This window comes from Macaca mulatta, chromosome 12, assembly GCF_049350105.2.
Source record: "Macaca mulatta isolate MMU2019108-1 chromosome 12, T2T-MMU8v2.0, whole genome shotgun sequence".
NCBI lineage: Eukaryota > Metazoa > Chordata > Mammalia > Primates > Cercopithecidae > Macaca > Macaca mulatta.
The window spans coordinates 17,152,170-17,274,065 of record NC_133417.1 but is presented as its reverse complement, the minus strand read 5'-3'; the positions used below and the strand labels follow the sequence as shown (position 1 = coordinate 17,274,065).

At 48.4% G+C, this 121,896-nt stretch overlaps 2 protein-coding genes across 8 annotated transcripts; one reads left to right on the top strand and one right to left on the bottom strand.

Moving 5' to 3' along the window:
- Positions 1 to 15,705: 15,705 nt before the first annotated feature.
- TMEM185B (transmembrane protein 185B) lies at positions 15,706 to 22,143 on the bottom strand. Its single transcript, NM_001242323.3, is given in 1 exon segment — positions 15,706 to 22,143. A coding segment is annotated over 1 exon segment (1,053 nt). The 5' UTR covers positions 21,712 to 22,143; the 3' UTR covers positions 15,706 to 20,658.
- Positions 22,144 to 39,265: 17,122 nt separating this feature from the next.
- Positions 39,266 to 92,048, top strand: RALB (RAS like proto-oncogene B). Of its 7 annotated transcripts, none has more exons than XM_077956147.1 (5): positions 39,266 to 39,471; positions 75,091 to 75,255; positions 82,247 to 82,455; positions 86,603 to 86,780; positions 90,475 to 92,048. In XM_077956147.1, exons 1-5 carry the CDS (start codon positions 39,283 to 39,285, stop codon positions 90,592 to 90,594), a joined length of 861 nt encoding a protein of 286 aa, XP_077812273.1. In that variant the 5' UTR covers positions 39,266 to 39,282; the 3' UTR covers positions 90,595 to 92,048.
- The last annotated feature ends 29,848 nt before the right edge of the window (positions 92,049 to 121,896 follow it).

Below are 121,896 nucleotides of genomic sequence, written 5' to 3'. Positions count from 1 at the left end.
GGGGAAAAAAAAAAAATGCTACTGGACCAGTGGACTGCTATGAAGTCAGTCCTATCTGGGCTTTATAGTTTCATAAGATGATTTAAAAAAAAAAAAAAAGTGTTGGAGGCAATTAAAAAAGAGCTCGGCCAGGCATGGTGGCTCATGCCTGTAATCCCAGCACTTTGGGAGGCCAAGGTGGGTGGATCACGAGGTCAAGAGATTGAGACCATCCTGGCTAACATGGTGAAACTCCGTCTCTACTAAAAATATAAATAAAACTAGCCAGGTGTGGTGGCACGTGCCTGTAGTCCCAGTTACATGGGAGGCTGAGGCAGGAGAATTGCTTGAACTCAGGAGGCAGAGGTTGCAGTGAGCTGAGATCACGCCAGTGCACTCCAGCTTGGCGACAGAGTGAAACTCCAACTCAAAAAAATAAATAAAAATAAAGAACTCAAAAAGTCCAACTCTTTACTTAAGCTTAAAATAGAGAATTTAGAAAAAAAGTGAAAGATGAGAAATCCAAATATATAGACAAATTGGTCTGATGTCTGGCCTTACCAGATCAAGAAGATGAATGAAAACCTCCTATTTAAGTAGCTGCAACCAAAGCATCCTTCAAAATCCATCAAAAGAAAGAGCAAGTGCACTTTGGGAGGCTGAGATGGGCGCACCACCTGAGGCCAGGAGTTCAAGACCAGCCCGGCCAACAGGGTGAAACCCCATCTCCACTAAAAATACAAAAAGTAGCTGGGTGTGGTGGTGGGCGCCTGTAATCCCAGCTACTCGGGAGGCGAAGGCAGGAGAATAGCTTGAACCCAGGAGGCAGAGGTTACCGTGAGTCAAGGTCACACCACTGTACTCCAGCCTGGGCAACAGAGCAAGACTCTGTCTCAAAAACAAAACAAAAAAAGCAAGTGTAGAAAACATGAGAGATGCTTTGGAGGCCAAGTCCTGTCTTCAGGGAAGCCTGATGCTGCCCTCTGGCAAGGCCAAAGAATGGAGAGGAAGAATGAGCAAGCTTAGGCCCCAGAAAGAACGGCTAGGAGGTAGGAGCTTGGGTTTGGATGTGTCGAAGGAGAGATGTCCTAGAAAATGAACCGAAAGCAGTTTTAAAAAAATATGTGTAGGCCGAGCACATAATCCCAGGCTCACGCCTGTAATCCCAGCACTTTGGGAAGCCCAGGCGGGCGGATCACGAGGTCAGGAGATTGAGACCATCCTGGCTAACATGGTGAAACCTCGTCTCTACTAAAAATACAAAAAATTAGCTGGGCGTGGTGGCGGGCGCCTGTGGTCCCAGCTACTCGGGAGGCTGAGGCAGGAGAATGGCATGAACCGGGGAGGCAGAGCTTGCAGTGAGCCGAGATAGCGCCACTGTACTCCAGCCTGGGTGACAGAGCGAGACTCCATCTCAAAAAAAAAAAAAAAAAAAAAAAAAAAAAAAAAAATTGTTGCTATGGCTGAGTTACATACTTATTTGAAAAATCTTAGGAGGAAAAAAAGGAAACCCAAGGAATACTAAATTAACTGAAGAAGATAAAATAATGGATTGCTTCAAGACCATGTGAAAAAAAATCTCCAAACCAAGAAATCAGAAAAGCACAGTTAGAAGGGGAGGAACAGAAGCAATTCTGGCAGAAACTTCAAGTCCTTTCTGAACGCGTGAAAAAGAAATGGATTTTCACTCAATATTCAGTCTTTCTGAAGCAGCAAGCAGTCCCTGCATTCCCCGAGTGACTCTGGGGGAAGTCAGAAATTGCACAAGTGATTACGGTAAAGACCAAAGAGTGTTCCAGAAAGAGGACCTATAGGGCACCCCGCGGATGAAGTGCAATTATGTACCTTCCTAGCGTGCGTGTCATGGATCATTACAGGGACCCGGGCACCTGGACAGGGCTGAGTGGCTCTGGGACATCTTGTTTCTCTAGGCTGCAGGAAGCCGCCCAGGAAGCGCCGCTGCCCAGCTCTCCACTGCAGGTACTGACCCGCCTCCCCCGGCAGAAGTGGGAAAGACTGAGGTTAGCCAAGGGCCTCTGTCCTGAACTTGCCTCAGTGACCAGGAAGTCAGTCCAGCCCCTCCAAGTCACAGGCAGCAGCAGGACTTCCTGCCTGGGCTTGTGAGGCGGGGAGCACCCAGCCTTTCCCTCCCTTTCCAGGTCCCAGCTATCACTTTCCCATGCTTCGCTTCTGCCTTTGACCTGAGCCCAACCTGTCACAGAAAAACATGTCAGGACGGCCTGTGAGCCCAAAGAGGGTATACTAGGTCCCCTTGGGGTAGCACTGGGGTGAGGAAGGGCTGCTGCAGTCGGTCCAAGTCCCCACACCACGGCACTCAGCCAAGGTTCCATGATTCCAGCCTCCTGGTACTTCTGGGATGACAGGGCCACTGAGAAACGAAGGCGCTCGGCCTGCGAGGGTGATTGTGTGTCTGCTCTAGAGAGGGTGGAGGGCAAAGAGGTAGCCCCAGGGCTTGAGGGCAGCCAGGACCCGCTCCTGGGGGAGCTAAGGAGCCTCAGGCCACCCTGGGCTGGAGAGCCCAGGAGTTCTCAGCCATGGGTAACAGGTGGATGGGGCATTCTGGAGGAGTGGGTTGTGCTGTCCAGGCCAGGCTCCCCTGCTCCCAGCAGGCTCCTGCTGGTCAGAGGGTCAGCTCAGCTCGTGGCCCCAGCCACAGCTCCCTCTGGCTAAAAGGGTGTGTCCCTCTGGCAGAGACTGCACTGTCCAGGGAGAGGGAAGGTCTGGGCTATGCCAAGAGGGCACTGGGCTCTGCCTGGCTGCTGTGTGTATGGAGCGGAGCTTTCTGTTTCTGGCTGGCCTCTTGGGGGTAGAAGCAGTGAGCCCCAGGGTCCTGAGCCATGCTGCCTATACAGCTCTGCACCCTCTGACCCCAGCCATGGCATGAGGTCGCCTGGTTGTGCCCAGCACATATGTGTCTACGGTACAGCAAGCACAATGGCTCTGGCTGGCCTTTATCTGTCTCTGTGGCCTTGAAAACTCTGCCCTTCTGCTGTCACTCCCAGCAGCTGCCCTGCTCCGGCTGCCCAGCCCAGCTTCTCTGCCAAGGGGCCTCTGGGCGCTTCTCACTGCACCCATGCCCCACCTGGCCACCAGCTTCCCTTCTCTATGCTCCAGAGTCTCACCTCTTATCCCCTTCGGACAATCCAGAAGCTGGCTCAGGAGCTCGGGCAGACACACTTATTCCTCCATCCATTTTTTCTTACGTTTACAATATGCCGGGCCTATCAGGGACCCAGGGAAAACCAGCATAGCCCAACCCTCAAGGAAGTCGCGGTCCTGTGAAGGAGTCAGATGTGGAAACAGACGGTGCTGAGGCTGCAGGGTGAGGGCCATGAGAGGGAAGCCAGAGACCACCCCATCCATCCCCGTGAGATTGGAGGTGTCAAGGAAAGCTTCCTGAAGGAGGTGGCACTGTAACTATGACTTGAAGGAAGAGCGGGAATTTTACCGTCAGCTACAGACCTTCATAGAACCCCAAACAGAGGGATGGACTAGGGTGAGGACTGCAAGTTTAGCTTGGTCCTTGAAGGCGTGGCCAGATTCTGGAAGCTGCCAGCATTCACAAAGGGGAGAGGCTGCTGAGAAGCCCATGGAGGAGAAGCTCAGAGGGCATCTCCTCCCTCTGCCAACAGAAGCTCCCACTGCTACCCGGCACCGAGTGGTGCTGGGGATGTGTGCGATGGCACTTTTCCATGCTGGTGCTTCCGGAACGTCTGTGGACGCGCTGCCGTCAGTCACGGACTCGGGGAAGGGACCAGTGCGGGGGTTTCTGGGTCAGCTGGACATTCTTCTGTCAGGCGAGCCTCCTGCTCAGCGCTCTGGGACCCCACACTGCGGCGAGGGATTCTTGGCAGCAGAAGGACCCCAGTCACCCTGCCCCGAAGTCTGGGAGAGAAGTCCTGACAGGAAGCAGGGAGGCTCCCAGATGGCCACGGAGGGCAGTGGCTGCTCCAGTGGCTGAGACAGTCTCCCCAGGCCGGCAGGAATCCTCCTGCTTTGGATTTAGGCCCACTCATCCTGGGCTAAGGTGGGGCTGAGGGTGGGCAGGTTCTAGGGGCAGCTGCCCTGTGAACCTTTATTGTTGGGGTTGAATTGTGTCCCTCCCCAACCCCCCAGAAAGATGTATCCAAGTCCTAAGCCCTGATACTTACATTTGTGACCTTGTTTGGAAATGGGGTCTTTACTGATGTCACCGAGGTAAAATGAGGTCACACTGGATTCGTTTGGGCCCTAATTTAGCGACTGGTATCTTTATAAGAGGAAGATTTGGACACAGACGCAGACCTACAGGGGAGAAGTCCATGTGCAGACGGAGGCACAGATTGGAGTGTTGCAGCCACAAGGCAAGAATGACAGGGATTGCCAGAAGCCACCAGAAACGAGGAAAGAGGGGGAAAGGATCCGCGTTCAGAGCCTGACAAGGAAGCAGGGCCTTGCTGACACCTTGATTTTGGACTTTGACCCTCCAGAACTGTGGGAGAACATAAACCTGCGTTCAGTCACCCAGTTTATGGTATTGCTGTGGCCGCCACAGGAGACCAACACGCCATATCCCTGGGTGAACTGCCTTTGACTTGTGCCTCTGTCCCTTGTCCTAGCAGCTAGGGGTTGGGGGTGTGTTTGTCAGTGAGTCACCTGGGGACCCACACCCAGTGCTTGCTTCCCTTGCTTAGGAATCATTTGTTGATCACCTACCAGGCACCAGGCACAGTGGGGTTATAAACAGGCAGGGCCCAGCTGACACTCAGGCTGGTGGAGGAGAGCACGAGAAAACCTGTGATGTTTGTGGCCCACCCAAGGCAAGTCACTTGGGGGTGCCCGTGAGCAAGTGCAGGGATGCTCTGACCCACGACATCATGGGCCACCAGAGTGGCTGCAGGCTGAGGGCCGGCACAGCCACAGGGGGTGCCTGTAAGGCTGGCTGGGGGTGCTTGGTGGGAAACCCCTTGGGGTACTCCAGCCCCACTCAGGAACACCGGAGTTCAGGCTGGCTCCTCTGTGTCTCAGGCCGTCATTGCTCACAATGGTGACCACCACCCTGGTGATTTCACAAAGGTCACCCCCAAAGATGACCCTGAGAGAGGTCAGTGGCCTGTCCTGGGTCACACAGCTCCCCTGTGGGTATTTAAACCCAGGTCTCAGCCCCTGAGAGCGAGCTCTTTTTCCCAGGACCTTTGCTGTCAAGGTGTGTTCCGGCTCTGGCTCTAGGCTGGTGCCGGTGCATTCCGATAGCCACATCTGTGTGGTTTCAAAGTGCCAGAGTGAATGGAGGGGAACAGCCAGTCTGCAGCAGAGAACCATATGCCCTGGATTCTCTCGCTGTGAAAGTGCTGATAACCATGGCAGCCACTTCCTCCAGAGCCGGAAACAAGCCCCATGGCTGGATCTGGGAACCATCTTTGTTTGCAGGGAACAATCTTTGACCTGTAAGAATCTGAGGCTGCTCAGTGTGGGCTCAGGTTCCAGGTGACACCACACAGGAAGTAATGGAGCCTATGTGGAGACCCCCTTTCAGCTATTGAATGTGGGCTGTGACGAGGCGTAGTGGCTCATGCCTGCAATCCCAGCGCTTTGGGAGGCCAAGGTGGGAGGATCACTTGAGCCTGGGAGTTTAAGACTAGCCTGGGCAACATAGGGCGATCCCATCTCTACTAAAAATTGATACAAAAGAATTTTTTAAAAAATGAATGCGGGCTGTCACCAGGGGGCTGGCTGTGTGAGGCGCAGTGCAGGGGCAGAGGAAGGCCCTGCTGTGAGCGGAAGGGGAAGCCTGAGGCAAGGACCAAGGGCCTGGGGCGGGGGCTGCTGCTGCCCTCTGCCCTCCTCGAGGGGGTCCCTCTGGAGACCCCTTTGCCTGCCCACCAGGAAGTGCTCCTGAATTGTCCCACCCCTTCAGCACTTGAGTCACATTTCGGTCTCAGCTTGTGCTAAATTCCTCATTCTTTCTACCCCACCCCCTCCACTTTATCAGATCCGCCATGTGCATGGCTCAGACCTTGTTCCTCTGTGTACTCACTGGCCCTGGAGCAGTCGTAGAAATTACCTTCCTGAATATAAAAGTTAGACATGCTCATTGTAGAAAAACGGTTCAATACAGAAAAGTAGAAAACTAAAGCCCTGGTGTCACTTTGCCTTATTTTCTTCCAGACTTCTTTTTCCTACACATACCCTAACAAAGTGGTTTAGCCCGCATTTCCCTCCTTAGCCCCCATCTTGCCACCCCCAGCTCCACTTAGCATAATATTGAGTTCTCTTGGACTCAGTATTCAAAGAATTTACTCAATATTCAATGTTCAAAGAATTCACCAAGTTCTGCATAAAACATCTTTTTAAAAGACTGCCTAGGTCAGGTACAATGACTCACGCCTGTAATCCCAATGCTTCGGGAGGCCAAGGCGGAAGGATCGCTTGAGCCCAGAAGTTTGAGACCAGCCTGTGCAACAAAGCAAGACCCTGTCTCTACAAAAAATGAAAAATAAAAATGTAACTGGGTACAGTGGTATAGTCCCAGCTACTCAGTAGGCTGAGGTGGGAGGATCACTTGAGCCCAGGAGTTCAAGACCAGCCTGGACAACACAGAGACCTGTCTCTACCAAAAAGACAAAAATTAGTCAGGCATGATGGCACGTGCCTGTAGACCCAGCTACTTGGAAGGCTCAGGTGGGAGGATCATGAGCCCAGGAGGTTCCAGGCTGCAGTAAGCTATAACCGTGCCACTGCACTCCAGCCTGGGTGACAGAGCAAGACCCTGACTCCAGAACAAACAAAAACTTCCAGCATATGTATGTATGATATATTTAATCCCCAATTCCTGGGTATTTAGGTTCTTTTTCTTTTGGCAGTCCCCACTCTTCCCCTGCCATGCGTGCAAGCCCTCAGCTTGGGAGCTCATCTTCCACACCATCAGGTGGGAACCATGGCAGGCCTGCACCCTTGTGGCGGCTGCACCCCCTTTGTCAGGATTTGTCTGAGCCCTGACCTCAACCTAGAGGAATAGAGGAAGAGTCGCCGGGGGTTCTGCGGAGGGTTCTCCTCCCTGATTAAAGGAGATGCTTGGGTCAACTACTGTTCCCTTCTGCTGGCCATCCCCTCGTCTGCAGCTGTGTCTGGTGACTTGGGCAGATATCACCAACAGCTGAGGATGAGGGTGACACAACAGAGAGGTGGGAGACAGCACTGAGACCCCTGGTGAATTGTTGAACAAGGGACTCTGCTCACTGGCCACTCCACCTCTGGATTTCCTGTAACGTTCCTTATTAAGTCACTGTCAGCGATCTCCAAAGGCACCCCGACTGATGCGTTCATCATCCATCTCCACTGTCCTGGGCCTGTCAATGTTGCAGTACCGCGTTTCTGCACCAGGCTCACCTCATACTCAAGCACTACCTCTTCCTCCTCCCTGCAGGAGCTGTCCACAGGTCCTGCTTGATTCCAGGCGTCCCTCCCCTGTCACTGTATCACTGGAGGCTCACAGGCCTGGCTGCCCTCCTGAGGGCAGCACCTGCACCCTTTTCCTTTCTGGACAGGCCAGCCATGGACCCCTGGGTGGCCTGCATGAAATGTCCCCCTCTTACCTGCCAAGGGCCCTCAAACAGTTCTCCAGGGACCTCCCAGGCAAGGCCCTCCTTCCCACTCGTGGCTTCTGCCCGACACCTGTTGGGAGGATGGTGGGCATCAGGGAATATGCTAGACCAGACACCCTGGCTCTGTCTGGCCTCCTGAGGCTGAGGCGCGGGTCCAGGTGGCCCCAGCTGATCCCCCAGCTGTTGAGAGTGTGGCTAACCATTTCAGAGCCCCTGTGGGTCATAGCAGGCACCCCAGGGCTAGAGCAGCGTCGAGTCTGGTTCTCAGGGTCAGCTGGGGGACCAGGTTCAAGTGTCCCATCCAAGGGGATGGGAAGTTGGCAGGGAACAAGGACTGGATGCGAGGCTGAGCCCAGCTGGAACCCAGAGGAGGGCACAGCAGGCCTTGAGTACAGCAGGGAGGCTTTTGTGATGGTCAAGACAGCAAAGGCCCCAACCGGGGAGGCCTGTCCCTAAACAGCTGCAGAGCAGGGGGTGGGGTGGCAGGAGTGGCAGGCAGCTGGGTGGTGGGGGTTTGGGTGCTGAGGGGCAGCCCTGGCTGGATGTGTCACGCTGGCCTGGGACCCTGGCCTGTTCTCACTGGTTACTGGTTATGGAGTGTATAGGGGGCCAGCCTGGTAGGGTCTCCGGCTGGTGAATGAGTCTGAACTTCCCACACTACTCCTGGCACTGGGTTAAAGCCTGAGAGGGCCAGGTCAAAATGCCAGCATGGCCGTGAGGCATGGGACTTCTGCCACGCATGAGTGGCCAGTCATATGTCAGCTCTGCTGCTCAGGCCAACAGGGGCCCAGAGTAGGGGGCCTTGGTGTGGAGAGAAGAAGGAAGGCAGCCATGTGTCCAAGAGGGCAGGCCTGTGACAGGGCTGGGAGGGGACAAGAGACGTGATGGAACGTGGGGTCCAAGATCCTGTCCCAGAGTGTTGCTGATGCTCTGCTGGAAGCACGTGGCCCAGCTTTGAGGGCCCAGCACGGCCACACCACGGGGTACCCGGGCTCCAGGGCCAGGGGCCGGGCAGGGGCACAGGCAGAGGGACTGGGAGGGAGGGAGGGAGCTGCTGCGGTGGAGGAAGGTTTCAAAACCCACTTCCACTCTCCCTTCCCCGCAGTGACGCTGTTTAACAAACAGGACGTCCTGAAAACAGAGAAGGTGGCCGGTGAGCTTTGGGTGTGACTGTCCACCCCTGTTTCCCTGTGGTAGTCAGGATCAACTACCCCAGCCCACGGGAAACCCCCTCCTCCCCCTTTGACAGACCATCACGGGGAAATAGCGTTGCCGCCGCAAAACGAAGACAGAGTCTCATGGCCAGATACCAGGGCATCCCCCAGGCTCCTCTGAGCACGTCCATGTCTCGTGCTGAGATTAAATAGAAGATGCCAACGGGACCAGCAAAGGGCCCAGGCCCCCGAATGAAGGTGTGAGTTACCTGCTGTGTTCAGTGACCTGACTAACTGAGGTGCTGCAGAGCACAAGGATCAGGGGCAGAGAGAGGCTGTCCTGTGCTATGTTGCAGAAATAAGGACAGTCACCTATGTTTTTCCTTCCCTGCTGGCCCTGAATAATTAACCTTTTAAGTTAAAGACTGAAGGGATCTATACCTCTGCAGTGAGTGCCTCAACTAGACACTTCCACATGATCCATTATTATCCTGTCATGAATTTATTCTCCATTATTCAGTTAAAATTATCAAGTTTCATTTATCATATTACCCCTGCACCAAAAATAGTCAAAACACAAAAACATAAGACCCCCTGAGAATTAAAATGAACAAAAATCTATTCACCTCTTTTACTACCCCAACAATTCTAGGTCTACCCACAGTAATATTAATCATTCTATTTCCTGCCATACTATTTCCAATTTCCAGTCATCTAATTAGTAACCGATTAATTTCCATTCGACAATGATTAATTCAACTTGCACTAGCACAAATAATAATTACCCATAACATTAAAGGACTAACCTGATCCCTTATACTGATATCCCTAATTTTCTTCATTGCCTCAACCAACCTCCTCCGGCTTCTACCCCATTCGTTTATACCAACTACCCAATTATCAATAAATCTAGGTATAGCAATCCCCTGTGAGCAGGCGCAGTAATTACAGGCTTCCACTTTAAGACAAATATCTCCTTAGCTCACTTCTTACCACAAGGCACACCTATGCCACTTATCCCTATACTAGTACTCATTGAAACCATTAGCCTATTCATTCAACCGATAGCATCAGCTGTGCGATTAACAGCCAACACTACGGCCGGCCACCTACTAATACTAATTTAATCAGAGGAGTCACACTGGTACTATCAACTATTAGTCTTCCCATAGCTTCAGTTGCTTTCATTTTTCTAATACTACTAACCGTTCTCGAATTTGCCATAGCCCTTATTCAGGCTTATGTCCTGACACTACCAGTAAGCCTTTATATGACAGCACATAATGACCCACCAAACACATACCTACCATATAGTCAAACCTAGCCCCGGACCACTAACAGGAGCTCTCTCAGCTCTACTAATAACATCTGGCGTGGCCACGTGATTTCACTTGACTTCTATCACTCTTTTAACCCTAGGCCTACTAACCAACACACACTATACACCAACGATGATGTGAGATTATCCGAGAAAGAACATTTCAAGGCCACCATACAACAACTGTCCAAAAGGGCCTCCGATATGGAATAATTCTATTTATTATCTCAGAAATATTCTTCTTTGCTGGTTTCTTCTGGGCATTCTACCACTCTACTCTAGCCCCGACTCCAGAATTAGGGGGACACTAACCTCCAACAGGCATTTTTCCCCTCAACCCCTTAGAAGTACCCTCCTAAATACATTGGTATTACTTTATCAGGAGTTTCAATTACTTGGGTCCACCACAGCCTAATAGAAGGTAATCGAAAGCAAATAATCCAAGCATTCTCCATCACAGTCACCTTAGGTATTTACTTCACCCTCCTCCAAATCTCAGAATATTTCAAGACCCCTTTTACTATCTCTTCTGGAATCTACAGCTCAACATTCTTTTTTTTTTTTTTTTGAGACACAGTCTTGCTCTGTCCCTCAGGCTGGAGTGCAGTGGTGCGATCTCTGCTCACTGCAAGCTCCACCTCCTGGGTTCACGCCATTCTCCTGCCTCAGCCTCCTGATTAACTGGGACTACAGGTGCCCACCACCATGCCCTGCTTTTTTGTATTTTTAGTAGAGACGGGGTTTCACCGTGTTAGCCAAGATGGTCTCGATCTCCTGACCTCGTGATCCACCCGCCTCGGCCTCCCAAAGTGCTGGGGTTACAGGTGTGAGCCACTGCGCCCAGCCCGGCTCAACATTCCTCACAGTCACAGGGTTTCATGGACTTCATGTTATTATCGAATCAACATTTCTCACTATCTGCCTCCTCCACCAATTAAAATTCCACTTTACATCCAAACACCACTTTGGCTTGGAAGCCGCCACCTGATATTGACACTTCATAGATGTAGTACGACTATTCTTCTAAGTCTCTTTCTACTGATGAGAATCCTACTCTTTTAGTAGAAATCGTACCATTGACTTCCAAACAATTGGTTTCCACAGTATCCGAAAAAGAGTAATTAACCTGACACTAGCCCTAGTGACCAACACCTTACTCGTCCTATTACTAATAATAATTACATTTCGGCTCCCACAACTTAATATTATATAGAAAAATATAGCCCCTATGAATTCGGATTTGACCCGATAACCTCTGCCTGCCTCCCCTTTTCCATAAAATTTTTCCTAGTAGCCATCACATTCCTCCTCTTTGACTTAAAAATCGCTCTACTACTGCCCCTGCCATGAGCCCATCAAACAAACAACCTGACATTAACAATCAGCACAGCCCTTATACTAGTTATCATTTTCATCCCAGGCTTAACTTATGAATGAACCCAAAAAGGATTAGATTGAGTTGAACTGGTAAGTAGCGTAAGTCAAAATAAATGATTTTAATGCGTTAGATTTTGATAGACCATATTTACCAAATGCCCTCTATTTGTATCAATATTATACTGGCATATACCATATCACTACTGGGAGGATTAGTCTATCAGTCCCACCTAGTATCATCCCTATTATGCCTAGAAGGCATAATACTATCAATATTTATCATAATTACTCTTACAACTTTAAATATACATTTCACTCTAGCATCCATAACACCTGTCATCCTCCTAGTATTTGTGCCTATGAAGCCGCAGGTCTTGCCTTACTAGTTTCAATCTCTAACACATATGGTCTAGATTACGTACAAAACCTAAATTTACTTCAATACTAAAAATTATTATTCCAACAATTATACTGTTACCAATAACATGATTCTCTAAAATTTCTAAAATCTGAACCAACATGACTACCCACAGTCTACTCATCAGCCTCATTACCCTATTATTTTTTAACCAACTCAACGATAACTCACCCAACTTCTCATTAATCTTTTCTGACCCACTGACATCGCCCCTTCTAATCTTAACAGCCTGACTACTAACTCTAGCAAGCCAATATCAACTGTCCGATGAGTCAGCCCCATGAAAAAAAGCTCTATGTTTCTATATTGGTTTCCCTGCAGATTTTAATTATAGCATTCACAGCCACAGAACTAATTATATTTTATATCCTCTTTGAAGCTACACTAACTCCTACCCTGATTACTATCACCTGCTGAGGTAACCAAGCAGAGTGCCTCAATGCCAGCTCATATTTCCTATTTTATACCTCCCTCTACTTGTTACACTTGTCTACATTCAAAATACCTCAGGTTCACTCAACATGCTAGTAATGATATTTACCACCCAAAAACTATTAGCTTCCTGATCCAATAATCTTATATGACTAGCATGTATTATGGCTTTTGTAGTAAAAATACCTCTATACGAACTTCACCTATGACTCCCTAAAGCCCATGTAGAAGCGCCTACTGCCGGCTCAGTAGTACTTGCAGCGGTACTCCTGAAGCTACGCAGCTGTGGTATAATACGGCTTACCCTTATCCTCAGTCTCCTAACAATATATAGCCTACCCCTTCCTCATACTATCCCTATGAGGAATAGTTATGACAAGCGCTATTTGTCAAGACAAACCGATCTAAAATCACCTATTGCCTACTCCTGCATAAGCCATATAGCTCTTGCTATCATAGCTATCCTCATCCAAACCCCTTGAAGCTTTACAGGTGCAGTCACCCTTATAATTGCCCATGGACTCACTTCATCCTTATTATTCTGCCTAGCAAATTCGAACTATGAGCAAGTCCATACCCGAACCATATTACTTACCCGAGGCCTTCAAATACTGCTTCCACTAATAGCCTCTTGATGACTTCTAGCAAATCTCACTAACCTTGCCTTACCCTCTACCATTCATCTAGTAGGAAAACTCTTTGTGGTCATAGCTTCATTCTCCTGACCAAGTATCACTATTATGCTCACAGGACTTAACATACTAATTACAGCCCTCTACTCCCTATATGTATTAATCACAACACAATGAGGGACACTCACGTATTACATTAACAATATTAAACCTCCCTTTGCACGAGAAAATACGTTAATATTTATGCATGTCGCACCTATCCTTCTATTACCCTTAAACCCTAAAATTGTGATGGGGTTTACAGGCTGTAGCTATAGCTTAACCAAAACACTAGATTGTGGATCTAATAATAGAAGCCTGCAACTTCTTATCTGCCGAGAAAGTACGCAAGAACTGCTAACTCGTGCCCCCATGTCTAACAACATGACTTTCTCAACTTTTAAGGGATTAGAGTTATCTGTTGGTCTTAGGAACCAAAAACATTGGTGCAACTCCAAAGAAAAGTAACAAATATGTATTTTTCCACTACTATAATAGCCCTAATCCCCTTAATCCTACGAGTTATTATCACCTTAGTCAACCCCCGCAAAAAAAGTTCATACCCAAACAACGTAGAAGTATCTATCGCATGCGCCTTCACCATTAGCCTCATCCCAACAATGTTTATATGTATAGACCAAGAAGTCATTATCTCAAACTGACGTTGAATGACAATCCAAACTCTTAAACTTTCACTAAGCTTCAAACTACTTTCCCACAATATTTATCCCAGTAGCACTATTTGTTACCTGATCTACTGTAGAATTCTCAACATGAAACTCAGACCGTAACAATCAATTTTTCAAATATTTACTTTTTTCATCACAATATTAATTCTGGTCACCGCCAACAACCTCTTTCAACTCTTTTTTTTTTTTTTTTTTTTTTTGAGACATAGTCTCGCTCTGTCGCCCAGGCTGGAGTGCAGTGGTGCGATCTCGGCTCACTGCAAGCTCCGCCTCCCGGGTTCACGCCATTCTCCTGCCTCAGCCTCCCGAGTAGCTGGGACTACAGGCGCCGCCACCACGCCCGGCTAATTTTTTGTATTTTTAGTAGAGACGGGGTTTCACCGTGTTAGCCAGGATGGTCTCGATCTCCTGACCTCGTGATCCGCCTGCCTCGGCCTCCCAAAGTGTTGGGATTACAGGCGTGAGCCACTGCGCCCGGCCCTTTCGTAGGAATCATGTCTTTCTAATTGGCCGATGATACGGCCCAGCAGATGCTAACCAAGCAGACCTCCAAGCAGTTCTGTACAACCACATCAGCGATATTGGCTTTATTTTAGCTATAGCATGATTTCTCTTATCCTTCAACACATGAGACTTTCAATACGCATTTATTCTAAACCGTACCCCCGACCCCTTTCCATTAATTACTTAGCAACAGCAGGAAAGTCAGCTAAATTCGGGCTCCATCCCTGACTCCCATCCGCCATAGAAGGCCCAACCCCAGCCTCAGCCCTATTCCACTCCAGCACTGGAGCTGTAGCAGTTTTCCTACTCATCCGTTTCTACTCTTTAATGGAAAATAACCTATGAATCCTAAACCTCTACATTAAGTCTAGGGGCTATTACCACCCTACTTACAGCAATGTGCCCTTTAGCGCCCGGGGAATGCCTGACAGCCACCTTCTGTCCCGTGACCTCTGGGCTCAGCATCCTGGCGAGCCGCCAGGCTCGGGAGAGCAGGAGACTGGGGAGGGCTCCGGCCACGCCTCTTCAGCCCCGGAGCCTCCACCAATCCCGGGCCCGGAAAGACCACGCCCGCTGCCGGCCCCGCCCAGCACCTGCGCAGGTGCATTCTCCACCTCAAGCCAGCAGGGCCTTATGATAGTCACAGCTGGTTTTAATTAGCCGCATCTAGCATTCCTTCACATCTGCACCCACGCCTTTTTAAAAGCTATATTATTTATATGTTCAGGCTCCATTATCCATAACCTCAATGATGAACAAGATATCCGAAAAACAGGACTATTCAAGACTTTATCCTTCACGTCCTCTTCCCTTATTATTGGCAGCCTTACACCTACAGATACGCCTTTCCTCACAGGCTTTTACTCTAAAGACCTTATCACTGAAACCGCAAATACATCATAGAGCAACGCCTGAGCCTCATTACTCTTATTGCCACCTCCTTAACAGCTGTTAAGGTGTTAACACTTAAGCTGTTAAACCTTAACAGCTGTTTATAGTACTGTATTCTTTTCTTCTCTAATAGGACAACCTGGCTTCATAACTCTATTATTAATTAAAATAATCCCTTCCTAATTAATTCAATTAAGCACCTAACAATCGGCAGTATCTTTGCTGGATTCCTCATGACCAACAGTATTATTCCTGCTTCATCCCTCCAAACAACTACACCACTTCACCTAAAGCTCACAGCCCTAGGTTTTACCACCTTAGGCCTCTTACTAGCAATAGAGCTCAAGCTGATAACTAATAATCTTAAACTAAAGTGCCCATTACAGATATTTAACTTCTCCAATATGCTAGGTTTTTATTCAGCCACAGTTCATTGTTCAACCCTCTCCCCCTCCACCACCACCACTCAAGCCTATTCAGGGGTTGGGCTAAAGGTTGAAGCACAGATTTTATTAAACTTTTATTTATTCTCTCTTTCCCCCATGATAATATAGGATAGCAGTTCTAAATGATTTGGTCACAAGACTCCTTCACACTCTTGAAAAGGATTGAGGACCCCAACGAGCTTTTGTTTATGAATTACGTCAACATTTAGCATCTTAGAAATTAAAGCCAATAACTCTGAAAAATATTTATTCATCCATTTTAAGACTATACATCTTTTACATGTTAACTTAAAAAAATTTAAACCTAGATTTTCCAAAACAAAAAATATATATCATCAGTAGCAGTGGCATCGTTTTGCATTTTTGCAGACCCTTAAAGCCTGGCTTAGCAGAAGGCTGCTGCATCCTCATAGCTGCTTCTGCCTTCCTGAGCCTTATTACTCTTATTGCCACCTCCTTAACAGCTGTTTATAGTACCCTTATTATTTTCTTCACTCCAATAGGACAACCTCGCTTCATAACTCTATTATTAATGAAAATGATCCCTTCCTAATTAACTCAATTAAGCACCTAACAATCACCAGTATCTTTGCTGGATTCCTCATGACCAACAGTATTATTCCTGCTTCATCCGTTGCAGTGTGGTATCCTGGCTGAAGAAAACCACGTGGGGTTGGGAAAGGAAGGACCTTGAGGACCCCAGGGGTCCTTGGACCACACTTCCGAGGGCATGGTGTGGCAGCTGACTTTAACCCATACATCCTAGAATAGAGAGAGCCATGACCAAACCAGAGGGAGAGACACCTGCAGATATCCTGGTTTGAGGGCTGGAAGAAGTATTAACAGTTGATAAAGCAGCCTGGCATTGCCTCTTTTCTCCTAGGGAAGGGATAAACCACTGTCTTGTTACGAGGCATGGTTGTGTTACGTCAGGTGGGAGCCTGATTTCTGAGGCGTGCGCATGGGAAGAAGAGACTGTGTCAGATAGCCAAGTAAAGTGGTGTAGTGGACTTTTGTCATCTTTGGCATCTGAACACCCTTCCTTTTGGGAAAATCTTTTATTGAGGGAGTTTGCCTCCTCCTCCTCTTTGAGACTAAGGAGCCAGATGCTGTCTCCTCGCACGTTCTGGAAGCTACAGAATGAACACATACCTGAGGTTTGCCCGATCATATCCTCCCTTCTGCTACTTAATCTTGAGCCCATGGCAGACAGCTGAGGAAGTACTCACAGCAGCAGGGGTGAGGCTGGAGGCTCCCTTTTTGTGGATGTCATGCTCTCAGTGGTGGTGGCCGTGGCAGCTGCAGCATCCTCAGCAAATGGTCCCTGTGGTGTAGCCCTTCCGGGGTTTCCAGCCATGCAACTTCCCGGATCCCTGTGAACTTGCTGGGCTTCATCCCATCTTTCCTGCCCGGCTGAGTGACCTGTATCCCAATAGCTTCCTTCACTGTCAGGGCCCTGGCAGGGCCGGGCAGGATGGCCTCCCTCACCGTCTGCTGCTTCCACCTAAAAGGCTGGGCTCCCTGCACCCAGGCTTGGCCTTTCCAAAGCACCCTGCATAGCCCTCCGGAGAAGCTTTGGATTCCAGCACTTTCCTAAAACTGTCCTGTGTGGAGCACTCGGGCCTCACCACTGTTAACCGAGGGGCTGGAATGCAGGGTCTTTCTCATCACACCTCAAATCCTCAACAGATCCCTTCTAACGGAAACAGCTTTTAAAAATTTCAGGGTGCCGGGCGCGGTGGCTCAAGCCTGTAATCCCAGCACTTTGGGAGGCCGAGACGGGCGGATCACGAGGTCAGGAGATCGAGACCATCCTGGCTAACCCGGTGAAACTCCGTCTCTACTAAAAAATACAAAAAACTAGCCGGGCGAGGTGGCGGGTGCCTGTAGTCCCAGCTACTCGGGAGGCTGAGGCAGGAGAATGGCGTAAATCCGGGAGGCGGAGCTTGCAGTGAGCTGAGATCCGGCCACTGCACTCCAGCCTGGGCGACAGAGCGAGACTCCGTCTCAAAAAAAAAAATAAAAAAATAAAATAAATAAAAACAAATTTCAGGGTATTTGTAAAGCACAAGGGAAACAAATCATGGATGATCTGCAAGCAATTCCTTGCGATTTCTTGAGAACCATTTTGTACCACTGAGGTCATGGAGTGACAGCCCCCTATGTGGACTGTGCTTGTTCCTTGGCCATGCACTGCCTCACCCCACAGAGGTCACGCATGGCCATGTGTTGCAGCCAACAGAAAGTGAGCAGGGGCTATTATTTGTGCTTGCAGGATAGGGCTCGGCCTCTCATGCTTCTGCCATAAGAAAGAATACGGCCCAAGGTAAGCTGCTACTTTGACCAGGAACCCAGAATAGGGGATGTGTTGTGGAGCAGACCTGATCAGACCCCCGGCCTGGAGCATAACCTAGAAGCCAACTGGCAGACTACCCGAGAATGGGAATCTGCAGTTGTAGACCACCGAGATTTGTGATGTTGATTTGCAGCAAAAGCTGAGTGGTACATCACAGGAGAAATAGTTACAGAACTTGACATATGCTGAACGCTGGATAATCAGTGTTTCATGGCAGTTAGGTAAATCCCCAGGCACTGCTGAAGTGCTCTCAACCTCACAGACCAAACAACTTCCTACAACCTGTCACTTGTTTTTAACCTAATGGTCATGACAGCGGATGGCCTACCTGGTGAGAAAGCTTGTTTCCATACCAGACGTTGGCTCTCCAATACCAGATAGCCTGGGGGAAGAGGTTAAGATGGGCTGGGGGGTTGTGGGGGACTCCTCAGGTTGGGGAGTTTGCACCAGGTACCAACAAGCTCCTGGCCTGCAACTAGCCAGGAGGGGCCAGTGGTCCCACTGCAACCCCCAAACCTGCCTCCCAATTCCTCCAGCACTGCCTGCCCATGCACCTCTAAATCTTACTGAAATGAAAATCCATGTCTTTGAGATATTCTTTAGGGGTGGAGGGGAGGCACCGGGCTCCTGAACACAAAGATGGGCTTAAAGTTCTAGGTCACCCTGAGGCTAGCAGCATCCTTCCCTGCATTTTGCAAAAGCTGCACTGGGCTCTTTCCCTCTGTGGGTGTGGCTCACACTTCTCACTGTACAGGACACTTTGCAAGGGCAGGGCCACTTGCTCTCCACTGCACACCCACTGCCTAGCACCATGCTTAGCTTGGGGTAGGTCTTCAAGAAATACTGAGAAAATGAATGAATGAATGTATCCTTACTTATAAAAAGTCACATCCACTGCTGCTCAGGGCTGCCGGCTGGTATAAACTGCCAGTGTGTGAGAGGGCGAGCGAGCTCAGTCCCAGCCAACTAAGCCGAGCTGTAGCTCCCTCAGGCATTCTGGGTTTTGTTGAGAGCATGTGTACAGAGCATGTTATTTTAATGCTTTATATAGGGCAAAAATAGTAAATTTAGGGTTACGTTTTTTTCTCCAAACCCAACAAGTTTGCCTCATGGTCAGGGCAAAGAGTGTAGAGTCCAGTTTAGATCATTTTTAGTAAGTTACTAATAAGAAAAGTGGACTCCATCCAATCTTCTCCACAGTAATAACACCAACATTCCTTTTTATTTTAACCTCCTTTTGAAAGTATTTATTTGTTCTCAGACGAACATTACTCTTGCAGGATCCGGCTTCTGCCCTGATTCCCTGGTGTACCACCAGCACCTAAAGAAACATTGTACTTGCCAGGTGCAGTGGCTCCTGCCTGTAAAACCAGCACTCTGGGAGGCCGAGGTGGGCAGATCACCTCAAGTCAGGAGTTTGGGACCAGCCTGACCAACATGGAGAAACCCTCTCTCTATTAAAAATACAAAATTAGCCAGGCGTGGTGGCGCATGCCAGTAATCCCAGCTACTCAGGAGGCTGAAGCAGGAGAATCACTTGAACCCAGGAGGCAGCGGCTGTGGTGAGCAGAGATTGTGCCATTGCACTCCAGCCTGGGCAACAAGAGTGAAACTCTGTCTCAAAAAAAAGAAAAACAAAAAGAAACACTGTACTCATCTACAAAGCGAATTTGAACTGTTGTTTCCCTATTGCTGACAGATGAAAGTTTGGACCTTAAAATGATACCTGCTTCTGTTGGCCACTTCTGGTTGAGGCCACTCTCTCCATCTTTCCAATGACAAGTAATAGCTTCACACTACAGCCAACTAATAGTTTAAGATTCTTAGAAATGGACAAACCACTTATTGCTTATTTCCAGTTACTACCTGTGTGGAAAAATGCAAGGTACTAAACAACTTGGCACTAAACAAAGGCACTAAACAAAGTAACTATGTCACTTTATGGCCTGGTACCACACTGGAGCGTATCACAAGCTCCCAAGGGCAGCAGCCTCTTCCTCTACTAAGGGGTACTACCAGAGACCTCGGTTACTAACACCTCAATATTAAGATCCATGGGATTTGCAATCCCTATAATTCATGCCTAGTACTTTGGTAAGATCCACACCAGGCACATATTGTTTTATGCAGTCTTTAAGGACATCTGCGACAGACACGTATCTTCACATGTAAGCTTTAAAAAATACTTTAACATAATACATGGTACTGCAGAAAACTAGAATTCAACATATTACACTGCTAAAATATTCATATAAATACTATATATGCATGGGTTCATTCCATTAGAAAAATTCACCTATCAGAATATTAAAGACCAGTATCAGCGAAGCCCAAGGAGAAGGTATTTTAACAGTAGGAACACTAAAAATATCAACTATGAGGTTTATAAACAAGTGGTGGGAAAGAGAATTCTTTACATTTGCTACTATGTCATAACAGGCACATTCTGAAATACAATTTTAGATTAGCAGTGTATAAAAATACTTTTTAAACAATACTTTAGATAGGTACAGTAGCACTTTAAACAAACAGCTGTGTAGTTATTCCTTTTGAGGACCTACTAAAACAATCCAACTTACTACCCCCGGCTACACCTGAAAGTGCGAACCTGGAAAGCAAGTCTCTTACCCAGGTACACACCACACACACCCACATACTAAAACCACCTCCATCTATGATGCATACTGATGAGGCGGTGATCTCAAACAGGGCGTGAGACGACAGTGTTTGAAGCCTGTTTCCATTTCCAGGTTTGGGATGAATGAACAAGAGGTAAAGGCAAGGTGGAGTCCGTGTGTGGCTGGGTCCTCTCTAGGAGTTTAATCTGGCATATCAATATTTAACTTGGGAGGCGGGGGAACGTACTTCCCAGGGCTCTGGGTTATAACTACTCTGGCCTTCTTTCCAAATATTGGAGCAATTTTCGGAGCTTCTGGAACTGATGTTTCTTCAGCATCTTCACTATCTTCGTGATGGAGATCATATGAAATGTTCCCATATTCTCTTAAAAATGGGAAAATTTCAAGCAGAAACTGACAGAAGTCTCTGCGAATGCCAAACCACCAATGATTGCCCCCCTTTCGCCTAAATGTTGTGGCCATTAAAGTTAGTAAGGAAAGCCAAAGGGGAACAAATATGGAGATGTAGGAGAATGTATTGTGCCCATCCAATCTGTGAACCAGCAGGACCTCAAAAGTGAGCAGGGGCACGACAATCGTTATCCAGCTGATGGCCATGGTCACATGTGTTCTTCGTTGCTCGGCAACCACATCCAGGGACCGCAGGAACAGGAGGGACCAGACGATGTAATAGAGGACGACCAGGCAAAGGAATGACATGAGGATCCACAGGGGCACAAACACCACCAGCCACGGCCAGTGAATAATCCTGTCCAGCTTTAGAGCGATGAAGATGAACTGCAGGATGTTGACCGAGCACAGGATCTCCAGCTCCAGCGATCTATCGTGTCGAAAGCCCCAGACGCAAGCAGCCACAGACACGGGGGACACGAAGAAGAGAGGCATGAAGACCAGCAGCCAGAAGTGGGTGCCCCTCTCCACCCTGTCACAGACCAGGACTTCGAACATGAGCAGCAGCAGGTGGATGCCCACAGCGATCAGCATGGCTTTGAACTCCACGCAGGCCTCTCCCTCGGCACGGTAGCGAGGGTTGCGGGCCCAAACGCCCGCGCCCACCGAGGCGCCTGCGACGACTAGAAGCTTCCACAACCATATGGGGGCAAAGACGGCCCAGTAGCTCCACTGGATGATGCCGTCCAGGCGGAGGGGCAGCAGCACCGAGAAGAGCAGCAGGCAGGTATAGATGAGGAACTTACTGGGGTTGAAGTCCTGGAACAGGCCCCTGGGGTTCATGGCGGAGGCCGCCGCTTGCCGGCCCGGGCCTACTCCCCCGCGACGCTCAGCGCCCGCGTCTCCGCGGCTCCCCTAGCCGCCGCCTCCCGGGCCCGGCCCAAGCCGGCTCCCGGTGGACCAATGTCGGGGCGACCAGGAGGAGGCTCCGAACTGCGACGCAGAGAGGCCGGAACACGTGCGCGCGCGATCACGTGGCCTGGCCGGAAGCGCGCTGGGGTGTGGCGTGCGCGGGCACGGGCGGCGCGGCGGCTACCGACTGGGAGCTGCCTCGGCCCAGCCACCGCCCGCCTTCATTCCGTACCCATCAAGAAGGCACCTAATGCGTGTGGCGCCCGCAGGGGCCTGGCGCGCTGCTGACTCCCCAGGCGGCCCGCGACTTCGGGCGGACGCGTTCAGGCGACTCCAGGAACATGGAGGCGGGAGTGAGCTCACATCCTCCCTGCCGGCCTGGGCGGGCCCTGCGGGGGCGGGGCCGGGCGGAGAGGGCGGGGCCTGGGCGTTGGCATCTTTCTCCCCTCTGCCGGGATCCTCCCCTCCCCGCGCTCGCCGCTGCTCCCTGGGAGTCCGCCCGGGGCTAATGCGCCCGCGGTGAGGCTCCAGCACCCTGCGCGCGGCGTGGGGGAACGGCGCGTGCGCGAGCAGAGGCGGGTGGCCGGGCTAGTGCGCGAGTTTGCGAGCGAGGGAGCGGGTGCAGGTATGCAAGGCGATATACATGAGCACAGACCTGTGGGGGCCGGCGCAGGGGCGGCGGCAGCTCAAAGGAAAAGGCCCGCGCGTAGACCCAGTGCACGAGGTGGGGGGAGCCTTGCTTGGGATGAAGACTCGTGGGGCAGAACTCCGCCTGGCGGAGCAACGGACGTTTCTCAGGCTGCCTGCGAAGTGGCTGTGCGGAGATCCCAGGCGGCAGCGGCGCTCTTGTACCTGTCCCTCCCACTCCAGAGTGGAGGGTGCTGGGAAGGGTGTTCGCTTTTGTACCTGTCCCTCTCACTCCAGAGTGGAAGGTACTGGTGAGGGTGTTAGACGCCACTTGGCCCCTGGACAGCGTCCTGCGGAGCAGGGGAGGAAACTGGATCCAGACCGGGGTTGGGGGTTGCTTCCTGCTCCAGGTCACCCGGCAGGTTAGCAGAGAATCTGCAGGTTAGCGGAGAATCGCGTCGCAGATACAGGGCTTCTACCTTCACGTGTCTAGTCCTCATTTTGACTTATTTGGCCCTGTCTCCGTGTTATTCTCGCAGAACAATGTTTCCCTTTTCCTTTGGAAAAGGGTAGTGGACCAGAGGTCAAGAAATGTGGGTTCTTGTCCAGGCCCTGCCGCACATCAGCTGAGAAACCTAGGCAAATTCACCTCTTTCTCTCTGGGCCTCAGTTTCCTGGTCTGTGAAGTTGGGGGACAGACCTCGGTGGTGTCTAAGAGCAAGGCTGCAGCGGGTCTGTGATTTGGAGCACCTTTTCGCCCTCTGGCCAGCTGGGCAGACTCTGGAGGATTTCTGCCTGTCTTCCCCGCTGTCCCACTGCTCAGCAGAGCCCTGGCTGCCCTCCTTCCTGCTCTCCCCAGTCACTCCTAGTCCTGTATCCTGAAGTGGGTGTGGGATGTTGTAGGTCCTGGGCTCTGAAGTGGGACAGGCCATCAGAGGAATGCATCACCTGCCCGGGCCTCCGCGGAGTGGCCCTCCTGCACCTTCACAGCCCTGCCCCAGGCGGGCATGAGCAGGGCATCCAGGGTGTGGGGCGGACAGTCCCAGACCCGAGGCGCTCTCCACAACTTCACTTTACCCGCAGGCAATCTGTGGTCCTGGGGAAGGGAGTCCAGCTGAGTGAGCTTCACCAGCCCTCAGGCTCAGACATAGATGTGTCTGCACAGACTCTTGTTTCTGGGGAGCCTTATCTCCCTCCGCTCCTCCCCTGAACAGAGTTGCTCCAATCTGTTTTACACATTGGTCTTTTTTGTACTCTTTTCTTCCAAAAAGGATTTGTCAACTAAAAATTTGTAAAAGTGGAAACCTCTCTCACCAGTCCAACCTCTTCATCTGTGAAATGGGCTTGGGAAAGCACACGGGATTGTTTTGAGGGGTCGATGAATCAATACATGGGACTTTGCACTTTTCATTTAGAGACGTGCAAGTAGTATGACCACACTAGGAAAGCAGAGCCCGTGGAGGGGAGGCGCTCCCGGCAGCACCTCCACCCCCACCCCCCGGGAGCTGGTGGCAGTCAGGTCCTCTGGACCCTGTGAGAACAGTCAGGAGTCCTTCCCAATTTCCTAAGTAGTCAGATGAACGCAGAGCTTTGTGGCGAAAACAAAGCTCGGAGCATATTTTCCCACTTTGAGCTCCTCATTCAGAACAAGTGCACCCTCTCCATCCGAGAAGAGGGTATAGAGGTCATGGTGCAGTGGTGGCTCTGCTGCCCAGCTCCTGAGGGAGGGCAGAGCCAGCTTCCAGGCTTTTGCCACAGGGTCAGGGATGCTGTCTGCCATCTGTCCCCAGCTGGCTTCCTTTGGCCTGCAGGCCTTGACCCTTCCCCCATCCTGTCGTGGGCATCAGACTCCCTTCCTTCCCTGTTTTCCCTGATGCGGCCAGTCTCTCAGGCACCTGCCTTTGTGCCTTTTATTTACCTGTAAAGCTAACATGGATTGTTTGCGATGTGCCAGGTGCTGGTGGCACAGCAGTCCCCGAGGCTGGTACACAAACCAAAGTGTGAATTCATTCACTTACAGATGGTGTGTGTGGGTGTGGTGCTCCAGGCCACCGGCGTGGGCCGCTATTCCCCAGTCAGGGTGTGTGGGGGCATGTGGCCCCGGAGGGCAGGGGCTCACATGGTTTGAAGGTCACTATCCTAAAGGATGGGGAAGTCCTGGGATGTGTCTCCACCCAAGCCTTTCTCCCCTGCTTGGCATCCTCGGTCCCAACTTTCCTGTCTGAGCTGATCCCAGCACACCTGGTGGCCAGGGCCCTTATGGTCCATGCACCAGCCCAGCCAGTGTGCTGCTACCCCCTGAGTGTGGCCTACCCTGACATGGCTTCTCTCTCCTTCCTGGGCACCAAGACCCAGGACAGGGCTTCAAGCCCTGAGTAACCTTCTCGACCCCTGGTGGACCAGTGACCCTTCTTTCACCTCCCACAGTATCTGGGTGTCAGAGGTGGGGTAGGGGTGGGGACCTTGTTCCTATCCTGGGACTCATTTCACTGGGTGTCATCTGTTTGGCCTTCTGTCCTTTGATGAGATTTGAGCTCCAGACACCCAGTTAGCACTTATATTAAGATATGTTTGAGAGACATTGGCTGAATGATTGAGTGAAGGAATGCATTCAACACTACTCATGACTGCGATGCTCCCGTCCCAGAGGAGATGCTCTTGTGGCCAGCGTACCACCGACAGCGGGACTGGTGTCCTTTCACCGCCAGCAACCTAGGCCCTGTTCCCTCCACTCTGCAGCCCAGGTGATCTTTCTTCCGATAGCTCACTGATGAGTTACTACCTCGGTAACCAATTGCCACAGATGTAGCGGTTCAAAGCAGCACCCAGTTACTGTCCCCCGTGAACTGAGAGTCAGAAGTCAGCATCACATGCCCTGCTGGTGCTCCACTTGAGTCACAAGGGAAGATCTGGGTGTGGGCACTGGGCGGTGAACCTGCATTTGTGCTCTGTGTTGGCAGGATGCAGTTCCATCGAGTTGTGGGACTGAAGTTCCTGTCTCCTTGCCCGCCATGGGCCTCGGGGTTCATTCTCAGCCCCCCATATTTCCTGACCTGTGACCTCCTTCAAACCCATCTTATGTCTGGAGTCTCTCTTCTGCCTTCCTTGCTTTAAGGGCTCCTGTGATTACTTTGGGTTACTCAGCTAACCCAGGATCACCTCTCTGTTTTAAGGTCAGCCTGTTAGTAACCGTAATTCCATCTGCAAATTCCTTAGAATTCGCTTAGTACCAGCGGTCAGGCCCAGCTCGGCTCTTCCTGCCCCACAACGGCCACTGCTCAGCAAGAGCTGAGCTGGGTCTCCAGGGAGAGTGAACCCTTGCCTGGCACCGTTCACAGCAGACCAGAGTGACAGTGACACCTGGGCATGGTCCCAGTCAGAGCAGCTGGAAGCTGGCAGGAGTTAGGTTTCCCATGTGGCCCTCTGGCTGCAGGACACGGGATGCCCTTGCTGAATGTCCTCTGAGGGGCTGGCCGGCTTGGGGCAGGGGGATGACCTGTGCAGAAGGCCCAGAGAAATTTTCCCTTGCGGCCGGATTTGTGGATTTGCTCACATCAGCTTCTTCACAAGAAAGCCACAGTCCACCTGGGCCTTGTGCCAGCCTCACTGCCTACCATTACCCCTTGGCCCCAGTCTCTAAATGAAGAGCACGCTGTCACCTCTACAATAGGCTCTTCCCATCTCCCTGCCTCCCCCACTGCCAGCACACACACACCGGTATGGTAATGTGCCCGTGGGCAAGGACTTGAGTCACCCCGGCCCAGGTGCGAGTCCAGGCTCTGTGACCTTGACAGATGACAGCTTCTGACCCCAATCTATGAAATGGAGATAACCTCCCAAAACTGTGACGGCAAAAGGAAACAAGGTAGGAAACCTACAATGCCTCCACTGTTCCCCCCAGTGGTGGCTGTTGACGGCCTCAGCAGCAGCTCGGGTGTCCCCTCCCTCAGGTCCCACAGGGTATCATCCTGTTTGCTCATCTGACTCTCTGGACTCCCTGTGACTTTCTCAAGGACAGGGACCCATCTCTTATCTCTGGTAGCACAGGCCCGTACATGGTAAGTGAACCTGGAAAGTGCGTGCGGGCAGGAAGGCAGGCGCTGAGGTGACACCTCCTGTGGGCTGAGCAGCAGAGCACGGGAACCTTCCCGAGACAAAGCAGCTTGTCTGAAGCTCACAGGTCCCAGTGTTACAGGGAGGTGCTGCTGGGCTGGCATTAGGACCTCCTGGAGCATGACAGCCCCTCATGCTTGCACGTGGCTTGTTTATTCAAAGCACTGTATCATCTGGAGCTCACTTCAGAGGCTGAGGTAGCAAAGCACTAACCTCATTTGACAGATGGGGAAACAGGCCCAAGACCACAGCCGTGGTTCTCTGCTAACTCTGCAGCTGCAGACTTTCCACAGGGCCCTGCTGTTGGCCAGGCAGGCGTCCCTGCCCCGTTTATCAGCTCAGTCTGGTGAGAATGGCTCCCTGAAGAGCCAGCCTCTGGCTGGGACCCCTTGAGAGTTAGGCTCCTGTTTTAGCAGCTTTTTCTTTCCTTAACCCGAGTATTAATTTAACAAATACATATCAGGCATCTTCCCTGTGCCCCAGACCCTTGTCCTGGATACACATGTGGCAGTAGACTCTTCAGGTGGCTTCTGCTGTGCTGGTCCCTTCTCAGTTGAGGTGTCACCTCCTTCAGGGTCACCTCCCTGACCACCCCACCCAAAGTCATTCTCTCACTTGTGCCTCCTTGTTTTATTTCTCCTTTTCTTATATGGTCACTTTAGAAAAAGCTGGAAAATGTGGACTCGTTTAAAGAAAGAAAATGCTGTAGTCTTACCACCTACAGAAAATCACTGTGAACGTTTTACTGTCTTTTTCCTTCCAGTCGTTCTACTCGGCGGAGATGTCATCCTCCACATACCCATTTGATTCTGCGTTTTTACTTACGGTTAATTCTAAGACTCGCTTCACATTGTAACATCTCTGGATCCTGCACTGTACAGTAGCTGATGTTTCACAGGCACTGCCAGTAGTGTTAACATTCAGCTCTTTCTGGAGCTTGTATTTGTTTCTGCCAGTCACCTGGGGCACTGCCAACCTGACATAACCTTCAACTTAAATTCAGTTACAGCATTTGCTTGAGGTGTTTCCCGACCATACGTTAGTGCAAAATCAGACTCGGACCAGCGTGAGTACTGGCTTGTGCACGTCCTCAGGGACGGTTTTGTTCCCTCCCTGCATCCGGCTCCATGGTTGGGACACTGGCTTTTTCTGCCTGACGATGCTGCTTATCATTCTCCTCACACCAAAGAAATAGCCCTTTAGGATCCCAGCTTTACTTAGACCTCCCTTATTAGATAACCATTCTGGGTATTTTTTAATTCTTTAAAGGTATGTGAAATGGTGGTGTGTTTTCTAATCAACAGTGTCTTAAATGTGATAAAATGCCATAGGTAGAAACACTTCTCAGATTTCCATCAACATGTGAGCATCTTTTCAATGGCCCCACAATATTACATTAAGGGTAGCACAATACTTTATTCACCCATTCCGTTGTGTATTTGAGTTAGTTCCGTTCTTTTACGAAATGAAGGGACTGTGCTCTATCTCACGGCTTCTTTGCATCCAGATTGTTTTTAAGGGTAGATTCCCAGACATAGACGCACCATGGTGAAGGAATGAATATAGTAGTTCCCCCCTTATCTGAGGTTTATCTCTCCAAGTTTTCATTTACCTGCAGTACACCGAGGTTTGAAAATATCAAATGCAAAGTTCCAGAAATAACTCCTAAACTTTAAATGGCACTCTGTTCTGAGTAGCATGACAAAATCTTGCTCCATCTAGCCTGGGACGCGACCCCTCTGTCCACACCGGGCGTGCTCCCTGGGCGGTCACATCAGCTGTCGTCAGATCACGGTGCTTCTGTTCAGGTCACCCTTGTTTGACTTAATAATGGCTCCAAAGCACAAGAGTACTGTGCCTCATTTACAAATTAAACTCTATCGTAGGCGTGTATGCACAGGGAAATACATAGTGTATATAGGGGTTTGGTACTATCTGCGGCTTTGGGGTCTTGGGACATATCCCCTACCGATAAGGCAGGACAACTTCATTCTAAAGACCCTTGACACATAAAGCCTAGTGTGTCTTTAGAGGTTGATTTTTTTTTCCTGTTTTTTGAGATGGAGTCGCTCTGTCACCCAGGCTGGAGTGCAGTGGCCTGATCTTGGCTTACTGCAACCTCCACTTCCGAGTTCAAGCAATTCTCCTGCCTCAGCCTTCTGAGTAGCTGGGTGGTACTGGTGCACCACTATGCCCAGCTAATTTTTGTATTTTTAGTAGAGATGGGGTTTTACCAGCTTTTCCAGGTTGCTCTCAAACTCCTGACCTCAGGTGATTTGCTGGCCTCGGCCTCCCAAAGTGCTGGGATTACAGGCATGAGCCACTGTGCCTGGTCTTTTTTTTTGTTTGTTTTGTTTTTGTTTTTGTTTTTTGAGACGGAGTCTGGCTCTGTCGCCCAGGCTGGAGTGCAGTGGCGCGATCTCGGCTCACTGCAAGCTCCGCCTCCTGGGTTTACGCCATTCTCCTGCCTCAGCCTCCTGAGTAGCTGGGACTACAGGCGCCCGCCACCGCGCCCGGCTAATTTTTTGTATTTTTAGTAGAGACGGGGTTTCACCGTGGTCTCCATCTCCTGACCTTGTGATCCGCCTGCCTCGGCCTCCCAAAGTGCTGGGATTACAGGCGTGAGCCACTGCGCCCGGCCTGTGCCTGGTCTTTTACTCTGTTTTCTGTCTTATCTTTGAGGAAATGGAGTCAGTGCCCGCCACCCCCCCCCCGAGTTGGTGTGTGAATCTGCCTGTATTGATAGCAGCTGGCAGAGCTTATTTAGCAAACTCCACAGGGTTGAAGAATTAAAGAGGCTGAAATCAAAGGTAGACTCAAGTATAGGGCTGTAAAATATTAAAAGTCAACTAAAAACAGGGCCAGTTTTGACATGTTTGTGAGTGTGCACAAGCAGAGGTAGGGGTTTTCCAGGCCAGATCACAGCCTGCAAATGTTATGAACAACACAGTAAGCATTCGGATCATTTAATTTGAGGCATTCAAATATAATTAAATGTAATTAATTCAAACTAATTTTTTGTGGAGTGAGTGGGAAGCTTCCTGAATTATGGAATTAGGCAATCCAGGTGTCAGTTGTACTTAAGTTGACATTACTAAAATATTTTCAGAAGTTTTCATGGACAATTTAAGTTTTTTCTCCAGTCTCATTTGCGCTCTTAATTTACTCAGCAAAACATTATCTTCTTGGACAAAGGTCATTCCCAGCCTGGCTGTCACCTGGCTTTGTCATAAATTCCAAGAGATTGTGATGTGGACAAATGATGTGCTGCTTGTGTCAGAAACAGACATTTGTAAAATTGTAATCCCAATTTCACTCTGGGTTGCCTTTCCTTCTTCCATTGCCTGGGTGCAAAGCAGCAAAAATAAATAAATAAATAAATCCCTCTGCACGCCACCGAGAGTCAGGCCCGGGAGTTACCCCATGAACAGTGTGAGGCTCCTGACTTGAAGGAGCATCTAGCAGTACAGGAGACAGCACAGCCTGGTGACCCGGGGACCACAGGAGCATGGCCCTCCCCTGTCAAAGCTGACTTCTCATTTCTCAGGACAGAATCCATATGCTTTACCGTGCCCTTCAAGACCCTGGCTGACCGGCCGTGGTCCATCTCCCTGGCCTTACCTCACTGCCCACTGGACTCCTGTGGCCCCCTCAGTTTCTCTCTGCTCCTCAGACTCCCGGACTGGAGCTGTTGCTGCCTCAGGGTGTTGCTTTGTGTGTTTTCACAGATGCGTTTAGGGGAGATAGACCTAAAAGAGTCTGGGCAACATGCGCAGCCTCCAAGCGGTTCGTTCACTCATCACTCAGCTGCTATGACCAGACTGCCTGTCTGCTAGTGCCTGGTGGGTACCAAGCCCTGGGGAAGGAAGCAATGCCCTGTGGCCGTTGTTCCCAAGGACTGAGCACTCTTCTGTGCAGTTAAGGTACGCAAACATGAGACACTGAATAACCCTGAAAGAGACAAGGAGAGGACCAGAGGTCACTGGGCTGAATATGATGAAAAGTCAACTAAAAACCAGAAAAAAAATTAAATAAAATAAATAATAATTAAATAAACATTGGAAATAAGCTATAAGGCAGCGATTGGGGAGAAGCTTGTGCTCTTGGCTGCAACAGAACCCGGAGGAGACCACTGCTGAGAGGGTGCCCGGGTGTAGTCAAGCATGGGCCAAAGAAGGGACCACCTGGGTTCAAACTTGGCCTCGTCATTTCAGCAGCTGTGTGTCCTTGACCAATGGCTCAGCCTCTCTGAGTCTAGTTTTTCTCATCTGTAAAATGGGGATAATATCTACTTCGCAGGATAGAGGTGAGATAATAGAGATGGAGGCCTGGCACACTCAGTAGATGCCCACATGGGCACGTACTCGCCTCCCATGCCCCACCCTGTGCTGCTATAGAGGAGAATGCTGAGGGAGATCTGTGCTTGAGTCAGCTGAGCATAACTAAGGACACCTGAAATTATGTAACCAGGTGACAGACATTCATTCTCCACCCTGGGACTGGTTCTGCTTCATAAATTAAGGGACTCAGGGTGGCCCAGAGGTCCCCAGATGCAGGTCCAAGTGCAGCACTGCTGGCTATACACAGGCGGATTCTTGGGCCTCACCCCAGACTCACCAAGTCAGAATCCTTGGGGGTGAGGCTCAGAACCCATTTTTGTAAGTCTTCCCAGGTGATTCCAAGTACAGCCTGGTCTTCGCACCCACACAGCCAGACGGTCCCTGAAAAGCTTTCTGAGCCTTTGCAGTTGGTGTTTCTGGTCCCATCAAATGTGCTGAGCAGCGTGGGTCTGGTTCAGTGTTCATCCCCCACTTTCATCAGAGACAGGGGGGTTCTCTTACTCCTCACGCGTGGGAGGAAGCCGCAAGCGGAGACAACTAAGTGGAGAAATCAATCTCTAGCAGCTGCTTGCTGCCCTGCTCTGGAGGTTGTCTGTGAGGAGGGGAAACAGCTAACTTCCAAGACCTGGGGTGCTTTCTCCCCACCCATCAGCTGAATGGAAACTGAAAATGAGCCTCCGAGGCTGGAGATCCGTGACAGGATTGAAACCTTGACAAGCAATCCCTGCTCACGTGGCTGCTTTCCACCTAAGAAAGAAAATGAAACTCCTCAGAGTTCCTGCTCTCGTAAGAACATAAAAATTATTTACTGTCACTGAGGTTCTTTCCAGATTGCCCCAAACAGCCATAACTTTCCCAGTTTTATCTGGCGGGTATTTGGGGTGGTGAATTGCTGTTCACATAGTGCATTCCTATTGCAGATCCAGCGTTACTAGATTTTCCCCGTGAAGACAGCTCATCTCTTGAGTTCTGAGTGCTCGTAACAGAGCAGGGGAGTGAAGGAAAGAGGTTCTCTCTGATTGTTTCTTTTCTTTTCTTTCTTTCTTTTTTTTTTTTTTTTTGAGACGGAGTCTCGCTGTGTCTCCCAGGCTGGAGTGCAGTGGAGTGATCTCGGCTCACTGCAAGCTCCGCCTCCCGGGTTTACGCCATTCTCCTGCCTCAGCTTCCCAAGTAGCTGGGACTACAGGCGCCCACCACCTTGCCCGGCTAGTTTTTTGTAGTTTTAGTAGAGACGGGGTTTCACCGTGTTAGCCAGGATGGTCTCGATCTCCTGACTTCGTGATCCACCCGTCTCGGCCTCCCAAAGTGCTGGGATTACAGGCTTGAGCCACCGCGCCCGGCCTCTTTTTTTTTTTTTTTTTTGAGAGTCTCGCTCTGTCGCCCAGGCTGGAGTGCAGTGGCGCAATCTCGGCTCACTGCAAGCTCCGCCTCCCGGGTTCACGCCATTCTCCCGCCTCAGCCTCTACGCTAAGGACTGGGACTGCAGGCATTTGCCACTACGCCCAGCTAATTTTTTTTTTTTTTTTTTTTTTTTTTTTTTGTATTTTTAGTAGAGATGGGGTTTCACTGTGTTGGCCAGGATGGTCTCAATCTCCTGACCTCGTGATCCACCCGTCTCAGCCTCCCAAAGTGCTGGGATTACAGGCATGAGCCACCGCGCCCGGCCTCCCTGATTGTTGCTAAGTGGGTGCTTTAAAAACCTCAGTAAGAGCCTGGCACAGTGGCTCATGCCTGTAATCCCAGCAATTTGGGAGACCAAGGTGGGTGGATCACCTGAGGTCAGGAGTTCGAGACCAGCCTGGCTAATATAGTGAAACACCGTCTCTACTAAAAATACAAAAATTAGTTGGGCGTGGTGGCACACGCCTGTAATGCCTGCTACTTGGGAGGCTGAGGCCGGAGAATCACTTGAACCTGGGAGGCAAAGGTTGCAGTGAGCCAAGATTGTGCTATTGCACTCCAGCATGAGCAACAAGAGCGAAACTCTGTAAAACAAACAAACAAACAAACAAAACCTCAGTAAGAGTGGAAGTGGTTTACAACTATTGGTGCCATGACAACAGATAAATCGGAAAAAGGGAACTTCAGGAACAATGTGGTCGGGATGGAGGTGTTGGAGGTTGTTTTTTCTTTTAATTAACAAAAAAAAACAGGAACACATTTAGAAGTAAATAGAGGGCCCAATTTTCTCTTTTTGGTCTGAAAGGGGCTTCAAAAAATTGTTTTCAATGTTAAACAGAATAGCAATGGCAATGAAGATAGTGAGAAGCACAACCATCTGTTTAGCATGTCTCCCCCGTGTTTAGCTGGGGGAGAGATTTCCTCTATTTACAGGGGAGACTGAGGCTCAGAAGGGTCAAGTGCCTGGCCCAGGCACCTCGTCCTGTTAGAGGAGGGCACAGCTGCCTGCCGCCCCTCCTTCCCCATCTCTGCTTCTCTCATCTTCCTTGAGGAAGATTCCATCAGAGGTTTTAGTTACATATTCCTACACCACGCCTGGAATATAGTAGGTACTCAATAAATCCAACGTTTCCTGAGTTAGTGGTGAGGAAAAGCTGGACTCAGGATCAGGCTGCCTGTGAAGCCTGGCCTGTAGTTTGCCAGCTGTCCCAGCCTCAGGGTCCCCACACCCAGACGTGTACGCAGTAACAGAGCACTTTTCTTGCCTGCAACAGTGCTTGGTTCACAGTGCATGCCAGTTAAGTGATCCATATTATTATTTTATCTTAAGAGGACTTCCAGCCGCTAGAACTGTTGATGAATAAATGTTTGCTGTTTAAGCTACCAGGGTGTGATACTTTGTTATGGCAGCTTGAACAAACCAGGATATTTAGAAAATAATTATTTAAAAAGAACTTCTAAGCAGACATTTGATAGAGCACTGGCGTGGGTGGACATTCATTCTGCCCCATCCCTGCGCTCCGGTGGAGGCGGGCTGCTCTGGGACTCTCCGTGTGCGGGATTGCTGATGCCCAGGGTGGGGTGCCCTCCTGTTTAGAGAGAGGTGCTATTACAGCAGTTTGGCTGTCTTTGATCTTTACCCACTGGTTCTGCAGACTCCCTGTGAACCCTGGCAATGCTTCAGCATCTGATCTGCCCCCTTTCTTTCTTGGATTAGAAAGATGCCCTAGGCAATACCATTCAGGACATAGGCATGGGTAAAGACTTCATGACTAAATCACCAAAAGCAATGGCCACAAAAGCCAAAATTGACAAATAGGATCTAATTAAACTAAAGAACTTCTGCACAGCAAAATAAACTATCATCAGAGTGAACAGGCAACCTACAGAATGGGAGAAAATTTTTGCAATCTATCCATCTGACAAAGGGCTAATATCCAGAATCTATAAGCAACTTCAGCAAGTTGACGTGAAAAAAGCAACCCCACTCAAAAAATGGGCAAAGTATATGAATGGACACTTCTCAAAAGAAGACATTTGTGCAGTCAACAAATATGAAAAAAAGCTCATCTTCACTGGTCATTAGAGAAATGCAAATCAAAACCACAATGAGATACCATCTCATGCTAGTTAGAATGGTGAGCACTAAAAAGTCAGGAAACAGCAGATGCTGGAGAGGATGTGGAAAAATAGAAATGCTTTTACACTGTTGGTGGGAGTGTAAATTAGTTTAACCATTGTGGAAGACGGTGTGGCAATTCCTCAAGGATCTAGAACCAGAAATACCATTTGACCTAGCAATCCCATTACTGGGTATATACCAAAAGGATTATAAATTATTCTACTATAAAGACACATGCACACGTATGTTTATTGCAGCACTGTTCACAATAGCAAAGACTGGGAACCAACCCAAATGCCCATCAATGATAGACTGGATAAATAAAATGTGGCACATATACACCATGGAATACTATGCAGCCATAAAAAGGATGAGCTCATGTCCTTTGTGGGGACATGGATGAAGCTGGAAACCATCATTCTCAGCAAACTAACACAGGAACAGAAAAGCACACACCGCATGTTCTCACTCATAAGTGGGAGATGAACGGTAAGAACCATGGACACAGGGAGGGGAACATCACACACTGGGGCCTGTCAGGGGTTGGGGGGTTAGGGGAGGGATAGCATTAGGAGAAATACCTAATGTAGATGACGGGTTGATGGGTGCAGCAAACCACCATGACACGTGTATAGCTGGGTCACAGACCTGCACGTTCTGCACATGTATCCCAGAACTTGAAGTATAATAATTAAAAAAAAAAAAAAAAAGAGGTCTTCTGGAAGTTGTGTTCTAACCCCTGTCACGATCAATGTTTTGCATGTAGCTTTGGAGATGGGAGTGTGAAAAGTCACTTACTGTTAGGGTCTGTGCTAAGAGCCCACCCACTTCGTGCCAGTGGAGCACCTCCTGCAGCATTCCGCAACGAGTGCCGTCTCTAGATGACATGTGAGAGGGTGGGCAGCAGGGGTCAGGGTGGAGACCCAGGTGCCATGTCCCTACCTGCAAGACTGGATTCTAGCTTTTATTTTGTCCCAACCCCTCATTTGGACACAGCTGGATTCCTATCTTAAGATAAAATAATAATATGGATCACTTAACTGGCATGCGCTGTGAACCAAGCACTGTTGCAGGCAAGAGGTGCTCTGTTACTGCGTGCATGTCTGGGTGTGGGGACCCTGAGGCTGGGACAGCTGGTAGGCTACAGGCCAGGCTTCACAGGCAGCCTGATCCTGAGTCCAGCTTTTTCTCACCACTAACTCAGGCAAAGTTGGATTTATTGAGTACCTACTATATTCCAGGCATGGTGTAGGAATATGTAACTAAAACCTCTGATGGAATCTTCCTCAAGGAAGATGAGAGAGGCAGAGATGAGGGAAGGAGGGGCGGTAGGCAGCTGTGCCCTCCTCTAACAGGACGAGGGGCCAGGCTGAGGAGGACGGAGGCTGCAGAACCCCAGGGAGTCTCGGCTCTCCAGCCCAGGTGCAGCTGCCCCTTGGGCAGACAAGCCTGGAACACATCCGCTCATTAGTGGCCTACCCAGGCAGCTGGCCGAGCGCCTGTCCCCGAAGGCCTTCCTGAGCTCAGAGGCTCCCCAGCCCTGGCACTGAGGGTGCAATCCCAGAGCTGCTTTCCCAGGCTCGTTGCACAGGCAGGTGCAGCCCAGGTGTCTGACAACTTTGGCTCCAGCGTCATGGACTCCACATCTAAGACCTTGTGGGACACCCAGGAGTTTTGAGCTCAGCAGTGAGCTCGGAGCTTGAGCTTGGGTTGCAGAATCCAAAAATCAATTAATGTGGGGCTTCAGGGGACATCTGTCTGACCGGTGGTTTCGTAAAATCTTCAATCACTGTGAGACAGAAGATGTGTGCTGCATGCTGTGGCTAGGGCATGCGTGGCTGCAGCCGCCGCCAAATAGGAAGGGCCCCCGCAGTGCCTCCATCCTGCAGCCGTGACTTTCTTCCCAAGTGCAGTGGGGTGCAGGGGGGGGGAGTGTCTTGGGTCAAGGGGCTCTCCAGGCAGCTCTGCCTCCTCCATAGTCCTCCAGGCCCCCTTTACTTGAAGAATAAGCAACTAGCCCTGTGGCAGTCAGTTCTAAGGGAGAGGGGCCTGAAGTGTCAGCAAGAGTCAGAGCCAGGCACCTGGCAGAGCTGTGAGGGGCAGAGGCAATGGTGATGGGAGCCAGTGAGACCAGAGCATGTGTCAAATCTCCCCTCTGATCATTTTGGAACAAGTGCAGTGAGCTGGAGTTGGAAGTGTTCCCAAATTGCAATCATCTGGGGTCTTCGTCTGTCTCTTCTCCCGGTTAGTTTGGCAGCGGATGTGAGGGAGGTGCTCTTCATCAGTCACTGGGCTCATGAATGGTCCTCATTTCCCGAATCCTTCTGCATCGTTCTCTGAATTCGGCAGGGGCACGTCTCCCCGGGCTGACGGCTGGGGCTCCGGGTGCATCTGGCTGCAGCAGTCCGGGAGGGGGCCCAGGCTGCATGCAGATCTCGAGTGGGTCTCAGAGAAAGAGACACACAGGCCCCACATACGTGTGCACACACACACAGGCATGAACATGGGTACGAAGCATGTGTGCTCCACACACTGACTTCACTGGGAACACTGACCCCTGCTGCAGAGAGACCAGAGCAAGGGCTAAGGGAGGCCGCGTGAAGGAGCGCTCAGCCCTGGGAGGGCGCCTGGGAGAAGTGAGTCATTGACCAGTGGCCACGGGAGGGTTCGCCTTGCTGAGCTATCTCTGGAGCCTGAGGTCACAGGGTCTCTCACGCTGGCCCCTCAAGTTTCTGGGAAGGGTTTTGACAGGGAAGTTGTCCGCAAGCCCTTTCCGTCCCTGAAACACTGCCTAGCCTGCTCAGAAATGTCCCATGTCCGTGGCAGGCTTGGTGTTCCTCCTGCCATTCTAGGCTTTCTGCTGCTGCCCCTCCCGTCCCCTCCCCTCCCGTCCCCTCCTCTTCTCTTTTTTTTCTTTCTTTTCTTTTCTTTTTTAAAATAGACATAGGATCTCTTTATATTTTCCAAACTGGTCTCAAACTTCTGGGCTCAAGCAATCCTCCCTCCTTGGCCTCCCAAAGGGCTGGGATTACAGGTGTGAGTCACTGCGCCCAGTAATTTGTGTAAGTATAGCTCGGACTCTACTAAACCGCCTAGTCTTGCCAGTCACTTCCCGGGCTTTCCTGCCTCCCGGCCTTCCTTTATCTCAGTCCCTGCTGCCTGGAATGCTCTAGTTCTCTCTGTCTCTCCCTGTTTTGTGTTTGTCAGAATCCTCATTGTTTTTTAAGCCCACTCAAGCTCCACCTCTCCCAAGAAACATCGGGGGCCTACTTTAGTCGAAGAAGACTCTTAGCTCCGAAGTTCTCTTCCCCTGAGGCTTCAGTTTCCTTACCTGTAAAAATGAGACAATACCATGTCATGGTTTGTTGTGAACATTCCCTGTGATGACCTTCATAACAGTGGCCAGCATACAGTAGGTGCTCAGTGAAATCCTCATTCCTTTCCTGTTCTATGCCAGGCACAAAAATACAGATGTGAGATGCAGCCCCTGGCCTCTCGGGAGGGAGCAGGGCTGGGGTGGAGGAGGCCTGGGCGAGGGGTTCCATACCTACCCAGGGAAGGGAAGGGATGGCAGGAAGCGTTTGAGAGGACCTGCTACTGGGCTGGGTTTGAAGGACAGTTAGAGGACATCGGGAGCACCTGAGAAGCAGGAGTATGGTGAGGCAGTGGGACAGGAGGAGGACAGGCTGGGAGGATGGGAGCCGGGTGGTGGGAGAGGCTGGGTGCTGGGCACTGTTGGCGGCAGTGGGAGAGAAGACGAGAGCCTGGACTTTATGAAGAGGTGAGGAAGTCACTGAAGGAGTTGAGGGTGGGGGCAACAAGTGGGAGAGGCTGAGCCAGGAGAGGTGGCTCAGTGGCCTGCAAGGGTGGGTGGGGACCAGTGGAAGGCAGCCCTGACTCAGGCTTAGTCAGAGATCCCGGTCCCAGGTCCCCTGCCCCTCCCCGCCGCAGCATCACAGCGCCCTTCCTGGAATAAAAGGTGGAAAATGCGAGTTTGCTGTTTGGTGCTGCCCTTGAACTTGTCCGGGCAGGGAGGGTGATGGCCCTTCCTGAAGGCCGCCCATGTCCAGGCCCTGCTCAGTCTCCATCTCCTTGCACCCACGGTGGTAACCAAGCTCCCCACCCTGACACCTGGCTTGCCTTTCCTGGGGCGGTTTCTCCCTCAGGGACTTTGCTCCTCTGTTCAGCCTCTGCTATTTGCACAGCCCCTCAGCTGAGTGGGTTTCAAGTGAGCAGAGCGCACAGGGGCTTTGAACACCAGCCACGCGGGGCCGGGGAGGAGGGCAGGGAGTAGGAGGGCGGCAAAGGCAGCCACGCGCTCCACATGTTTCTCTGGATGCCCCCACTCCTCCAGGCACCCCGTGAGGGTCTGTTTTGGCCCCTGTTGTGCCCTGATTCCCAGCACCATGCCTGGGAAACCGTTAAATGGATGCTTATTGAACACCAGGGTCGCTGTCTCCAAGTCCCAGGTGTATTGTGGGTGGCCAGTACCTGCCTCCGCCTTGGATGCCCCTCCCCCACCGCAGTAATCTAATTGCCCAGGATGTGGGGCAGGGGCAGAGCGACAAGGGTCGGGGAGATGACCCTCTCCACCTTCCCACTGCAAGGCCTTCTGCCGCAGTCTCACTGTGTCCTCCTCCATGCATTCTGAGAGGTAAGTGAGACTGGGAGTGTGGGCCCAGGTGACCTACGACTGTTTGCGGGGCATGGGGCAGTCAGGAGGGGCGTGGCCTCCACTCCATGCCTCTGAAATGTGCTGGCCTTGATCTGGAAATTGCTCATTTTTCTTACCACTGAGCTTGGCAGCCATTGGGGAATTTCTGGAGGGAGGGGGATCCTGGAAGGAAACCACCACCGTGGGACCTGTTGTTCCCCCAGAAGCCCAAACACAAAGAGAGGATGCAGTGGAGGTGGTGCTGCAGAGGGGGCTGTTTTTCCCTTAAGAACAAGCCGCCTCATGTCGGAAAAAGGAAGGCCGTTATCCTTTCATCTCGTTTTTTCCCTCCAACCCCGGGTCTGTGTGTAGGATTTCAGCAGCGGGAGAGCGGGTGGCAGGAGGAGGTCTCTGCACGAAACAGCAGCAGTCAGGTGGGTGCCCTCCCTCCATGTGGATTTCCCTTCGAAGCCCCACAGTGACCTTGTGACTTGCCTGTTGTTATCCTCATTTGCCAAGTGAAGCTCAGAGAGGTAAACAGACTTGCCTGGGGTCACACAGCATGTACTCATGGAGCTGCTATTTTTCCCCTATTTTGTTTTTTGTGTTTTTTTTTTTTTTTAATGAGACAGGGTCTCCTTCTGTCACCCAGGCTGGAGTGCAATGGCATGATCTTGGTGCACTGCAACCTCCACCTCCCAGATTCAAGTGGTCCTCCCACCTCAGTCTCCTGAGTAGCTGGGACTACAGGTGCATGCCACCACATCTGGCTTTTTTTTTTTTTTTTTTTTGTATTTTGTAGAGACAGGGTTTCACCATGTTGCTCAGGCTGGCTGGTCTCCAACTCCTGGGCTCAAGGATCCCCCTGCCTTGGCCTCCCAAATTGCTGGGATCACAGGTGTGAGCCACTGTACCTGGCAGGAGCTGCTATTTGAATCCAGGTCTCTGTGGCACCAAAGTCATGTTGAAGCGTCCCCTTGGATGGGAAGAATGGCAGGCCTACACAGACCTACTATCCCCAGTCTTGTTCTAGATCATTTCAGGCCTTCCCTCTATCAGAGCTTACTGTTTCCATGACCTCCTGGGTGTCTTCCCTGTCATGCCTTCTCCTGCATGTGCTGCTGAGTCAGTGTGAGGTTGGCTTCTGGGCACCGGGGTGAGTGTGTGGGGACTTCGGGAGACGGCATCTGGTGGGATTTCAGGCTGCCACCCACTCAGCCTTTGGGTGGACAGAGAGAGCTAGGTTTGGGGGGGCAGGAAGCCTATTGCTAGGAACTGGGAACAGGAGCAAAGTCGGTGCCTACAGCTGGAAAGGAGGCAGCAGTCACAAGGACCCCAGATCCACTGTCACGGGGTGTGCGTTTGTCCTTAGTCCTGTGGGAGCTGATGGGCAGGTTAACTTGGATGCACCAGCAGAAAGCCACAAGGCTGAGACTGCCCGGTGGTGAGAATCATGCAACATGTGTCTGGCCTCCTGCCTCCCACTCCCCCAGAAGGGCTCATCCTTGAGCCTGCGCAGGGGAGAACAGGAGTAGCCCTGGCTGTAAATAATCCCCAAGAGCCACAAGGCCCAAGGTCCCCTGCAGGAAGAGAAATAGCCTGTTTGCCTCCTAAGAGCCAGAAGACCAGGGGAGAAAGCTCAGGAGAGAATCGAGTTCACAGGGTGAACATCCATGGAGTGCCTGCTACGAGCGGGGCTCGAAGGTGTGTGGATCCAAAGAGGAAGGAAGCAGCCCCCTCACACCCTTAGGATGGCTGCTATTAAAAGAGCAGAGAGGGCCAGGCATGGTGGCTCATGCTTGTAACCCCAGCACTTTGGGAGGCCAAGGTGGGTGGATCACCTGAGGTCAGGAGTTTGAGACCAGCCTGGCCAACATAGCAAAACCCCGCTGCTACTAAAAATATAAAAATTAGCTGGGCTTGGTGGTATGCACCTGTAATGCCAGCTACTTGGGAGTCTGAGGCAGGGGAATCACTTGAACCCAGGAGGCGGAGGTTGCAGTGAGCTGAGATCATGCCATTGTACTCTGGCCTGGGCAACAAGAGCGAAACTCCATCTGGAAAAAAAAAAAAAAAAAAAAAAAAGGGCAGAGAAGAGCAACTGTTGGAGGACATGGAGAAATTGGAACCTTTGTGCATTGCGGGTGGGAATGTGTAATGGTGCAGTTGCTATGGAAAACAGTATGATGGTTCCTCAAAAAATGAAGCAGAATTAACATAAGATCTGGCAGTTCCACTTCTGAGTGTGTACCCGACCGAATTGAAAGCAGGGTCTCAGAGATATTTGCAAACCCACATTCACAGCGACATTCTCACGATAGGCCAGAGGTGGAAGCGACCCGTGTCCATGGGCAGGTGAGTGGATAAACAGAGTACGACATACGCGATGGAATGATTCCTCAGCTTCAACAAGGAAGGAAGGACAGGCCATGACATAGGTGAACCTTGAGGACATTATGCTAAGTGGAATAAGCCAGTCATGAAAGGACAAATACTGTATGATTCCACTGTTACCCGGTACTTGGAGTAGTTAAATTCACAGAGACAGAAAGTCAATTGGTGGTTGCCAGGGGCACAGGAGGGAAGGGGATTGAGTGTTTAATGGGTGTAGAGTTTAGAGTTCTAGGGATGGATGGTGATGATGGCTGCATGACACTGGGAATTTTCTTCATACCACTGAACTATACACTTAACAGCTAAGATGGTGACTTTTATGTCATATATATTTTACCACAATTAAAAATAATTTTAGGCCGGGCGCGGTGGCTCACACCTGTAATCCCAGCACTTTGGGATGCTGAGGTGGGCGGATCACAAGGTCAGGAGATCGAGACCATCCTGGCTAACATGGTGAAACCCTGTCTCTACTAAAAATACAAAAACAAAATTAGCCGAGTGTGGTGGCGGGCACCTGTTGTCCCTGCTACTTAGGAGGCTGAGGTGAGAGAATGGTGTGCATGCAGGAGACAGAGCTTGCAGTGAGCCAAGATCACACCACTGCACTCCAGCCTGGGCAACAGAGCAAGACTCTGTCTCAAATAATAATAATAATAATTTTAAAATTAAAACAAAACAAAAATAAAGTGTCCTGGTGTAGTGGCTCATGCCTGTAATCCCAGCACTTTGGGAGGCCGAGGTGGGAGGATCACTTGAGGCCATGAGTTTGAGACTAGCCTGGGCAACACAGCAAGACCCCATCTGTTTTTTTAAAAAGTAAATAAAACAATAAAGAAAATGGACATGGACTAACTGGCTCTCAGGGGCCAAATTGGCATGGAGCCCTTGGCATTGTATTATGTAATCTTCCCATCAACCTCTGTGAGAGAGCTCCCTTCGTTCTGATGCAGAAACCGAGGCTCAGAGGCATGACTTTTTTCGCCCAAGGCTTTCACTGGTCTTTATGTCTTAGGTGAGCACTGATTCGGTGCATTGTGCTGGGTTATAACATTGGCACTCCATCTGCCAGGGCTTCTAATTTCAGCTGGGAGCCCTCATGCACTCAAAACAACAGAAGAGGAAAGGGCCATGTAATTGGTTGTGAAGATGTGTGGACAGATCAGGGAGGCCTGAGTCATCAAGAAGGCTTCTAAGAGGAGGAAGTGGGAGAAGTCCAGAGGCTATGGCTGGGCCACCACTCTTGCCCCAGCCGTTACCAGGACTCTGCTGGGTAGAAACAGGCTGTGTGGGAATCCTCAGGAGAAGGACACACGCCTCTGGAGCGATAGGGAGGAGCAGGACCTGAGGAGCACCTCCTTCCATCCTCCTGGTGCAGGAGAGCTGCCACACACTGCCTCATTGGAGTCCCCAGCTGTCCTCACTGGGGGACTTCTCGTACCTGGGAAGGGAGTCCCTCTGTCTGAGAGCTGTTTCTTGGGCCTGCCACTCTGGCCTCCCCTCTCAGCAGCTGGGGGATTTGACGCTGTTGGTGGGTGTGGGCCCCTGAGATTTGCCCACCTGGAGATTCCTGGGCCTGGGTAGGGTTGTCAGATTTTGCAAATAAAAATACAACATGCCCAGTTAAATTTGAATTTCAGATATAATTTCAGATTTCATTCTTCATATAAGTATGGCCCCTGTATTGCGTTGGTCTTTCATTTGGCAACTCTAGTCTTAGGGTTGTGTCCACTAGAGAAGGGGTAGTGGATGATGCTCTGGGTGTTCCAGGACCTGCTGACCTTAGACAGGAACAGGGCCTGCCACAGACATTGGTTGTATTAGTCTGTTCTCACACTGCTATAAAGAACTATCCGAGACTGGGTAATTTATGAAGAAAAGGGGTTTAATTGGCTTGCAGTTCCACAGGCTGTACAGGAACTATGGCTGGGGAGGCCTCGGAAAACTTACAATCATGGCAGGAGGTGAAGGGGAAGCAGGCACATCTTCACATGGCAACAGGAGAGAGAGAGAAAAGGGGGAAGAGCCACACACTTGCAAACAACCAGATCTTGTGAGAACTCACTATCATGAGAACAGCAAGGGGGAAATCCGCGCCCATGATTCAATCACCTCCTACCAGATTCCAACCCCAAATTGGAGATTGCAATTCCACGTGAGATTTGGGTGGGGACACAGAGCCAAATCATATCACTGGACATCCCCAATGGAAAACGGGGAGTCGCCCTTTGATCCCCAACCCAGAGATGTGCATTTTAATGGCTTGGTAGTCTTACCTCCTGGTGGAGCTAGGGTCTGGGGACTTCTCAGCTATGTCCTTTTACCCCCCACACCACCCCGCATTCCTCGAACCTCTGACCCTTTGGCCTTGCCCTGTTCTCTGGAGCGGATGCAGGAAAGGAATGGGGCTGTCTATAACCAAAGCCACAATTTTAAAAATGCTGCTCATAAAAATTCACCAGGGTAGGGTTGGCATTTGTGGGTGGGACAGGGTGACAGAGGCTGCCTGGGGCTTTGCTGAGGGGCCAGTCCCAGTCCTGGGGTGGCCCATGGCGCTGCCCCTCCTGAGGGCTGGAGGAGGAAGGGGGATGGGCTTGGGAGACAGAGGGGCATTCACTTTCCCTTTGAAGTGCACCCCACCCCCCATCCTAGAATCAGCCTCCAGCAGTAAGCGGTGACTAAAGGGCCCTGAGGCTTCTGTAACCTCTTGACTCTCTGAGACCCGGGGTTTCCTCTGTGAAGTGAGGATTGCTGTGAGGGGCCAGGAGAGCACAGCTGAACGTCTAACAGTGCCAAGCCTGCCACCAACATCCTTTCCTTCCTCCTCCCCCTTCCTAACTCAGGTCTTCATGTCCTCTTTGTCTGTCTGTCCAGCCGTCCAGAGCTGGCTGGCTGCTAGCATCGTGTGCATCTGCAGATCAGGGGCCGAGGACCTGGATCCACCTGGGTGCGGTCAGCATGTAGGATGGGTGGGCTGCAGGTGTGGCTGTGGTTCTCCAGGGTGCTCTGACGTTTCAAGGGCAGCAGAGGTCACGGGGAGTTTGAAGGAGAGCCTGTGGCTGAGTGCAGTCCCCGCTGCGTCTGTTGTTGAGGCGGCATCCAGGGAAGCCTTGTGATGCTATCAAGAGGACAGCTTAGCTAGGGAGGGAGGGAGGGGGCCAAGCAGGGTCCTGTCATGCTCTTGGATGAGGTTGGCTTCCTGGTAGGCTGCAAATCATATTTCACTTTGGAAAGAGCTCAGTGCAGAATCTAGACACTTGAATCTCATTTTCTCTCACAATGGAGTACTTTGCAGCTGTCACCCTGTGGCGGCTTTTATCTGGTTACCTGGAGGTCGGTACCAGATCTGCAGCGGTTGTTCCTGTGCAGGTTGTGGGAAGCACGGAGCATGCGTCTGCGGGAAGAGGGAAGGGGGAGGACACGAGCGGGCATGCAGTTGGGATGAGCAATAGTGAGGAAGGCGTATGTCTCAGTTACAAGACAGATTTGACTTCATTTCTGGGAGATAACTCTGTGTAAACTATGACGGCAGAAAGATAAGCCCAGCTAATTAAATAATTTAAAATTGAAATTGAAATGCATGAGTTTTTTTCCTAATGTGTTTCCCAAGTAGACTTGCTCCTGTTGGAAGATGAAAGCTTCTTCTTTAGTGAATGACTTGGGCCTCTGACTTTCTAAGAGAGCAATTCCCAGGAACATCTGGTGAGTGCCTGCTGGTTGGCTGGGATGTAGGGACCGCCTTGAGAGATGGTGATGGGGAAAGAGAAGCCCTCAATACCACGCTTAGGGAAAAGTGGTTTTTAAAGTCCCTCGTAAGTCTGTTATAGTGGCAATGACTAAACTGAGAAACACAGTCAAGCTTTTGAATATGTTTGGGAATCAGTAAAGGGCAAGAGCTTTTTTTGGTAGCTGCCTGCAAAAGGCTGCAAGGAAAGGAAGGCTTGGGGCTACTGCTCAGGCTCTCCATGAGGGTTCACGCGACGCATTGTCCCACGCGACGCATTGTCCTTACCTGGTGCTTTGCGTGAGAACTCAGGAGTCTGAGCTTTTTTTGGACGAGGGGTAGATCCCTCCATCCTAGTGATGTGAATTAAAGGTCTGAGGTCCTCCCCTGGAGACCTCCCACGGCCTAGAACTTCAGGTTTTCATCAAGTGCCTAGGAAGGAGTAGGAATGGAGCTGTAACTAGCCATTTATTGCTGCATGTGAATCAACCTGTGCAACCTGTGCCTGAGAACAGGACCAGACAGCAGGAAGTGAGGCGAGAACATCTGGGCACTGAGGGGTGGCGAAACACAGATGGCAAAGCTGAGAAAGGACTGAGGGCGAGCTCCTCTTGCTGTGGCTGCTCGGAATAGCGTCTGTCCAGAACCATCAGCAGGTGAGAATGGCTGTTCCCCCGTCTGTAGATTGGCAGCCTTTTTTCTTTTCTAATTGATGCGGTCAACAAAGATCAAATGCCCACAGGGATGCCCACAGAAGCTTGCCGGTCCTCTTTCTAATAATACGATCTATGTATACACGCCTGCCAGCTCATGGAAGCAAGTTTCTACTGCTGGCTGATGTTCTGGGAAATTCAAACCCTCCCCCATTTCCTTCCTGGCTTTTGAGTACCCATGTCCCTGGTGTCGAAGCACCTCTGGGAATCTAAACTTCAAACCTTGCCTCTGGTTCCTCTGGGGTTTGGAGGAAGACTGTTCTGTTTAGTCTTCAGCTCTCTTGCTCCCTTCCTCCTGCAATCTCTCCAAATCTGTGATCTGAGAGCTGATTACCCTCTCTAGCCCTCTGGACCCCACTGTGCATGGACCCCCGGAACAGGGTCCTAACCTTGGTTCCACATCCACCCCTCACAGCCCAATCTCCCCACCACAGCCGGAGTAATTTTGTTTTCTTTTTTTCTGACAGCTTCTTGCTCTGTTGTCCAGGCTAGAGTGCAGTGGCACAATCTCAGCTCATTGCAACCTCTGCCTCCTGGGCTCAACCTCCACCTCCTGGACTCACTCAACCTCCTACCTCAGCCTCCCTGGTAGCTGGGACCACAGGTGTGCACCACTGTCTGCCTAATTTTTAAAATTTTTTATAGAAATGGGGTCTCACCATGTTGCCCAGGCTGGTCTTGAACTCCTGACCCCGAGATTTGCCCTCCTTGGCCTCTCAGAGTGCTGGGATTATAGGCATAATCCATGCCTGACCCAGAGTGATCTTTTTAAAACCAAAATCAAAGCATGTCAGCCTCCTGGCTTGAACCTCGTGTTAGTTCTTTTTTTTTTTTTTTTGAGATGGAGTCTCGATCTGTCGCCCAGGCTGGAGTGCAGTGGCGTGATCTTGGCTCACTGCAACCTCTGCCTCCTGGGTTCAAGCAATTCTCTGTCTCAGCCTCGCGAGTAGCTGGGATTACAGGCATCCGCCACCATGCTTGCCTAATTTTTTTGTATTTTTAGTAGAGATGGGGTTTCACCATGTTGGCCAGGCTGGTCTCCGACTCCTGACCTCATGATCCACCTACCTCGGCCTCCCAAAGTGCTGTGATTACAGGCCTGAGCCACCTCGCCCATCTGTGTTAGTCCATTTTGTGTTGCTATAAAGAAATACCTGAGACTGGGTAATTGGTAAAAGAGGCTTAATTATTAATTAGCTCATGTTTCTGCAGGCTGTACAGGAGGCATAGCACTGGCATCTGCTCCTGGGGAGGCTTCAGGAAGCTGCCAGTCATGGTGGAAGGCATAGTGGGAGCAGGTGCATCACATACTGAGAACGGGGATAAGAACAGGTGGGGAGGTGCCACGCACTCTTAAACAACCAGACCTCATGTGAGCTCAGAGCAAGAATTCACTCACTGCCAAGGGGCTAGCACTAAGCCATTCATGAGGGATCTGCCCCCGTGATCAAAACCCACCCCCACCAGGCCCCACCTCCAACAGTGGGGATTACATTTCAACATGAGATTTGGAGGGGACACATGTCCAAACCATATCAAACCTCTTCAACAGTTTCCACCGCACTAGGAGTAAATTTCAAACTTCTCCATATAAGCGAGAAGCCCCTGCATCATCTGGCTCTTGCCCTGTGTGACTCACTTTCCCCTGCTCACGGTTCCAGGCTTCCTGGCCATTCTCAGCAGTACCAAGCTTTCTTCTGCCTCAGAACTTTGCACAGGCTTATGCCTCTGCCCGAAATACTCTCCTGACCTTCCTCCCACCCCCAACTTTTGCCAAGATTGATTTTTCTCATCCTTGAGGTCCTAGCTTAAATGTCACCTCCCAAGAGAGATCTTTTTTGATCACCCAGTCTAAAATAATTTGTAATGACGTAATTTGTAATTATCAGGGTGCTTGTCTGTTTACTGGCCTCTTCTCAGTCCTTTTGTCTGAGTTGTTCACCTTGCATCAGTCAGAGCAGGCTAAGCTACGTGCAGTAACAAACAATTCCCACATCGTAGTGTCTTCAAACCGTTAAGGGCTTATTTCTCAGTCATTCTAAATGTCCATCACAGGTTGGCAGGGGGCCTGTGTGCTCATTGTAGAAACCCTGACTGATGGAGCAGTCACATTTTCTAACATTCTCAGTAGCCATACCAAGGACAAGAGAGCTCTGGAGGGTCTTATACTGGCAATTAACTTCTCCAGCCTATAAATGATTTATGTGTCATTTCTGCTCACAAGTGATCAGTTAGAGCTAGTCACATGGCTCCACCCAACTACAGGGTTAGGAAGTTCCCAGTGCTCAGAAGAGAGGAGTAGAAATGTTTGTCACACAGCACTAAAGACTCCCACAGTAATCAATAAGTAGAAGGATGTATTCCTGCTGCTCAAGCCCCTGGCTCTGCTGGGAGTCAGAGTTCTGGCAGGAAAACTCAGCCGACAAGAGGTCCCCTGAGACCTGGAATGAGCCATCTTAGAGGCAGCCAAGGCTGGTGGCCTCTTGGTGCCCTTCTCCTGCTGGGACACGTTTCCCCTATTGGTGTCCTGTATGATACTGCCCCACCGAAAGGGTCCTGCCACTCCTGTCTGACTCTACCACACAGCTCAGGGTCTGGCATGTCCGGGATCTGAACAGATGATCCTGCTGGAGGAGTCCCAGTAGGACCCCTCTGAGTTCTAGGCAGGCAGAGAATGAATGCAGCATTTCTCAGAAAGCCCCGTGCATCCTGTTACCAATGCAAAGGAATGGCACTTCAGCACCCCAGGAAAGGTGGGGAAACCTCCTGCAGCTGCTGTGGGTCCTGGGGGCTGGGGGCAGGTGGAAACAGGAGAATCCTGGCCTGTGACCTGATTTCTGACCCTGTTCCCTCAACTACAGTACCCTTTTCACTTGGGTAGGCCGCTGCAGCTGCTCTCCTCTCTATACTTGCGTTTGACAAAGGATACCACCACAGCAGGCCCTTTCCACCAGGCTGCACGCGGTCACACTTGATACAGATGGGTTTTGGGAGATAAAGCTGTGCCAGGTTGGTGATCATGCACTTGACTGTACATCGTGGCCTCTGGTGGCAATCACTGTGTAAGCTCACATTCGTGAGGCACTCACCAAGTTCCTACCACTGTACTGAGAGCTCTACGTGGACTTTCATGTACATCTTCATACCCATAGCGTGGAGGTGCTGCTATTGGGCAGTTGGTGAAACTAAAGCCCACAGAAGTAGTTTCCTAATTAAGTAACTGCTAGTCATAAGGTAGAGCCCTCCTTTAATCCTATGCTTCCAGACTCCAAACCTGTGCACTTAATTGTTACTCCATAAGAAAAGGTTTGGGTCTGATTCCTCTTCTAGGCTATAAATACTAGGGAGCTTCCTCTTTGAGAAGCCTCCTACCCCATCTCCTTACTATACCTAGCAAAGTGTCTGTCATACAATTAGCACTCAATAAAAGTTTTAAATGTGAATGAGAATGGTAAAAACAGAATACTTCAAATAGTAGGCTAACACTAGGATATTCTTCTGATTGCACTTTTTTTTGTTAAGCTGGTCATTTAAGACTAAGGTAAAGCTTCTGTGCTTTTTGATATAGATGCTGATGGAGGGACTGGATCTGGTAGATACATAGCAATCTAATCATGGCCCAAAGTCTCCAGTATAGTACACGTGCATCCTAACTTATAATGATCAACAATGAAATAATTAATTCCACTGTGCCAGCAGCCATGGATATCACATTGCATAAGAGATAGTTCTCTTCCTTAGAGATAAGAGAGGCGGACATTTAAACTGTTAGTTGCGATGCCTTGTGACTCGCATGAGGTCGCACGGTCACAAAACCTGTGGAGGCGGAGGTGGTTAGGGAGGAAAAATCCACCGAGATGAAGCTGTATTGGATACAAAATCACACGTTCTCGGGTTTTGGCAGGAGAAAACCTGTTGGCCGGGAGCTTGACCACTGCATTTCCAGACTCGAGGCTGTGGCTGGGGTGGGATTCTGGCCCTTGTAGGCGGCCTGGGTCCCGTCACCGCGATGCACTCAGTAACTCGATTACTGCTGATGGGATGTCATCAGCGAAGCGAGTGGTGGCGGCAGGTGGAGTCCTGCCCCAGGACCCTCTGGCGGCGTCCCCATCGCCGCGCTCAAGCACTCTTCGCCGCCTCGTAATTTTCTGTTTCTGTATGATCAGGTCTGTCCTTCGCTTTTGCTTTCCATTACTTCGTCCTGGCCCTGGCCTGAATCCCACAACTGGCGCCCCTACCTTTCCCGCCCGCACCCGCCCTCAGTACCGGCGGGCAGCTCCTCCACTGCCGCAGGGTTACTAGCTCCGTGTCGGTGGGGGCAAAGAGGGAAACAGAGGGGGGCGGGGCAGGCGCGCTGCTTGGAAAACCCGCCTCGGATTGGCTGACAGCCCCTCGACGGGCGTGGTTTCCGAGGAGAGGGCAAGAACGGAAGCGAAGGCGCGCTCTCGAGAGGAGGGGTTGCCTAGGCGACGCCGGGGGCGCGCTCGGGGGGTGGGAAAGCGAGCCGGGCTACTCAATGACAAATCGGCGTAGGACCGCTGGGGTCCGGCCCCGGGAGGGGGCGGGGCGCGTTTAAGAGCGGCTGGCCGGGTGCGGACGGCGGAGGCGGCTGGACTGGTCTCTGGTAAGGGTGCGGCGCCCGCGGGCTCCGGGCGGGGTGGGGCGCGGGCTGCGGAGTGGGGTACGCCGCGCGCCCGCAGCGTCTTGATCCCTCCGTGCCGGGCTGTGGCCGGGAGGCGGCAGGACACGTCGCGTCCCGAGGCCGGCGGAGGGCGACGCCCCGGCAGCGGCCCCGCTCCGCTCCAGGGGGCTCCCTGGGGGAGTCTCGGCCTCCCGGGCTGCCTGGGGCTGAGGAAGCGGGGGCGGCCTCCGCCTCCGCCTCTCCCTTGTCGCCGCCGTTCCTTCACTATCCCGCAGATGGCTCTGCTTCCACTTCCTGCCGCGGGCCTCCCGCCCGGGACCGTCCACTTCCTCAGTCCTCCGGCTGCAGCTTGGGCAGGGTTAGGGCTGGGAAGTGTTGCAAAAACTTACTGCCCTCGGAACTTGCACGCGCCGTGAACTGGGCGGTGTTCCTGAAGGGCTTCGGTTTGCTGGTTTTGTTTTGGTCCTGTCTAGCAAATGAGCATAAAGTTATTTCTCCCCCAGCCTCCTCCCCGTTCCTTTCTGATAGGGGCCAGCGGCGAAGGGGCTTCTAAGGGGAAGCGCCTGGACTGGGCATCGCCGCCCCTGTTTTCGCCACCTGTGGGGGTGTGAGGTTATCCGTGCTCGGTGGAGGGCTGCGGAGCTCGTTGCGTCCACACTGCTTGCGTGAGCAGTGTCCTCTCTGTGCTCATTTCCAACGAGAAACGTTGGAACTTCGGTGGGTGTTCTTATCAGGTGAGCCTCCTGGACAGAAGTGCTTGTGCCTGGCGGACTGAGTGAATTGGCCGTGGAAGAGACTTGGCTGATTGCTCATCTGGGTTAACTGTGACTCGTCTTCAGCTCTTGTAGAACAGTGCACTTTCTGCTCTGTCCTGGTTTTCTAACCTCATTTCTTCTGAAGTTTTGGGGATGGATGGTGGGCATGGAGTATCAGAGGGGATAGTGAATCTTTTAGAGGTGTCAGTGACTGATGTTCAAAGCAGAGCCATAAGATGGTTGGATGTCAAAGCTCAGAACAGGTCAAGGCTCAGAAATGGGGCGACCATGAAAGGTAGCACTGCATATTGGGAAAAACAGGAGGGGTGAGTTTGAAGACCTAGGTTTGATGCAGGTTCTGAGAGTTTACCAGTGTTGTGATGTGGAGCACGGTCTTTCCGCCTCTGAGTTCCAGAGTCAACATCTGTAGAGGGGCGATGATAGTTACCCTAATTGTTAGGATTAAACGAAATGGGAACGGGGGAGAAGGCGGCCAGGGAGACATATTTTTGGTGCGTGGTTCTAGTTGTCAGCCGGTCTGCTTTATTCTGACCATATCTGGGGCTTTCCTTCCTTGCCCATTCACATTGCTTCCCGTTGGAAACAGCACTCTTTTCGGAGATCTCAGCCAGATTTCCCTCTGCCCGAGGAGTAGAACATTTTCCCAGGATTGTCTGTGGAAAATAGTGTAAGTTATTAGATATCTTTTGGGAACTTGGAACCTAGACCATAAGGATAGAGAAACATGATTTAGAGTCTTTCACGGCATATGAAAAGATTTTGGTAGAAAATGAGAGTAGGAAAGTTCTAAATTCTTGCCTTGGCTGAAGATGGCTTGAGATTCCATGAAAAATTTTAAGCCTGAGAATTGAGATAATCGTTTTTTTTTTTTTTTTGGCGGGGGAGGGAGGCGGGATCTTGCTCTATTTCCCAGGCTGGCGTGGAGTGGTGCGATCACCACTCACTGCAGCCCGGACCTCCCAGGCTCGGGTGATTCTCCCACCTGAGCCTCCCGAGTAGCTAGGACTACAGGCTTGCGCCACCATGTCACGCTAATTTTTATATTTTTTTTAGAGATGGGGTTTCACCGTGTTGCCCAGGCTGGTCTCGGACTCCTGGGCTCAAGCCATCCTCCCACCTTGGCCTCCCAAAGTGCTGGGGATCACAGGCGTGAGCCACCCCGTCTGGCAGGGATAATCCTTTGTTCCAAATCACATAATCCTACTATATCTCTTTGCATTTAGTTACTAAATTCTTACCCCCCCTCATGTAATTTATGGAAGTTAGAAACATCATTAGAGACCTTTCTTGAAAGCTAAATTTGGAGACAACATAACAACTAGAATGGGAAGAGATCTAGGTGAACTCTGTAGTTTTCCAGTGTAACTTGTCTGCAGGTGGTATACAGGAGTCCCACTTTTCATTGGCTCTAGTTACTGCTAACCAGCCCCTGCTCTAGACATGCCAGACGCTTTTTTGTTTGTTTGTTTTGTTTTTTTAAATGAATGCATGTTGTTCTGAATGTTAGCGCAAAGAGAGCCGAGCACAGAGGAAAAGGAACTCTTCCCTCATCACACGGCGGGGTACGTAAGGAGGAGAGAAACTTACATTTACTGAGTGTCAGCTGTCTATTTGGCACAGATCCACTGATCCAAGCCATACCAGTTGGAGATTTGACCATGGGCTGTCTTCTTTAGCTCCTCAGTTCTTTTGGTAGCTAGGAATATAAATACTGGTCTATGTGTACACATATTCTTAGATATTCCAAAAAGCAGAGGGGCCAGTAGGCAAGAGAGTTAATGAGCCTTGGATGGGTGACAGTGGAAAGAAAGATGAAGAGGATGTGGAAGTGAGTGTCAAAGAGGGACCGCATTGCTTACTACAGCAATTGCAAAATTCTAACCCGGTCTCAATTTCAAGTTTGTCACTTTAAAAAAAGTAGCTGCTTATAATTTTCATTAGTGTTCTCTTGGCTGTTTTTGTTTTTGTTGTTGGTGGTGGTGGTGGTGGCTAGTTGTTTTTTAGTCGAAATCTAAATGTGGAAAAAGTTGCCATTAATTGATAATTGCCAATATATTGTTTTCATTGTTGCTTTTGTCAGTGCTTTGTGGGCATTTTATAGATAGCACTGTTCCAAGCTATGTAATTTTACTGAGTATACGGCATGAGTTGAAGGAAATTTAGTAGTTTGGTCCTGCACGCCTGGCTGCGTGTAGTTTGCCCACATTTTGAATGAGTTTTCTGGGCTGCATAACAAATTTCCCCAAACTTAGCAGCTTAAAACAACAGACATTTATGATCTCACACAGTTTCTGAAGTTCTGGAATCTGGGGACAGCTTGACTGGGTGCTTCTGGCTCCCTCCTGAGGTTGCAGTCATCTGAAGCTCCACCGCGACCAGAGGATCTGTTTCCAAAATGGCAGACTCACATGGCTGTTGGCTGGAGGCCTCGGTTCTACACCCTGTGGGCCTCTCCACAGGGCTTTTCACAACATGGCTTTTCTCCCCAGAGAAAGTGATCTGAGGGGGTTGGGGAGAGAGGGAGAGAATGAATATGATAATGATCAAGATGGAAGCAGCAGTATATTGGTGTCTGATGTGGTTTCGCTGTGTCCCCACCCAAATCTCACCTTGATTGTAATCCCCATAATCCCCTCATGTTGTGGGAGGGACTCGGTGGGAGGTAATTGAATCATGGGGGCAGTTTCCCCCATACTCTTCTCCTGATAGTGAGCTCTCACATCATCTGATGGTTTTACAAGCATCTGGCATTTCCCTTGCTGGCACTCATTCTCTCCCCTGCTGCCCTGTGAAGTGGTGCCTTCTGCCATGGTTGTAAGTTTTCTGAGGCCTCCCCAGCCCTGTGGAACTGTGAGTCAATTGAACCCCTTTCCTTTGTAAATTACCCAGTCTCAGATATTTCTTCATAGCAGCGTGAGAACAGACTAATCCAGTGTCTAATCTTGGAGATGGCATACCATCCCTTCTACCAGCATTCAGACCAGATCTGGTACAATGTGGGAAAGGACTACAAGAGGGGAGGTCAGGGCTCATCAGTATTCTTGGAGGCTAGCCACCACAACTTTTTTAAGGTTTAGTCCAAACATCATTGAGAAAATCTTTCTTTCCTATGTTTACTGAAGTATACTTTAGGAGATGGAAACATAGCTGGGGTCTTTACTATTCTAGAGGCTTTAATATTGTACGTGAAACTTTTATGTTCTTTCTTCTGGTTCTTTGTCAGATGCTGGAATTAGCCAAGTATGCAGTAGCTTTGGAAATTAGAAATTCAGATCTTACTGGTCCCTAAACCAAAAGGAACGTCTGAAGTTTTTTCTTTTACCCCAAAACAAGTTGGTAAAAAAATATTGACAGGGTGATCTCCTTTGATGAATGGCTTAAAATTAGTCATTCATTATCTGTGCGTTCTTAAAAATAAAACTCATTGGCAAAGTAGCTGAAAAATTTTGGAGAACCTAAACCCTCTTACTCTTCCCCATTATTTTAAAACTTTGGATACTGCTTGTTTGCCTAGCAGCTCTTCAGCTCTCTTTTGAGACCCTCATACATTTTCATTATCCACCTGGATAGAAGGGCGCTATTCTTTTAGCTCCGGATGAAATCTTCCTGAAGTGCCTACAGGTAGAGAGAAGAGTTTCTGAATCCTGAGCCTGAGCCTGGCTAAATGACCTCTAAGTCCCTTTCATCTCTAAAAATTTTATGATCCTGATATTTTTTATAATGAATATCCTTTGAGTTGTGCATATTTATAACGAAAGATTTCATTAATCATGTTAAATTTCAACCTCAGAAGACAAGCTTTTCTGAGAATAGCTTTTGTTCTTCCCAATCCAGTTGAAGGTTGTTAGAGTCACTGTTAGGCAGAGTTGAAAAGTCAGCACTATTTGCACTTCCTCTGCTTCCTATTTTTGGCCCCTTTCCCATCCTCTGCCCTAATTTATGAGCTAGTATCTTTCTTTTCTTTCATTCTACTTTCCTTGTAATCTCCCTCCTTCCTCCCACAGGAAGGATTGGTGGCCAGTGCTTTACTGCTGATAGCTGATCCTATTGTGAGGAATGAATTTTAGCCAATGTGATACCTCTAGTAATACTTGCATGGCAAGCCTTTTAAACATCTCAAATTACATCTGTTCACTTAGTAAACACTGCCATTTTTTAACATCTTAAGTAGGTCTAACATTTAGTCACTTTCCTCATGGGCATTATCATCTCCTTAGTCCCCACCATGTTGCCGGCCTGGCCTGGTACACACCCACATCTGCTCTTGACCCCTCTGTTTTTCTACTCTGTAGCCACAATTACCTTTTCAACATTCAAGCCTAATTATGTTACCCATTTACTTGAAATACTTCAATGGCTTTCCAGTGCGTTCAGAGGTCCCAGATCCCTAAACTTGGCCTACACCGGGGTCTTGAATGATCCTGCCCTTCCTTTCCTCCTCAGTGTCATCTTGTACTGGGCTCCGCCTTTCTCTCTGCTGCAGATAGCTGTGAAGGTCTTTCTCCAGTTTCTTGACTAGACTTTGCTTCCTCTTGCTTCAGGCCTTCCTGAATGCAGTGTGTGTGTGTGTGTGTGTGTGTGTGTGTGTGTGTGTGTGTGTTTGTGTGTGTGTGTACACGTATGTGTGCATCAGGGTGGGGGGATATGGGAGGAGTCCTAGGTAGGAAAGTGCTTGGCACATTCACAGGGCTGGAGGAAGGCAAGGAAAAGGCCACGGAGGCCATGGCCAGTAGAGGGTTTAGCTGCTGCTCATGGTGAGCCTTTAAGGAGCATTAAGCACAGTGTCATGTACAGTGTTAGAAGCTTCGTTGGAAGGGCTGTGTGGAGAACAGATTGAAGAGGGGCTGGAGTGGCAGTGAGGGGTCACTTAGGAAGCTGGGTGACCTAAGTGACCTAAGTGTTGAGTGGATGGTGGCAGAGAAGATGGAAGAAGTGCATGGATTTGAAATGTATGTTGGAGATGGAATCCATAGAATTGGTGATGAATTGAGCTGGGGAGAGGCAGTGGGAGTTAAGAATGACTTCCAGGTCATTGGTAACAATAGGGATACTAGTAGTGACTTTGGTAGCTACTAAATGGGGGATAGTGAAGGAGCAGATTTTAAGGAGGAAGAATGAAGAGTTCTATTTTGGGAATAAGTTGAGTTGTGGCAGCCCAGTGGGCAGGGGCAGCAGCAAGGCTGTGAGCCTGGGGGCCAGGAGAGTGGGCAGGGCTGCATCCTCAGGTTCGTAAGTTGTCTGTATAGCCACTGGGCTGTATGCGGCTACCTGGGAAGAGAGTGCAGATGAGGAGGGAGCAAGACTGAACTCTGAGAAGTGCTGCCATCTAGAGGGGGAGGAGGAATGCCTGGCAAGTGGCGCCGAGAAAGGGCCCAGAGAGCCACCTGGGAAGCGCTCAGCCTGTGGGAGAATGTGGGCTGTGGAAGCCAGGAGGGATGGCTTCAGGAGGGGGACGCTGGGAGGAGCCCTATACTGGCCTGCTGCGGGCCTTCGCTTTCCAGGCAGCATTTTATCGCTCTTGCTACCTGCTCATTTTAAAGAGGAGGATGGCATGGGAAGGAAGAAAGAAGAGTTTTTATTGGAGCCAGCTACGTGGAGTTTGTGGGTGATCTTGATCTCACAAGTTTCTGTGAGCTTATGTTGGGAGGAAGTTGGATTGGAATGGTTTCCATAAATAGTGAGGGAAGGGAACACAGACTTCTGCTACCCAGAGTGGGGCCTGTGGGTCAGGAGCATGATTAGAGACTAGGTTAGGGGTGCCGAATCTTGGGTTCCACTCCAGACCTACTGAATCAAAATATGCATTTTCACAAGATTCCCAGGTAAACTATGCATTAAAGTTTGAGAAGTGTTAGCATAGATAATTCCTATAGAGGAATTGTGTCATTAGCTAGAAGGATATATGGGGGTCAAAGGCATGCACGCATGTGCGAGTCTTTAGGGTGAAGATTCAAGTCTACACGCTGTTGGGGATGATCCTGTAGCAAAGTAAAGACTGATGGGTGCTGCCGAAAAAGGGTAGTGGTAGGAAGTAAGTTCTTGGGTGTGGTGTTGGTGGAGGGCTTGGCCTTTGCTAAGAGCAGGACTGTGCACTCCATGAGGCTGGAGACAAGGAGAAGAAGGGCGTGGAAGGTTTGTAGATTTGGTGAAGGAGCCCTGAGGGAGTTTGGGCTTGATGGCTTCATGTTCTCTGGGACAAATGAGGTTCGGTTATCTGTCAAGAGTGAGCAGAGGGAGGGCACGGGGTGAGTCACAGCGAGATTACTAGGAAGTGTGGGGGAGTGCCCATTCGTGGTTTGTGATCATAAGTGCATTGAAAGTGGAGTGCTGGGAGGCTGCTTTCTTGAGTTTCTTTCCCTCGACAGCAGCATTTGCGTGCTGGGTGCAGGTGCTGAAAACAGCGAGTGAGATGGAGGGGAAGGGAGCAGGGAGATGAGGTATCTGCAAGAGGGTTTTCTCATGTCAGGCTTTGGGATCTAAGCTGGTAAGGGAGGCAGTGCAGCCCAGAGGGGCTTGTTACGCAGACAGAGAGTGCTGGAGGCCAATGCTTGCAGGTTTCAAGAGGGCAGAGGATTGTGTGTGGGGGGGTATTTGAACAAGTGAACAAGAAGGATGGAGGCTGAGGCTAGAGGTTAGAGGAGGTAACTGTTTCTGGTGACGGTGAAGTTCAGGTTTTGGCCATGACAATGTTAGATAGAATGAAGGAAAGGGTTTTCAGAGAAGAGAGGATCAAGGACTTGAGAGGGGCCAAGCTTGGCTGGGACATCCATATGCGCAGGTGTCACTGGGGAGGACGACGGGACTTGGGGTAGAACGGAAGTCTGCAGACCAGAAGCAGATGTCCTCAATAAATGAGAGAAGTGACCAGAAGGTCCGTAGTGGATAGTAACGAGGTGAGGGACAGGCTATTATGGCTGGAAAGCCCAGGCCTCAAATGTGTGGGGGCTTTTGTAAGAGGGAGGGGGCTAACGGAGGTACTGAAGTGCAGGTGACACTGAGGAGGGAGGAAGGACACGTATCTGGTCTGTCTGGCCCTGAAGCGCATGGCATGGAGGAGAAATAGCGTCTGCTTGATGTGGTGTCCCCAGGGCACACCCAGGTCTCAGACAGAGCTAGAAGGAAGAGGAACATTCTTAGAAGAGGTGGAGGCTCTCGAAGGGTTTGCTGGGGTGCCTGAGGTTGCAGGGACCAGGTGGGTTAGCCATTTCAGGAGGTGGATGCAGTTCTGTTGGGTTGAGAGCCCTAGTCATAGGGAAGGGTGGGGACGCCTGCACTTCTGGTGGTGACTGTTCAGGACAGATGTTCAGCAGTGTGCTCCCCCTAAGAGGAGGGTGGTCCTGTTCTAGCACCGTAGTTCCCAAACGTGGCTGGGGAGGTGGCACCTTCCTTGTGTGATCCTCTCAGGCTTCACACACTGACACAGCAGGGAGGAGAAGGCAAAACTGTTTTTGTTAGAGCCGTTTCAGGAGTTGCTGGGGAGATTTAGGACAGGGACATCCTGAAATGCCCATTGGTTATGCCTCTAAGGGAAATTACATTGTGTTTTGAGTGGTGAAGAAAGAAGGGTATGAAGGGCTTCCGTTGATGAGAATATGCCTGTGCTTGTTACCCGGTTGAGTATGCCTTTGGTACATGTTTTCCAGGTGTCCCTCCCCACTGCCCTGAGACGTAGGCAGGGCAGATATTGTCAGTGAGCGGGAATGACTTGCCTAATCCTCTAGTGAGTCAGTGGCTGAAGGAGGACTTGAAGCCAGGCCCCTTCATTCCTCGGGACAAGGGGAACTGCATCTGAGTAACAAGTCTTTTGCCTTACCTGTTTCTTATGGACTGGCAGCTTTTCCTGCCTTAGCGTGTATTTGGCTCTGAGGCCGATTGCTTTTTCAAGACCTTCTAGAATATTAGAGTGATATTTATTTATTTATTTTGAGATAAGTTCTCACTGTTGCCCAGGCTGGAGTGCAGTGGTGAGATCACAGCTCACTGGAGTCTGGACCTCCCTAGGGTCAGTGATCCTCCCGCCTCAGCCTCCTGAGTAGCCGGGACTACAGGTACATGCCACCACACCCAGCTAATTTTTGTGTTTTTTGTAGAGATGGGTTTCGCCACGTTGCCCAGGCTGGTCTTAAACTCCTGGGCTCAAGCAATCTGCTGCTTTGGCCTCCTGAAATGTTGGGATTACAGGCATGAGCCACTGTGCCCAGGTGAGAGTGATGTTTAAAGAGCAGCTAAGTGCTTACTGAGAACTTCTTTTAATAGGTATTCCTTCGTTTAATCTTCATAACAGTCCTGAGGATATAGTCCTCCTGTATTTCATTTTATTTTTGAGACAGAGTCTCGCTCTGTCACCCAGGCTGGAGTGCAGTGGCGCAATCTTGGCTTACTGCAGCCTCTGCCTCCCAGGCTCAAGCGATCCTCCCACCTCAGTCTCCGAGCCCAGCTAATGTTTTGTATTTTTGGTAGAGATAGGGTTTCACCATGTTGCTCAGGATGGCCTTGAACTACTGAGCTCAAGCAATCCGCCCGCCTCAGCCTCCTAAAGTGCTGGGATTATAGGCACGAGCCACTGCGCCTATCCTGTACTGTGTTTTATTTGTTTGTTTGTTTGTTTGTTTGTTTGAGTCTTGCTCTGTCGCACAGAGTGGAGTGCAGTGGCGCGATCTCCGTTCACTGCAACCTCTGCCTCCGGGATTCAAACGATTCTCCTGCCTCAGCCTCCCTAGGAGCTGGGATTACAGGTGCCCGGCACCATGCCCAGCTACTTTTGTATTTTAGTGGAGATGGGGTTTCACCATGTTGGCTAGATTGGGCTCAAACTCCTGACCTCAGGTCTGCCTGTCTCAGCCTTCCAAAGTGCTGGGATTACAAGCATGAGCCACTGCGGCCAGCCTATCTGTCTGTCTGTCTGTCTGTCTGTGTGTCTATCTATCTATCTATCTGTCTGTCTGTCTATCTATCTATCTATCTATCTATCTATCTATCTATCTATCTATCTATCCGAGATGGAGTCTCACTCTGTTGCTCAGGCTGGAGTGCAGTGGCGAGATCTCAGTTTACTGCAACTTCCACCCCCCGGGTTCAAGCCATTCTTCCTGCCTCAGCTTCCCGAATAGCTTGGATTACAGGCGCCCACCATCATACCCGGCTAACTTTTGTGTTTTTAGTAGAAACGGGGTTTCACCATGTTGGCCAGGCTGGTCATGAACTCCTGACCTCAAGTGATCAGCCCACCTCGGCCCCCCAAAGTGTTGGGATTACAGGTGTGAGCCACCGCGCCTGGCCTTGTCCTGTATTTTATAGATCAGACTGAGGACGAAAAATGTTAACCAAAACTGTTGGCTTCCTAATGGCAGACTTCAAGTCAAGGGTTTGTTTTCCTGTCCCACACTGTAGTTGGTATATAACTATTTTTTTAAAATTCTGGTAAAATGTACATAACATAAAATTCAACATTTTACTTATTTTCAGGGGTACAGTTCAGTGACATTAAGCACATTTACTTTGTTGTGCAGGGATCACCACTATCCATCCCCAGAACTTCTTCATCCCAAACTGAACCTCTGGACCCATTAAACACCAACTCCCCACTCCCCTCTTCCCCCAGCCCCTGGCAGCCGCCATTCTCTCCTGGTTTCTGTCTCCCAGTGTGATTGTTTTGGGTACCTCATATCAGTGGAATCATAGTATTTGTCCTTTTGTGTCTTGCTTATTTCACTTAGTATAATGTCTTCAAGGGCGATCCATGTTGTAGCATGTGTCAGTTTCCTTCCTTTTTAAGGCTGAATATTCTATTGTACATTTATACCACATCTGATTTATTTGTTTATCTACTGATGGACATTTGGGTTGTTTCAACCTCTTGGTTATTGTGTGCTGATGTGAACATGAGTGTATAAATATCTGTTGAAGTCCTTGCTTTCAGTTCTTCTGTATATACAGCCACGCATCACTTAATGACGCATATGTTCTGAGAAATGCTTTTAAGCAATGTCATTGTTTTGCAAACGTCATGGTATATTTACACAAGCCTAGGTGGCGTAGCCTACTATACACCGAGCCCGTATGGTACAGCCTTTTGCTCAACATGCTTCCTGCACGTCATGTTACTGTACTGAATACTGTGGGCAGTTGTAACACAATGGGGAAGTATTTGTGTAAACATATCTAAATGTAGGAAAGGCCCAGTGACAGTACAGGACTGTAATCTTATGGGACCACTGTTGTATACGTGGTCTGTCATTGACAAACGTCTTTATTTGATGCATGACTGTATAACTACTATTTTTTGTTGTATATTTTCTCTCAGGTCTTTGTCTTAGAGCTTGTGCTCTGTGTTGCCTGCCTATGCATTTTTCTCCCTCTTTAGTGAACTTTCTGAGCCATAGATCTATGTCCCTGAAATAAGTTTCAACATTTCACATCATACTTGAAGCTCTTCCCCACCCCACTCTAATCCACTCATAGAGCACAGACCATGTAGTGGCTCAGAGTGTAGACTGCTAGGGCTCCAGTCCCAGCCCTGCCATCCACTAGTTAAGTGACTCTGGACAAATCATACAAATTCTGAGAGTATGCAATATACTAGAGATGCTATAGCAGTAGAAGTAGTAGTAGAATCTGTTTAAGTCTCTAAATAGGATTTTATTTGAGTAAGTAATTCAGAATAGGGACATGTATGCTAATTCCAAATTTGCCTTCAGCTGTTAGGAGTCCCGTAGCTCTAATGTGTCCACAGCTGCCTCTTCAGGTAGCAGGAACTTCAGAGCGAATCTGTATAAATTGGTAACCATCTGTAAGGCTAGCAAAATCCCAGATTCCATGGGTGGGTAGAGGGGAACTTTATTTCAGAAATAATTATATTAAAATCAGCTTGCAAACTGCTCCCACCATTTATCATTGCTTTATAGTTCAGGAAAGTCATGAGATAAATGCATTAATGTTTCAGAGCACACTAGGCTGCACAGTGGCTCATGCCTGTAATCCCAACACTTTGCGAGGCTGAGGCAGGAGAGTCACTTGAGGCTAGGAGTTTGAGACCAGCCTGGGCAACCTAGTCTCTACCACGTTTGTTTGTTTTTTTTTTGAGACGGAGTCTCGCTGTGTCACCCAGGCTGGAGTGTAGTAGTGCAATCTCGGCTCGCTGCAAGCTCCGCCTCCTGGTTTCAAGAGATTATCCTGCCTCAGCCTCTCAAGTAGCTGGGACTACAGGTGTGTGCCACTACGCCCAGCTAAGTTTTGTAGTTTTAGTAGAGATGGGGTTTCACCATGTTGGTTGGCCAGGATGGTCTCAATCTCTTGACCTCGTGATCCACCCACCTTGGCCTCCCAAAGTGCTAGGATTACAGGCTTGAGGCACTGTGCCCGGCCAAAAATTTTTTAAAATTAGCTGGGCGTGGTGGCATGTGCCTGTAGTCCCAGTTACTCGGGAAGCTGAGGTGGAAGGACTGCTAGAGTCCCAAAAGTTGAGGCTGTAGTGAGTCATGATCACGCCACTGTACTCCAGCCTGGGCGACAGAGTGAGACCTTGTCTCAAAAAAGTAAGTAAGTAAAAAGCTTACCAGCTACCACTTATCTTTTTGAGGCCTCACAACCCAGGTGGAGAACACCAGCTCTGGTGTTTTATCTACCGAATGTTGATCATCCCCTAAGTACCAGGCACGCTGGGCACACAAAGATGAATGGGCCTGAAGTGTGGTGGGAGAAACAGACCTCATCTTGGGGGAAATCACCACTTTCCCGAAGTGAAATGGTAGACAGTATTGACAGGCATGGGGGCCCTCTGAGACTGGGAGGATGAGCTGGCTGGGGCATATCTCGGAAGGTGAGGAGGAAATATTCCGGCTGAGTCTGAAATTATAGGCGATCCTCCTCCATCAGGAGGAAGGGCAGTCCTGGCAGAAGGAATAGCATGTGCACAGAGGTACAGACCGGAAGCAGCCTCCTGCTTACAAGAAGGGACTCCAAAGCCTCCTAGTTTTTGTTTTAATTTCATTTGTTTTTGTTAATTTAGTTTTTCTTTTTTTGGGGGGGTGGGTGGGGAGGGACAGGTAAAAAGGTATCTGTTAGGTAACAGAAATACCTAAAACAAATTTCCTTAGGCAAACAGGAGGGCTAATTAGAGTTGTTTCGCATATCTAATGTCAGAAAAAAACAGTCAAAAATGGAAAGATAATTTAGATCACTTAATTCAACTTTCTGATTTTTATAGACATGGAAAGTGAGTCGTAAAGTGTATGAGCATATAAACATATTCCATTCCCTGGTGCTAATTAGAATAGCAGCTACACAAGGGAAGGGGAACTTGACCAAGGAGGTCAGTTGACTCAGGCCAGGGTCTGGGTATGAGATCGGGAGGACTGGATCCATCCTGTCTGAAGCTGGGTCAGGGAGCCAGGCAAATGAGTGAGGCAGGTGGAAGTAAGAGTGTAGCAGGCTTACGCTGGCTTTCAGATAGTGTATGACCCTTCCAAAAGCGGCAGCTGCTCCGCAGCACCAGCCGAGTCGTACTTAGGAATGTCAGACTTCTTGATTTTTTAAGAGATGCCAAAAATTTGGACTTTATGTGAAATCGTTCTTTAAAAAATGTAAGTAACTAAATGAATTTTTTTTTTTTTCCAGACGGAGTCTTGCTTGGTTGCCAGGTTGGAGTACAGTGGCACGATCTGGGGTCACTACAACTTCCGCCTCCTGGGTTCAGGCGATTCTCTTGCCTCAGCCTCCCGAGTAGCTGGGATTACAGGCACGAGCCACCATGCCCAGCTAATTTTTGTATTTTTAGTAGAGATGGGATTTCACTATGTGGGCCAGGATGGTCTTGATCTCCTGACCTCATGATCCACCCTCCTTATCCTCCCAAAGTGCTGGGATTACAGGCGTGAGCCACCATGCTGGCTTAAATGAATTCTTAAAAGCACTATATGAACAAACAAAGTATGTCTGCAGGCCACCAAATTTTACAAATTGGCATCTCTGCTTTTGCCAAGTGGTAAAAGCTGATCCACAGCAAGGAAGAGAGACAGAGCCAGCACGTGGCGAGAATCACAGGGATGGTCTGGCAGCTCTCAGGGCCCTGTGTCCAGTTCCTCCCGAGTCCCAGCCCTATCCTCGGCCTCCTTCCTGTAGCATAGTTTTTCGTTTTGAGTCAGTGACATACACTAGTAGTCTGCTAGTAAATCTCCCTTTGTGGTATAAGTTAATTTACCTTATGTTTGTTTTTGTGGAACTTTTCAAACATACACGAAAGGACAGAGAATAGTACATAATGCACTACCTTGTCACCATCAGTCAATGAATGACTAATCCGACCAGATGCCACGGCTTATGCCTGTAATCCCAGCTACTCTGGAGTCGGGGGCAGAGGGCCCAGGACGGGAGTGTGTGTGGGGGGTGTTGCTTGAGCCCAAGAGGTCAAGACTGTAGTGAGTCATGATCGCACCACTGCACTGCAGCCTGGGTGACAGAGCAAGAACCTGTCCTAAAATAAATGAAATCCAATCAGTGTTCAGATTTCCTCAGTTTACTTTGTTCAAATTAGGCAAAATAAGGAGTATGTGTTTTTTAAATTTTTTTATTTTTAAAGCAGAAGAAGAGACCAAGGCAAGCTTCAGATCAGGAATGAAAGTCTATCAGAAAGCTTTAGAACAGGAAGGAAAGGAAAGAATAGAAGGAAAGTCCAACTTCATTGTTGCCAGTATTAACTGTGTGTCCTACAACAATTCTTTGTTTATATATGAACAAACAAATTTTTTAAACAAATAACATTGTATTATATGTTTTCTGCACGTTTCTGATAGAATTTGGATTATTGCCATTTTGTACCTCCTAAATGGATACATCTGGACATTGTTCCCTGTCAGTACATATAGCACTTCCCCATTCTTTTCAATAGCTGTATAATCTAAAATTTAGTTCTAATTTGGTTCATTCCTTCTGTGGCTTCATGGTCTTGCTGACTTCAAGAATGAAGCTGCGGACCTTTGTGGTGAGTGTTACAGCTCTTAAAGGTGATGTGTCTGGAGTTTGTTCCCAAGATGTGTTCGGAGTTTGTTCCTTCTGGTGGGTTCGTGGTCTCACTGACTTCAAGAATGAAGCTGCGGACCTTCACAGTGAGTGTCACAGCTCTCAGAGGTGGCACGGGCCCAGAGAGTGAATAGCAGCAGGATTTCTTAGGAAGAGTGAAAGAACAAAGCTTCCACAGCATGGAAGGGGACCCAAGCAGATTGCAGCTGCTGGTTGGGGTGGCCAGCTTTTATTCCCTCTTTTGACCCCACCCATGTCCTGCTGATTGGTCCATTTTACAGAGTGCTGATTGGTCCATTTTAGAGAGCGCTGATCGGTCCATTTTACAGTGTGCTGATTGGCGCATTTTACAAACCTCTAGCTAGCCACAGAGTGCTGATTGGCGCGTTTTACAATCCCCTCGTAAGACAGAAAAGTTCTCCAAGTATCCACTCGACCCAGGAAGTCCAGCTGGCTTCACCTCTCACTATCATAATTTATGCAAGAATTCCCCATTGATGGAAATTTTAAAGATTATTGTAGCATTCTTTGTGGTGACAAAAAAACATTCTTGTAATTATATCCTTATACTTTTATAGAATAAATTCCTAGAAGAGTTTTACAAACAATTCTTTTAGTTGTTGCTTATTTTTTCCCAAAAGGTTTTGACAGTTAATATTATTATCAGTAGTATTCATTTCCCCAAACTCTTGATGAACCCAATCTAATGTTTTATTTATATTTCCTTGACTACTAGAGAAACTGGGTTTACCTTCATATGTTTGTTATCTGTGACCACTTTTAGTTCTTCATTTTTTGCCCATTAAAAAAGTTAGGTTGTTTGACTTACTGCTTTACAGGGGCTTTTTATATATTAGGGATATTACTTTGTTTTGTGTTGCAAATATTTTCTCCTAATCTGTTTGTCTTTCAGTTCTTCTTATAATTCTCTCTTGCTTTTCAAATTCTTTTCCCCTTTTTTAACTGTTGAATTAAAGATTTCTTACCATATTTTGATTCCCTGCATTTTTCCATTACTGCTTCCTGTTGGAACGCTTCTTTGAAAAAAATAACAGGAAGTTGAATTTTAACTCTACTGTTGAGTTTGAGCTTTTGTAAAGTCAAAAGACAAAATTATCACAAATGTAGTTTAAAGATCTTAACTGGCTTTATTTGCAGTTCTGGTATTGGGTAGCACGTGATTCCATAAGATTGTGTTTGAGTGAGCTAAGGAGAGGAGGCTGACTTTGTGGACAGAGAAGGGCTGAAGAATGCAGAAACTAAGAACCCAAAATAGGCCATTTCAAAGTTACTTTCTTTGAAACAGGGATTCAGAACAGGGAGACAGAACAATGGAAAATAACTGGTTAAAATCGGGTTAGTTTTTGTTGTAAGGATTAAAACAAAGGAAAGGTCATTTCTGTGATTATAGGAAAATGTGATTATAGGAAAAATTTCTGACTGAGGTGTGCCCTCCACCTTGACCAGTCTCCCCTTGGTGTTCTACTGAAATAGAGCCCTCCCTTCTCTCTTGTTTATTTAATATTTGTTATAGGTATGGATTTCTGGATCCCTAATTTTTCAGGGGTCTGTTTTCAATACCGTTCTTGTTTTTGTCCCTACATCGTCCCAGCTTTAGGATTGCCAGACTCAAATATTATTATGGCCAATATATTAGGTTACCTTCAGTTCATACTGTCTGGAGGAGTGCTGAATGCAGTTATTTGCAGGTGTATAATGTTTGACTGTTTTGCTGAGTGCTTCTGTTGCCATATTACTCAGGACACAGAATTTTAGGAGGGGGACTGAGAGTTTAGTTTCCCGTAGGTTTTCAGATTCTCGTTTGTGATTTTCATGACAACCCTATGATACTGCAGGGTGGTATTTGGACTCGACTTACCAATGCATTTCCTCTTTGCTCAAGCTTAACGAAAGACTGACTATATTAGCCTATGGGACTAAGGCTAGTAGAAACCACCTCTTCATCCTACCATGTATGGTTTTATATACTGTGATTTGCTTTCAAAATACATTTTGCTTCTCAAGTGAATATATGTTCTGGTATTTGGTTTTATGCTAAGTGATAGAGAGTCCTATCTAATATTAGTGTTTCATATAACATAACATAGAAAAACCATTTCCCAGTGCTCTTGCCTCCCCTCCCCAACAAGTCATCTAAGTGGACATTCTTAGTTTGGAGTGTCTTGTTATTCTATATCCTTGTTGATTCGGTGCCTTACAAGCTAAGATGGGCTGGAGGACCTGCCTAGCAGTGGCTCCCTGTTTTCTCTAGAATCAGAGTTTCTTAAGATGGCACTTTAGGCCCATTTGTAGACAGACAGAGCTATCTTTGGAGACTCATTACCCAGGCACTTCCCCATCCCATACTTTATGCTTCAATATTATGTGATGCCTGAACCCACTGTGATGTTTCATGCCTTTGTTGCTTTGCACGTGCTATGTATTAAGCTGAAACATGCTCTCACTCCCATCTGCTGAATGGACTGTTATTCACCTTTGGAGCCTTCCTGATTCCCTTTTCCTGGAGTTCATTATGCTTTCCATTATGTCTTGTACCATCTTTATCATTGCATGTGAGAAATTACATTAAAATGCTTTATTTATAGAAGTCTCGTTGGGAAGACTGAATTTTCTAAGGGGAGAAACCCAAAACTTGGCACAGAGTAGAGCCCAAATGTTTTTTGAACAAACTTGAGTCAAACAACAGAGCTTTTGTGCGAGTAGATAGAAACATGTTGAAGGGTGCCGTCTTAACTCAGGCTGCCATAACAAAATACCATAGACTGGGTGGCTTAAACAACAGGAATTGATTTTCCCACAGTTCTGAGGCTGGAAGTCTGAGATAGGGCACCAACATGGTGGGTTCTGGTGAGGGCTCTCTTCCTGCCTTAGAAGAAGAGGAAGAGATACCTGAGCTGCCTTCTCACTGTGTCCTCACATGGTGGAAAGAGCCCAGGTATCGCTTCCTCTTCTTATAAGTGCACCCATCGAATAGGATCAGGGCCCTATCCGTATTACCTTATGGTTTGCAAGCGGTCCCCACCCCAAGATGTAGTTCTGAAATTGTTAGTGAATTCAGTGGGGGAAGTCTAATTGCTTTGGGGAAAATGAATGTCTGTGCTTCATGTTAGGGATGAAGTATAAGCAACTTGTACTGAAATACATCAGAAAATGAGATGCATTGATGGGTAGAGAGATGACAGATGAATGGATTTATGATAAAGCAAATGGAGCAAAATGTTGATTGTAAAGTCCAGGCGGTGAGTGTATGGATTCACAAGACAGTTCTTTCAATTTTTCTTAGTGTTTGAAACTTTTTGGGATAAAATGTTGGGGAAGATACCTGTATTTTTTTCAGAACACGTTTATTGGGTAGGCATTTCCATTATAGCCATTAAATCATTACTGTGAGCTTCTTAAACTTGACTGATTTTTTTTTTCCTTCCTGCTCCTTCTCCTCCTGTCTTCAGTCAGTTCCCTCAGATCTCAGTTCATATGATGTCCCTCCAGGAAACTTCCTCTGACCTTCCAGCCTGATATAGATGTGTCTTTCCATGTTCCCAGGGCACCACTTGCATACTGCCATAGAATTTATCATCTTGTACTGTAATCATTTACTTACTAATCTGTCAGAACCACTAGTCTTTGAGTTTTTTGAGGGCAAAGACTATGTTCTGGAATGTTTTTGGTACAAGAAAAAGCAAACACAACAATAGACTCTCTGTGGCTTAAACAGTTATAAGTTTCTTATCTCGAATACCCTGTGTCATCGCCCGATGGGTCTTCCTGCCCACTGCAGAGACAAAACCAATTCACTGAGACCACGGTATTGCAGTAAAGAGAGTTCAGTGGACTTGAGGCTGGCCACCTGGGAGAACTGGAATTATCAGTCAAGTCAGTCTCCCTACAGGCTCAGAGGTTAGAGTTTTTCAAGGATATTTTGGTAGGCAGGGGGTTAGGGAAAGGGTGCTGCTGGTTGGTTGGGGATGCAATTATAGGGTTGTGGAAAATGGTGCTTGTGCACTGAGTCCACCTCTGGATGGTGGTGAGGAACCACAGAACTGGTTGAGTCATGAGTCCAGGTGGGGTCAGTCTGAAAAACATCTCAAAAGACCAATGTTAGGCTTTACAACACTGATGTTATCTAGAGGAGCAACTAGGGTAGTCCCAATCTTGTGACCTCTGACCATGACTCCTGAGCAGTAAGGGATTATAGAAAGGAGGCCTATATTTTAGCGGAACTCGGGCCCCTCCCATAATCCTAATCTCATGGCCTTTTACTAGTTTTATAAAGGCAGTTTCAGTCCCTGAACAAGGAAAGGATCAATTTTAGGGAGGGACTGTTATCCTTGTTAAACTAGAAATTCCTCTCGTGGTGGGTGTGGCCTATGCCCAGGAATAAGAGAAGATGCCAGCCTGTGAGACCAGAGGCACGATGGAGTCAGCATGTTGGGCTTCTCTCACTGTCAGAATCTTTGCAAAGCAGTTTCACCCAAAGTCTGGAGGTTGCTGTTTCCAGGATTGGTTCAGTGAGGGGCATGTGGTCAGCACCTCTACCTTCCCTGTTCTTTCCCTTAATCGTGCCAAGTTGACTGAAGCAGTGATATAGGCTGGAAATATCCACTATGGTTATTTCAGTTTTTGAACTTTACGGACAGATATTTTGGGAAGTATCTGGGTGTGCTGAATAGTTTTCAATTCATTTATTATTTCTTCTATGTAGATTGACTTTATTTTTGAAAATAGCAGTTCAGAATTAGATAACTACACCTGTTTGAAAGTATCCCCCCACCCCCAAGCCTGGAAAAATATCCGTTTCAGACGGCCATAATAATTCATAGGACCAGGACTGCTTCCGAGAAATTGTGTGACAGGTTGATGGTCTGGAGGTTCCAACCTCATTCACAAACCTCAGCTCTGTAGGAAACGGTGTGGACCAGAAATGAGGCCAGAAGTAGTTTCACCTTCTAAACTCAAGCCTTTTGGGGAGGTCTGCTTCTTATCCCATTTATTCTATTTTAGCCACATTTCAGTGTGCATAATTATCTAGTTAATTGCTTAGTTCACTTATTTAAAAAAAAAAAAGCTCGTAATTCGCAAAGGGGAAGTGGAAAGAACGCTTGGTGTAGGCAGGTAAATGGTCAAGTGTAGCGGGGAGAACAGCAAATGTGATCTGGACTCCTGGCAGCCAAGGCCCTTCACTAACTGATGAGTGCCCTGAGGTCATCAGGAGAAAGCTTGATTATGTTCAGTCTTTGCTGTTTCAGAAGACAGAGAAATCTAATACATGAAAAGTAACTTGCAATACTATGTAAATATGGCCTCAAACAGGTTTTAAATATAGGAAGGTGTAGATAAAATTCTGGTATACACAGTTAATAGTGAGTATCTTTGGGTGATAGAATAATAGGTGCTTTTTATGTGTATTCTGTAAATTTGCTATGAGCATCATTACTTTTCATTTAAAGTACTTAAAAAGTATTTTAAGCATTCAAAATGGTTCTTTTTCAACTCCATCTGGTCTTTCAATGATGTCATTTTTTTTTCACATTTTGCTTTTGTCTTTGTTAAAATTGATCAACTAATACTTTTTATAACACTTGCCTGAAGAGTCCTGCTTGTTACTGCTATTGACTCTCATGAATTGCGATTTGCTTGTGTTTTGTGAGTTGGAATTATAGGCTTTACCTGTGAGACTCACGAACTGTCTTCATTGCTCCTTGTTCCCCCAGAAAGGTTTCATTTAGCATTCTCTGGGGTTCCAGCACTATGGGCATCCTGGGACCACTTTTCATGTTACTTTATTGGCTTTGGAGGAGTGTTGTGGGTATAGGTTTTCAGGAGAGAATTTCCTACAGCCAGAGCCCAGGCAGACAAGCTTCCTTGTCATTTTCCTCTGTTGGCTCACGGATGGTATGCTCCTTCAAGGGTCTTGATTTCTCAGTTCTCAGTTGAAAAGGTGTCTCAATTCTAACTCCTACCTTGTGTGTGTGTCTGGTCTCCCAGCCATGTGAATGTGTGTGTGTGTCCATGTGCACACATACACATGTACGTTAAATCCTAGATTACCAAGAACAGCAACCATCCAGAACTGCAGGAACTACTGCTCTTACTGCTCTGATTCTTTCCTGTTTGGGGATCCTTGCTTTCTTTTGAGCTCAGCTGTGCATTTAAGAGCAATTCTAAGCCTTGGCTGCTCATGAGGATCACCTGGGAATCTTTTAGAATTTCCTGTGCCCAGGTCGCATCTCAGATCAATTCTTTCAGAATCTAGGGTAGGACCCAGGCGTAAGGATGTTTCTGAAGCTCCCTGCATGATTCTGTTGTGTAGCTAAGAATGGGAACCACTGATTTAAAATGATGTTGTTTTATTTCACCCAATGATGTGTGTGTGTTGTGTGTGTTTATTTTTCTAGTGGGGATGTTTTCAGGCTATCTCATCAGCAGTAATGGAAATAGGAGTCCACCATGTTGTAGTTAGAATGAACACCGTCTTAAAGTGGCCTCGTTGTCTGGGGTGACACCCAGAGTGCTTGGTCTCATGGCCAGGGAAATCAAGGATGCAGACACACCAAGGGTGAGGTTTAGAGCAGAAATTGAATAGGTGAAAGAAAGAGAATGGTTTTCTGCTACAGAGAGGGGTCCTGGAAAAAGGGTTGCCATCCTGCAGTGAAATGCAGAGTTTTTTATAGATGAGCTAGTGGGGAGGCAGTATCTGATCTACATAGGGTGTGTAAAACTGGTTAGGACCAAGTGTGCCATCTGCATAAGGCATGAATCTCTGGCAGCCCCCATCACAGTCTTTCATTATGCAGGCGGGTCCTCAGCCTGAGCTACTCCATGTTGCTTATTTCTTTCCTTTTGTGCATGTGCTAAAAACAGGGGAGGTGGAACCCCCATGGTGAACATACTTGGCCCCAGGTAGCCCTTCTATTGGTGCAGCTGCTGGCGTGCAGCTGTGCAAGCTTCTGGCTTCCTTATCTATGTGTGCAGCCTGATCTTCCAGGCTGCTCTTTTTTTAGAAAATAAGTGATTTCTTGGGCTGCTTTTTGTTAGAAGGGAAGTTCTGGCCAGGTGCAGTGGCTCACACCTGTAGTTCCAGCATTTTGGGAGGCTGAGCCAGGGGGTGGATCACTTGAGGTCAGGAGTTTGAGACCAGCCTGGCCAACATGGTGAAACCCCATCTCTACTAAATATACAAAAATCAGCCAGGCAGGGTGGTGCGTGCCTGTAATCCCAGCTACTCAGGAGGCTGAGGCAAGAGAATTGCTTGAATTGGGAGGCAGAGGTTGCAGTGAGCCGAGATCGTGCCATTGCACTCCAGCCTGGGCAACAGAGTGAGACTCTGTCTCAAAAAAGAAGAAAAAAAAAAGTTCTGCCGAGGACTCTTTGCCCTCACTATTTGCCTAAATGGTTTCTTTCTACCTCCTGTATCACTCTTACAATTAGATGGGATGGAAACCAACATTGATTCATTCCTACTGTGTGGTCGGTGCTGTGCCTTGGTCTTTCCCATGCGTATCCCATTTAGTCCTCAGAACATTCCTGCAAGGTAGGTGGGTGGTTGGTTTTATGCACGTAAGAAAACTGTCTTGGAGAAACTGAACTAGTTCTAGGGTCACACAGCTCACAAATGGCAGAACCAAACTCAGGCCTGCCAGATGCTCAAGCCCTACCCTTTCTCCTTGTGTTTTGGTGTATGTGAAATAGGTTTTTCCATCCAAATTGGTTAAAATAAAGATTGGCACTTGGGTTACAGTAGATTCCAAGTCCCTGTTAAATATACTTACTTGGGATGCTTTGCCATCCCACAGTACTGGAGTTGCTGTATTCATTTTATCTTCCTTCTGATGAGGGCAAACTGGTTTTGAGATTTCTTCTTTTAATTCTCATGTGTCATGAAGGGGTATTTATTCTTGAACTCACTTTAATCAACCAGAGGGATGTGTGAGGCTGTGTAAGAGTGTGAGAGCATATGTGTTTGTGAGAATATGTGTGTATGAGAGCATGAGAGTGCATGGGAGCATGTGTGAGTGTGTTGTGTGAACATGTGAACATGTATTTGTTAGAGCATGAGAGCATGCATGGCATGAGCATGCGAACATGTATGTGTTAAAGCCTATGAGATCGTGTGTGAGCATGTGAACATGTATGTGTGCGAGAGCATGCGTGGTGTGAGCACGAACATGTATGTTAGAGCATGTGAGAGCATGTATGAACATGTGAACACGTGTGTGTTAAGAGCACGAGCATGTGTGGTATGAGCATGTGAACATGCATGTGTTAGAGCATGTGAGTGATGTGAGCATGAACATGTATGTGAGAGCATGTCTGAGCATGTGAACACGTGTGAGAGCATGTGAGCATGTGTGGTGTGAACATGTATGTGTTAGAGCATGTCAGAGTGGTGTGAGCATGAACGTGTGTGTGGTATGAGCATGTAAACATGTATGTGTGTTAGAGCATGTGTGAGTGTAGTGCATGTGTTGTGTGAGAGCATGAGTGTACCTGTGAGAGGACAAGTGTGTGCGTGATAGTGTATGGAGAGTGTTGAGAGTGTGTGACCTTGAGTGTACATATGAGAGCACAAGGTTGAGAGTGTGTTGCGAGAGCATTGTGAACATGTTATGAGTGAAAGTGTGTGTATATGAGTGTGTGATAGTGCGTGTGTGATGAGTGTGAGCTTGTATGTGAATGTGAGCATGTATGACAGCATGTGTGTGAGCATGTGATAGTGTGTGAGAGCAAGTGTGTGAATGTGTGTGAATGTGAGAACATGTGAGAGCATGTGTGAATGTGAGAACGTGTGAGCCTGAGAATGAGCGATAGTGTGTGAGAATGTGTGTGTATGTGAATGTGTGAGTTAATGTGAGCGTGTGTGTGAATATGTACGTGAACGTGTGTGAATGTGAGTGAATGTGTGTGAATGAGAGCATGCATGAGTGAATGTGTGTGCGGGGATGTGTGTGAATGTGAGTGAATGTGTGAGTTAATGTGAGCGTGTGTGTGAATGTGTGTGTGTGTGTGAATGTGAATGTGTGTGAATGAGAGCATGTGTGTGTGCGAGCGTGTGTGTGAATGTGAATGTGTGTTAATGTGAGCATGTGTGTGAATGTGTGAATGTGAGCATGTGTGAGAGAATGTGTGTGAGAGCATGTGTGAGTGTGTGTGTGAGCATGTGTGAGTGAGCATGTGTGAATGTAAATATGAGAGTATGTGAATGTGAGCATGGTGTGTGTGGGTGTGAGCGGGTGTGTGTGAATGTGGGCACGTGTGAGCGTGTTAGTGACCGTGTGTGTATGAACATGAAAGTGTGAGCGTGTTGTGAGTGTGTGCACGTTATGGGGTAGAGGGCACGAGGGCAAAGCGAGGAGTGAAGCTAAAGAGCTGGGGATTGAGGTCCCGAGCTGTTCTCCGTGGCAGCCGAGGACCGGGCAGAGAGGTAGGAAACTGGGGCCAAGAGCGGTTTGGTCTCTGCCTCAGTGAGGCCCTGCTGAGGGTCTGATGATTTTTGGTGACTGGGTGTCCTCTCTATCCTGCCCAGTGAGGCGGGTGCGGGGTGTGCGCCCCCGTTTCTCCCCTCTAGCCTTGGCTTTGCCCCAGCTCTGCTGGGGTAAGTGACTTCCCGAGTTGTTGGAGGGCTTGCATCTCTGCCCTGAGCCTGGAAGGAGTACTTTCCTGTTGGAATGTCTGGGTTAGTTAGGCTTTAATGGAGGATGTGAATGACGTTTGGTTTCAGCTAGGTTGAAAGCAAATTGCCTCTAAGTCTTTGTCTTTGTCATCAGCAGCTCTTCACTGGGTCATCTGTCTGTGTGTCACAGCCTCAGAAGACCAGCGAGATGGCTGCCAACAAGAGTAAGGGCCAGAGCTCCTTGGCCCTCCACAAGGTGATCATGGTTGGCAGTGGAGGCGTTGGCAAGTCGGCCCTGACGCTTCAGTTCATGTATGACGAGGTAAGCCCTGCTAGGCACAGACCACCTTCCGATGGCATTGGCTGTAGCAGTGTCCCTGCTCCCACTGTTTCTGTGCCAGTCCTCCTGTGCACAGGGGTTCACGGAGCAAGTCTGTGTTGAGGTGGCTTCTGAATAGCTTCCTAGGAAGGTCTAATCAGCATAAGATCTGGATAGCTGATTCTAGGTAAATAATTTCAACTCTGTTAGGGGTGTGAGAGATCTCTGCAGGCATCGTTTCTGTTGTTACACTGCGAGCTTTCTTTCTGACCAAAGCAAGGGAGGAGAGAGGAGCCTTTGTATAGGTTTTCCAAACAACACGAGCATTTAGCCTTGCGCTTGTCAGTCATGGGAGAGAGTGAAAGGGGAGCTGAGTTGTCATACAACTTAATCTTTTCCCAAGTGATAGACATCAGATCCAGTTCTCCTGTGCGGCAAGGTAAAGCTTGCACTATCCTTGCCCAAAATTTACGTCACGTACTTAATGTGGATAACATGACTGGTGTTGAGTTCAGTGTGACAACACAGCGTTGATCCGCAGAGCCACAAAAGTCCCTGCTTGAGCTGTTTCCTAGGATACTAGGCCTACTGTGGGCTGTACGTCTGCAGATTCAAGCAATGTAGAATGAAACGTTGCGGAATGAAAATATTTGGGGAAAAAAACCCAATGGAAAATAACAATACGACAATAAAAACAATACAAATTGAAACATGCGGTGTAACAACTATTTGTGTAGCCATTTCATTGTATTATGTATTATAAGTAATCTAGAGATGATTTAAAGTGTACGGGAGGATGTTATATGTAAATGCTGTGCCATTTTGAGGGACTTGAGCATCTGCAGATTTTGGTATCTGATGGGGGTCCTGGAACCATTTCTCTAAGGATACCGAGGGATGACTAGTACAGGCAGGCAGAGTGTTCTCAGCAGAGCTTAAACCTCAGGGCCTCTCACTTGCATTGCAGCCGCATTGGCTTTGTGAGATTTGCAAAAGAAAGCTGTCGCAACCACATCAGTTAAGATCACTATCTCTTTTCACTAGACTTTCCCATTGTCCTGCTTCCTCTTATGCTGGGTGCCGTTGGTGTGGCCATGGGCATTTTCGGCCTCTAGCTGAGGGAAGTTGAATTGGGCTGGGTTGGGTGGGAATAGTGGTATGTGTTGGTGTGGTTTAGAGTCATGTGGTGTGTGGCGATTATCGCTGTCTGCAGGCGTACTCCCACTGCCCGCTGTGCTGACGTGAGAGCATCGTGATGTGAGGTGCAGGGCCAGGGGTGGATCCCGATGTGAACCTGTCCTGTGGCACCGTCTGACACAAGAATGTGAAAGCTAGAAGCTAGAAACTGGGCCAGAAAAGTCTTTCAGATCTTACAGCTTCTTACGGTGAAACTCAATAGAGATTTCCTAAATTTGGCAGTAATCCCAAAACTTTCATTACTAGAAATGCCATGTAGTCACATGCACATGTATGTTTATTGCAGCACTATTTACAATAGCAAAGACATAGAACCAACCCAAATGCCCATCAAAGAGAGACTGGATAAAGAAAAGGTGGCACATATACACCATGGAATACTATGCAGCCATAAAAAAGAATGAGTTCGTGTGCTTTGCAGGGACGTCGATTAAGCTGGAAGCCATCACTCTCAGCAAACACAGGAACAGAAAACCAAACACCACATGTTCTCATAAGTGGGAGTTGAACAGTGAGAACACATGCACACAGGGAGGGGAACATCACACACTGGGGCCTTTCAGGGGGCGGGGGGCAAGGGGAGGGACAGCATTAGGACAAATACCTAATGTATGCAGGGCTTAAAACCGAGATGACGGGTTGATGGGTGCAGCAAACCACCACGGCACATGCATACCTATGTAACCTGCACATTCTGCACATGTATCCCAGAACTTAAAAAAAAAAAAAAAAAAGTGATGTAGTTGTGAAGCTGAAAGAACCTCTTCTAAACTGTCAGTAGAAAAGAAATTTTCATTAACCATGCTAAAGGAAAGACTAAATTATTTTTCTCTATAGGAATATTTCAGAATCATTGGCATATGACAAGAAAAAATACACAGCAAACAAAAAAGTAGAAGGTATTCTAGAGGTATGTCAGGCAGTTTAATTAATTAATAAAAATACTGTTATTTTGCTGGATTTAGTGATGTCAGTGCTGTTTGTATTAGTTTTTTTTATTACTGTATAATCACAAAGTTAGCAGGTTAAAACAACATACATTTATCATTCCATAGTTTCCATAGGTCCAGAATTGGAGCCTCAGCTGGGTCCTCTGCTCAGGGTCCCACAAGGCTCCAATCAAGGTGTCAGCTGGGGCTCTGACCTCTTCTGAGCCTTGGGGGTCCTCTTCCAGGCTCCCTAATTGTTGGTGGAATTTAGTTCCTTGTGGGTGTAGGACACAGGTGCTCAGATTCTGCAAGTCACCTGCAGGCCTCTGCCACGCGCCCTCTCCATAGGCAGCTCAGTGGCTTGCTTCTCCAAGGCCAGCAGGACAGTCTCCAGTCTCCAGCCAGCCAAGACGGTCTTATATCATAGGGGTATTCCCTTCACCTCACTGAGAGTCACCAGGGAGTGAGAGTGCTGGAGGACTCAGCTTTAAAACTTTATAATGGATTATGATTTCTCATTCTTTGTCAACATTTACTTTAATGTCCAGTATTACATGTGTAATTTTGTATCTTAAGGAAGGGCCCCCATAATGAATAAGCTTCAAACCCAAACCTGGATATCCCCCCGGGTCGTGCTCCCCATGTCTTATAATGAGACACTTTTGTGTTTGATACCTGCTTTTCTTTATCTTATTCTGAGAGTCAAACTGGATAAATCTAATGTAATCTGCTGAATTTCCCCAAAACATTTTTGTGCAAGAGAAGCAGGTTGGGAGATCTGCACCTGCTTTGGAGGTCTGTTGTTTGTTTTTGCTCAAAAACTTATAATTTGCTTACTAAAGCTTTTTTCCCCTCTGTAACAGAAGTTGGGGAGGAGAGGGGGTGAGTAGGGGAATTAGCATAGGGAGATAGGATTAGAGAAGTAGTTGTTAATAGAGGTGAGAGAGGGGGATTTTGCTTCCCCAGGGAGTATTCGTAAGTGCTTGGAGACATTTTTGGTCATCACAGCTTGGGGGAAGATGCTACCAGCATCTAGTGCATGGAGGCCAAGGATGCGCTCAACATCCTACATCACACAGGACAGCCCCCAACGAAGAATTAACCAGCACAAAATAGCCACAGTGCCACTGCTGAGAAACCTGCATTAGAGGCAGAGCTGTGGCAGATCCGAGGAGAGATTCCCCTATAGTGTTAGTGATTGAGATGCCCCGGTTGCCAGTTCCAAGGGCAAGTTCAGATACAGAGCTGGGGCCGGGCGCCGTGGCTCATGCCAGTAATCCCAGCACTTTGGGAGGCCAAGGTGGGCGGATCACCTGAGGTCAGGAGTTCGAGACCAGCTTGACCAACATGGAGAAACCCCATCTCTACTAAAAATACAAAATTAGCCAGGTGTGGTGGCGCATGCCTGTAAACTCAGCTACTCGGGAGGCTGAGGCAGGAGAATCGCTTGAACCTGGGAGACGGAGGTTGCGGTGAGCCGAGATCGCATCATTGCATTCCAGCCTGGGGAACAAGAGCGAAACTCCATCTCAAAAAAAAAAAATAGGGTACAGAGCTAGCACTGCTGAGGGGAGACTAGGAGAGCCTGGTCTGGAGGTGTTGGGGTGTGTGTGTGTGTGTGTGTGTGTGTGTGTGTGTGTGGTAGCAGGTGGGGTAAGATGAGGGGGAAGATGCATGCAGAAGATTCAAGAGTTTTTTCTCTTCTTTCTATTCTCTTCACAGAGACCAGAGAAATCTGTGCCTGGCCTTAGTCTGTTTTTCTCATGGGCTAACATATTTGAGAACGGGAAAGTGGCAGTTATTGAAGAAATTGTAAAATAAAATTGGGGCAAGGAAGGAATAGAAATGAAGTAGTGTATGTTTGGGGGAGGAGTTCTGAAGTAGTGTATGTTTGGGGGAGGAGTTCTAACTGATTTTCTAAAACGGTGCTAATAGAACCTTCCATGATGATGAAAATGTTCTGTATCTGTACTGTCTGATACATGTGGCTGTTGTGCATTTGAAATGTGGTTGGTGGCTAGTATATTGGACAGAATGGTTCTAGAATCATAATATTTTAGCTCGAAGAGACCTTAGCAGTAATTCTCAAACCTAGCTGATTATAGAATTTCCTGGGAGACTTAAAAAAAAAGCCTCCTGAATAATGTTGGTGGAGCTGGAGAACTGGGACTCTGTTTCAGTGGTGCTCTCCTGGTGATTCTGACACGTGACCAGGTGTGGCAGCTCCTGCCTGAGAGATCATCTAGTCAAGCCTGATTTCACCAAAGGAAATTGAGCTCTAGGTTCAGGGAGGTCAGCTGTCTAAATCAAGCTTGTCCAGCCTGTGACCCAGGATGACTTTGAATGCAGCCCAACAAAAATTTGTAAACTCTCTTAAAATATTCTGAGATTCTTCTCGCTATATATATATTTTTTTTAGCTCATCAGCTATCAGTGTATTTTATGTGTGGCCCAAGACAATTCTTCTTCTAGTGTGGCCCAGGGAAGCCTAAAGTTTGGACACCCCTGGTCTGAAGTCTCCTGCACCATTCAGACTCTTTGTTCATAGTACATGCTTAACCCTCATTTAAAGTTTTTTAGTTTCTATGATGGAATTTTCATGAAGATGAGATTATGGAAGGAGCCATAGTCCCAGAGTCTTTATTCTTGTCTAAGTTCTAACTTTGAGAAAAATTGGAGGGAGATGCCAGGGTGGCAGCAGTCAGATTTTAACCTCCTTATGCTCGGCCTAACATACTTGTTTTTGCCTTTTTTGGGAGAGTAAGGTTGGGGATGGAGAGGCTTTGGCAGCAGCTGTTTCAGATGTTCAGTCTCCGGCGAAGTCAGCTTAGAGGAAAGTCAGCTTAGAAAGAAGGGGTCTGCATGAAGTTTGTCTTAGACTCGTGTGTCTTGGGCATCTGAAACTGAGCCACGCAGAGCTCTGCAAGGCCAGTAGGGGATAAGTATGGATCATGCTAATAGGATACAAAGACTTTGTGATTTTCTGTTTCCAGCTGAGCAGTGTAAACATCAGGGTTGTAATGGAATGTTGGGGTGATCAACATACTTTTCACTGAGTACAGAGGTATGTAGGTATGTACGGCAGGACATTCTGACTTCTGTGTCAAAGGAGCCAGTGGAATTCTGGCTGACTTTATTCTTGGAAGCTCAGAAATACACAGTTGAGATAATTTATGGTAGAATTCAGAGATCTTCAGAGGGCAGTGGTGTTTTGGATTTTTTGTCATATTTTTTTCTTTTTGGAAAGGAGTTAAAAGAAGGACACTTGAAAGCATAGGCAAGTTTTCACATCTCTATTGGCAGATAATTTATTAGTACACATTGAAGAGAACCTAGTTCTAAACATGTCTTAATATTTTTATTTTTGAATAGCTGTTAACTGATGATACTCTTTTTAACAGTCTTCTTCAAATAACCTTTAATTCACTTTGACATTTCCAATTCCATTTTTAAGTAAAAAAAATTTTTAAATCACAGCCTCATTAAGGTGTAATGCACATATGATGAAATTCGCTCTTTTAAAGTGTACATTTTTTTTTTTTTTGAGATGGAGTTTTTCTCTTGTTGCCTAGGCTGCAGTGCAATGGCACGATCTTAGCTCCCTGCAACCTCCACTTCCTAGGTTCAAGTGATTCTCCTGCCTCAGCCTCCTGAGTAGCTGGGATTATAGGCGCCCACCACCATGCCCAGCTAATTTTGTGTAATTTTAATAGAGATGGGGTTTCACCGTGTTAGCTAGGCTGGTCTCGAACTCCTGACCTCAGGTGATCCGCCCGCCCCGGCCTCAAGTGTACAATTTAATAGTATTTTTTTTTTTGTATATTCATACAGATGTGCAGCCATCACCATTGTCTAATTTTAGATCATTTTCATCACTCCAGAAAAAAACCACCTACATATTAGTAGTCCTTCCCCGTTACTGCTTCCCCGTCCCACCCCTGACCTCTGGCAACCGCTTTCTGTTTTGATGGATTTGCCTGTTCTGGACATTTCATATAGATGGACTCATACAATATGTGGCCTTTAGGTCTAACTTCTTTCACTCAGCATCGTGTTTTGAAAGTTCTTCCATGTTGCAGTGTGCGTTGGTACTTCATTCCTTTCTCAAAAACCCACACCACTAAAAGCCTCTTGGTACACTGTGTTAGTTTGTTCTCTTGCTGCTGTGAAGAAATACCCAAGACTGGGTAGTTTATAAAGAGGAGAGGGTTATAGCCTCTTTTCTTCCACTGGGCTGGGGAGGCCTCGGGAAACTTACAATCATGGCAAAAGGGGGAGCAAACATGTCCTTCTTCACAAGGCGCCAGGAAGAAGTGCCTAGCGAAGTGGGGAAAAGTCCCTTATGGAACCATCAGGTCCTGTGAGAACTCACTCACTGTCACAAGAACAGAATAGGGGTACCGCCCCCGTGATCTCATTGTCTCCCGTAAGGTAACTCCCCCAACACACTGGGATTATAATTCGGATTACAACCTACATGATGAGAGTTGGGTGGGGATGCAGAACCAGACCATATCATACATCTTACCAAATTACTTCTCAGATGAGTTTTATAATTCTGTTATGAATAAGAACTCCAGTTTCTCACCCTTGCAGGTATTTGCGTTATAATTTTATATTGACAGTAATATTACCAAGTGTTCTGCTCTGTGCCTGGTTTCCTCATCTGTAAACTGGGATATCTGTCCTTATTGTTTAAAAACAAAAAATGGCAAAACGGAACTATAAAGAACAGAAGTGTTATGTAAAATGTTACTTCTATAGTGTCCTGTTCATAGTGCGAAGTGCCCATATGTGGAATTTTGTTTTTTGGCAAATTTTATTCCCCTTAAGACTTTGTTAATTACCGATAATGTTTATTTCCTCAGTTTGTAGAAGACTATGAACCTACCAAAGCTGACAGTTATAGAAAGAAAGTGGTTCTTGATGGGGAAGAAGTTCAGATAGATATTCTGGACACCGCTGGGCAAGAGGACTACGCAGCCATTCGAGATAACTACTTTCGGAGTGGGGAAGGGTTTCTTCTTGTGTTCTCAATCACAGAACATGAATCCTTCACAGCAACTGCCGAATTCAGGTATGTCTGAAATGAAATAGCAGAAGCCCCCAGGACGCTTTTTGCCTTTTTTCATATGTCTTAGGCTTATAAGGAATTTGGGGCTGAGCATACTAGGAGAGGGCTGAGCTTGTTGTCAGGAATAATTCTGTCTAAAGGATCTTCTAGGGCTGGGCATGGTGGCTCACGCCTGTAATCCCAGCACTTTGGGAGGCCGAGGTGGGTGATCACGAGGTCAGGAGATCGGGACCATCCTGGCTAACACGGTGAAACCCCGTCTCTACTAAAAATACAGAAAAAATTAGCTGGATGTGGTGGCAGGTACCTGTAGTCCCAGCTACTCGGGAGGCTGAGATGGGAGAATGGCGTGAACCTGGGAGGCGGAGGTTGCCGTGAGCCTGTGAGCTGAGATTGCATCACTGCACTCCAGCCTGGGCGACAGTGCCAGACTCCGTCTCAAAAAAAAAAAAAAAAAAAAAAAAGAGAATCTTCTGGGGCTCTCGGAATCTAATCTTGGCACATTATAGACCATGATGATTATAATCTCTTCGGGCTTTCCTGATCTGTGATTTCTGAATGAAATAATTTTAAGAGTCTTATTGTCCCTGAAAAAGAATGAAGCTATTCCATATACTCAAGAACTTATAATTTTGTTCCTATAAATCCTGAGAGATTTTCATTGATAAATTAACCATCTATCTTTTTAACAATTTTACTAAAAAAAAGTAGCAGATTCAGTTTGTTTTGAAGGTTATGAAACAATGACCGGAGAGTGAAAGATGTGAGTCAAAATGACCATTTGCTGCTACTTAAGGACTTCTAGCATAGTGGAGGGGTGAGAACGTGGCTTTAGAGTCAGGAGACCTGGTTTGAATGCCTGCCTTGCCACTCACTGACCATGGGCAAGTTTACTTAGTGTCAGGATTTTGTTTCTTTCTCTGGAAATGCACTTGTGAGTTGAGAAATGAAATGAAAGGATGCATTAGACGGTGAATTTCATGGGGGCAGGAACCTGGCTACCCTCTATTGTCCCCAGGCCCTGTCACAGTACACACATGTGGCACTTCCATAGTGAGTAGAATATCCATTGTTATTTATTTTAAAATGTGGCAGTTATTCTCCATGAAGGTGTTAGAGAAGAAAGAAAAAAAAATATGGCAGTGAAAAATACCTTAAGTTCATTTTGTTATAAAGAAATAGCCTTTTGGGCATAATTATTACGCTCCATAAATGTCTCTTTACCCCATGCCCTTCCTGTTTCTCCTACATAATTGTATTTTAAAAAATCTGTTCTTATAAATATATCTATCTGGATAACTTTTTAAGAAGCAGATCTAGAGTTTCATAGGGAACTGAAGAGAAAAAACCCCAAATCAATCAGTTTTTAAAATTCTTTAGCAAGTTCTGGTCTGACAGTAAGGTGGGCAGCCAGAGGTGAAAAGGAGAAAGCTAACTATCCTTCCAGGACTTGGACGGAAGTGTCACTGAGCCAGGTGAGCGCAGGTCACCCAGCAGGGCGAGTGAAGGATAGTAGGGAGGTGCCTCAGTGATGCTTCATAGCTGCAGGCTTCCGAGTCGAAGACCTACTTTTCTGGAAGCAGAGTGCGTGTGTTGCAGTGACCAGTTAAATGACTGTGACTCATTATGAGAAGTCCTGTTACTTTTTAGACATTTCAGACCTTCCTAAGGGCTGCTCTGTTTGAATGTAGCCCATGCATTTATAATTGTTTGCATCTACATAGTTGTGTTTTTAATGCCTCCTAGAAGGTAAAACAGGACAGATGCACACACTCTCTTCTTCTTCCCTGCCCCAAGCCTTTTGATTTCCTGTTGTTCTGTGACTTACCTAGAAGGGAAGTGGGCAGGAGAGTCCTTTGCAGAGGACATGAAGAAATACAGGTATTTAAAGTGTCCCTCGTCCTCTCCTCAGTCACCACACGCACAGATAGTACTAGGGCGTTCTCACAGAGTAGGAGCAGGGCTCCCCTCATCATGGAAAAGGGTTTTGGTTGTTAGGTGAAAAGAGAGATCCTTAGAAGAAAAAGGACAGATGAATACCTAAAACCAGAAAGAAGGGGAAGTTAGTTCTTCTGACTTGAACTTTGCTTAGGTTTCTCATGTTGTTGGGAACGGAAGAATGCAGGTCGATTATCTGAGCCCTGTGGCTAAACTTAGTCAGTTTACTTCATGCCTGTTAGCAGTTTTAAAACAGCATTTCTGTATTACCTTCCAAATAGAAAGGCCCCAATATAAAATGACATGTGAATATGCTGTCTTCCTTGAAACTTTTCCTGGAAAATATTTTATGAAGTAAGATAAATAGGCTTGTCGTTAAGAGACCAGAACTTGGTACTCCCATTTTTTGGATTGATATGTTTATCAATGAGGTAATTTTGTGTTCCCCTGCAAGGCTAATGAGCCAGAAAGCTGTCAGTTTTTATTGTTCATAGTTTATATTGATCACATGACTTTTAAATGTATCTTGTTCTTTGACCCGAGTTCAAATGTAGGATATAACAAGGCTACACAAAGCCAGTTTCAAGCATCTTTTCATCTTTTTAGTTTGTCTTAAAATATTTGCTATCTGGCACTTAAATTGACTACATGGAAATTTTATTATTAGTATTATTTTTTTGTAGATACAAGGTCTCCCTATGTTGCCCAGACTGGTCTTGAATTCCTGGGCTCAAGTGATCCTCCCTCCTCAGGCTCCCAAAGTGCTGGGATTACAGATGTGAGCCACCACGCCTGGCCTAGAAAATAATTTTATTATTGTAAAATGTTACCCTATACCATATAAAAATCAGTGCAGATCTCTAAAAAATACATTTTGAAGGGGACTCTTTTTAGAATATATTGGAATATAAAAATAGAAATATTCTCACTGGACCAAAATAATGGGAATGGGATATTTAATTTTTAAAAAAATATTTGGGCCGGGCGCGGTGGCTCAAGCCTGTAATCCCAGCACTTTGGGAGGCCGAGACGGGCGGATCATGAGGTCAGGAGATCGAGACCATCCTGGCTAACATGGTGAAACCCCGTCTCTACTAAAATATACAAAAAACTAGCCGGGCGAGGTGGCGGGCGCCTGTAGTCCCAGCTACTCGGGAGGCTGAGGCAGGAGAATGGCGTGAACCCGGGAGGCGGAGCTTGCAGTGAGCCGAGATCCAGCCACTGCACTCCAGCCTGGGCGGCAGAGCAAGACTCCGTCTCAAAAAAAAAAAAAAAAAAAAAAAAAATATTTGGTTTTGATTAGTACTTTCAGATAGCTGATAATTTTTAGTAGATGTAAAATTTAATGTGCTATGGGTAATGGTATTTTTATAGAAGACACTTTTGAAGAACTTTTCCATAGGGCTTGTAGTATTTCCTTTCATTTTTTTCACTTTGTAGTAGAAAAATGGTATGTATTAGAATGTGATTACCACCTAACATATCTGTCCCAATTCTGTGGCCTCTAACATTACTGTGTCTGCATAGAAACTGGGGGTGGGATGACATACTTGTCAGGTACACATGCAGATCTAATCAAAGCTGAAGTTTCAAAACAAAACAATATTCACCTTTCCTACTTGAGATTCCCTTGGACATTTCTGATCTGTTCAGTTCTGTTCTATAATCTATTTCATTGAGGGAGAGGGGGGAAACTGCTGGTTGTGACCCACTAGATTGGTTTTGTGATCCACTAACAGACTGCCACCTTCTGTATGGAAAACATTGGATTTCATAGCTTTTATGTTACAAAGAAATATTTTCAGGGGAATTAGCATTTTATGGAGATAGTTCCTTTAGCTTGTTTTTATTGCAGAGATTGACCATTTTTCTTCTTTTTCTTTTTTTTTTTGTACGTAAGTTGGGGACCCTGTTGTGATGCAAAATCCTGGGCTCCTATCCAGACACCTACTTCTGTAAGACTGGGCCCAGAAATCTGCATTTGTAATGAGTGTCCTAGGGGATTCTGATGCAGGCAAACTGAGAACCAGACTTGGAAGACACTTGTCTCGCTCATGACTGCCTCTAGAGTGCTTTCTCAGAACATGCCCTAAATCTGATTTTTTTTTTTCCCCTTCTGCCTTAGGAAAGGCTTTTATTTTAGATGGGTTCACAAAACTGGGGTTGTTACTTTGGTTTTTTTAGCTGCTGTATTTTTGGTGTAACACCTTAGGGAACAGATTCTCCGTGTGAAGGCTGAAGAAGATAAAATTCCATTGCTTGTCGTGGGAAACAAGTCTGACTTAGAGGAGCGGAGGCAGGTGCCTGTGGAGGAGGCCAGGAGTAAAGCCGAAGAGTGGGGCGTGCAGTATGTGGAGACGTCGGCGAAGACGCGGGCCAACGTGGACAAGGTAGGTGTGCACTCTGTGTGCTTCTCAGAAACAGAGCTGAGAAACAGCAGAATGGAGGCATCTCACCTGCTAGGTTTTATGGAACCATTTATGAAAACTACGTGAAGGTTCTGATTTATATGAATGTCTAAGCCATTATCGTGATTATAATGAGAAACATTGGGAGGATATCACCCTGTATTTCAAACAGCTCACAGAACCTTTCACTTTGTCAAGAGGTTTCATTAGAGTATGGCTAATGTGTTTTTTTTGTTTTTTTTTTTTTGAGACAAAGTCTCACTGTGACACCAGGCTGGAGTGGTGTGATCTCAGTGCACTGAAACCTCTGCCTTCTGGGCTCAAGCAATCCTCCTACCTCACCCTCCCAAGTAGCTGGGACCACACTGGCTGTTTTTTGTGGAGATGGGGTTTCACCATGTTGCCCAGGGTGGTCTCAAAGTCCTGGGCTCAAGTGATCTGCCTGCCTCAGCCTCCCAAAGTGCTGGGATTACAGGTGTGAGCCCCACACCTGGCCATCTATGCTTACTGTTGGTTTGGTCCTGGGAAGGATGGTGGGACCAGGCCATTGGTTTGTGAAGGCTGGGCTGGAGGGATGGACGTCGTTAGCTTCTGTGTGTGCTCTTACCTCCCACAGCCTTGCTCTTCAGGAGCAAGGTGGGCGGGCCTGGCTGCTTCTAGGAGGTTCCCCCGTAGGTGCCCTTGAAAGATATGTGGAGCTTCTTGATTTTGCTTTCATTGAGTTATTGGTTAGATTCGTTCTTTTCACCTTACTGTTCACTGACAGAGCCACAGTGTTCTGTCTTTGTAGTGTAGTCTGTAAATAGTATTTGCTCTCAGAAATCAACTCTCTGGGATCTCTTTTTTTTTTCCTCTTATCCCATCCAAGCATACTTTCTCAGTCAAATCTCTGAAGCTAATAAAAGGGTGACCTTGAGTGACAATGATGAATGCTGACAATTTGAAAATCCACCTGTCAGGGGTTGCTATTGTCAGGCCTTTTTTCTTTTTAAAATTAAGGTTCAAGGTGGTTGCCACACAGCTAAAATCTTAACGCTGTCCCTTAGAGATGAGGCTTTCCTTCTGCCTTGAGCTCATTCACTAGCTCTCACTGCGCATCTGTGTGCTTGTACAATCTAAGCACGTAGCACTCTGGCGGCCTCGTAGTAGACACGTCTGCTTCTTGTTCTGCGGCATCAGCATCTGAATCCCCCATATCCCATCTTCTGTTTCTCTTTCTTGTGCAGAAACATTCCCATTTGCTTCTTTACCTGACAAGGGAGAGTTTTTTTTTTTTTTTTTTTTTTTGAGACGGAGTCTCACTCTGACGCCCAGGCTGGAGTGGTGCAGTGGCCGGATCTCGGCTCATTGCAAGTTCTGCCTCCCGGGTTCACGCCATTCTTCTGCCTCAGCCTCCCGAGCAGCTGGGACTACAGGCGCCTGCCACCTCACCCAGCTAGTTTTTTTTTTTTTTTTTTTTTTTTAGTAGAGACGGGGTTTCACCGTGTTAGCCAGGATGGTCTCGATCTCCTGACCTCGTGATCCGCCCGTCTCAGCCTCCCAAAGTGCTGGGATTACAGCCTTGAGCCACCGCGCCCGAGGGAAAGATTTTTATCCAAGCTTTATTTTCACTTGAAATGGTGCTAGAAGAACATTGGTATTTAGAATGTTGTATTAGAAGGGATTTGCTTTAGACGCACTTTGGCAAGATGCATCTATTTGTATGTATCGTACATAAAAATATATATCTTAGGAGACATATACATGTAGGATAGATATACATATAGGATACATATATCCTACAACCTAAGTCCATTTAGTTGTAATCTGCAATGGGAAGTGCATGTTCCTTTGTCAGCTTTTCTTTATATTGTCATCTCTCAACTCTTACACTCTTATATTCTTGTGCTACTTAAAATATTTTTATTAAATTATTTTCCAGCTGTGGAAACCACACAGGAAATCCAGAAATATGCCTCATTTAAAAAAAATCAGGGAGACTCTCTCAGCTTGGAACTGTGGATGTGTATTTCCTGGATGGGTTGTCGTGTGGGGGGTCTGCGTTGTCATCTCCCTTCATCTGCTGGACCAGCTTGACCTGCCAAACAGGAACCAGCAGAGATTTATGACTGGCAGCATTGTATTCACTTGTAAAGAATTTATATGAAAGGTGTGATAAGATCAGCCCATGAACAACTTTGTCATCATTTTAAGTTGGATGCACTCCATTCCCCTCCTCTTGTCTTTTGCTGTTAGGACAAAAAGACAAACCTGTACCATTGGAAGCTGTTCACTGTTGCTGTCTCGGGTCGTGCTTTCCTGAGAGGCTGGCGATAAGGGGTGTTTGGGTTGGCCTGATCTAGCTGGGGGCTGGGGTTGGGGGTGCTTTTCTGTGCCTGGAGCTGGTGGTAAATGCATGTGGAGCCCCACACTCCAGAGGCTTGATCTTGCTTTTCACCAAGAAGAAGGTGTGGCCATGAAGGAGCTTGTGGTTTTGTGTGAATGTCCAAAGATAAGGACTGTGCTCAGTCCCACACTTGCAGTCTCCGTCATTCTCTGTGAGAAATCTCAAATGTCTCTTCGTAGGATTCATATTTTGTCTGCTTGGGTATAATCAGTCCTCTGGCATGATTGCTGGTAGCAGAGGGCAACACCCAGACTACTATGACAAAAGGATAATCCGTATCTAAATAACACCCTGACCTTCAAAGGACAAGTCTCATCAGTTCTTGATAAAGTTCCTCTCGGCTGACATCACAAAGGTCGGAGGAGTGGTTGTTCCTGAGACTGAGGGTGGGGGAGTGTGCGTGGGGAGGGATAGAGGGGCCAGAAGGACATCTCTCCTCCTCTGTCTTCTCAGTCCCCTAGTGCAGGAGCTTTAGTTGTTGATACTTTACGCCCTCTGCCTCCCACCCTGCTGCCTCCCCAGGGCCGCTCTTGTGGAGTTAGCTGGGAAAACTGTCATGCGTAATGATGTTCCAGTCTCGGTGGGGTCCTTGTAAGGATTAAATCAGATGCAGGGATGTCAAGAGCACCTGCGAGCAGGAACTCATCATGGCATTCTTCCCTTTCCTGGTGGTTGGAAATGCTAGAAATTCTGCTTGCTGTTATTACTCTCAATATTTGTAAATTTTATAAATGTGTAGATCTGTTCTAGGCAAAAATACATCTTACCTTTCATCAAACTTATTGTAAGATTTTATCATTTTGAAAGCAGCCATTAGGCTGGGTGCAGTGGCTGATGCCTGTAATCCCAGCACTTGGAAGGCCGAGGTGGCCGATTGCTTGAGCTCAGGAGTTCAAGACTGGCCTGGGCAACATAGGGAGACCTTGTCTGAATTAAAAAAAAAAAAAAAAGCCGCTGTTGCATGGCAGTGACAGTACCATGATTCTGTCCTTGGCTTGAGCAGTTGTGTGATATGAGCAGTTGCATGAGAGATGTTTGCTTTGTATAATTAGAATTTTTTAAGGTTAATTTTTCTTATTTGCCCCATATCTATTGTTTCTGTTGACATATGGTTTATAAAAATAAGTTTGACTTTATGCTTTAAAATATAACTACATATCCTGCTTAGTCAGATTATTTCATTGAATCCTTAAATGCTGTGTTCACAGTGTCAGGTTAATAAAAGAAAAAAGTCATTAAATGGCTCTATCTTCACTTCATTCTTTTTACTCCTTCCTCCTCACCCCCTAGGTGTTCTTTGACCTAATGAGAGAAATCAGAACAAAGAAGATGTCTGAAAACAAAGACAAGAATGGCAAGAAAAGCGGCAAGAACAAGAAAAGTTTTAAAGAAAGATGTTGCTTACTATGAATGTCAAGGTGACGGATGAAGCCAGCTGCCCATAAGGACACAGGGCTGGGTTGGTAAAGAGAAGGCTGTGGTTGACTTCTTGCTTGTGCTTCCTGCTCTCCCCAACTTCATTCACTCAGACTTCTTTAAATGGGGAAAAATATTTTTGTGACTCAGTGGCTGGCAGAAGAAACAAGCCCATACAAGTGGAAGGGCTGCTTTGTCAGGAGGTTGTGGAGTTTCTGTCTTCTCCCCTTCTTCCCTCCCAAAAGCTTAACTATGTATAAAGTGCCACAGGTAGGAGACAGCTGTAAATTACAGAGAGAGAGAATTGTCACAGCATCTTATTTTGTTCCTAGTTTTATAACATTGCCAACCTTGGTTTTGAACTACAAATATTGTAGTGGGTTTTCGAGGAGGGAGTGGAGTAAGATGCCCTCCCACTTTTATCAGGTTAGTAGTAGTACTGAGAAAAATCCCTTCAGCTCTAAGCACACTGAAAAATCCACCGAGTTTCTGGGTAAGTTTCTTGGCAATACCCTATGGATCTGAAACAGCTAAAAAAATGAATTTGAATTGCGCCAAATAGGTCAATACCAAGCTTCCGAATCCTCCTCACATATGAAAAGTGAAAGTTGTGAGTTGTTTTCCTCTTATTTAAATACTAGCCAATTATAGTCTGTGTTGGTTATTTTTCTCCTGTAAGCATCCTGATTTTTAGGTAGGAATTTTTTTTTGGCAGACCAAGTGAAGACTCAAGAATGGTGTACATTATAAATGACACACGTTTCCACTCATGTAGATATTTTTAAGTTCTTTGGCTAAGTCTTCTCCTAACTGCTCGTCCTCTGGTTAGGCCCCTCCCTCTCCACTAGTGGCGAATGCATGTGTCTTTCTGATCAGCGTCACTGCACACGGAGGTCTATTGAGCCTCTTGCTAAGTGTCTCACACACACTCTTCCCAAAGAAGCGATGAATTAAAGTTGTATTCTGAAATCATGAAGCCAGAGCCTGTGCCAGACCTTCTGCTACCTCTCATAGAATTGCTCTGTAATTCCAAATTTAAAATTAGAAGTGGAGAGAGATAAGCCATTGCCCCATTGCCTCTGAGAATTGGCTGCTGTTTCTAATCTAATTATTTTCTAAGATAGCCAGATAGTTAGAAAAAGATTTTCATTGATGAGATATTTTTAAACTTGCTTGTATCAGTATTTTAAATTGAGCAAACTGTAAGATTTTCATCAGGAAAGGAGCGCTGTGGTAAAAAGCCCAGTATTCACATTTTTTCCCAGTTTTCAGAAGTGACATTTCATATATAGGTGCCAAAAGTGAATTGGGGTGCGGAGAGCGGGAACCTTTTGAATTTACGATTATCACAGAGATTGTAGAAATTATGATCTGACTGGAAAACGATCCTGTATCCCCTCCCAAATAATCATGGGCTTTTTTTTTGAATAAAAAAGCAGACAAATAGACTTTCTTGGGATTTCAGCCTTTTTATTTTGTCCTTTTGTCATCCATGTGAAATGCAGGTACTCCAGGAATGGCCAGTTATTCATTATTGTTCTTGTCAGGCGTTCTTCAATATCTGATAAACTATTTCAATTAATACTTGAGTTGGGGGAAATAAAATGATAAGTATCAGCAGTCATTTTAACTTCATGTTTCCTCCATCTCTTCTTAAAATTTAAAAAGTTGAGGGTAAGGACACTCTTGAATTTTTGAAACAAGCTTTTTGTTTTCATCCTTGTTTGCCATCCATTTGATATCAGTTCTAGTCAAGAGTGGGTAAATTTGGGCCGGTCACAGTGGCTCACGCCTGTAATCCCCAGCACTTTGAGAGGCTGAGGTGGGCAGATCACGTGAGGTCAGGAGTTCATGACCAGCCTGGGGGAAACCCCATCTCTACTAAAAATATGCACAAATTAGCCAGGCGTGGTGGCAGGTGCCTGTAATCCCACCTACTTGGGAGGCTTAAGCAGGACAATCGCTTGAACCCTGGAGATGGGGGTTGCAGTGAGCCGAGATCATGCCACTGCACTGCAGCCTGGGCAACAGAGCAAGACTCCATCTCAAAAAAAAAAAAAAAAAAGTAAATTTGGAATATGTACAAGTGAATTAAAGATGTTATGACTTATTTCATGCTATAGAAATTATACTTGATATATTCTATTAATATATTTCTACAATTATATTTAATTGGATAGCCGTTAGAAATGGATCTTCTAACAAAATAACTTGTACATATGAGATTCTTAGCTATTGAAAAATAATGAAGCCATGCTGCTTATAAATTGGAAACACACTCACTAAATGTTTAGATATGTCCATAGCTTAGCGCTATTTTTAAAAGTATTTATTTTAGAACTATTTGAGCACCTACTTGGTATCGAGCTCTATTCTAGGTGCCGGGGATGTGGTGTTGAACAAGATCCCCACTCTCCTGGAGATCTCCACTCTCCTGGAGCTTAAGCTTTAGTAAGGAAAGAGAAATGAAAACATCAGGATAACTGCTTTAATAAAAATTGAGCAGTATGACAGAAAATGTCTCTAAGGCATAGAGCTGATTTAGATTGGGTAGCAAACAGGCTTCTCCAAGGGAGTGATGCGTGAACTGAGACCTGGTGACCAGAAGGAGCCAGCGCTGTGAGGAGCAGGTGGGCTGGGTGCAGAAGCTTTCCAGGCTAGAATACAGCTAGTCCCAGGATCCTAAAGTGTTCAGGAAGAAACCCAACGACCAGTATACAGCTGGAGTACAAGGGAGCAGGAGCAGAGTATTAGAAATAGATGTAACAATCTATGATTTCATCAAGTAATGTGGGGAAAAGTATGTTGACATAATTTTCTACAAGTGCCCTATTAAATCTAAGGCACCCTGATTACAAGACAACATAAACAATTTATGTACCAGTAGGAACCCTACTAATTAAATGAATTCATCCTGATTCCAATGACATAAAAATGTAGGAGAAAATGGGTCTTTTAGATTAGGTCAGTTGTGGCATATAATTTAAATGACAACTGAAATACAAAACTCACCTCTGTTGGTCTATGAGCTACTTTCTAATAAAGCACCATAGAAGCTTAACAGTGTTTGAAAGTACTAATATGTTAATGTTATAGCAGTAAACTTGACCTTGATTTTTCATTTTAAAAGTTTATTATTATTATTATTATTATTATTATTATTATTTGAGACGGAGTCTCGCTCTGTTGCCCAGGCTGGAGTGTAGTAGCATGATCTCGGCTCCCTGCAAGCTCCGCCTCCTGGGTTCATGCCATTCTCCCGCCTCAGCCTCCCAAGTAGCTGGGACTACAGGTGCCCGCCACCATGCCCGGCTAATTTTGTTTTTGTATTTCTTTTTTAGTAGAGACAGGGTTTCACCTTGTTAGCCAGGATGATCTTGATCTCCTGACCTCATGATCTGCCTGCCTTGGCCTCCAAAAGTGCTGGGATTATAGGCGTGAGCCATGGCATCCGGCCAAAATTATTATTATTATTTTATGTTTGTTTGAGGTGGAGTTTCGCTCTTGTTGCCCAGGCTGGAGTGCAATGGCATGATCTTGGCTCACTGCAGCCTCCGCCTCCTGGGTTCAAGTGACTCTCCTGCCACAGCCTCCCAAGTAGCTGGGATTACAGGCATGTGCCGCTATACCTGGCTAATTTTGTATTTTTAGTAGAGGCAGGGTTTCACCATGTTGGTCAGGCTGGTCTCAAACTCCTGACCTCAGGTGATCTGCCCACCTTGGCCTCCCAAAGTGCTGGGATTACAGGCATGAGCTACCACGCCTGGCCTAAAATTATTTTATCAAAATTCTAACTGCATGGGCTTTAAAGTCAAGTGGCCTGGAAGTTCTTGTGATGGAAAGAACTTCAGTTTCACTCTTCCCTGCTCCAGCTTCAAAGCTCACTTCTAACCCATTCTACTCTCAGCTCATTCATTGGGTACTCCTGTATTTCTAAATAATCATCTTTTGCCATTATTTCTTGATTTTCAACCTCAGACCTTTCCAGTAAGGACTTGACATGACAGACAAGGATTTAGCTCACCCGTTCCCCTTACCCCCAGTTACCACTGTCAGCAGTAATTTCAGTTTTAATTCCTTTCTTGGTGACTGCCATACCTTTAAAACCATACATTTAAACTTCCGTTTTCTTATTTGGTCAACTCTCGAAAGTGCTGCGTGGTTCCCCACTTGGAAAGGTGAGGGTGTGAGCAGTCCTGCCGCCATCTCTTGACCCCGTCTCTTTCCCAGCTCTTGTCAGTTCTTTCTTCTTTGTTTACATTATCAGGATGGATGACATGGGCATTCCATTCTGTGACCATAATTCAGGCATTGGTGCTTCCTGTAGATTAATTCTGAAAGTTGAACATCAGTCATGGATGATGTGGTTATTCTCACTTGTGAACCTGGCTCATTGCCGAGCTGAGCACTGTGCAGCAGTTGCATGTCCTTCGCCGTGCTGTGCAGGCCACCACTTGAAGGAGTATTTCTAGTGTCTGGTCCAGCGGGCTGTTGTTGGCGCCTGGATCACGCCACGTGTGAGCTTCAGCTTTGGTGGTTTCCTATGCAGTGCCCCTTCACCCCCTCGCCATTTTTCCTGATGTTGGGCTGCTTTTTTCTTGAGAGAACACTTATGTGCTCTCTTCCCCCTCATGCCAGTTTCTTTCTCTATTGCTTGAAATCTGCTTCCATTCTTCTGAAGATATTCTGCTTAGAGCTCGTGGGTTGTCCGATCTAATTCGGACTGGTTACTTTGTAGGTGGTGAGATTTGTGTCGGACATGTGGGTCAGTTCCACACTATTCTGAATTTCACGTCTTCCTTTCTTGGTTTTCATCCTCGTTTTGCTGGAGTGCATTTTCAGGAAGGATGTGCTGGAGGAGAGCTTTCAGAGTCCCTCGGCATGTGTGAGAGTGTTGGTACTTTCGCCCTTTATTTGATTGCTAGTTTAGCTTGGAGTAAAATTCTGGGTTCAAAATCGTTTTCCCTGGGAATGTGGAAGGCTTGGCTCAGAGTCTTGGAGGGTGCATCATCGGTGATCAAACTGGTGTAGCCCTCCCTGGTCGTCCCTTTGCAGTGGGGGCCCTGGCTTTTCCCTCTCTCCTGTTATCGGGGCCTTCTCCTTATCTGCAGGGTCTGAAATGGACACAGCTGTGGATCTAAGTGTGGCTGTTTTGTGACTCATCCTGCTCGGCAGTCGGCAGAGGCTTCCAATGAAGACTCCTGCCTCTTCAGCTCTAGAAAAAGTATTTTTGAAATTATTTGATCACTTCTGTTTTCTCCTTCCAGAGCTCCTGTTACCACCTTTGGAACCTAGATTCATATCTGCTCCATCCGCTTCCTATATTTTCCATCTTTATTTTCTCAAATTTATCCTCCCTCCCTGTGGTTTTCCAAGCACTTTGCGAAGCACTGTTGTAAGTTCTTGAGATAGAGCAGTGAGCAAAACAGACAAATTCCTTGCCCTTTGGAAGCTTACACTAGTGGAATCAACTTTCATCTTCTCACTTGTTCACCGTGTGCATGCGTGAACAAAAGCTTTCTTTGTCTTTATTTGTTCCTTTTTCACAGCAACTGTTCTTGGCAGCCTTATGGATTCAATATCTTGACTTTCGAAGGATATTAGATCTTTTGAAAGTTGTGTTTGTATTCACTTTTTCTTTGTTCTTTATTTTTTAAGCTGCAGTTTTCCTCATGTATCTGATGATTCCTGGTTGTCCAGCTGTATCCTGGATGCCCAGGCTTGACTTCGGGGTGAATGGGTAGAAAACGAGTCATAGTGCTGGGAATCTCTAATACCTAATCGAGGGAAGGTGTGCTCTAGGGGCCAATGGCCAGGCTGGATGCCTTGGTTCACTCCAGACAGTTTCTTCCAAGAGAAGAGCTCTGGTTATGGACAGAGCTGCCTGCAGGGGTGGGGTGGACCATGTCCCACACAGACCTCTACTTAGGCTGTCTCTAGGTACGCACCGTGGTTCTGCTGCTCCATCTGTCAGTTCAGACTGAGCCGGTCCTGGTGGGCAGGCAGCCCTCCTCTCAACAGCTCCTTCCTCATTGAACGGCTCACTTCTGGGTTTTGGCTTTTGTAAATTTGTCAGATTCACACATCAGCTAGTGACCCTTCCATTCTCTGTGCCCTCTGGGCTTTTTAAAATACTATTATTTGAAGAGAGACCTCAGGAGAGACTAACTTTTGGGCTCAGCTTTCCATTTTGCCCTGGTTTCATTGTCACAAATACTTAGGATTTCCTTTTTCTGCAGATCAAAGTTAGAGTGAACACATTGATCTGACTTCATGCAGGGGTCATTTTAAACTTCATGCAGGGGTCGGCCTCCCAACCCAGGTTGGGGGCCTATGGCAATCTCTGTTCTCCAGGAGTATGGACCTCAGCATTCGGTGTAATTTTTCAGACAGGGTCCTGCTTGGCTACCCACAGTGGAATGCAGTAGTGCAATCATGGCTCACTGCAGTCTTGAACTCCTGGGCTCAAGCAGTCGTCCCGCCTCAGTCTCCAGAGAAGCTGGGAATGCAGATGTACGCCCCCATGACTGGCTAATTTTTAAATGTTTTTTGCAGAGATGGGGTCTTGCTGTGTTGCCTAGATTGGTCTTGAACTCCTGGGCTCAAACGTTTCACCTGCCTTGGCCTCCCAAAGTGCTGGGTATGAGCCACCATGACTGGCCTGGCCGGTTGTCTTCTGATACCAACTTTCAAGTGAGGGAATTGCAAGTTTTCCCTAAGCCTGTGTTGATTTCACTTATGTGTTTTGCCTTTACCTCTTGGATGATCAGTTTATTACCTGTATAGGTACAACCTGAACTGCCTGTGTGGAGTAGTACATCCTTTGTCTTATCTTTTTTGAAATGGAGCTGACTTGGGATGTTCTCTTGTTTTTATATGGTCAACAAATCTGAGCTAATTTACCTGTGCTGTTAGCGTTTTTGTAGATTTCTTGTTCTCAGACTCGGGACGATCCTGCTTGCCAGCTGCAGTTGGTGAGTTACTTGCTCCTCGGTGATGCTAAAATGCGTATTGCCAGTGCAGACTTCCTGGTTTCCTTTTGTAAGTTGCTACACAAAGCCCACTTTGAGGACTTTTTAGAAAGGATGTAGTAAAAGTTTTTTTTTTTTTTTTTTTGAGACGGAGTCTCGCTCTGTCACCCAGGCTGGAGTGCAGTGGCCGGATCTCAGCTCACTGCAAGCTCCGCCTCCCGGGTTCACGCCATTCTCCTGCCTCAGCCTCCCGAGTAGCTGGGACTACAGGCGCCTGCCACCTCGCCTGGCTAAGTTTTTGTATTTTTAGTAGAGACGGGGTTTCACCGTGTTACCCAGGATGGTCTCGATCTCCTGACCTCGTGATCCGCCCGTCTCGGCCTCCCAAAGTGCTGGGATTACAGGCTTGAGCCACCGCGCCCGGCCCAAACGTTTTAAAACTAATTTGGGCCCTTGGGTTTAAGGCTGGCCTTCTCTATTTGAGTAGATGTGAATGAAGAAAGAGACCTCCTGCAACATCCCTGTGCCCCAGCCTGTGTCTAATTCACGCACTAGAGCTTGTCCTGACACACTGCAGCTTGCTGTTAATTTCTACTTACTTAGTTGTGTGCCACCAAGCTAGACGTGTTCAGTCACACTGACAGTACTGTCAGGATGATTCACTGCCACACACGTAGCTCAAGTCGGATGGGGCCTCTGGTTGTGTCTGGGAAGCACAGAAACCTGGTTGAGCTGAGGATTCGGCCTCCGGCCCAGGTTGGTGAAGGTGCTGTGGCCTGGGAGCAGGAACAGAGCCCCCTGCTGCCAGGAGGGGGAAGCTGCTTCTTCGCAGTGCAGCGTCCACAAGCCTTCTCCAGTGGCAGTGATGAAGGACCAGATACCTGAATGGTCTTCAAGTTCCGGAATCCTTAGGAAAGTTAGCGTCCATCAACTTCACATATTAAAACAAGCTTATGGCTGGGTGCAGTGGCTCACGCCTGTAATCCCAGCACTTTGGGAGGCTGAGGCGGGCAGATCACGAGGTCAGGAGATTGAGACCATCCTGGCAAACACGGTGAAACCCCGTCTCTACTGAAAATACAAAAAATTAGCTGGGCCTGGTGGCGGGCGCCTGTAGTCCCAGCTACACGGGAGGCTGAGGCAGGAGAATGGCGTAAACCCCGGAGGGGGAAGTTGCAGTGAGCCGAGATCCGGCCACTGCACTCCTGCCTGGGCCACAGAGCGAGACTCCGTCTCAAAAAAAAAAAAAAAAAAACAAAACCAAGCTTATTTCTGGTAGTTAAAAAACATCTCAAGGTGAGTGTTGCACAGGAGTCAAAGGGATGAGCTGGTTAACTTCTTATGGGCTAAGTCATCAGTTACTTCTTATGTATTTTCAGTAGTTACAGCTGGGAAAGCTTCCCTAAAATCTGATTTATGCAGTGAAAACACATGTGTGATATTATTTGAATCCTGTGGTAAAACTCTGAGTCTAGACTGCCTTAATTAGCCACACATTGGTTCGAGTGAGAATCTAAGACAAGAAGATGTCCTGACCCGTGAAGTTTCCTCATCCCAGCACAGCTGGAAACGGAGCCCCGGGCCAAGGTTTCTCAGCCTGGGGGAGGCAGCGGCATTCTGCAGGGGCTGGCACTCGGTGAAGTGGGGGAAGTGCTGGGGACTCGATTCTGGCTGTGGAGACAGCAGTGGAGTGTGGCTTCCTTAAAGGCCCTGACTTCCTGGGTCAAGATGACTAAGATACCTGCGTAACTTTAAGTCAGCACTTTTCCATGTGCGATTGGCCAACTTATCAACTCATCTGTGCAAATTGTGTTCTTTATTAGGGAGAAATTGCTTTTGGTATGTGTATGGATTTTTTTTTTTTTCCTGCAGAGATTCTTGGATTGTATGGGTGTAGGCAAATATCCTTCTTCTTTTTGTCTTTTCATTGCTAAGCCGTATTCCTTACCTCAGGCACAGGGCAGGGGCTACATGTTCCAGAAACATACATCAGTCCCCACTGCGGTCCGCTTCCACTACTGCCAGGCTGGCTGGGGCAGCCTGCAGACTCCAGGGACCTCCCCCTGCACAGTCAGAGGCTGTTTCCAATATTTACAGCATTGCCAGTTCTCCCGTGCCTGAGCTTTCTCCTGCTTCTCCTTTCACCTCTCTCCCTACTCGGGGTCTCACTCCTTTACTGCCCACTGTGGTGGTGCACGCCTGTAGTCCCAGCTACTTGGGAGGCTGAGGCAGGAGAATCGCTTGAACTCAAGAGGCAGAGGTTGCAGTGAGCCGAGATCACGCCACTGCACTCCAGCCTGGGTGACAGAGCGAGACTTGGGAAGAAAAAAAAAAAAAGCTTATTGACGTATAACATACAAATAATAAAATGTCTTTGTGAAGCCCGGTTCTGACCCTGTCCTCAGTCTTAAGCACCGTGTAGCTGCTCTGCAGCCTTTCTGGATGCCCCGAGGGCTTTCCCTGACGCTCCTCATGAGCCTCTTCTGGCTCCTGCTGCTGCTTCGTGCTCCTCTCAGTCCCTGTTGTCACGTAAGCCCCGTGAGCACAGAGACCATGAACTGTTCACTCTGTATCCCCGGGCCCTCTATTGATGTGGACTCATGTAGGATCTTCGGTGTCAGCTGAACTAAACGGAATGTTAGCTTAAATGTAAAATCATGTTGCCTTGAGGAAGCGCTTCAAGTTTCTCTCTAAAGCAGGGGCTCTCTTTTGAGGACTGGTACCAAGAGGCAAAGTGAAATAAGAGACAGCACAGTGATCTTAGAAGTCTGGCCAGGTTCTATTTCTCTAAACCCGGATTGGAGGACTGATTGTTTTCCCACTGAGAAAGTTTTCTGCTAAGTTGAAAGTAGACACTTGCCGTCTGCCTTGCCGCTCCCCACCCTTGGCTCCGGTGGCGGTGAGCTCGCCCTCACGTTCTTTTCTGCCCTGTTTTCCTTCCTAATATTTGCTGGCCAGCATGCCTTCTCCCTGGTAGCCCCCAGAATGTAGTTTTCCATTTCTACTTTTCAGCCTCCTCTGCTTCCCTCCTTGTTTTCCTGACCTCACACGCTTTGGAGATGTGGTCTGGTGGTCGTGGTGGTCTTCCCACTCAGGTCTCTCCCTGTTTCTGTCCACTGTAGGAACCCCTGCCTTGGCAGCTGGCTTAAGTACTACCCAGATTGCACTCCTGCTCGTCGCCTGCAGAAGTAAGTACAACTGATTTAGCCAGCGTTAGAGCAGACAATGGAACTGCCTCAAATGAACACACACCTAAGTGAGCCATGGCGCACTAATGCTGTGGAAATGCAGCTTTGGATAAGCCTCCTCCATCCCCTGCTCCAGTTGTTTCTCCAAACCCCTCCTCCATAGGAATTCTAGAGCGCTCCATCAAAGCACCCGGGGACCTCACCCCATCTGGATGCCTGCCATCCCTCCACCTGTGCCCTTGCCATTCAGCACTCCTTCTCCCTGAGCAGTGCCTGTGCTTGGCATAGAGAGGTTGCTCTGGCTGAGGAATCACACACAGCTCTGTGAATTTCAGCTCTGCCCCATGTGGGCTGTGTGAGCCGGCACGTCTGTAGAACGAAGGTGGTTAGAGTGGCCTCACAGGTGATTGTAAAGATGGATGCTATGCAAAGCCCCTTCGTTTCCCCTCATCACTCTGTGCCTTTTCTCATGCAATTCATTCTGCTGGGACTCTTACTCTCCTCCAATTTCTGACACAGTTCTGGCCATCCTTTCAGGGCCACCACCCCGCAAAGGTGCTTCTCCTTCCACACAGATGTCCCACATCTCGAGCTCCACACTGTGCACGGCAGCCTGAACCCCTCCTGGTCATCCTTCCTGGTCACCCTATTGAACTCTTTGCAGATGTCCCTGCTCTTTTCCTAGAACCCCTGGCGTGCCTTCTTCGGCTCCTCCTGGTCATCTCCCTCCACTCTCTGTGCTCTGATTGCCATCTGACCATTCTCTTTGGCAGGGTTAGGGTCTGCCCCACATGTCCATCCCTGTCGCACCTGATTCCTTCAACAGAGGAAGCTGTCAGCGTCAACTACGGGTACTTTCGCGAGAAGTTGACTAAACCTGTGACAGAGGGAGTCTTGTATTCCGTATTCTGACTGTCTTGCATAAAAGTCTTCTAGCAATCTTTCCACGTTATGGGCTGTGAAGAAACTTTATATTTCAAAGAGGCAAGAGACCACTCACCTGTGACTAGAAAGCAACTTTAAAAGTTGAAATTTCTTTCCAAGTCCCTTCTTGGAATATGTGTGAAATGTACATGCCTAGCTATGAGAAACCAGCTGAGTGTCTGCACACACAAAGTGTGCAAGGAAGATGTGTTAAGTGTGTGAAACCTCCTGTGTGAACCTGAAACAGTAATTATTTCTGGATGAAATAATTACTTCATTGCCTTCGATATTGATTATATCGGCTTTGTGGGTGTCTAATTCAGAGGGTGGGCTTGCTCTGCCAGCCTGTGATCAAAGGCTTAGAGTGCTTTCCTAAGGTTTTACGGATGCTAGGTCTAGGATTTAAACTCAGGCTGAGCTTGCGGCGGAGGAGCTTGGCCCAGGTGGCGCTGAGTGGGTGGTTAACGGAAGGGAGTGCCCTAGGTCGGTGAAGAGAATATGTCAGTATATTTCAGAGGCCCTGGGTTTATAAGCAAGCAGTTTATAAGCACCTACAGGAGGTGAACTTTGATTGTTACCACGAAGGTAGTTATGAACTTTAGTTCAGAGCTAAATCAGGGAGAAAGTAATCCTATAGAACTTCTGTTTAACAAAAGAAATTAAACTTTTTGTACTCTACCTGTTCATTAGAAAAACAAAGTGCTATCCTCCTTCCTCCAAAGAAAACAAGAATAATCAAATCAGAAAATGAGTCTATGACAACTGATTTGATCAACTTTAAATTTACATGGTAACAAACTGCCTTTGCGGGGACTGGTTTGATGGGATAAGGTAAACTTTTCCATTTAAAGAGAATGTGTGCTGGTAGATACAGATCCTTTGTGTGGTTTTGGAAGAACTGAAGCCCTGGTTTTAATAGACTTGTTTTTCCAAAATCTCTTACTGCAAAATCATAGTAATTCTTGCTGGGGCAGGTGGTGGGGGGCAGAGTTGGGTTTTTTTTTTTAAGATGAGTTATTTAAAAATATGCCTTTGAAGAACTGTACAGTGTGATGTACCTGTTGTCTGTATTATTTGCAACGTTCATGAGAGCTTCTTAAAGCATTTTAAGGTTGAAAATTGCATAGGCTTTAAAAGATTTATAAAATATATTTTATTTACTGCTATATTACATGGGTTTATTACCAGTAATAAAGAGGTATATTTAATATTTACTCTGTGGTTCTACAGCTATTTATTCTGTTGCGATTGCCAGAATCCTTGTGTATTGATAAGCACTCTTTCTAGACAGTTGTCTCTGAATCACTGTACCTTTTCTGAAAACCCCCCTTCCGGTTCCAGTGCTTCATGGACGAACAAAGCCAGCGAGGGCCACTAGGGGTCATTCTTCTGCCTCGTCAGGTGTGCAGAAGCTCCCCAGGGCACCGGAGTGTGTATCCAGAGGCTGCTCAGTGTCCACCAGGCAGTCCAGCCAACAGGAAAGCATGCATAGAGGGTGAACGAGGCTGTCAGAGACGCTTGTGGATTCTCCTTTTCCGGAAGGAGGGTGAGCCCAGCAAGCTCCTGGGTAGATCTGTAGAGTCAGTTATGCAAAGAATATTTGTCCAGTGGTTATCTGTGGAAACTGCTGTGCCGGGTGACTGCTAATGTGGGTGATAGTAGGGCTTCAAGAATAAGTAAACATGAGCCTTGCCTTTAATTACTTTCCAAACTTCTAGCGCTGCTGGTCATTTCATGGGCAGGAGCATCCCTTCTACCAACATCCTACTCTGTCTCATGCTTTGGGCTGAGCACTGGGATACGAAATGAAATACACACAACCCTGACTTCAGGAGTCTCCACATTGTTGGAGAAGATGAACATGTATGCTGATAAAAGTAATACCACGAAGTAATGCACTAGCTAGCACAACCTTCATCGTGCGCAATGATACTCTATGCTAGCAGTATGCATTTGTGTTAGGAATAAGTAACCCAGGCTAGAAAGGGAAGGAAGGAGGGCTGCTTAGAAGAACTGACGAGATGAGTCTTGAAGGGTGGGAAAGTAGAGAGGAAGGCAAAGAAAAGAAGTTTGTTCAAGACAGAAGGAGACTGTGAGCAAAATAGAAGCGACGAAGCAGCCAGCTGTGTCTGGGGAGCTGCCAGCGGTCCCACCGTCCTGATGGGAAGATAGGGAGGCCAGATGGCGGCAGGCTCTGGGAAGTCGCATGTGGAGGGGGACCCAACTCTGTTTTGAAGTGCCTTTGGGGAGTGGCTTGTAGTGGACCACACTGGAGCACAAACACATCCAAGCAACCTCTGGTCACACCCATCCTGCACCTGCTGCCACCTGCAGACTTCATCTTTAAGGGAAGACTCAGAGCTGGCAGGCCGGGTTGTAAGGATTGTCTGTATCAGGGTCGGGGGCAGCCTGTGGAAAGAACTTAGGCTTTAAATAGAGCGGCCTGAGTCTTAGCAATGAAGCTCTATTCCCATTTATGAGTTCCTCAGTCTCTCTGAGCATCATTTTCTCATAGTTTTTCTTAAGTGGGGATGATGGCATTTTACTTTTTTTGGAAAGATGTAATGAGTGTGTATATACATTTATATAGAAGATTTAACTATGGTAGATGCTGAGTAAAACAGTACATGATGATACTCATCTCCACTAGCTACACACACACACACACACACACACACACACACACACACACACACGTATATTGAGGCAGGGTCTCACTCTGTCACCAGGCTGGAGCGCAGTGGTGCGATATTGGCTCGCTACAGCCTCAACCTCTCTTTTTTTGAGATGGAGTTTCGCTCTTGTTGCCCAGGCTGGAGTGCAATGGCCCCATCTCGGCTCACCACAACATCCGCCTCCCATGTTCAAGTGATTCTCCTGCCTCAGCCTTCCAAGTAGCTGGGATTACAGGCTCCCGCCACCATGCCTGGCTAGTTTTTCTATTTTTAGTAGAGATGGGGTTTCACCATGTTGGCCAGGCTGGTCTCAAACTCCTGACCTCAGGTGATCCACCCACCTCAGCCTCCCAAAGTGCTGGGATTACAGGCGTGAGCCGCCGCGCCCGGCCTCCCAGTGACTTCCATGTTTCCCTGGCAGGTGATCGGAAGGCTCATGGTATGCCGTCTGACCCAGAGGCCGCAGGCAGATGAGCAGGTTTCTGGAGAAGGAAGGAGTGAATCGTGGGAGGGTGCATGTGAGAGCCAGCCCTGTGTAGAACTGGAATGTCGAGGAGGATGCTTCAGGTCTCTGGTGAACAGGCTGTCCCCTGCCTCCCCCCCAGGGCCAGGCACCCGGGGCTCCCCTACCTGCCAGCAACTCCTCTGCAACTCAGAACCCCCTCCTGCATTTGTCTGCTTTGCTGCTGTGGCCGCTGACTGATTCCCTGTACGTGTCAAGTGTAATCTCTGACATTGGACACCCTTGTTTGGTCGATGTATTAGTTACCTCTTGCTGAACAAATTTAGTGGCTCAGAAAACACACATTTATTATTATAGCTTACAGTTTCTGTGGGTCAGGAATGTGGGTCCTGCTTGGCTGGGTCCTCTGCTTAAGGTCTCACAAGGCTGCAGCCAAGGTGTCAGCTGGGCTCTTCTCCTCTGGAGGCTCGGCAGGGGAAGGACACACTTCCAAGCTCCCAGAATTCAATTCCTTGCAGCTACTATAAAAGTGAGTTTTAGGCTGGGTGCGGTGGCTCATGCCTGTAATCCCAGCACTTTGGGCAGCCGAGAAGGGAGGATCATGAGGTCAGGAGTTTGAGACCAGACTGGCCAACACGGTGAAACCCCGTCTCCACTAAAGATACAAAAACAATTAGCCAGGCGTAGTGGCAGACGCTAGCTACTCAGGAGGCTGATGCAGGAGAATCGCTTCAACCCGGGAGACGGAGGTTGCAGTGAGCTGAGACCACGTCACTGTACTCCAGCCTGAGCAACAGAGCAAGACTGTCTTAAAAAGCAAACAAAATGTGAGTTTCAGTTTTTTGTTGGCTGTTAGAGGAGGCTGCCCTCAGTTCTTAGGGCCTCTTGTGGTTCCCTGCGCTGTGGCCCTCCCCACAGGTCATTCATGACATGGCAATTGGCTTCTTCATGGCCAGCAAATTGTAACATAATGTAGTCAAGATAGAGTGCCATCCATCACACTGGCCGTATTTAGAAGTGAGTCACAGGTCCCGCCCACACTAGAGAGGAGAGAATTGCACAAAGGCAGGGGTAAGTACCAGGAGGTGGGGCTCAGGGGGCTGTCCCAGGCTCTGTTGCCACAGTGGGCTAGTCACCCCTCCCCATGCAAAACAGACCCTGAAGGCCAGGGTGACTCTTTTTGGGTTGGGACTCAGTTCTGGGGCTAGGCTGCTGTGGCTAGAAGTGGGTTAGTTTGCCCAGCCTGGAGCATGGCAGCCTCTTCATGCTACCTGCCTCTGGGCACCTGTGCCAAGGAGTCGCTGGCATTGCAGGCCCAGGGCCTCATGTCCTATTCTCTGGGACCCAGGGGTGACAGGAATTTGCTTGAGTTCACACAGCAGTAAACATTGTACTGGTAAAAACCTGTGAGCTACTCATGAGATTTGCTTTTTCTAGGTAAGTGGGTGGTTTGAGTAGTCTGTTTAAGGATTGACATTGGCATTCTTTCGATGCTGTCTCAGCTTTTCTCATGTTCCGTCTCCTCAGAATGGGTAGTAACACATGCATTGATTTTGTTTGTTCGTTTGTTTTTGAGATGGAGTTTCACTCTTGTTGCCCAGGCTGGAATGCTATGGCACAATCTCTGTCCACCGCAACCTCCACCTCCTGGGTTCAAGTGATTCTCCTGCCTCAGTCTCCCAGGTAGCTGGCATTACAGACATGCGCTACCACGCCCAGGTAATTTTGTATTTTTAGTAGAGATGGGGTTTCTCCATGCTGGTCAGGATGGTCTCAAACTCCTGACCTCAGGTGATCCACCCGCCTCGGCCTCCTAAAGTGCTGGGATTACAGGTGTGAGCCACCGTGCCTGGCCAATTTTTCTATACTGATTTTCAACATTTATAATAAATCAACTTTTCAGTAGCTGTTTTCTCATCTCTGTTTAAAATACTCAGCATTCCCCATTTTCTGAAGCTACAAATACTTTTCACATAAATAATTAACAGTAGTTTAACAAAAATCTTTAACACTGCATGTGAGAACTTTGTCTTTCTAATTTAAAGAAAAAAGTCCCTTGGCTCTTTTTTTTTTTTTTTCTTTTCTTTTTTTTTTTTTTTTTTGAGACAGGCTGTCTCTTGTCTCTGTCTTCTTTGAGACAGGATGTCACTTGTCATCCAGGCTGGAATGTTGTGGTGCCATCATAGCTCAGTGCAGCCTCAATCTCCTGGGCTCAAGCAATCCTCCTGGCTCTGTCTCCCGAGTAGCTGGGACTACAGGTGTGGCCGGCTAATTGCTTGATTTTTTTTTTGTAGAGATGGGGTCTTGCTATGTTGCTTAGGCTGGTCTCAAACTTCTGGGCTTAAGTGATCCTTCTGCCTCAGCTTCCCAAAGCATTGGGATTATGGGCTGGGCATAGTGGTTCATGCCTATGATTCCATCACTTTGGGAGGCCAAGGTGGGTGGATCACCTGAGGTCAGGAGTTCGAGACTAGCCTGGCCAACATGGTGAAACCCCATCTCTACTAAAAATACAAAAATTAGCCAGGTGTGGTGGTGGGGGGTGGGGGCGCCTGTAATCCCAGCTACTCTGGAGGCTGAGGCAGGAGAATCGCTTGAACCCAGGAGGCAGAGGCTGCAGTTAGCTGAGATAGCGCCACTGCACTCCAGCCTGGGTGACAGAGTGAGACTCCGTTTCAAAAAAAAAAAAAAAAGAAAAGAAAAAAGAAAAAAAACCCAAAGCAACCCAGAAAGCATTGGGATTACAGGCGCCAGCCACCGTGCTGGGCCTCACTTGACTTTTCTGTGCTTCACCTTCCTCATCTGTAAAATCGGGGGTGGGGAGGGGGGTGGTGGCGGCGGGCAGTAAGCCATTCTCTGTTTCTAAGGTGCAGAACTTCTGGGGCTTCCCTCTCCCAGGCTTGTGGTTAGGATCAAAGGAGAACAAAGCACAGATGTTGGCTGCTCAAACACACACCAGGGGTGTAATCACACCACAAAGAGTTCCATTGTGATGCTGCAGCTATTTTAAATAGAGTTGCTTCTCTTGTGTCTCAGACTTATTTGCTTATAATGCTTCATTTGTATATGACTTTTCAGAAACCTGTTCTATAGACTGAGATTCCCACGCTGATTGCTAAGCCCTAGCACAGAGGCCTAGCTAGGTCACCGAAAAGGTTTAATGACAAATTTGGGGTCTTTGCATTCCTGATTGTAGATTTTTGATGGAATCTCCTGTCCATCATGTCTTTGACTTGTTGACTTGTTGCTACTGTTTCAACCAAACTCTGCTGGCTGGTTTGTTTGTTTGTCGTTTTAGACGAAGTCTCGCTCTGTCACCTAGGCAGGAGTGCAGTGGCATGATCCTGGCTCACTGCAACCTCCACCTCCCAGGTTCAAGCGATTCTCCTGCCTCAGCCTCTCGACTAGCTGGGATTACGGGTGCGCACCACCATGCCCAGCTAATTTTTGTGTTTTTAGTATAGACAGAGTTTCACCATGTTATCCAGGCTGGTTTCGAACTCCTGACCTCAAGTAATCCACTTGTCTCGGCCTCCCAAAGTGCTGGGATTACAGGCGTGAGCCACTGCACCCAGCCTCTCCTGTTTTTACCCAAATGCCAGGAGGTCACTGGTGCCACAATCTGACTACCCATCAGCACTGGCCTGCACGTCCCATTGAATTGGGATAATGTTCTTCAAAAAATATGGCACAAAATACTCGTTCTCAGAAATGCAAATTGGTTTTTCAGGAAATAAGGTTTTATGACCGAATGTGCCCTTGGAACATTGCATGTTCATGTTAGAGTCCTCCTTTCTGGAGGTTCAGAGCCCTCATTAGGACACTTTATTTTTAATCCAGTATTTTCTGTGCTTATTTGAATAGGAAACACTTTTTTTTGTTTTTTTTAATTAAAAAAGTTGAGAACAAAACACTTATTTATATCCTATAGGTCAAAACAATCTTTGGCAAATGCTACACGTATGCACAGAAATGGTTTGTTTTGAAAGTTCACATTAGCTCTGCAAGACCCCAGAGCTCCATGCTGCTGCCTGAACCCTGTGACCTGGTTCCTTTAAAATTACACTTTTTGGCTGGGCGCGGTGGCTCATGCCTGTCATCTCAGCACTTTGGGAGGCAGAGGTGGGAGGATCACTTGAGCTCAGGAGTTTGAGACCAGCCTGGGCAACATGATGAGACTCCCTCTCTATTAAAAAAGAATAACTGGAAAAATTAAACTTCTTTTTAAAAAGCATGCTGCTTTAATAAACTTCTCATTCCTTATGTTTTTTCGTGGTTTGTTTGGAAATTAGCAACTGGCTTTCCTCTTCTAGTTCATCATCGATTATCCGTAAACGGAGCCAGAGATTCCTATAATTGGAAGCTGTTTGGGGGCCTTTAGCTCTTCCTCTGCCCACCTACAGGAAGAGGTCTCACAGGTGACTCCGCTGTGGCCTGGCAGACCCTGGCCCTAATTCACTATCCCTGATGCTGGGACGGGGCTGCTCCGACCTCTGGTTATCTTGTATACTTGATTACCATGTGCAAACTTATGCCCCCTGCCATGATTTCTTTCTAAAGTTATCTGAGAAAGCAATTCTTTTTTTTTTTTAGAAGGAGTTTCATTCTTGTTGCCCAGGCTGGAGTGCAGTGGTGCGACGTCGGCTCATTGCAACCTCTGCCTCACGAGTTCAAGCAATTCTCCCTCCTCAGCCTCTCGAGTAGCTGGGATTACAGGGATGTGTCACCACACCTGGCTAAGTTTTTTGCATTTTTAGTAGAGACAGGATTTCACTATGTTAGTCAGGCTGGTCTCAAACTCCTGACCTCAGGTGATCCACCCACCTCGGCCTCCCAAAGTGCTGGCATTACAGGCATGAGCCACCACGCTTGGCCGAAAAAGAAATTCTATCAACGAGGATGTGTGTTAAAAAGTGTCAGAAAACATGAGTTTGAAAAAGACCTATCACACAGCCAATGCTTTATGTCTCCTTCTTCAGTTTACGTCTGTTTTCTGATAATAAATAACAAAACAATCCTAACAACGTCTGAAGATTGCATTATCTTTTCAGAATCCTTTCACATCCCCTGGCAACCCTAGCTGCTGGGCAGGCCGGGTGTCAGCATTGCTTCTTGGTACGTGGGTCCATGGGCGCAGTGACCTAGCACAGCAGGCGGTGAAGTAAGTTGTGCAGTGAATGGTGCCGGTCTCCGCATTCCCAGGACTGATCAGGTTGGGAGATGGATTAAGGCGAACCAGGACCATGTGGCGCCTCAGGTTCTGAAGGGTTCCTCTACCTCCTCCTTTCCTCCCCTTCTCCTCACTTAAAGTGAGACACGGATTCCTTCCTGACCACATATGGGGGGCTTCCCCCAGTATGAAACTTGCAGGTGCTTCGTATAGCTCCCTCCCATTTCATTTGTATGTGTAAAGGGTAGTTGCATATAAAAGTGACATTTTAATATCATAAGTCCCCAGCGGCACCAAAGCCCAAGCTGCCCTTTTTGGTAAGCACCTAGCTCCACCTAGTGGCCACGAGAAAGTCCGTTTTCCCAGAAAACGCTGCCTGGCTGGCCTGCTCCCCCCTCAGCCGAGGTATCTTTGTAAACTGATTCCGTGAGGAGAGCGCCTGCCTGAATCACTGCCTTGAAAAAGGCCCAAGTGCAGTTGTTTCGTTTAATGACCTGCGCTATTACAGGCTTTGGATTTTGTGTGTGCGTGCCAAGAAGAAGGGTGAACAATACACAAACTCTTGAAGGGAAGGTTTCCTTCCGAGTGCGGGGCAGACAACATAAGCCGCACTGTTTGTGAGGGCCGGTGGTTTCAGTCGCGTTTTTATGACATTAATCAGTTTGTATTGTAATTGATAGGAATTCTGTTCCCACACTGAGTTTTGTTTACTGAGAAAAGGTTTGGAGAGTAAAGGGAGGCCCCAGCCCTTAGCCGGAATCCCAGCAAACTCTTCCTCCAGGTGAAACAGAAGCAGGACGACCCCACAGCCAGGCAGAGTCATGCCCGCCCAGAGGAGCCCCAGTCTCCATTGCCTTCCCCCAGAGAGCAGCAGACCTTGATTTCAAAACCATTCCCGCCGTGTCAACAGCAGCCCTGTGCAGTGGCCGCCACGGGCCCTACCCGCTGTGATCCGACGCAATGGCCTTTACTTCAAGGACTGCTCTCTCGAACCCAAACAAGCTGACCTCAGAGGTCTGGGGCAGCCGGGCGGGGGACCGTCACTCCCACCCGCAGGCAGTCCTCTGGGTGGGTTCTGACCGTGACCTGTGAGCTGGACCGCGGGGCACTTTTGGCATATTCTGCTTGGGTGTGTGGCAGGTCGTGGAAGACCATCTTGTCTTACGTCATTTTGTCCTTCTACATTGTTCCAGCCATGTGTATCTGACCTAGAGCTGTGGTGTGGGGAGACTGTCCCTGACTGCGGGGGCTGAGGGGTCTGGGAAATGGGCTCACCTGCCAGACCCTGCAGTTCAGCCTTGCCTCCAGGAGCTCCCGGCGGCGCTGGCAGCGGAAAGCCACTTGCACATAATGAAACGGTGACCATATGCTGCTTAAATCTCCACGCAGGCTTGTCATAGCAGCTCCTTGTCACCCAGCTCACAGTAGCTGGACTCGCCTTGCCATAGATGTTCACACCTCTCCCCTCCTGTCCTGCGCCTTTCCTTCTGCGCTCCCGAAATCACAGATCCTTGGGCTGTGCATGGAAATACATCTTTGGACTTATGCTCTTCACGGATGGGGGTGCCGTGTCAGCCTCCCCCGGCCCTCCTTCCCTCCCCAGCCTCCTCCTTCCCCACCTGTATGCGATGGGTCCCTGGACGAGCTCCAAAGCACTTTCTTTCATCCCTCGACTGGGGTTTTATTTTTAATTAGAAAGCCAAGCACACTTTTAAAGCCACAGCCAGCCTGAGCAAGCTCTTCTGAAGCGGCACAAAGGTGGAAGCCTGTGCAAGCCTGTGCCGCTGATGCGGCTGGGCTCACGGAAGATGCGGGCTTCCTGCCAGCTTGCACTAGCCTTGGAGGAAACCTTTGTTGTGTAGGAGGCAAATCACCCAGGGCAGTGTTTTCCTAACTTCTTCCATCCTTAAACAACTGACCACAATCTGTGCCTTCCTCACCCCCAGGCTTTTCCATCTCTGTCTTGAACACTCTTCACTCCATGGGCTTCAAGGTAATTTTTTCTCCCTGGTGACATCGTCAGATCCGCCTCCTGCCCCCGGCACACTCGTCCACACACAGAACAGCAGCTCGTTTCTCCATCACTGTGTCACTTCCTTTGAGCCATAATCCTTTCCTTCCTGCCCTCCAGTGGCTTCTGGGATGGATTCTCTCTCACCCGCTGGCAGAGGGCGGCCTCCCACCCGAAAGCACCACAGGAGCTGGGCTGCCCGCAGGGTGACACCACAGGTGTCCTCACTCTTCCCGTTGCTTGGTCCCTGGTGATGGTCACCGAATCGTGCTGTCCTTCTCATGGTCTAAGTGTGCTCTGTCTGGGTGGCCCCCACTGCCCCTCGGCGCCACGGTCTGGCTTGTACAGCATGACGTCTCGGCCACCGCGACCGACTTTTTCCTGACCTCTCACGCTGATGCTCTGGTCTCCGGTCTCTAGGACAGTCTTTCACTCGAATGCCAGTGTGAGCTCGCTGCTGCACAGGCCTGGCCATGTCACTCCTCAGCTGACGATCCCTGGAGGGTGTGGGACACCACTGTGACCACACGGCCATTGACGAGTGGGTGTGAGGCTGGGGTGCCGCCAGCCCCTTCTGCAGAGGACACCTCCTCTGTGTCCCTGGCTGCCATCCTCAGAGCGTCATTTTGTCTGTGCTCCCGGCTGTCATCTGCACATGCTGTGGTCCCATCATGTGCCTGTCGCCCTTTTCTGCGTGCCCAACACTGTGCCTTCGGCCCTGGCTGCACCCTTCCCCACCCTGCCCACCACAGCGCACAGCACGCTTCACCCAGTCGTGCCCTTCTGCGTCTCCAGGCAAAGCCAGACGCTGGTTCCCGCCCTGGCACAGCGCTGAAATGCCCGCAGCAGCACTGTGGCCCTTGTAACACGATGGTCAGCTCCAGCTCACTCCCCTCCCTGAGTTCCTGGGCAGCCCATGCCTTTTTGCTCAGTGAATGGTAATGGAATGGCGCAGAAGCGAGTACAGAGGCACGAGCAGGGAGGGAAATCGCAGCAATGTGAATAACAGCCTTTTGCATCCTCACAGTGGCCTTGGACCCAGCTGGTTCTGTCGTCATTTTAGAGGTAAGGAAACCGAGGCCCTGTGAGGTGGGCTAACTTGTCTAAGTTCCCACAGCTGCTGTGTGGCCCCAAAAACCTCTGCCTGGAACATTCTGCAGGAAGTGGAGACAGGGCCTGACTGTGCTGGGGTGGGGGCCTGGCAAAGGCCAGAGGGGCGGCCTGAATGCCAGGGCCCAGGAAACTGGCTGGCGAGGAAGCCTCTGAGAGCTGCCGCTGGCTGAGCAGATGCATAGGGCTGCGAGTGAGTGCAGAGGAGGGCTGCTCTGGCTGGGAGACAGGGCAGGGTGGCCAGAGCCAGGGAGGGTATCCAGACGGATTTCAGAACCACACCTGGAGGTTTGGAGGGACTTGGAGATGACTTAATATAAGGCGGGGAAGGAGAGAGAGGCCTCGGGACGTCTGGTGCTTCTGACTTGGGGATCAGGTGGTGGAGTCCCCCTAACAGAGACTGGGAAACAGGAGAGGTAAGTCCTGCTGGGGTGGCGTGGGGAAGGGAGGAGCCAGCTGCGAGGGGACCCCTGGTTTCCTGATGGAGGGATCCGACAGCAGCCGGAGCTGCAATTGGTGGCAGGTCCCCGGTATAGCAGTACAGTAAGGGCAGTAGGGAAGCCGCAGAGGGGTGGGGTTTGATGGGCAGGGGTGGGGTTTGTGGGTCACACAGGTCCCAAGGAGCCCAAGCTCCAGGTCTGTGCCTGCCTGCTCTCCCCACTCACCCTCACCCATGGGAACTCTGTCCTTTTCTCTGAAAAAGCCTAAATGCATTGACCTTCCTCTTTAGCGAAGCCTTCCCTGCCTCCGCTGAGCCTGTGAGGGACAGCCCAGCGTCCCCTCTGTGCCAGCTGTCTTCTCCCTGTTCTTGGCCCATCCTTTCCAGGCACAGGCCTCAGCTCCCTCCCCACTCCTAAGCCCCCCTTTCTGCATCCCCACAGAGGCTTTCCTCAGCGCTCCCAGCCTGATGCAGGGCTGCCCTGGTTCTTACTGCCAAGAACCTGCTCTTTGCCACCAGCTCCTCCCCACTCACCAAGGGAAGCAGGTGGGAAGCACCCTCCTTTCTCCTTCTGTAAACCTGGGTTGGCAAACCTTTTCTGTGAAGGACCAGATGGCAAATCATTTCGGTGTCACAGGCCGCACTGTCTCTGCTGCAACTGCTCCAAGTGAGAAAGCAGCCCCAGATGATATGTAAAGGAACAAGTGTGACTGTTTCAATAAAACTTTATTTAGAAAAACAAGGGGTGGGCCAGCTTTGGCCCACAGGTTGTAGTTTAATGGCTCTACTCCAAACCATTCCTCCTCCTCCTGCTGGATAACAACCAAACTTTCCAGAACCCACAGGGCTGGGGGTTGGAAGCAGCAGGTGGAGGTGGGATGTTGGGGAAGGAAGTGGGAGGGGAGGCCTCCACAGAGAGATGGCGAGCCGTCTGCCCAGTCCTTCTTCTCTTCTCTGGGAGAACCGGGCATGGTGCCCCCTCCAGGTTTAGTTGCCCATGACACAGAATCCCATTAGTTCCACATCGGGCCCACCACTTACCTGTGAACTGAATATCAGTTTCTCTGGCTCCATGATTCCTGCCCTCTTCCATATATATATATATATGTATTTATTTATTTATACACACACACACACATATATATATATATATTTTATGAGAAGGAGTTTCATTCTTGTTGCCCAGGCTGGAGTGCAATGGTACGATTTTGGCTCACTGCAACCTCCGCCTCCTGGGTTCAAGCAATTCTCCTGCCTCAGCTTCCCTAGTAGCTGGGATTACAGGTTCCCACCACCACGCCCGGCTAATTTTGGTATGTTTTGTAGAGACGGGGTTTCACCATGTTGGCCAGGCTGGTCTTGAACTCCTGACCTCAGGTGATCCGCCCACCTCAGCCTCCCAAAGTGCTGGGATTACAGGCATGAGCCACTGGGCCTGGCTTCCCTTCCCTTCGTATTAGTTCAACAAAGCATGAGACAGGAGGTCCCTCATCCTCTTCCTGCACTGGAAAATTAGTCTTCCGTTACCACAGCGGGCTGGGCAGACTTGATGGAACTCCACAGTTTAGTTGTCAGGTGGGGAGTGTCCCTGTGTGTGGGCACTGGTGGCTCCAAGGGAACTGTCTTCAGCCCCTGTCCCCAGGTGTGCAGTGGAGGTCAAGGCCTGGGGTCCCTCCTTTCCTGGGCCTTTGAGCCCCAAACCTGGTGACCCCACGAGCTGCTTGCATTTCTTCACCTTTCCTCGGTTTTACATCAAATGTGCGGAGCCCCTGTTCGTTCTTCTCCAGGCTACAACTGTGCCACCTGCCACCAGGCTAGACCCTCGGAGGTGACCACTTCCTCTGGGGGTAAAGGGCCCCTCCCAACCCATCCCCAAAATCATCTTCCCCATTTACCCCAAGTCTCTCCCCAGTTTACCCTAACGTGGGAGTTGAAGTTTTCCCTCCTGTGTGGTGGAGGTAAAGCTTATTTACCGCTGATCCTGTGGGAAATGCAGGGTGGAGGGACCATGCCGAAAATCCCCACTCAGCACCAGCCACGGAAGGAGCAGCACACACTTATCCTCTGTGCAGTTGGAAGATGCAAAATGGAAGCTCAGTGTTCAATGATTGGTCCAAGGAGAGGCAAAGGGATGGGGTTTGAGTCCAGGTCCGGGTGACTCGGTCCGCCTGCCTTCTGGGGTTCCACAGCTCTGCCCCTCTGGAGCAGAGAACAAGATGCAGGGGTGGGGGCAGGTAAAGCGTTCTGTGCAAAAGACAGGCTTGACAGGCCCGGGGGTTCTTCTGAAGGGGACCCCTGGAGCAGCCCAGGGTGACTCGAGGCCCTTGGGGATGGGGAGGAGGTTCATTACCAGTGGGAGAGGCAAGGTGGGGAGGCGCAGGCCCCTTCTCGGCCCCTGTGTCTGCTGTATCTCCACCCTCTCGCCCGGTGACCAGGCCTGGAAGGGATGGGCTCTGGGCCAAGCCCTGCTCTTGGCGCAAACCCTCCACCCCACCCTGGAGGCGCTTGTTAGTGCTGTGTTTAAAAGTAGGCTGAGAAGTCCGAGCAAAGATGAGAAGCTTTGTTTTCAAATATAATGGGAGGAGTGTGTGGAAACAGACACGGCAAAACAAAGGCAGATTGATGTTTCTGTTTGTGATACCAGTGGAGAGGAGGGCACAAGCAGGTATGTGGGGGCTTTGGAGGCCAGGGCATTTGTTTTTTTTTTTTTAAGAGGGGGGAGAGGGGAGTGTCTGCAGGAGCCGTTCAAGCGCCTACACTGGCTCTGCTGTGAGGGTGCTCCTGCCGCATGGCTGTGGGCCTGCGCTTCTCCTCCTCAGAGCCGGGAGGCCAGCAATGGCCCTGCTCACATCTGTATTCCGGCCCTGGAGACTGGGCGTGGTGGGGAGAGGGTGCTGTGTTGGAGTGCCTAGGGCAGCAGAGGAGGATGGAACAGGTTCTGAACCACGGCGATGACCTCCTGGTTTTCAGGGGAGTCACCATGGTGTCTGGCCCTGGCCTGTCAGCCCTTTACCTACATTATCACTCCACTGGGGCCCACACAACTCCTCCAGGTGGGCCCTATTTATTATTTTCAATTTATAGATAAAGAAACAGAGTCGCCCAGAGTCACAGAGGCAGCACAAGGTGAGGCTGGCTGGTGTCTGTCTGAGCGTCGGGCATTGGGTGGGCGACCACACAGCCCAGGAGGACCCCCGCCTCCTCTGGCCTGTGATCTCCTCAGTGCTCAGCAAATGATCATCAAATTTGGTAACACCAGCAGGACCAGAAGCGATTCCTTCAGCCTTTATTGATCCCATAAGAAAGAGGCGTTTGTGTTTCAGACCAGTGTGACTGCTTCCGAGCAGGTCTGTGGAGTTCAAAGCCGACAGGATGTTTAGCCATTGCCTGCACGTCCCTGCCCTGTTATTTCCAGCCTCATTACAGCCCCTGGCCTGCCGAAACACCTCTGTGTGATGCTGCAGCTCCCACCCAACGCCTCGATTTTCCCTTTGCGAGCTTTTGCTTGGGCTGCAGGAATAGTGGGCGGTGGATGTTTTTGGTGGAACTTTGTGGGCCAACATCAGACACGGCCAAAATGTGTCAGAAAGGGAGGGCCGTGTCGGGGAGGTGTCCCCAGAATCTCATCTTTTCTGTTACGGGACAATGGTGCCTACGCCGCAAGGGCTCTGTGCTGGAACCCACCAAGCCTGGGCCCTTGTGGGGTAGTAGTTGTTCACTCCAAGTAACTAAAGGAGAAGGGTTAGGCTTTGGGGCAAATAGGGAATGAATGAGCTTCTGTTCTTTAACCTGACCACATGAGCTGGAGCTTTGCGCCCGTAAACACACCTTGTGCAGGTAGACGCCTGTCTGCTCACCACGCTCGCATGGGAGATATGCCCTTCTCATGCCCTGGCATCTCTGGATCTTTGCTGCTCGAAGGACACTGCAACTTTGAAGCAGCTCCCCAGTTGCTTCCAGCAGGGATGAAACAAGCCATCAGCAGAGCCTGCGCCTTTACCACACCTTGGCAAGGCCCCTGGGAAGGCAGGTCACCATTGAGCAACACCCAGACAGAGTCTAGCATTCATTTCCAGATGCCTCTGGGGTTCAATTGTTTTCTCCCCCTCTCCCCACCCCTCTCTCCCCATAGTTACAGATTTTGCAAGATCCGCACAACACATGTGTGTGGATTTGCCTCTCCTAAGTCATTCCCATCTATCAGCCCAGTGTTGCTTTTGCTCTCTCCAGCGCTGATGGTTTTCAACAGCTGTGTATAAGAAAGCTGCTGGATTAGAGCAACAGGATATCAACAGCACTCACACGGCTTCCCCTGTGCGACGACAAGCACCTATGCTTTCTTTGTGTGGGCAGGATGGCCAGCACAGCTTTCACAAACAGGCCTGGGAAAGTTTCGGGTTTTTTTCTGACAGAGGTTAATATCCTTGTTTGTGATAAATGGAAGGTTGGGAAACTTAAGGTACCTATTGGGAAAGCCGATTCCTAGAACCAGAGTCAAGGGAAAAATATCCTTGAGATATATAGATCTTTATAAGGCCTTTTCCCTCTTCTTCTTCCTCTTCTCCCTCTTCCCTCTTCCCTCTTCCTCCTCCTCCTCTTTCTTCTTCCTTCTTCCATCTTCCTTCTTTCTTCTTCTTCTTTCTCCTTTCCTCCTCCTCCTCCTCCTCCTCCTCCTCCTCCTCCTCCTCCTCCTCCTCCTCCTCCTCCTCCTCCTCCTCCTCCTCCTCCTCCTCCTTCTTCTTCTTCTTCTTCTTCTTCTTCTTCTTCTTCTTCTTCTTCTTCTTCTTCTTCTTCTTCTTCATGTTTAAAAGAGTTTAAAAATAGAGACAGGGTCTCGCTCTGTCACTCGGGCTGGAGTGCACTGTTGTGATTGTAGCTCACTGCAGCCTTGAACTCCTGGGCCCAAGGAATCCTCCCTCCTCAGCCTTCCAAGTAACTGGTACTATATAGGCTTGTGCCACCATGCCCAGCTAATTTTTATTTTTTGTAGAGATGGTGGGGATCTCACTGTGTTGCCCAGCCTGGTCTCGAATTCCTGGCTTCAAGCGATCCTCCTACCTTGGGCTCCCAAGGTGTTGGGATTATAGGCATGAGCCACCGTACTCGGCCACAGAAGGCCTTCTTTATATACTGTTCTTTCTGAGCTGTTTTGACTGTGGTGGACTGGCAGGACACCCTCCATCTACCTAGGGGGGCTGAAGGTGGGCTGATGCCCAGCAATGACTGTGAACTCTAAGTGGAATGTCTGGAATGCCAGTGTTGGGGCTTCATGCCTTTGAATCATGGAAGGCATTTTGCTGCAAATACTGTACATCTAAGGTGCCGAGCAACGACAAATCTGAGCTGGGTCTTTCCTTCGGCAGGGATACACGGCAAGCTCTCTGCGTCACACACTGGATGCACAGGGTGGCCCAGGGAGAATGATATATTCAGTGTCTGCAGAGCTTTTGCAAAAGGTTTGCCTCAAGGACCCAGGCGTGAGGGTGTGGTTCATTTCCTATCACCTCTGGGGGTGGCTGCAGCAACTACTCGTGAACTCACACTACTGGAATCTTCTCTTCGTCATCCGAGCCCTTTCTGGGTGGCAGAAATGGCTGTGTTTCCATCAAAATCTGTTTCCTTTTCCTCCTGGGCACCCAGTGGAACTACTTTTCCTAGCCTCTTGCCCAGTGTGGCTGTGGCACCCAGGCCTGCTCAGGGAAACGTGGGCAGAAGTGTGTGCTGTTTCCGTGCCTGCCCAGAAAGCTTCTCACACAATTCTCCACGTGCTCGCTCCTCTCCAGGGGATGGCGTGGACACCGGGGGAAGTGTCCCTGAATGACGACGTGGAAGGCTGCCACTGCCCTGCGACCTTGGCATTGGACTTTGAATGAGAAACAAACTGTCATTGGGTCAAGTCCCTGAGGCTTGGGCGTTTGTTTGTTGCAGCAGCTAGCATTGCACGCCCTGACTAATGCAGACCCGGCAGCCTCTGGTGTGTTCTGCTGTTGTGCCTCCTGCTTCTCTGGGTTGCTCAGTGTCATCTGTGACACTGAGCCGCTCCGCCTGAGCACTTCTGATTTCCAGCTCCCTTTCTCTCGTCCTTCTCTTCTGTCCTAAGAGGATAGAGCGTCTCTTCCCTTCAAATCTAAACTTATCTGCTTGTGGCTGGGTGTGGGGGTTCATGCCTGTCATCCCAGTGCTTAGAGAGGTCAAGGTGGGAGGGTTGCTTGAAGCCAGAATTCGAGACCAGCCTGGGCAACACAGTGAGACCCCACCTCTGCAAAAAATAAAAAATTAGCCAGGCATGGTGGTACGCACTTGAGGTCCCAGCTACTCAGGAGGCTGAGATGGGAGGATCTCTTGAGACCAGGAGGTCGAGGCTGCAGTGAGCTATGATCATTCCACTGCATTCCAGCCTGGGTGACAGAGAGAGAGAGACCCTGTCTCTAAAAAAATAAAAAGCAAACAAAAACCCGTATCTGCTTGTGCCCTTGGTTCTGGCCACTTCCCCCGTCCCTGCCCAGCCCACCCCCAGCTCCTCGCCAGCTCTGCCCTATGCACCCTTTCTGTCTTGGACAGTTTAAATCTTTATCTCCCTGGCTCCATTCCTTCTTGTCTGAAAATATGTCCCAACAGTCCAAAACAAAACAAAACAAAACAAAAACCCTCACCCTCGTTACTCATGTATCCACTTCTCCTCAATGTCAGACTTTTTGAAAAGCGTCTCCCTTGCTGCTTCCTCCCTCCTCCTCCTCCTCCTCCCTCTGTTGCAATTGGCCTTGGCTCCACTGCCTTGGGCTCGGCTTGGTGACCAGCCCAGAGCTACTTCGGTCACGGCAGCCCCAGCATCTGCAGTTCCCACGCCTTGGCCTTTTGGCCAGGCTTGAGCTGAGCTAGACTGTCACGCTGCCCTTTCGCGGGTCTCTCAGGAGCTCCGCCTGTTCCAGCATGGGCCGGCCTCCGTGGCAGGATAGAGGGGAAAGGTATTCCCGGGCTCCTGCCTGGGCCTCCCCTCCTCCTCCACGGCCTCTCCTTCTGGAATGTGTAGTAGCTGCCACCTTCATGCCAGGCAACAGCAACATCGCCTTGTCTGGTGGGTCTGTTCCTTGTGGCTCTGTCCCCACAGCCTACTATATTTTGGGGTGCCAGGGAGGACAGGTAGAAGTCAGCCAGCTGCCCCGTCCCTGTTAGTTATGTCTCCTCGAGGTCTCCCAAGCCCACCTCCCCATGTGTACGGAGTCTCTGCCGTGGGGCGAGCCCTCCTTGTCTCTGCTTAATTAAGGCTTCTGAGCGGCTGACCGGCTGCCTCCCTGCTCCTCACCTTCCTCCACCCCACCTCTCTCTCCTGACTGACCTGGGTGCTGAGTGCTTGCAGGGGCACCGTATTCCTGGATGTAGTGCCCAGAAAGGGAAGGGCGTGTGCTGTGGGCTTGGGCAGACCTGGATTCCTGTCCTGGCCCTGCCACCCAGGAGCTGTTGACTTTGGCAATTACTAAACCTTCTGGAGGCTCAGGGTTCACTTATAAAATGTGATAGCGCCAACTTTAACGGGGTGGTGAAAGTCAAACACGCGAAGTCCGTCAGCCCTGAAGGCACACAGCAGGTGTCCGGTGCCCGGAGCGCTCTCCCTCCTTTCTCCCACAGAGCTCTTGCGACCCGCTGGAGGGAAGCCTGGTGTGATAAATCCAGGGCCTGTGGCCACCAGGAGTGCAGGAAGCCACTGCAGCTTCATCAATCCTTCAGGTCAGCCATGGTTTTCCGCTCTAGGGCCTCGCTAATCTGATGAAGAACCCCAAGATACTGAACCATGTTTTCACCCCTCATTTTTAAGCTCTTTTATTCCTAGGACGTTTATAGACAGTGAGCTCTTCTTCCAGACGTTAAGTTTTACTCCCTGGGATAAAATTAGGCTGTTGGAAACTCTTCATCCACTGCAGAGGCACAGGCTGCAAAAGCCTCAGTGAGCGAGACCCCCTCCCCAGGAGGTACCCCTAAGTCACCCACTGGGCCAGGTCACGGTGACGTTGCCTTAGGAAGGGTGACCCTGGAGCTGTGTCCAGACGGAGGTTGTGATGGGAGAATATTCCACACCGTTTTTAGGGCTTCTGCCTGAGGGCTGGAAGGTGGCCCTCAGGTGTCTCTGGAGGCCCAGTTGTCATTCTGCTACCGGTGTGGGCAGGGTGAGGAGGTCAGGTCCCTGTGTCTCCAATGCACTTCCACTGCTTAATAAAAGCCCGAAACTCCTGGACCCGGACCATTGAGAAGATTTAAGAAAATAACAAAAATAAGAAATTGTTGAGGCACTCTCAGAAGAAGAGCACTCATAGGTTTGCAGAAAGTCCTGCATCTGCCCAAGGGCCATC

Excerpts from the sequence above, each read along its gene's own strand:
- RALB (XM_077956147.1), top strand. The coding sequence starts at position 39,283 with ATGCAGTGGAGGTGGTGCTGCAGAGGGGGCTGTTTTTCCCTTAAGAAC. Across the intron at positions 82,456-86,602 it reads ACAGCAACTGCCGAATTCAG|GGAACAGATTCTCCGTGTGA; the intron begins GTATGTCTGAAA and ends GTAACACCTTAG. Across the intron at positions 86,781-90,474 it reads CGCGGGCCAACGTGGACAAG|GTGTTCTTTGACCTAATGAG; the intron begins GTAGGTGTGCAC and ends CTCACCCCCTAG.